General features: G+C 39.6%; 13 protein-coding genes and 1 long non-coding RNA gene across 16 annotated transcripts in view; 11 read left to right on the top strand and 3 right to left on the bottom strand.

The window, feature by feature from the left end:
• Positions 1–4,795, top strand: part of rfx1b (regulatory factor X, 1b (influences HLA class II expression)) — a 28,534-nt gene extending 23,739 nt beyond the window's left edge. For both annotated transcript variants that reach the window (XM_072657562.1, XM_072657561.1), the window contains exon 18: positions 1–4,795. This exon is cut by the window's left edge and continues 465 nt beyond it. The gene's annotated coding sequence lies outside the window, so the exon portion shown is untranslated.
• A 499-nt stretch (positions 4,796–5,294) lies between these two features.
• dcaf15 (DDB1 and CUL4 associated factor 15) lies at positions 5,295–20,659 on the bottom strand. 2 transcript variants are annotated; one of them, XM_072657563.1, is made up of 14 exons: positions 20,541–20,659; positions 18,327–18,424; positions 17,256–17,394; positions 16,183–16,289; positions 15,073–15,218; positions 14,774–14,932; positions 11,950–12,312; positions 11,048–11,278; positions 10,879–10,970; positions 10,552–10,674; positions 8,887–8,969; positions 8,222–8,326; positions 7,954–8,069; positions 5,295–7,468 (listed from the first exon to the last, which is right to left on the bottom strand). In XM_072657563.1, the coding sequence occupies exons 1-14, from the start codon at positions 20,640–20,642 to the stop codon at positions 7,413–7,415; spliced, it is 1,920 nt and encodes a 639-aa protein (XP_072513664.1). In that variant the 5' UTR covers positions 20,643–20,659; the 3' UTR covers positions 5,295–7,412. The 2 variants fall into 2 exon arrangements, with proteins under 2 accessions (XP_072513664.1, XP_072513665.1); XM_072657564.1 differs by having other exon boundaries at positions 11,950–12,309.
• Positions 20,660–30,407: 9,748 nt separating this feature from the next.
• On the bottom strand, positions 30,408–31,759 carry LOC140535533 (uncharacterized). The gene is made up of 2 exons (XM_072656932.1): positions 31,323–31,759; positions 30,408–31,127 (listed from the first exon to the last, which is right to left on the bottom strand). The coding sequence occupies exon 2, from the start codon at positions 31,080–31,082 to the stop codon at positions 30,408–30,410; it is 675 nt and encodes a 224-aa protein (XP_072513033.1). The 5' UTR covers positions 31,083–31,127; positions 31,323–31,759.
• Positions 31,760–34,416: 2,657 nt separating this feature from the next.
• Positions 34,417–46,848, top strand: LOC140535532 (GTPase IMAP family member 8-like). The gene is made up of 6 exons (XM_072656930.1): positions 34,417–34,477; positions 36,162–36,887; positions 37,031–37,090; positions 37,927–38,586; positions 40,002–41,435; positions 46,772–46,848. The coding sequence occupies exons 1-6, from the start codon at positions 34,417–34,419 to the stop codon at positions 46,846–46,848; spliced, it is 3,018 nt and encodes a 1,005-aa protein (XP_072513031.1).
• Positions 46,849–50,868: 4,020 nt separating this feature from the next.
• On the top strand, positions 50,869–53,403 carry LOC140535531 (GTPase IMAP family member 9-like). The gene is made up of 3 exons (XM_072656929.1): positions 50,869–50,896; positions 51,776–52,413; positions 53,383–53,403. Exons 1-3 carry the CDS (start codon positions 50,869–50,871, stop codon positions 53,401–53,403), a joined length of 687 nt encoding a protein of 228 aa, XP_072513030.1.
• A 647-nt stretch (positions 53,404–54,050) lies between these two features.
• LOC140535870 (uncharacterized) lies at positions 54,051–62,476 on the bottom strand. The gene is made up of 3 exons (XR_011977555.1): positions 62,191–62,476; positions 58,851–58,986; positions 54,051–54,571 (listed from the first exon to the last, which is right to left on the bottom strand). It is a non-coding gene; the product is annotated as an uncharacterized lncRNA (long non-coding RNA).
• LOC140536236 (uncharacterized) lies at positions 54,592–58,607 on the top strand. Its single transcript, XM_072657958.1, has 4 exons — positions 54,592–54,624; positions 54,727–54,952; positions 56,375–57,827; positions 58,574–58,607. The coding sequence occupies exons 1-4, from the start codon at positions 54,592–54,594 to the stop codon at positions 58,605–58,607; spliced, it is 1,746 nt and encodes a 581-aa protein (XP_072514059.1).
• A 664-nt stretch (positions 62,477–63,140) lies between the features above and the next one.
• LOC140535530 (GTPase IMAP family member 5-like) lies at positions 63,141–67,773 on the top strand. The gene is made up of 3 exons (XM_072656928.1): positions 63,141–63,201; positions 64,919–65,580; positions 67,753–67,773. Exons 1-3 carry the CDS (start codon positions 63,141–63,143, stop codon positions 67,771–67,773), a joined length of 744 nt encoding a protein of 247 aa, XP_072513029.1.
• On the top strand, positions 67,773–72,653 carry LOC140535528 (uncharacterized). Its single transcript, XM_072656927.1, has 3 exons — positions 67,773–67,812; positions 68,643–69,314; positions 70,732–72,653. Exons 1-3 carry the CDS (start codon positions 67,773–67,775, stop codon positions 72,651–72,653), a joined length of 2,634 nt encoding a protein of 877 aa, XP_072513028.1.
• Positions 72,654–79,874: 7,221 nt separating this feature from the next.
• On the top strand, positions 79,875–82,665 carry LOC140535527 (GTPase IMAP family member 9-like). The gene is made up of 4 exons (XM_072656926.1): positions 79,875–79,890; positions 80,789–80,836; positions 80,993–81,630; positions 82,645–82,665. Exons 1-4 carry the CDS (start codon positions 79,875–79,877, stop codon positions 82,663–82,665), a joined length of 723 nt encoding a protein of 240 aa, XP_072513027.1.
• LOC140535526 (uncharacterized) lies at positions 82,665–98,055 on the top strand. The gene is given in 6 exon segments (XM_072656925.1): positions 82,665–82,704; positions 83,556–83,797; positions 83,799–84,228; positions 85,611–87,044; positions 96,206–96,828; positions 98,035–98,055. Coding segments are annotated over 6 exon segments (2,790 nt in total).
• On the top strand, positions 98,055–106,554 carry LOC140535525 (uncharacterized). The gene is made up of 4 exons (XM_072656924.1): positions 98,055–98,094; positions 98,939–99,610; positions 100,961–102,413; positions 106,515–106,554. Exons 1-4 carry the CDS (start codon positions 98,055–98,057, stop codon positions 106,552–106,554), a joined length of 2,205 nt encoding a protein of 734 aa, XP_072513025.1.
• Positions 106,555–108,559: 2,005 nt separating this feature from the next.
• Positions 108,560–111,501, top strand: LOC140535524 (GTPase IMAP family member 9-like). Its single transcript, XM_072656923.1, has 3 exons — positions 108,560–108,569; positions 109,929–110,551; positions 111,481–111,501. The coding sequence occupies exons 1-3, from the start codon at positions 108,560–108,562 to the stop codon at positions 111,499–111,501; spliced, it is 654 nt and encodes a 217-aa protein (XP_072513024.1).
• LOC140535523 (uncharacterized) lies at positions 111,501–136,210 on the top strand. Its single transcript, XM_072656922.1, has 7 exons — positions 111,501–111,540; positions 112,392–113,063; positions 114,441–115,874; positions 124,420–124,947; positions 127,254–127,585; positions 131,766–132,357; positions 134,304–136,210. Exons 1-7 carry the CDS (start codon positions 111,501–111,503, stop codon positions 136,208–136,210), a joined length of 5,505 nt encoding a protein of 1,834 aa, XP_072513023.1.
• Positions 136,211–144,179: the final 7,969 nt, after the last annotated feature.

Raw genomic sequence — 144,179 nt, 5'->3', positions numbered from 1 at the left:
GTGATAATGCCTTAAGTATACATATTATAGCCTGTGTGTGATAGCGTTTACAGTATACATAAAAAAAAAATAAATATATATATATATATATATATATATATATATATATATATATATATATATATAGCGAGAGAGAGCGTGAGTGTGTGTGAGAGAGAGTAAGAGTGTTTGCATGAAAACGAATGAGCGCGAATGAGAGTTGATTATTTTTGATGAAATGCCCTTTTCTCGCTCTCTCACTCCCGCCATCATGCTTCTCACTGCTTTGCATTGCCTTGATTTGCTTCATGAAAGCTGTAGTGCTGCCACTTTTCCACAGTAACCAGTTCTCATGATGAATTTACATAGCGCCAACTGGCCCCTACTGGCCTTCAGGCGTTTTTAGCAGCGTTAGCATTTGTGGAGTGAGTAAGTAAGTAGGTGCTCTGGTAAAGCGAAGCCCTTGAATCCTGAACTGAGTCTGAGGCGCTTTCACACTACACCGTCGTTAGGCTGTGTTTTCGCTTCAGTTGCCGAGTTTGTGATGTTCTAAAAAAACGTTCTGCAGAAGATTGAACTGAGATGGAGATCGTTCAGATCTGCTGTTCGTCTCTGGTGCAGGGGGGTTCAGACGACCCGGCTGAATCAGTTTTGCTCAGCACACTTTAAACGAATCTCTGACTCCAAGATTCAAACCATTTATGGGATTGGTCAGAGGTGAACTGACTCTAAATGCACAGTGCAGTACTGAGGACGTTGTCATTTAGTAGTCAGCATCATGGCCATGTTAGTAGGAACTACAATTTGAGGTCATCACATGTCCAGAAAAAAAAGCGTCCAAGCGTTTCCACACGTTCCTTTTATCTAATCAAACTATTTGGTTGCCCTCAACGTTTGGACAGTAGTTGTAGAAGCGTTAAGGCACTGCCATTGCTATAACAGGCTAATTGAGAAGATTAGGGATTCATAGCTGAGCTGACATTGAGCTGTAGTGGTTGGTGTAGCGTGGTGGCTGACAACAACACTTGGTGGACTAGGGCTTAACCCCCTACCAGGCAAGCCCACCATGCTACAACCGTACAGGTCCTCGAGGAAGACTCCTAATGCTACAGTTGCTTGCCTACACTCCTAAAATTAAAGGTTTTTCAATGGGTTCTTTGAGTGATGCCTTCAAATTTGGACCTTGAACAACATTTCCAGTCCTGGACTTTGTAATCCTTGGCAGGTGTGACACTACATGGCCAATCGATTACATTTACTGTGCTCTTAAGTTCCAGCTAGAACAACATCCAGGACTGGAAATTAGATTTAAGGTCCAGATTTGAAGACCCGGGACATGGAATAACTTTCCATAACCTTTTATTGTTTTAATAGAGATGTGAGAAGAACGTTTGCATTGGCAAGGAACCTTTATATTGAGAGATGGTTCTTCATACATCGTTATTACAAATATGCTTCTTTATGGCATCACTTATTTGCAAATTTGGACCTTCCAGCAGCTAGTGTTGTTCTATAATTGTGCTGAAGCTTTACAATATGCTTCACTATGCAGGAATGTTAGCTTGCTGTTAGCATTGGATGTAGCATTGTAGCATGGGACATTATTGTTTACCACAGGGTGCGTTATCAACCCAGAGTTTCTTATTTTAGCATGATGCTTACTACAGAATGACAGAATGAAAGTTAGCCTGGCTGTTTTTAAATTAATAACAGTATTAAATACTATCTCAAAAGATATCGAATAATATCTGACTCAAAGTGATTCACTTAGCATCCCAGCCACTGGCTAGCTGTTAGCATCAGTTAGTGACTGGATGCTTCATGACTAGACGGTGTTGCTAATAGCCACAATAGCAGCGGTTAGCGGCTAATTAGAATTAGCACCTAAAATGGAAGTTTGTTCCATGTTTACCAAGGAAAGCTGACCTAAAATCTTCTCAGACCGGTTTAATTACACAAACTTGTAACTGAAATATTTAAAGATTGAAATATTTGTGTTAGCATTTACAAACATACCTAGCTATTTATTGTCGCTACAATCCAAAAAAGACTGTCCAACATGTGTCGCCTGAGGTTTATATGTATTCATTAAATAGTGATAAATCTGATAAGACACACAGTCCCAGAACCAAGCCTAGGTTGGAGAGAGAGAGTTTCAAGCCAGTTCACTGAGGTTTCTTTGCTTCTAATTAAAATATCGTTAGCTAATGCTACTATTTTGCCTTAAGATGTTTGATACAGTTTTTGGTGTAAACCTTCTCAAAACCTCTAATGTAGCTTTTAGAAGCATTCAACCCTTCAGGCGTCTGCTTCCATTCCCCACCGCTGCGAACAGTTCTCTAGTACACGTTTTTTGTACACCACCTTTTTTATTAGCGATGCTAGCGCCAGCTGTTTTACAGCTTCGTGGCGATGGAAATCGTGTAGTGTGAAATCGCGGCATATGAGGTGTGAAATTTCACGATTTTGGTAATTTAAGAAATTTCTCTTGGGCTCTGGGGTTTGTGTTGCCATAGCAACCATCCTCTGACAAAACCAGAGGCTAAATTAAATTTTTATATATATATATATATATATATATACACATACACACACTTTTTTGTATGTGTTGAAGTGTAAAGATTAGTCAGTTTTAACTGGCTTTGTTCATATTTGTGTTTGAGGTTTTGTTTTTTGTTGTTTTTTTAAAGCTCTTTTGATGAGACAGCCTGTTGCTTGGCAACACAGCATCACTCCACTCTTTCTAAAGCAAAAAAAAAAAAAAAAAAAAAAAAAGATATATATAAAAAACAAACCCTTATGATTTATCATGTTTGCGCTGCATTCTGCTTTATTTTGCCAGGAGAGAGATTGCTCGATGCTCAGTGTACTGACTGTATTGATTTGTGCCTTTGGAGAATATCCCTCAGCCTGGAGGGACCTTTAAATGGATGAATAAATTAAGGCGGTTGAGGTTGTCACTTTCTATGCTATTTATTTCGCGATGAAAAACAAACAGTGGATCCTAGTGGCTTTAGACCAAAAATAGCTATGCAGTAGAAACCAAACTGTCCCAGCGTTCACACATTCATCCCATTTATGTTTCGTTTACTTTGACCACCCATATCTAGTGTCGTTTCATTTTCGTCCACATGTGCATTCATACCATCATCAGCCATTCTGCCAATGCAGGCCTCAACTGACTGGGTGAACAGAAACCGTTAGCCCTTGAGAGTGACATAAGCAAGGCAGGAAGTCAAGTATCTCCACCCTTCAGTGCATTGTGTACAAACACACACATCAGCCCTGCACATTTCAGAGTATCCACTGCTCCCAACATCTCCATCACCCTGATCCCTACTTGTTAGAGCAGGGATCCACTAAAATGTGCAGGGTAGAGAGTCCTCCGGTACCACGGTTAGGAACCACCTATTTAATGTGCTAGCTAACCAAAATGAAGTGGCACATGCACCCATTGCTGACACAGATGTGCAAATGCACATAGCAGGTCTAGTCCCTGTGAAAGAAGTACTGCCAATAGAATAGGACTCACGACAAACATCATGGCCCTATTGGCACCATGCTGCCTAATGCCAGGCGTGGGCTAGTAGAGGGATGTAAAGCCCCCCAGCATTGAGAAGCTGTGGAAGAACTGTGTTCTCTGGAATGATGGATGGTGCTTCATCAGGTTCTTTAGGGATGAGTTGGGAGGTGATCATCCAACATCCTAATCTAACTAATGCTGTTTTTGCTGAACACAATCTATCAAATCCTCACAGCAATGCTGCTCCAAAACCTAGTAGAAAGTCTTCTCACCTAGACAGTAGAGAGAGGTAATTGTAATTAAACATTTTAATAGCCTTGATTTCAGAAGAAGCAACGAATGAGCAGACCTTAGTCCATATAGCAAATATAATTAAGAAAAGAAAAGTATTAAAAATTGCGCCCCCTTGTGGAGAATCTTCAGCTTGCTAAATGTGAGTGAGTTACAAGCCAGTTCTATGAGGTTCTTTGCATCCAACAATTAATTTCCATTGCCTCACAGCATCCCGTATGAAACCAGCGCAAAGGCTTTAAGTGAAAACGTTTCAAACCTATGAAATAACGTTCTCTGATGTAGCTTTTAGAGGCACTACACTTTTTTTTATGTGACTTTTTTATTTTTATGGTGGAATTCCCCTTTAAAACCAACCTGAAACCTTTCCACCCACACAAACACACCCACAGTACTTATAATAATCATACACACAAAATGTCTCTACTCACTCACACACACACACACAGCCAGCAGAAATCTTTACTATAGTCCTTTACACAGTGTTTCTCTTGCAAACCTGTTTCTAATGGCAGCTGTAATGGTCAGTTAGCAGCTATTTTCTCGTGGCTTAACTTTATGTGGGACCGGACGGTGTTTTTAGTTCTATGGCCAATCAGAGTCGCTCGCACAAACGTATCGGCGTTTCCTAGCAAAAAAAACTAAACAAAACAAAACAAAAAGCAGCGTAGATCGTAATAGTATTGATTATTGATGTACGCACTTAGACTTTCCTGCTGTTCGCCGTTTTAATCAGAAGATAAGAAATGTCAGTGTGGGTTCGTAAAGCTGGTATTTATAAATAACGTCGTGACTGATGATGATGTCCTATAAGGGTTAACCCGACTCGTGTCGCTGCTGTTGACGGTAACTTTGTTAGGAATTTATTGTTTTATGATCTACTGTTTATACCATTGCAGCCTTATTTGGACTGTACCTGTACTTTTAATGTGGGAGAAATCTGTTTTTAGCCATTACTGTATAACAGATTGTGATTAAAAAGGAAACAATGTTGACCTCAAACTTTTCTTGTATTTCTTCTGATACAGAATTGTAATTCTAAAGGCAACACTGGAAAATTCCAATTTCTAGGGCTCCCCCTACAGTCAGGAAGTGTAATTCGTGCTCTGCGACAAGACTATTCACTATTAGCGTCAGATGGAATTTGGCTTTAACCCATCCATGCAGTGAACACACACACATACACATAGCGTGACCATGAGCCTGTGAGCAGAGAGGGTGAAGGGCCTTGCTCAAGGGCCCAACAGTGGCAGCTTGCCTAGCTCAGGAATCAAATCCACTACCCTGTCATCAACAGCCTGGAGCTCCAACCACTGAGCCAGCACTGCCCCAAGGAAATGGAAAGAAGCCTAACCCGAACTTGAACCCTGGACCCAAGAAGCTGAGAAGATGAATCTAAAGCTAAAGAAGCATGTGGGCTGAGGTGGTAGAGTAATATTACAGGATTAAACCCCCACCCCCCAAAAAAACAACAAAAACAACAGTAAATCATACAGAAAAGCACATTTTCAGTATTTATTCTTAAAAAAAAAAAAACACAGAGGACAATATCAAGTCTTGACAATATCGAGTGTTAATGTTCTTCTCTTGTGTAGGCGTGCCATTACCAGGAGGTATTTCACAAAGCAGGATTTCAGCAGAACACGGTGAGACCAAGACACTCCAGCTCTTCTCCTATTGGACAGGATAGTGTGGGCGTAAGTTATCTGGCTGAACTGAAATCCAACTTTGTGAAAAGGGGAAATGCTTCTCACTCTCATAAATGAAGGCGCTACAAGGCTGTGAAGAGTGATGCCATAGAAGAATTACTTTTGATTCCATTAAAATAAAAAACATGTCTGTTAAAGAGCGAGTGTGAGGAACAGTCACTTAATGTTCTTCTTTACTACAAAATACTGTTCCTGTGGAACCATAAGTGGTTCTTCTATGGCATTGCTTAAAGAACCCTTCGTAGCACCTTCACTTCCAATAGTGTATGAACCCTGACAGTCTTTGTACACTTTCAAAACACCATAGTTGCCACGTACCATCCAAAGTCCTGGTCTTCCACACGAGTTTACACAGACCAGAACTGATCATCTCTAAAAACGCTCCTGAACATCTGTAAATATGTTCCTGTCCTACAGAAGAACGTTAACGTGGACGTCAACGTATCCAGCTAAATATGGGAACTTGAGGGTGAGGTCAACCATGATTGACCTTCCGAAACCTTCCTAAAACCTCTCTTACTGTTAAGTTCATGACGAGAGTTGCTGTTGAAATACAACTCAGCGATCTGGCCAAGGGTTTAGACCAGAGGTGGGCAATAAAGGCCCGAGTCCAGCACAGTCTGTTGATTTAACTGCTCCAACAGACCTATAGAGGTGGTCTGTTAGAGAAATCCAGGTCCAGAAAGTAAAAATCTGCCCCACGACCACCCCCCTTCAGACTGCCTGGGCAGCTCTGCAGCTCCAGGACCACAACCGCCCACCCCTGGTTTAGACAATACTCCGAATACTTACGTTAACCATAAAGAGAGTGTGAGCTCAGTCAACAAAATGCCTACATTGCTAACAAGGAGCAAAAGCAGTAATCTCAGGTAGCACTGGCATCGTGTCAATTGGGGGCTCTTGGGTTTTATTGCTTAGACGTCTGCACTGAATATTCCTTAGTAAATGTAAAATATTAGAACTAAAGCTTGCAACTGCAAAAAAACAACAGCTTTACAGGAGAAGGACAAAAACCTTCTTCACGTTCAATAAAAGTCAATGAAAAAGATTGAATCTAGGTCATTTTGGAGCATTTCTATTGGTCCATTCATCGCAAAATTCTAACAATGTAAAAAACAAACAAACAAAGATTCAAATTATACCAAAAAGCGAAAAAACAGCAAGAAGAAGATATTGTGCATCTTGAGGCCAATTTCAGCTCTGGCCTTGAGTCAGTTTTAGATCTCAGCCCTCTCTAATCTGTCCGTTTATAGGCTCTTAGTTTGTGGACTGTGGATTTTTTCTACTGCATGTCCACCACCACCAAAGCTAAAGCCAACCAACGCACAAGGATCCAAGTCAGCTCTACAGTGAGTGAGATCTGCAGCTGGAGGGATGGTTACCACGGTAACAGGACTGCCATACATGTCCCTAAATTCATTCTGACGGTAAACGGTTCCATTAAGTTAGCCGAATGACAAACCTGTATGTACTAAAACATGCACACGAATAGGTCGCACTAACGAATAATACGAAATAATAAACAAAGAATGTATATAAAAACATCTGGAGACACTTTGTTCGTTCCAGCTGTGATAACAGACGAGCAACAGGCTGAATATTCTAGTGCAGCTTCCACAGAGTAGCAGCAACAGGTATGGCTCATTGGACTTACAGCAGAGGTGGTCAATCTAGCCCAATCAGGACACCTCAAACGGTTTTGCTCCGCCCCACCTTCTACATCAAACAAGGTCTTGCATTACCTGGTCTTGTATACACACACACACACACACACACACACACACACACACACACACACACACACACTATAAGGGGTTCTGAAGAACAGGACTTCTTAGAGGATTCGCAGGACCCCCTCCACGAAACTGCTCAGCCTGCTTGATTGGACGTCATTGTAGGGTTTTTCTCCATTAGAGGACAATCCATGTGCCTCTGTCGCTGTCAGCAAGCACCTGAAGTGAGGTACCTACAACAGGAGAAACCATGTTAAGCTACACCTTTATAGACAGAGTGGCCATTTGATTAGAAACACCTACCATATAGGTCCTCTTTGTAGGTTTACAGTTACAAACTCATGTAACTCATCTGCACAGTTACCCCCCAATCAAAACAAAGGGACCAACATAAGATCCTTATATCAGATATTGCTTGGTTGGTGGTCTATCTGAAGCACAGCAGTGACAATGTGGTAGTGTGTGTGTGTGTGGTGCAGTTCTGAACGCATAAGGTGTTGGTGGGATTTTTTTTTTCCCCACACACGTCAGTGTCAACCACCCAAAATATCGATAACAGAAGGTCTGTGGTCACAAACTGGCTGTTTGTTTATAGGCCTTTATCAACTGCATCAACAGATGAGTTTATTAAGTGTATACCATTAAAGTGGAGCTACAAGAGATGTTTCTAATAAAGTGGCCAGCAACTGTAAGATATGCCCCCATGTGTGTTAATTACCTTTGTGCAGGGCTTCATTGGTCATACGATTGATGTAGCGAGAGCTGCTCTCAGGGACGAGCCATCGCATAACTGTATTTACACACGACTTTCTGTAGGAACTCCATACACTCCCACTTAGAAAGAAAGCGAGAGAGAGAGAGACACACTAATAATAATAATAATAACAATAATTATTATAATTACTACTACTACTACTACTACTAATAGTAATAATAATATGGTTACTGATGCAGTAATACTAATAGTATTCCTCAGACTACCTTACCTTGTTTGTCCCTTGACCTCAGTGAGGTCGCCAACACCCACAGTGCAACAGGCCCCCGTGTTCAGATCCCAGCTGACCTGCAGACTGGAGTGATATGACTTCGGCCTGCCGAAACACACCACACACACATTAAACCACTTTCTGTTAGGCACCTCATTAACATCCTTCATGTGCACACTCCAACAAAATGATATCTAAGCAAGAGGAATCCTCTTAAATGTCTAAATAACTAATATTTCAAATTTCAAGATTATTGTATTAATAATACAAATAATATGAACTTATATAAACATATCTTGTTTAATGTTTATTAACTAAAAGGATCTACATATTCAATCTACATATACACACTATATTAGTGTGTGTGTGTGTGTGTGTGTGTACGTATATATATTATATAGCTTTCTACTAGATAACACAGTTTTTCCACTGCTTCACAGCTCAACACTGGGGGGCTTTATACCCCTCTAGCCCACACATGGCATTAGGCAGCATGGTGCTAATAGGTTCATGTTGATCTGCTCCAGAGAGTCCTATTCTATTGGCAGTACTTCACTACTGGGGCTAGACAAGCTGTCAGCAATGGGTGCACCCTAAAGTAGCTGAACGCATTCATTAGAATGGGTGTCCACAAACATTTGGACATATAGTGCATGTATATGTACCTGCTGTGCTCTTCCTCACAGTTGGAGAAGGCTAGCAGTAGAAGTCCAATGTTTATCACTACTATATTCGTCTCTGGGCAGACCTGTCGTCATAGAAACAAACCTAATCAACACATCATGTAAACCGTTGCCATGACAATACAGTAAATACACTTCAAAAAATATGCAAATAGGCTGAGATGTCAGTCAGATCAGTGTGGCTCTGAGGCAGTCAAAATGGACAACTGGAATGTAATATTTATTTAATAAAATACTGTTATTTAAAAAAACAAAACAAAAACCAAACAACAAACACCCTAAGATAGAAAAGGCACCTGGTGGTCGATACAAAGCTAATCTAATCCACAGTAATGATGTAATAAACTGATGGTTTGATCAAATTAAATTCAATTAATTATATGGGCAAGAGTATTGGGACACACACATTACACCTACATGAGCTTTTCTGACTTCCCATGCTAAACGCATAGGCATTAATATAGAGTTGGTCCCCCTTCGCAGCCATCGTAGCTTCCACTCTTCTGGGAAGGATTTCTACAAGATGTTGAGAGTGTGTCTGTGGGATGTTATGCCCATTTATCCAGGTGAGCATTTGTGAGGTCACACAGACTAATGTTGGCTCACAATCTCTAGTCTAGTTCATCCCAAATGTGTTTGACTGGGTTGAGGTCAGGGCTCTGTGCAGGCCCATCAAGCTCTTCCATACCAGACTTGGAGCCCAACCATGACTTTACGGACCTTGCTTTGTGCACTGAGGTATAATCAGTCATGCTGGAGCAAGACAGTTGGAAGCATAGACGTGTCCAGAATGTCTTGGAATGATGACGCATCCACCTTTACTGGAACTAAAGCCCCTATAGCATTATCCCTCCTCTACCAAACTTAACAGTCAGGCAGCTAACACTGTCCTAGTATTCGCCAAACACAGACTTGTCCATCAGACTGCTAGATAGGGAACCGTGATTCATCATTCCACAGAACACGTTTCCCCTACTCCATTTGACTCCATTGGCATTGTGCATGGTGATATAAGGCATGCATGCAGCTGCGCTGCCATAGAAACCCATACCATAAAGCTTCTGGCAAAGAGTTTGTTTGCAGAAGTTAACGCCACAGCAGGTCTGGAGCTCTGCAGTTATTGAGTCAGCAGAGCGTTGGTGACTTTTCTGCACTATGCTCTGAGCTCAGCACTCGGCCCTGACCCCACTTTGTAACTTTACATGGTCTTTACGAGTTGCTGTGGCTCCTAAACGCTTTCACTGTTAATAATAATACAACTCACAGCTGATGGAGGAAGATCTAGGAGGGAGGAAATTTCACCAGCTGACTTGTTGTTGTTGGTGCAGCGGTCTCTCCTATTACATACAGAACCACGCTGGAGTTCAGTGAGCTCTGTAGAACCTCCCATTCTCTCACTAATGTGTGTAAGAAAGGCAAACTGCATGACTAGGGGCTTGATTTTAAACACCTGTGGGAATGGGACTGAATGGAACACCTGAATTCAGTGATTAAGGGGTGTGTCCCAATACTTTTGTCCATAGAGCGTTCATACAGACAATATAAAGCAACAGCAACAGTTTTGGTTAATCATGTACGTGCAAAAAAAGGATATGTGACAATTATATCATCAAACTGTCCAGGCTTCTCACACTCACACACACCTACCTCTAGGATGACCACATCATAGTCGCTGAAGGAGCAGAACTGGGAGGCCCACTCTGCATCATTCCTGATCACTTCATTAATCAGATACTCAAAGTCCAGAGTTAACTGCTCCACACAAACACACTGTAGGAGAGTGATAGAGAGGTGATGCAGTTTCACCATGCAGCTGCCTTCAGAAACAGCACTAAACCTCTCACAAGAAACAGCAGCAGAAACAACAGCCAGATCAGTTCCTTAATAAAATACCAGACAGATCAGTTACAGCAGTACCAATTACAGCAAATCAATACAACCCTAACAAGAACACACACACACACACACACCTACCTGTCCACTGTACGGTCCAGTCACCAGCTGTAGATTTCGACCTTTCAGGTCCGAGACAGTGAAAGGCAGCTGGACCTTATCCTCCTCCTCTCCTTGATTACAAAAAGACATACATTTATTCTACTGGGATTATCATATAACAGTGTGTGTGTGTCTCTCTCTCTCTCACCGCTCTCCGGTTCTGATGACCCAGGCTGCTGCAGTTTGTATCTGAGACGTGTGTAGTTCACATATCCTGGCTCTGGTGATGACGAAGCACGAGGTGACGAGGAAGAAGAGGAAGTGGACGCGGGGGACATGACTGAATTACAGACAACACTGTCCTCCTGCTCCGCGGGCAGCAGCATGCTTTGGCTCCCAGTTGCTCTGGATGGCCCTGGAAGGCTCGCCTTCTCATCGGCTGTTTCGTAAGGATAGGCAATGTGGCAATAAATTAACATCATAAATACATTAAGAAATTTTCATGACATCCATCATCTATATTTCTATATAAAAAGAAATTAGTCACCCTGCATGTTTAAGGCGGTAGTAACTTTTGGCTCCTGCAGATGGCGATGGACATGGACTGGAACGCAAGAGGCCTTTACTCACTTTTTCTGTAGGCTGGGATTTCTGCCACAGCTGGTAGACCCGTATGACCGTACGCTTCCACACACCTGCAGATTCAGCTACTTCCCTCACACTGTGGTCTTTGGCCACGCCCGAATACGGTCACTCCTTTCAGCCAATCATTAACATCTGCTTTGCGACCCATTTTCCACACATCCAATGAGACACACACTGCACTATACCACCTCTTCTCAGTCTACGAGTCCCGTCACACACCCCGCAGGTTTTTTGTAGCCCCAACACTCTCATGCAGCGCCATCTGCAGGAGCCTGAAGTTGCTACCACCTAAAACACATGGGTGCTAATTTTCAATAAACACCACCAGAATAGTGATGCACAAGCAACAAAATCATTATAAAGGTCCTTTAAGATTGTTTCTTATTTACCTATGTACTGTAATGTAAATAATGACAGCATGTCACCCTGCCCGCTCCTACCAATTCATCCTTTTTTCCCCCTCACCTTTCTCATTCGTCCTTCGCTCTGCTTCTCCAGAGGGCTTCAGCCTATCTTTAGCCTCAGCCTTCTCCCTCCCCTCATTCTCTCTCCTCCACCGCTCGCTCTCCCCCTCCAAACCCGCCGCCTGAGCCCGGCGGAAAATGTCAGCCGCAAACTCCCTCGCTCGCACAGCTGCCTGAGAGCGGCTGGGTGAGAGCGGAGTGGGTTGGGGATTGGCCTGTCTGCGGTCAGGTGACCCATGAGAGGAGGAAGAGGATAAAGCTGATGATGAAGGGCTGGGTGGATGAAGAGAAGAGGGCGACTGCGTGTCTCTTTTTCTGTACAAGATCTGATTGTTCGGACCATCCACCTCCTGCTGCTTTCCTTCTGAGAGAGAGAAAAAGACAGGGTGTAAAGCCCAGTCCTAGACAACCCTAAACGTTCTTAAGCATCCAACAATCTTAAGATGACCATGACACCAAACACCAGGTAAAATGTGTTCCCTAGTAATGAGGCTTTGGGAGAAGTTGAAATGATAAAGTACCCGTGGTGTCTTTTGGAACAGTAAAGCTCTTTTGAACATCTAGGATAACAAGTAATAAGCTAAAGTGATGGAGCCTTACTGGACTCTTCTCATAGAACGAGTTGGAGCGATGGAGCCTTACTGAACTCTTCTCATGAAACGAGTTGGAGCGATGGAGCCTTACTGAACTCTTCTCATGAAACGAGTTGGAGCGATGGAGCCTTACTGAACTCTTCTCATGAAACGAGTTGGAGCGATGGAGCCTTACTGGACTCTTCTCATGAAACGAGTTGGAGCGATGGAGCCTTACTGGACTCTTCTCATGAAACGAGTTGGAGCGATGGAGCCTTACTGGACTCTTCTCATGGAACGAGTTGGAGCGATGGAGCCTTACTGGACTCTTCTCATGGAACGAGTTGGAGCGATGGAGCCTTACTGGACTCTTCTCATGGAACGAGTTGGAGCGATGGAGCCTTACTGGACTCTTCTCATGGAACGAGTTGGAGCGATGGAGCCTTACTGGACTCTTCTCATGGAACGAGTTGGAGCGATGGAGCCTTACTGAACTCTTCTCATGAAACGAGTTGGAGCGATGGAGCCTTACTGGACTCTTCTCATGGAACGAGTTGGAGCGATGGAGCCTTACTGAACTCTTCTCATGAAACGAGTTGGAGCGATGGAGCCTTACTGGACTCTTCTCATGAAACGAGTTGGAGCGATGGAGCCTTACTGGACTCTTCTCATGAAACGAGTTGGAGCGATGGAGCCTTACTGGACTCTTCTCATAGAACGAGTTGGAGCGATGGAGCCTTACTGGACTCTTCTCATAGAACGAGTTGGAGCGATGGAGCCTTACTGGACTCTTCTCATGGAACGAGTTGGAGCGATGGAGCCTTACTGGACTCTTCTCATGGAACGAGTTGGAGCGATGGAGCCTTACTGGACTCTTCTCATGGAACGAGTTGGAGCGATGGAGCCTTACTGGACTCTTCTCATGGAACGAGTTGGAGCGATGGAGCCTTACTGGACTCTTCTCATGGAACGAGTTGGAGCGATGGAGCCTTACTGGACTCTTCTCATGGAACGAGTTGGAGCGATGGAGCCTTACTGGACTCTTCTCATGGAACGAGTTGGAGCGATGGAGCCTTACTGGACTCTTCTCATGGAACGAGTTGGAGCGATGGAGCCTTACTGAACTCTTCTCATGAAACGAGTTGGAGCGATGGAGCCTTACTGGACTCTTCTCATGAAACGAGTTGGAGCGATGGAGCCTTACTGGACTCTTCTCATGGAACGAGTTGGAGCGATGGAGCCTTACTGAACTCTTCTCATGGAACGAGTTGGAGCGATGGAGCCTTACTGGACTCTTCTCATGAAACGAGTTGGAGCGATGGGGCCTTACTGGACTCTTCTCATGAAACGAGTTGGAGCGATGGGGCCTTACTGGACTCTTCTCATGGAACGAGTTGGAGCGATGGGGCCTTACTGGACTCTTCTCATGGAACGAGTTGGAGTGATGGAGCCTTACTGGACTCTTCTCATGGAACGAGTTGGAGTGATGGAGCCTTACTGAACTCTTCTCATGGAACGAGTTGGAGTGATGGAGCCTTACTGAACTCTTCTCATGGACAGGTTGGAGTGATGGAGCCTTACTGGACTCTTCTCATGGACAGGTTGGAGTGATGGAGCCTTACTGGACTCTTCTCATGGACAGGTTGGAGTGATGGAGCCTTACTGAACTCTTCTCATGGACAGGTTGGAGTGATGGAGCCTTACTGAACTCTTCTCATGGAACGAGTTGGAGTGATGGAGCCTTACTGAACTCTTCTCATGGACAGGTTGAAACGATGAAGCCTTACTGAACTCATCTCTTAAAACGAGTTGGAGTGATGGAGCCTTACTGGACTCTTCTTGCAGAACAAGTTGGCGTTGTGGAGCCTTACTCAACTTTTGTGGAATGAGCTGGATTGATGAGTTACTCTTTTTTTTGTGATGAATTGGTGTTATAGAGCTCCTCTTTTGAAATGAGATGGAGTGATGCTTATGGCGCTAAAGCTCTAAGCGCCATCTCTTCAGGAATGGGTTGAAAAGTTGGAGCTCCACTGAACTCTTCTGGGTTGAGCTGGAGTGACAACGTGCCCTTAAACACTTTCAGCCAACATTATTTGTGGTAGAATAGAATCAAATTCCAGCAGAAAGGTACCATCATATCACACAGCCTACTGCCAAGCTTTTATATAAACCAGACATGCACACAGAGAGAGAGAGAAAGAGAGAGAGAGAGAGATAAATAGAGAGGACTAAACAACAACAGTTTCTACTAACCTAAGCAGAGGGATATGGCGCAGGCCACCAGCGAGTAGCTGGTGTTAAGGAGGATGACCTGATCCTTCTTCAGCTGTAGTGCAGGCTGAAAGGTGGGGAAAGGGTATACCACCTGATAACGAGCATTCAGAACATAACCATGCTCCAAACACTCTCCTCCTACAAAGGAAGGCAGAGAGGTTACAGGGTTAGCTGGTGGTAGATGTGCATGTCTGCATATAGATGGAAGGTGTGTACCTGTGTGTGTTTGTGTGTGTGTGTGTGTAGTGGTTGGATTGTTTGTATGTGTAGGTGTATACCTGTGCGTATAGTAGATGCAGTAGGTACTGGGCAGCACTGCTGACAGGGCTGGGCAGGGGGCATGGAGGCGATGGTGATGTAAATGTCTCTGTTATTCTCATCACTTATCATCATGTTCATCAGGGCTGAACTGCTGCTGCGCGTACTGACAAACATTAAAAACAACGATTCATCAGCAGAGGAAACAAGAGGTTGCAATATTCTAATTTAAACACACTAGTCACAAGCTTATGAAAATACAGGTAGATCTTTACTATTGGACAAAAACATGGGCCTAGCTCTGAGCTTCGAACAGATACAGCATGTTTATGATCCTACATTTCTAATGTATACTTTGTCAATGATTATGAAATATATACAGTACTCTTCAGAGGTTTTAAGCCCCTAATCACATTATTCTAAAGTAATGTCTCTCAGCAGTGAGAGTGTTTTACTGTAGAAGCTCCAGATCTGATCAGAACAGATGCAGCTGAACATAAATCCAGTAAAAAGGAAGAAGAAAGTAGTGAGATCTTGTCGGTGAGCTGGTCTGAAGAACAGAACTCGGTTCCACCAGGTTTCTCCTGGACGCCCCCCAGTCCAGCCAGCACAGCGTGGAGGATGTGTTCAACTCCATCAGCAGCTGCAGCAGCAGCAGCTCACCTGATTTACCATCATTAAGCCCTGATTTACCCAAACCAGGTGTTGGAGGAGAACTCTACTTTGGAGATGTTCTAATGATGAACACAGTGATGGAGAAACACCACCACTTTCTGTAGGAATGTTATTAGTAATTATTCTAATATTGAAAGTGTTTACTGAGCTAATAAACACTTTCAAATGGAACTAAAACTTTTGCACACTACTGATGACAATATTACGGTATAAACTATGGTACAAGATAAAACAACAACTTGTTGGATGGCTGGCCACCTTTACACAGCACTATCACTTAGCAGTATCGGTTAAAGGTACAATAATTAGGTAACTTTGCAACCTGATTCCCCAGATATGGCAATAATATGTTATGGGCCTCAATGTCAAATGACTGTGTGCACGCATCATAGGACAACTGGTCTAGGTAGTGCCCTCAGTGTTCAATGTGGTGAAGTAAAGTGAAGAGTTCTCACTTGAAGCCAAAGATGACGATCTTGGAGTGGTCGTTGTGCCACTCACACACAGTCAGGTACAGCTCACTGTAGATGTCCTCACCTGCAAACAAACGCACATGGTGCACCTGAGAGCGTGAGAAAGAGGGAGAGAAAGAGAGAAATTAAGTATTTTCACTACTGATTTTGAAAACAAACAGTATTGAAAAATTAAAATATTAAATTGTGTTACTAGTTTCCAGTACATGATTTCAGCCTGATCTGAACCCAGCCCAAATTGTGCTGTTTGTTATACGCCGAAATTCCAGTGCTAAATTTCGCTCTGCACTTTCCAGAATGTAAGAAACGAGGACTATAGGATACATTTTAAACAGCAGACTGTTTTAACCATAATACCCAGCATTATTGCCTCTTTTTTCAGACTAAAACTGCAAGCAAGCACGGTGAGATGATGACTGCGACACCCTATCTGTGAGTGGACATGTTTCAGGCATCCTTCTCTGAACATATAAAAGCACAGACTACGTTTCCACGCTAATTTACACAAGATTTGGGGTGTGTGCCACACTCGGATACAGGTGACCTGACTTTAAGTGGGAGATGTGCTCCAGTTTTAGATTGGCTATAATGTGTATATATCTGTGAGGCATGATGTGCTTTGATTTTCAAATCCCAACAGGCTTTACAAGGACAGTACATCTTTCCAATTTAAGATTTAAGGTATTGTATGACCTGAAGGACATTAGAGCAACATTAAAGCAACATTATCAGGCAATTTTACTGTATAATAGCAGCTTCAGAATCATGCTGATGCTCCACTGACTGGAACTGGCATCTGTCATTCCCCCCTAATCCAGTAGTATTACTCCACACATGCTTCTCTACCTTCAGATGCTGCTTCTGTTTCTCTCAGCTTGTCAACAAATGCATGTGTACAGCTCTCTGTCCATGCGGTGGCGCTCAAAGCATGATTTGTATTTACAGCAGTGGAGTAAAAATGAAGTACACTCCCTAACTGTAAGGGGAGCCCAGGAGCAAAAAACCACTAATTCTTACATAACGAAGTGGTTTAAGTACCAAGTGACTGTTGGTACCTGTTTGAGGCGGCTGTGCAGGTTGAACTCCCACCAGTAGAGGTGGTATGTGTAGAAGGAGAAGTCATCGTCCTCGCCACAGTCGCTGGTATAGGACAGAACGTAGCGCCCGCACTTCGTAAAGCCCAGGAAGATGTGACTGAAACAAAAAGACAAGCTGATAACATCACTGAACGCCTCACATGCCCTGTAGTTATTTCACCAAGCCGAGTCTGGACTGCTATCTAGATATTATTAGTGCTGTGGTAATAACCATCTGCAGCTCTTCCTGTGAGTCATGCACTGTTTCTATCCATCCTGCCTGAAAGAACAGCTGTACAGAGCGCTGCTTTCGCTGGAGTAACTGTCTCTACTGTCCAGGGAAGAATGCTTTCTGCTAGATTCTGGAAGAGCATTAATAACAAGACTGCCAAAAATTCAATGGATCATCATCCATCATTCCAGAGAACACAGTTCCTCCACTGCTCCACAGCTCAATGCTGGGGGTTATATTCCCCTCTAGCCCACGCCTGGCATTAGGCAGCATGGTGCCAATAGATTCATGTTGATCTGCTCCAGAGAGTCCTATTCTATTGGAAGTACTTCTTCTCTACAGGGACAAGACAAGCTATCTGTGCAAACTTAAAGTAGCTGAATGCACTCATTAAAAGGTGTGTCCACACATTTTAGTCCATTTTTATAAATAACAGTGTCAGAGACCATAAACAAGTCTAATAGATATACTGAACATCTCCACATAGTTTGAAGAGCGTGTGCCATGATGATCCAGGAAAGCAGAGTACACCATGCTAACTGGTGAGGTACGTTCCCCTGCTACCTGATCCACTGTTAGCTCCATTAGCCTCACGTGTACTCATGTAACCTAAAGAAGCAAATCTCAGACACCAAAGAGGTCTTTACTGAGGGACTACCCCGACCTGGGACAAGAGGGATTTTCTTTTTGCCAAACTATTGCATCAAGCCCTTCTGAGTGAAAGGTGTAAGGTGGAGGAGACAGACAGTGGGTTAGCAGGTTGGATACACAGCAGCAGCAGCAGCAGCAGCAGCAGCAGCACACACTATCATACTCACCCTGCTCTGAGAAACTCCTCACTGACGATAGTCTTCAGTGGCACACAGACGCGAGGTGGAAGTTTCCGGAAAACTCGCTGAGACAGGTGGCCAGAGAGCTGAAGGGACACAAACAGTGAGGATTTCACTCAATCCAAACTTGCATAGCTGTATTAACGGCCATAGATTTTCCTACACTTCTAAATAACAGAGCTACAAATATATTACTATATTATTATTTATAGTTTATACTATGGATGCACCGATCCATCTTTTTCTGTTCCCATACAGATACCAATACCGATACATGCACTTTGCACTTATCATTGTTGAATTTATAAACCATATACCTCACCATCTGGGAGACTTAAGGCATCAGGACTGACCTAATCATGACTTAATTAACTAAAACCAAACTATAACAATGAACACAGATATAAATGAACCCAATTTCTGTTTATTTCTCACTAAATTAATAACTGCGCTGGACCTCGGCACAGTGCTGTCTGGGCTCAGGACTTTTATTCTGAAATTGGAAGTCCGTGAGACTAAAGAGGAGCTAGCAGGGCTGATAGTTAAGGACAGTTTGAGGTCACCATGCTGGTTAGATGGGGGGGGGGGTCTTGCTGTTTGCTGTGATCTGTGTATGATGTCTGTAGGATTCTCTAATCCTGGGTAATGAAGTTACTGGCGGTGCAAGAATCAGGCTCATGAATGGATCAGTCCTAATCCATTAATTAATTACCCAATACAGTTATTTTGTTATTATCATGATCAATATCTGATACTAGTATCAGATTGACAAATCCCTAGTTTACACCCACTGTTACTTTACCAAAAATAATCAGGAATACCTCCTCAATCTTTTACAACCTGTACTAACAGATTCTATGAGCTTACTTTCCAAACAAACCCAAAAATGCATAGTACTGTGTCCCCGTTAGGACTATAGTCTGATTAAGGCTGGTCTTGGACTAAATAGCACAGAACACTCTTGGCTAAATCTTGATCTCATCAAGTAAAAACTGATTTAACCACTGAACCCTTGATTTATTACTCCATTATTAATCCTCATGCAGAAACTACTGTGAATGATTTGGTAATTTGGTAACTTTAGTATATCTTGTGGGGTCCCACAGGGTTCTATTTCAGGCCCTACGAAACTACCAGTTAGAGTAGTAGAGGCCCTGCTTATACCTTTTACTCAAATACTATTTGAAGTCAACAAAAAATTACAGCCAAAACAGGAGTTCAGTGAATTAAAGCATCACTAAGACAAGCCTGTTATTATTCAGTTAATAACCCTCATGCAGAAACTAATCATACGCCTTAGCATTTCTGGTGGCGTCCCACAGGGCTCTATTTTAGGGTCTACAAAACTCAATACTTCACTATGGCAATAATGTTAGTTATAGAGAACTGATGGGCTGAATGGGCTTCTAAACATAGACGGTTTACGGGTCAAAACGGTGTTAACAGTAGGTGCCATGCCTGTATACACTGTATATACATACATACATACATTATATATATATATATATATATATATATATATATACACATATACACACACACACAACAACAAAAAAATAATAATAAAAATAATAAAAGAAAATGGAAAGAGCTTCTTTGCTCACTTTAGGAGTTTTAGTAAACAACGGTCTCAGTTTGCAAAATCTGATATTATCCAGCAATTAATCCTTATGCAAAAACCACTGTAGATGTTTGCCTCAGCCCACCCTGTGGAGACCCTCAGGGTTCTACTTTAGGGCATGTGAAACTGTCCATTACACCAATACTGCAGCTTTAAACGTGAGGAGCTGATGTGCACTGGCTTGACAGTGTTGCTAGCAGATGCCATGCCTCTATATGCCATGTTTAATGATTGCAAACAGGGTGAAAACACCAAGCCTGTCCTGCAGCAGGTCTCAGGGTGGTGTTGTCCAGCAGGGTCAGCAGCAGCAGCAGCAGCAGCAGCAGCAGCACAGCACAGGTCACGGATGCTAGCTTAGCTCTCACACTGCCCATATTAACAGCCACACAGAGGCCTGAACACGTAAAGCTGGTAATGTAAGGGTTCCTGCGCTGTGTAAAGTTTACAGTGTAAAGTGTAAAGTTTACAGAGCTGAGCTGAGCGCTATCCCCGGCTAGCTCTCGTTAGCCGCTATCATCCCCGCCGCGCTGCTTAGCTACTCTCCACACAAACACAGAGGACTGTCGGTGCGGCCGCTCTACCTTCCCCCGGGCGAGGACTTTGACGACGTGCTCTTTCTGCCTCCGCTGCTGTTTGTGTTTCTGTTTCTGCTCCTCTTTCTCCGATTTCGAGCTGGGCGCCATTTTTGCTTCGTGCCCAAAAAAAATCCCACGGCCCCGCCCCGCAGCTCCACCCACCCACCTACCTCAGCGGACGATTGGCCGCTGGCGGGCCGATGCAGGGTGCCGATTGGTTTAAACACCCGTCAATCACAGGAATGAGGGTCTGAGCAACCCTGATTGGACGCCGCCGCCGCCACGCTCTGAATATTCAGCGTCCAGCCGGGCTGGCTAATTATAATATCAAGAGCGCGCTGCGTAGCTTCATAACTTAACTCCTTTTAATTATTGTTTCTTGTTTATTTATTTATTTGACAAATTAGGGATGTTTTGTGTTATGTTTTAAGTTGTGCACAAATATAAAAAAATGTAAATAAGCATGGGTAATGGTTTAATATGTTTGTGTTTATTTTATTATAATTTACTGTTTAAGAGCTTTGAGGGCGGATGAACTGGGAAATTAGTGCATTAAGAAAAAAAAACATCAGTGATACCACTATTAACCTTGGTGGAGAACAGTAACATCCCTAACTTTATTATTTTTTAGACAAATTTAGATAAAATTGTACAGTACACAGTACAATTTTACATGTTTACACAGTAAACAAATCATAATAAATATATATATATAAGTATTCTTGCTTTCTTGGTGTTTTTTTTTTAAATAGTGCCACATTTCTTGTTATTCCTTCTTATTCCCATATTCCATCTCGTGAAAGAAATGTGAAATTATATTTATCGATAATATTTACATACTGGTTGAAAGAAATACGTTAATATCGAATTTGTCTATAGAAAAATAAATACTAACATTTGAAACAGCTGCATATAATAATGCAGTGTCCAAAACACTGCTGAAACCACATAGATACTTGTTTTCTTTTCAAACCCGCAGAAAGGGATAGAAATATATATATTATATATATATTATATTATATTATATATATAATATATCCATTGTAAACCTTTCTAAAAGTCTTTACATGATATATACTCAACAAAGTATATATTGTGTAAAAAAGTATTAACATTTAGTTTATTAGTCATACAATACTACCACAAGTTGTTCATAATTTAAATCCAATGTTCCCATATACGAAAACGGCCAACATGGGCCATGGTTTTTAATTCTTTCATTACATATTACTAATATATTTATATTTATATATTTATATTTGCTAAACTATTAAGAAGCTGTTCCATTTGTTGTTGGTTGTGCAATTCAGGATATGCCAATAAAATCCAAAAAGCCATCACCATTCAACTGTTGTATTACTAATATAATAATAACATAATAATAATAATAATTAATATGATCTATAACATCTCAGCAAGAATTCTACACATCCATCAAGGGTGTATGTTGCCATAGCAACGCTTCATCTCTTCCTGTTAGTGGGGAACTGATTAGTGTGTTAGTATTTAGTGCAGCTACCTGCCAAACCCGCGCTTTTCAGACCAGTAGACAGTACATGTAGTGTTAGTGAGTAGTGCACAATTGGGACGCAGCCCAGCAGTGTCTGCTGCAGGTTTCTGCAAGCCTGTCGTGTCCGTTTATAAAGACTATACGTGGTTACAGAGATAAGAAAAAAAAGCATGCAAGTACAGTCAAAGTCAAGTGTCAAGTCAGCTTTATTGTCAAAACTGTAATACGTACAGGACATACACATGATTTAAATTGCGTTACTCTCAGACCCATGGTGCCACAATGAACACCAAACTTTTCAATAAATATTAAACATTAAATTACACTACAAAAACAAACAAACAAACAAACAAACAAAAAACTGGTGAAACAGAGCCCCTGATGAGAGAGCATTAAATATAATAGTGCTAAGGTTTCTTTCTCTGGGCCTGAAGAGTTCACTCCCATCACGCACATTTTAATTTGGTTTTCCAGCTGTAAAACACCACCTTCAGTTCAGGAAGAGCTTGTAAACAAACTGATCAAGTTTGCTGGGAGCAGAGATAACACTGAAATGTGCAGAGTTAGAGGTCCTTCAGGCCTAGGATTGGGAACCACTGTTATATGGAATTCTTCACAGACAACAAGAAATTCAGTAGACTAGTTTTTCTGCAGAGGCGGGACGTAACAAAGTACTGCACTTATTACATAGATTTTTTGAAATATCTGTACTTTCTATTATTTAATATCTGTGCTTTATCTGAGTATTTCTGTCACTTAATATGTTACTTAAAAATGGGAAGGGGGGGGGTATTAGCTGATTAATCAGAATTAGGTTCTGATAGAGACTCTAGAGGGACTCTAGAGGTTCTGATGCTCCTGTACAAATGTCACCATTATTCCATCTGTAGAGAGAAGAGGCCACAACTTTCACAATCCCTCTTAAACAGTGACCAATTATGACTTTTAAGTACTGAGAGTAGACTTGTCTGAAGTAAGCAGTTTGAAATGATGGACAGATCTAATGGATTTAAACCCATCTTGAAGTTTGAAGTGGAAGTTTAGATTAAAACAGCTCTGAAATGTAGAATTTAGTGCAAACTGGCACAGAAATTGTAAATAATAATTTGTCGTCTTTACGAAAACGTAAATAGCGTATTAATTTGAAAGAAAGGTATGATCATATTAATGTTGGAAGATTTACACTTGGTTTTGTTGGTGTTTGTTGGAATGGTTCTAGATTTACAGATAAGAGACCTAACATGTAACTTGTGTTTATGGCTCAGATCCATCATGACCTCGGAGGAGGCGAAGTCTAGACCTGCCTCCACACAGTAAGTTACACTGAATTCCTATTCTCTGAATTTACTACATGGAATTCTTCATATAATGCGCAAATGTTCTGTTCTTCAAAATCATATAAAGAGCAAAAAGGTTGCTTTAATCAGGAGTGCTAGAAGCGCAGTACTGTGTCCCCCCATAATACTTTTTACTGAGCTATTCTATTGCTCTTTAAACGTTGCTATGATAAATAAACTTTGACATAAACTTGGAGAGGTTCTGCTTTTGTAATAGATATCTTACTTCATCTTAATTTGTAGAACTAGCCATGTTTTAATCTATTTACATATCGTCCCGCTTTGTCCTGTTTGTGCCTTTCCTTCACTTTGTTTTGGTTTCCCCTGTTTGTCTCTGCCTCAGGCCCGCCTTGTCATTAGTGTTCCCACCTGTGGCTCCTTTTTAGCCCTGCCCTCCTGTCAGTCTCAGGTGTTGCTAGTAGGTCTTGTGCATGTGTGTGTGTGTGTGTGTCAATGTAAGTTCATGGTTTGTTTGCTTGGCCTGTTTATTCTCTGTGTGTTTCTTTTGTTAACTTAGCTTAGCTTGTTTGGTTCCTGTTAGTTTGGTTTTCTTTTGTTGGTTTCGTTGTCTAGTTTGTGTTTCCTTGGTTTCTGGTTTGCTTTGTTGTTGTTTCGTTATTTCTAATAAATATAACCTGCGTTTATGTCCGCCTCTGACTCCAAGCTAGTTTTGAATGGAGGGTACACTAAATGTATGTTTTTTCCCCCAGGCATCATGAAATGGACAGTTATAATAATATTGTACCTAGAACGGTACACTTATTGATGACATTACAAACTATGGATCTTCATGGACACTTTTATGAGTTAGTTTGGCATGTTTGTATGTAATCGTTTTCTTTTGAAAACAGAAAGTTTTATCAGTACGGTTTTTCGGTGTGATAATGATAATAAATATATGAATGTAGCACCTCAAATACTGAAGCTCTCTACCTTATTGCTGTTCATCTTAGTACTAAAACTCACTGTGAGCTCTTCCTAAATATGGCAGGACCACAACTCATTTAATGATTTACAACAAAGATATTGCACTTAGCTTTGAGAGCTGACTAAATAGGATACTCAAAAGATTTTTCAACTAGGATCATTAGTAGGGGTGTTGTGTACAGGTGCTGGTCATAAAATTAGAATATCATGAAAAAGTTGATTTATTTCAGTGATTCCATTCAAAAAGTAAAACTTGTATATTTGATTCATTCATTACACAAAGACTGATATATTTCAAGTGTTAATTTATTTTAATTTTGATGGTTATAACTGACAACTAATAAAATTCAGTATCTCAGAAAATTAGAATATTACTTTTTTAGAAATGTTGGCCAAATGAAAAGTATGAACATGAAAAAAGTGTGAGCATGTACAGCACTCAGTACTTAGTTGGGGCTCCTTTAGCCTGGATTACTGCAGCAATGTGGCGTGGCATGGGGTCGATCAGTCTGTGGCCCTCAGCTCTTCTGCATTATTGGGTCTGGAGTATTGCATCTTCCTCTTCACGATACCCCATAGATTTTCTATAGGGTTAAGGTCAGACAAGTTTGCTGCCAATTAAGAACAGGAATATCATGGTCCTTAAACCAGGTGCTGGTAGCTTTTCACTGTGTGCAGGTGCCTGTCCTGCAAGTCCTGTTGGAAAATTAAATCTGCATCTCCATAACGTTGGTCAGCAGCAGGAAGCATGAAGTGCTCTAAAACTTCCTGGTAGATGGCTGCGTTGACCTTGGAACTCAGAAAACACAGTGGACCAACACCAGCAGATGACATGGCACCCCAAACCATCACTGACTGTGGAAACTTTACACTGGACCTCAAGCAACATGGATTGTGTGCAGCTCCTCTCTTGTATGTGTCTCCAGACTCTGGGACCTTGATTTCCAAAGGAAATGCAAAATATACTTTCATCAGAGAACAGAACTTTGGACCACTCAGCAGCAGTCCAGTCCTTTTTGTCTTTAGCCCAGGTGAGACGCTTCTGATGCTGTCTCTTGTTCAAGAGTGGCTTGACACAAGGAATGCGACAGCTGAAACCCATGTCTTGCATACGTCTGTGCGTGGTGGTTCTTAAAGCACTGACTCCAGCTGCAGTCCACTCTTTGTGAATCTCCCCCACATTTTTGAATGGGTTTTTCTTTCACAATCCTCTGCAGGGTGTGGTTATCCCTATTGCTTGTACACTTTTTTCTACTACATCTTTTCCTTTCCTTCGCCTCTCTATTAATGTGCTTGGACACAGAGCTCTGTGAACAGCCAGCCTTTTTAGCAATGACCCTTTGTGTCTTGGCGTCAATGGTTGTCTTTTGGACAATTGTAGACCTGCACCAAGCTGGGAAGAGTGAATCAGGTTGGTGTGAATAAATCAACTGTCATTGCCAACAAAGGTTATGTTACAAAGTATTGAGCTGAACTTTTGTTATTGACCAAATACTTATTTTACACCATAATTTACAAAGAAATTCTTTCAAAATCCAACAATGTGATTTCTTGGATTTTTTTCCTCATTTCGTCTCTCATAGTTGAAGCGTACTTATGATGAACAGAGATAGGCCTATATGATCAACTTATCTTTCCCTTCTTTAGGAATTAATGAAATAACGAAATAATGGCTTCATTCCATGAAGGCGGTATTACTGCCCCTCCAAGTGTGTAATTGAAGCATCTAAGCAACATAGGTGTTCGTTGACTTTTAAATAATTTATACCACTCTGATGGGAAACCATCACTTCCAGAGGCTTTATTTGATCTGAGATTTGAGAAAGCTTTTTCTAATTTCCTACTTTGTTTTGAGCTAGTTGGGATTTCTGATTATTCTAGAAATACTTCCTGTTTCTCCCGTTTCAGGCTGATAATATAATCTTTTATAATACAACTCCAGCGCTTCTTTTGTGTTCAAATTTACTACTAAGAATTTGGAAAAGTCTGGATTTCTTATTTCACTAACAGTGTTCTGAGACTTTTGTTTCCACAATCTCCATGCAAGTTTAGTCACTTTAGGACTCACTTCGTAGTGTCTTTATTTGGCGAATCTAGATTGTTTCTCTGTTTCCTCCTCATACATTCTATTAATCTCCTGTTTTAACTTTTTAATCTGGTTCAATATTATAATAACCTTCCTTGGCATGAGCCACTCTCAATTTCTGCAATGTGCCTTGAAGTTCTTCATATTGTTTTTGCTTTAATCAGTTGTGATGATATTGATATAATTTCACCCCGAAAAAGTGCTTTTGCCGCATCCCACAGAATATTAAGATTTACTTTGTTATTATCATGTTGTTTTACCCACATGGACAAAATTGTTGGTATCCCTCGGTTAATGAAAGAAAAACCCACAATGGTCACAGAAATAACTTGAATCTGACAAAAGTAATAATAAAAAAAAAAAATCTATGAAAATGAACAAATGAATTATTTAAAAAAGTTAATTCAGACCTGGACAAAAATGATGGTACCCCTGAAAATAATGGGACCAAAGGGACATGTTAAATCAAGGTGTGTCCACTAATTAGCATCACAGATGTATACAATCTTATAATCAAGATGGGCCAGTGGGCCTATATATAGGGCTACAGGTAGTCACTGTGCTGTTTGATGACATGGTGTGTACCACACTCAACATGGACCAGAGGAAGCGAAGGAAAGAGTTGTCTCAGGAGATTAGAAAGAAAGTTATAGACAAGCAGTTAAAGGTAAAGCTTATAAGACCATCTCCAAGCAGCCCGATGTTCCTGTGACTACAGTTGCACATATTATTCAGAAATTTAAGATCCATGGGACTGTAGCCAACCTCCCTGGACGTGGCCACAGGAGGAAAATTGATGACATATCAAAGAGACGGATAATACGAACGGTAACAAAAGAGCCCAGAAAAACTTCTAAAGAGATTAAAGGTGAACTTCAAGCTCAAGGAATATCAGTGTCAGATCGCACCATCCGTCGTTGTTTGAGCCAAAGTGGACTTCATGGGAGACGACCAAGGAGGGCTCCATTGTTGAAAACAAATCATAGTGCTCAACTGTATTGACATGTATAATCCTGCATGATCTAATATGTCAGGTGCCCCTATTGAACAATCCTTAAGTCAGAATCGAACATTTCAAAATCAGTTCTGGAGTATACATTATGTAATAAGTACACTGTCTTCCTAAAGAATGTAGCTTTTTCCATACATCCACCATCCCCAATTCTTGGGGTATATTATTAAGAGTTCGAGTCTGTGGGTGAGCTTTTGCTCTAAGATTGTTGGAGTCTAGTTTTGGTAATACGTTCATTTACCACCCTTCAACTGTTCAAACAGAACATATTCATGGACCCGTGTACATTCTAACAACATTGTAAACTTGAACATTTGTACAATGAACATTCGAACAAGACAGAACAAGCATGAAAAAAAGCCTTCACTATTGCGTTTTACCAAAAGCCATTTTTGTAAAGGGAAACAAATCTTTTCCAAAGAGGGCCCTTGAGAATGTTTAATAATATAATTGTTTAATTATAGAATGTTTAATAATATACTAATAATATAATAACTTAAATATTTAATAATATTTAAGAACTACTTGTCCCAGTCCACACTATAGATTGATATAGGAGTGGGTCCAGAAGAGGAAAAAAGTTTTTTTAACCTGTCTGTCCATCTACATTTTTATACCATCACTGCAGCTTTCATGTTCAGAAACCAATCTATTAGACACGGTTGAGCAAATGAGACTTCCACTTACTACCGTTCACTACCGCTTTCAATATCTGTTAACTTGACTTGGAGAGACTCTTGTTTCTCTAGAGCTTCTCTTTTATCCGCGTTCACCTTTACTCTGCAACACGGTCTTCTACTTCTTCAACTCACGCTGTGGTTGTATTAAGTTACTCAGCTGCGTCGTTATGTTTCTCATTGATATCCTTCTGGAAGGTGAGCATACTGTCCTGCACTGTAGATGCTTTCCATACATTGACCTGATCCTTCTTCTTTATCTCTTAGTGGTACCGATTTCCCTCTGACCTTTCTTTGTTTTTCCCCCTCCATATTTGACTTCAGAATGAAACAAACCTCTGATTTATTTCTATTACGGGGGATTTTAACTGAGCGGACTGGGAGACTAGTTCTTATGCAGCCTAACTATCCAGCACCATCTTGAAAGCCATCAGTAATACTTTATCTTATCGATCTTACGGGATAAATGCTGTGCTTGTGTACCGTCATATTTTCAACCATATTTTCGGCTGATATTTCTCCCATAGTATGAATGGTGGAATTTTGTGGGCTAAATCTTGAGTGCCTCTCCTGTTGTGTTTTTTTGTTTGTTTATGACCGCAGGAGAGAAGTTTTGCTGACTAGCCATGTTTACATGCAGCCTCATAATCTGTTAATAATCTGACTAATGGTTATGTCAGTTTAGAATATGTCCATGAATATTCCTGAATGATCTGATCGAGGCTATTCTGAATACACTTTCTGAACAAGATGATAATCCTTTAAATAATCTGCATAGCAACCAGTTGGACCACGATAGCAAATACATAGCAATGGGGACACCACAACTTAGCAACAGCATATCATCCAATTGGATCAGTATAGCAACTGTGTAGTAACCACCAAGCAATCTATCTATCTATATATATATCTATATCTCTATATATCTATATATATATATATACATAGATATATACTGCTCAAAAAAATAAAGGGAACACTCAAATAACACATCCTAGATCTGAATGAATGAAATATTCTCATTGAATACTTTGTTCTGTACAAAGTTGAATGTGCTGACAACAAAATCACACAAAAATCATCAATGGAAATCAAACTTATTAACCAATGGAGGCCTGGATTTGGAGTCACACACAAAATGAAAGTGGGAAAACACTACAAGCTGATCCAACTCGATGTAATGTCCTTAAAACAAGTCAAAATGAGGCTCAGTATTGTGTGTGGCCTCCAGGTGCCTGTATGACCTCCCTACAACGCCTGGGCATGCTCCTGATGAGGATCTCCTCCCAGATCTGGACTAAAGCATCCGCCAAGTCTTGGACAGTCTGTGGTGCAACGTGACGTTGGTGGATGGAGCGAAACATGATGTCTCAGATGTGCTCAATCGGATTAAGGTCTGGGGAATGGGCGGGCCAGTCCATAGCTTCAATGCCTTCATCTTGCAGGAAGTGCTGACACACTCCAGCCACATGAGGTCTAGCATTGTCCTGCATTAGGAGGAACCCAGGGCCAACCGCACCAGCATATTGTCTCACAAGGGGTCTGAGGATCTCATCTCGGTACCTAATGGCAGTCAGGCTATCTCTGGTGAGCACATGGAGGGATGTGCGGCCCTCCAAAGAAATGCCACCCCACACCCTTACTGACCCACTGCCAAACTGGTCATGCTGAAGGATGTTGCAGGCAGCAGATCACTCTCCACAGCGTCTCCAGACTCTGTCACGTCTGTCACATGTGCTCAGTGTGAACCTGCTTTCATCTGTGAAGAGCACAGGGCGACACTGGCAAATTTGCCAATCCTGGTGTTCTCTGGCAAATGCCAAGCATCCTGCACGGTGTTGGGCTGTGAGTACAACCCCCATCTGTGGACGTCGGGCCCTCATACCATCCTCATGGAGTCAGTTTCTAACCGTTTGTGCAGACAGATGCACATTTATGGCCTGCTGGAGGTCATTTTGCAGGGCTCTGGCAGTGCTCCTCCTGTTCCTCCTTGCACAAAGGCGGAGGTAGCGGTTCCTGCTGCTGGGTTGTTGCCCTCCTATGGCCTCCTCCACGTCTCCTGGTGTACTGACAGACATTTACATATACATTTACATTTAAGGCATTTATCAGACGCTCTTATCCAGAGCGACTTACAAAGTGCTTTGCTATTTACCCAAGAAAACCTTAGCTAGTTTGAATAGGCTAATAATTCAAAAGATACCTCCAAGCTTAGACATTACTAAACACAAGACAATAAGGCGACCATAGAACTATTCGTCCAAGTACTCTCTGAAGAGGTGGGTCTTCAGTCTGGGTTTGAAGACAGCGAGCGACTTGGCCGTTCAGACACCCAGGGGCAGCTCGTTCCACCACTTTGGTGCCAGGACAGAAAAAAGCCTGGACGCTTGTCTTCCGAGGATTTTGAGGGATGGCGGGTCGAGCCGAGCCGTACTTGAAGCTCGAAGGGCTCTTGGTGCGGATCGGCTTTTGACCATTGCCATCAGATACGGAGGGGCTGGTCCGTTCTTGGCTTTGTAGGCCAGCATCAGGGTTTTAAATCTGATGCGGGCAGCTACAGGAAGCCAGTGGAGAGAACGCAGCAGTGGAGTGACATGGCTAAATTTTGGGACACTGAAGACGACCCGTGCCGCTGCATTCTGGATGAGTTGCAGGGACCTGATGGTGAGCAGAGGGAGACCAGCCAGAAGAGAGTTGCAGTAGTCAAGTCTGGAAGTGATGAGAGACTGAACAAGCACCTGGGTGGCCTCTCTAGAGAGGAAGGGTCGAATTCTCCGGATGTTGTACAGGAGAAATCTGCAGGACCGAGTTACGTTTGCAACATGACTTGAGAACGATAACTGATCATCCATGACTACACCAAGGCTGCGGGCTTCAGTAGAAGGAGTGACCAGTGAGTTCTCAAAGGTGATGGCAAGATAGTTTTTTGGTCCAGCAGTTCCCGGGATGTACAGCAGCTCCGTCTTGCTGGGGTTGAGTTTGAGGTGGTGAGCCGCCATCCAAGAAGAGACGTCGGCGAGGCATGCTGAGATACGGGCAGAAACCTGTGTGTCAGACGGTGGGAAAGAGAGCATGAGTTGAGTGTCGTCGGCGTAACAGTGGTAAGAGAATCCATGAGAGGATATCACTTTACCAAGAGAGCGAGTGTAGAGTGAGAAAAGAAATGGACCAAAAACCGAGCCTTGTGGAACGCCAGTGGAGAGACTACAAGGAGCGGACGTGTCGCCCTGCCATGTTACCTGGTATGAGCGTCCCTGCAGGTATGATGCAAACCATTGCCATGCAGAGCCAGCAAATCCAAGACCGGCAAGGATAGACAGGAGGATCTTGTGGTCCACTGTGTCAAAAGCTGCGGAGAGGTCAAGAAGGATCAGAACCGAGGACAGTCTGGCAGCTTTAGCTGCATGGAGCTTCTCTGTAACTGCAATGAGAGCAGTTTCAGTAGAGTGTGCAGCTTTGAAGCCAGACTGGTGGGGGTCCTGAAGATTGTTCAGAGTGAGAAAGAGAGACAGTTGGTTGTAGTGGGAACGTTCGAGAATCTTTGAGAGGAAAGAGAGAAGAGAGATAGGTCTGTAGTTGCCGATGTCCAAGCTGTCTAGAGTTGGTTTCTTTAGGATGGGCACGACTCTGGCAGACTTGAAGGCCGATGGTACCTGACCTGACGACAAAGAGCTGTTTATGATAGAGGAGATGAAGGGACTACTACTACATCCACTACTACTAATACTACATCTACTCCTACTAAAACTACTCCTACTACTACATCTACTCCTACTAAAACTACTACTACTAATACTACATCTACTCCTACTAAAACTACTCCTACTACTACATCTACTCCTACTAAAACTACTCCTACTAATACTACATCTACTCCTACTAAAACTACTCCTACTACTACATCTACTCCTACTAAAACTACTCCTACTACTACATCTACTCCTACTAAAACTACTCCTACTAATACTACATCTACTCCTACTAAAACTACTCCTACTACTACATCTACTCCTACTAAAACTACTCCTACTAATACTACATCTACTCCTACTAAAACTACTCCTACTACTACATCTACTCCTACTAAAACTACTCCTACTAATACTACTAAAACTACTCCTACATCTACTACTAAAACTACATCTACTACTACATCTACTACTACTCTTAGCTACATCTACTGTCAACCACTAATACTACATCTACTCCTACTACTCCTACTACTACATCTACTACATCTACCCCAGTGGGAACAGACTGATGAGAAGTCGTTGAGGAATGTGGTTAAATTAGGAAATTGTAGTGAGCTAATTTGAACATTGGATTTTCCCTCAATAAACATGATAATATATAGTTTCATTAGTCTTAATCTGTGTGGGTTTAATATTTAACACCAGCAGCTCCTAAATCTGTGTTTACTTGACGATTTCTGAACAGAGCTGTAACTTATAAGCCCGTTAAACAGTTCAAATACTTGAGTATTTCTACATATCCAGTCTCAACCAATGTTACTGTGTAAAAAGCAGCACAAACAGCTGAACTCTACATTAAATATGAGTAAATATTGAGGGTTATTAAACACACTGGTCTCACCTGAAAGAGCCTAAGCGAAGCTCGGAGCTCCAACGGTTCTCAACGGTTTACCTCAGAACTGAACTCGCGAGCGTTTTCATTTAAAAACGGAGACTCCGGCTCGTGACCCGCTGCGTTCATTCGCTGATCTTCAGCTCATTTCACCAGGTAGTTGGTGAGGGGTATGGTTTACAGATCATCAGAGCTGCCGTGTTGGCTTCAAACGAGGGATTTGAGATTTTTAAAGGACCAACAGGGAACAACGAGTGCTAAATGACCGCAGTAGTTTTAAATGTCTACCGCAGACTAATTACAAAACACTGGAGAACTGCCTGTCCCGCCCCCTCCTCCCCAGACCCGCAGCTGAACCTGCTCAGTTTGACCAACGATTGGCCGTTGGTGGGACAATACAGGACGCCGATTGGTTCAAACACCTGTCAATCACAGTAATAAGGGTATGAAGTATCCTGATTGGATTCCAGTCGTTTTAATTATAATATTAAGAATATATTTATGTTCAGTAATATACTTTTTTTCTGTCTTTTTATCATGTATTATTTTTAAAAATCTTTTTAATATTCATTAATGTATTTATCAAAAGATGATGTCATGTGTTATATTTTAGATTAAATGCACAAAGAGAGCACGTTTAAACAGTTGAGGTAGGAATATGCATAATTAATGAAAGAGCCAAAGAGAAGGGTCCACCAGATGTCGTCCAGTTCAGGATATTTCATTAAGTACTAAGACTAAGACTAAGACTAAATGATAGTAAAATAATAGAAAAACTACAAAGTAAGAAGGCTACATCTACTACTACTACTACTACATCTATTACTACTAAAACTACTCCTACTACTACAAATACTACATCTACTACTACATCTACTACTACTAAAACTACTCCTACATCTACTACTAATACTACATCTACTACTACTACATCCACTACTACTATTACTACTCCTCCATCTACTACTAATACTACATCTATTACTACTAAAACTACTCCTACATCTACTACTACTACTACATCTATTACTACTAAAACTACTCCTACTACTACAAATACTACATCTACTACTACATCTACTACTACTACTAAAACTACTCCTACATCTACTACTAATACTACATCACTGGAGAACTGCCTGTCCCTCCCCTCCCAGACTCGTAGCTGAACCTGCTCAGTTTGACCAACGATTGGCCGTTGGTGGGACAATACAGGACGCCGATTGGTTCAAACACCTGTCAATCACAGTAATAAGGGTATGAACAATCCTGATTGGATTCCAGTCGTTTTAATTATAATATTAAGAGTATATTTATGTTCAGTAATATACTTTTTTCTGTCTTTTTATTATTAATTAATGTATTTATCAAAAGATGATGTCATGTGTTATGAATAAGCATAATTAATGGTATGATATATTTGTGTGTACTGTGTATTATAGCAGTAATCTAAGGGCTGAAATCATTCTTACAAGAATAAACAACAGCAATCGTTGGTGAGAAGGGTACATTACATCTGTACTATTTTGTTTACATAAATAATATCATATTTCGATAAATATGGACTATAGTTTTGCATAACTTCAGTGTACTTCACTGGAATATTACAATATCTGAATTGAAGGGGTGCTTACAGTCGTCTTGCCTTACCTTACTTACCTGGCAAAACCAGTAATCAGTAAAGAGACAGCGCTGTAACAGCCGCTGATGATACTATAGCGCCATCTAGTGGCAGATGTGTGAATTGTAATGACGCAGAAATGGAGTTTAGGAATTAGGCGTAGACCCCAAGTGCTCAGGAGCACATACAGTGAGTGAACTGATCCCAGTGTAGGTTTAAACCCAGGTAACACTCAACAATACTGTTATTTATGATCATAAATATGAATATGTCGTTATGAAAGTTATGAAGACAGAGCCACAGACAGACCCTGGATCAGAGAGGCGGACCCAGGGCTTCAGATTACGCTATATTTAGAAGTCAGATGTAAGATGAGCTTTCAGACTAAATGTGAGGATAAATAATAGTCTACACTATAAACACCAGATCCTGTGATTCGGAGAGGGAGCTGCTGAAAGTTTCCTGATTCCACTTTAGATTTCAGCTCCAAAAGCCCCCAGAAATGGCATCGAGTATCTGTAAGTATCCAGTTTCTGTAAAACCCAATTAAAATCATTTTAAAATAATGAGTAATGAAAAAGAGAAGCCTGTTCCAGTCCAGTGTTTAATGCAGTTCAGCAGTGTGTCTTATAGACAGAGACAGTGATAGTAGTGAGTTACTACCAGAGTCTATACGAGGTTTAACCACATATTCAGCACCTTTTATATGTGAAAACTTTACTTACTTACTTACTTACTTATTTAATGTACTGAAATGTATTAATACTGACCTGTTTCTATAAATCACAGTTCATTAGATCATTTAAAGCCAGTGGTATTTGATCAGGTGTAATTACTAGTAAAAACAACAGTTTTATAATAAAACACTGATACATTATAAATAAATACATTTAATATCAAACACTGGTGACACAGAGTGATAATTCCTGAGTAGAGGCAAAAATAAAACAGCATAGTTTCTCACCCTGGACATTTTAGGGTTTTATACACTCACACACACACACACACACACCAACACAGAGAGAGAAGGCTTGTTAATGAACTGATTATTTGGATTCAGAGTTAGGGTTACTTCAGGACTAGGATCAGTAACCGCCGTCATATTGAATTCTTCACCGATAACAGAACATTTAAAAAGGGCCAAACATTTTTGGTAAGTTATTGATTGGTTTTACATGAAAGTTTGTTATTAGTTCAGCAAAAGTACAGTTCCTGTACTGAATGTCACCATTATTCCATATGAAATATCTACATAAAGACTAAAATAATTTTTCACAATGTTCACACCGGTGGACTATACGATAGTGTTCAAACCAGAACCAGTGTTGACTTTAAAGTATAAGGAGTACACTGATGTGAAGTGTGCAGTCTGATGGACAGATCTAATGTAGTGAATCTTTTTTGAATTGGTAGTTTAGTTTAAAACAGCTGAAACACCCGAATCATTTGGAATTCAGTGCAAAAGTGAATGTTTTTAACTAATAATATTTGTATGAATAAAAACAGCATGTTCATATTAAGTAATGCGGTGATATCTCAACATTGGAGGATTTGTTGGAATGCTTCTAGATTTACAGATAGAGACCTAACGTGGCCTTCCACCTAGCATTAGATGTCACAGCTGCATAACATTAGTACATGGGAAAGTAACTCGTAACTCCTGTTTGTGGCACAGATCCATCACAACCTCGGAGGAGGCAAAGTCTAACCCCGCCTCCATACAGTAAGTTACACTGAATTCCTACTCTCTGGATTTACTACACTGAATTCTTTCAATTACATGTTCTGTTCTTCAGAAATCATAAGTTGGACCATTAACCATTAGAGTGTTTTTGAATTTGCATGAAATTGTGGGAAATATTGTGGATTTAAGAGTATCGCTGTCATTACGCAGTGCGGATTCTGCTGCTGGGGAAGAACGACCAGGAAAACAGAAGAGTGGGAAACTTCATTCTGGGAAGAGATGCGTTCGATGCTGAAACTCCTCCTCAACGCAGTGAGAGAGCAAGAGGAAACGTGAAGGGAAAAAGCTTCAGCCTCGTCACCACTCCTCACCTGTTTGATACTGAACTCTCTAACGACGAACTGGATGAGCGAGTGAGAGAGTGCATGTCTCTGTGTCTTCCTGGACCTCATGTTCTAGTTCTGGTCCTACAGCGAGACGACTTCACTGAGGCAGACAGGAAACAGCTGAATTTCATCCTCCGGTCTTTATCTGAGGAGGCCTGTAAATACACCATAGTGCTGACGCAACCCGGCAGCAGTGTAGATCCAGATGAAGAGAATGTCTCTGATGAGATCATAACAGAGTTCAGTAACAGGCATTTTGACTTTAGAAGTGGAAGCAGTCCGTCTGCTCTTGTGGAGCTGATGGAGAAGATGGTTGAAGAGAATGGAGGAGGTCACCTTAAATGGGAGGAATTTGTGATGGCTCCACCTGCAACAGAACAGCAAAAGCCTCGACCACCAACAGACCCTGAACCAACAACACAGACAGACACTGAACCAACACGACAGACAGAGACTGAATCAACAGTACAGAGAGACACTGAATCAACGGCACAGAGAGCGGCTCAACCGACAGCACCGAAAAAGAAAAGTATGTCACAAAAATTCCGTTAAAAACAGTTTCATTAGTTGAAATTGATCACTGTTTGCAATAAATCAGGTATTAGAATTGCACTATTACAGAAAACTGTAATAATCACCTTACTATGCTCATGATTTATATTCCACAACCAGGAGGAAGATTTGGGGGCCTGATGCAGATATTCTCTCGTGGTGGTAAACAGGATGACTTGGGTGAGTAATACATGGATGATTGTGCAAAGCTATTTTTCTCCCAGATTTCTGACGGCCAAATCAATGCCCCAGTTTTCAAGACAGGCAAGTTCTTTTCCGCCATATCTCAATGGAACCGATGGTCTAAATTTAATAATAGCAGTATTCTTAGTAACACCATTGCAGCCATGTGGAAAATTATAACTGCCACATCGCAACCACCTTAAATAGCATAGCAACCACATAGCAACTCCATTGCAACCATGTGGGGAGATCATAGTTGCCACATAGCAATTACCTTAAACAGAATAGCAATCACCTAGCTACACCATGTCAACCATCATGTATGGGATAGCGACTGTCTAGCAGCACCCCACCCCCATTTAACAAAAACTTAGCCACACCCTGGGAAACATAGCAACTGCTTGGCAACAGCATAACAGCCACTTGGAACAGCAGAGAAACTGATTAGCAAGACCATAGTAAGCAACTTACCAACCATAATTTCTATGCAGTTGGTACTGTTAGTTGAAACAGTATAGCAACTGCCTAGCAACCACCTAGAATTGACCTGCACAATTCAGCTGCATGATTATTCTGCAGTTTCCTATGGAAATGCACATTTCTAGTTTTAAATGAAATGTTTCTCACCCCTATATTATTACTATGTGAACAGTTTACACAGAAATACATCAATAATTCAGCTCTTAGTTGGCCACAATTTAAATGTTAATTAAAATGTTCAGACTTGGGGTCCAGTGAAGGGGGCAGTTTTGCTCATGTGAATTTCTCGTTCTTAATTGTAGAGGTCTCTGTTCTAAACCTGACTAATACGATATGTTGTTTTTCTCATTTAGAGTCTCAGAGGTTGAACCTGGTGCTGTGTGGGCATGATGGAGCACAGAAAGCCTCCATATCAGACCTCATACTGGGCCAGAGCCAGCGCAGTCCAGAGCCCAGCTTAACGTGTGTGAGGAGAACTGGAGTCGTGTCTGGACGCTCAGTTACCCTGGTGGAGATACCAGCTCTCTGCTACACTCAAGAGAAGGAAGTGAAGTATGAAGCTCTCCACTGTGTCTCTCTCTGTGACCCTGGAGTCCATGCTTTCCTCTTCGTCGTTCCTGTTGGTCCCCTCACTGATGAACACAAAGGAGAAATGAAGAAGATTCAGGACAGTTTCAGCTCCAGAGTGAAAGACAATTTAATAGTCCTGTTTACAACAGAGCATGCGATCAGTCAACCTGTCACAGAGTTTACTGAAATAAGGGACTTTCTTGCTGTGTGTGATCAGAGACACATAATAGTGAAAACAGAGTTGAGGAAATCCTTCAAACAAGCAGGTGACAAGCTGCTGGAGGATATTATAAAAAAGATAGAAGCACAGCCGTATTCTCTTGACATGTATATGAGGGCTCTGGAAGAAAGAGTCAGACGTGAAGTGGAGGAAGAGCATAAAGAAGAGCTGAGCAAAAAGGAGAAGGAAATCCAGGAGTTAAGGAGGAAGCTCCAGTCAGAAGGTAGGTGCTTTGACTATGTTCATTCAAGCAATCCCTCAGAGTTCTTCAGCAGTGATTCTGGACACTGTATTAACAAAGAATGTCAAATATTATATTTAAAAGCAGTGTATTGCAATATAGTTATACACACAGACAAAATAAGATTAATCAGTGTTTATTACTGTCTATAATTTAACACTGCTTTCAATTTACATCAGCAGTGTCCAGTGGAAGCCACAGTGGCTGCAGATTCCAATAAAAATGACTGGGCACCCTTGGTCAAATTACATCTTTTTGTAATTGAGAAGTAGTAAACACACCCTCTGTAGCTAATCAAATATAAAACATAATATTTTGAAATTTTCCATCACAACATAAAAGTCTAAATCATCAGTGTTCAAAGGTTGGCAACCTTACAGAGACTTTAACACCAGCTTTAGCAGAAAGCTCACACACGGTTTTTGTAGCTAAATGTCTTTCCGTTATTGTAGTTGGATGTTTGCCCACTCCTCTTTGTAGAAGGCCTCTAGTTCTAAAATGTTATTGGGTTGTCTTGCTGCCCAGCTTGTTTAAGATCTACTCACAAATCTATGATATTTAGATCACAGAAGCATCTTCGGCATGGCAGTACTTATTGGAAAATATTGTATTTGTGTATGTATTTGTGTTGTGTTCATACTTATTCTTCATTAAATGATAACATGTTGTTAGAAAGCTTGTGACTCATTTACAATTTCAGTTTTTTTAAATAAATGTAATCATAAATGTCATTAGATCTTTATCATAAGTTCTTAAACTAGAAAAACATGATGATAATCATCATAATAATCATAATAATATATTATAGTTTATAATAGAAGTTTATTTATTTTATTTTATTTTAGAATGATCCAACATTAAATATATTTGAAAAAAAAGTATGTGAACATCAGTCAAACATTTTCGATAATCGGGTTTAATTTTGCAATACTGGGTGGAGGACTCTTTTTAGAGTCCTACGACTTCAAAATGGGGATTTTCTCCTGCTTTACCCATTTCTTTTTAGACATATTTGTGTGCCTAGTATCTTTTTCTTGGCCCATTTACAGTTACGCTTCAGGCAACAGATGGATAATCTGATATTCTCCTGTAGATGTTGCTGGTACCTGATTACAACTACACCAAAACTACACCAATATTCCTAGAGCTGCACATTATTTGGATATGCTCAGTACTGAGTTTGCTCAGGAAATTAATTTACATAACTTGTGTCATTCTCTTCATGTAGTGAGAGAAATAAGATGAAGATCTGACCAAATTATAGCTTAAATCTTAAACAGAAATACAGACATTTGTAAAGGGTTTAGAGCAGCACTTTAAACTGTAATCATGAGGTTTACCTGAGGAACACATTGTAAAGTAACACAATGAATAACTAGTACTAATGTTTTCTTCAGGTGATGAAGAGGAAGAATGGGTTTCCAGTTGCTTACGAGTGGTGTTGATTGGAAAGACTGGGAATGGAAAGAGTGCAACAGGAAACACTATCCTGGGAAGAAAGGAATTTGTTACTGAAGCCAGTATGAATTCTGTGACAAAGGTTTGCCAAAAAGAAACTGGTGAGGTGCTGGGGAGAACAGTTGCTGTTGTTGACACTCCAGGCCTGTTTGATGCCACACTGTCAGAGGAAGAAATACAACAGGAAATTGTGAAGTGCATCTCGATGTCAGCACCTGGACCCCATGCGTTCATCATTGTACTGAGCATCGGAAGAAACACCAAAGAAGATGTGGAGACTTTAGAGCTGATAAAAAAGATCTTTGGTCCAAAGGCTGCAATGTTCAGCATAGTGCTGTTCACTAGAGCAGATGACCTGGAAGATCAGACAATAAACCAGTACTTAGAGAAATGTACAATTGAGCCAGTCAAGAAGATGCTCAGAGACTGTGGAAACAGGATTGTGTTATTCAATAACCGAGAAAAAAACGACCGCACCCAAGTCTCTGAACTACTGACACAGATTGAAACTGTGATAAACTCAAACACATCAAGTCAGTTCTTTACAAACAGCATGTTCCAAGAGGCAGAAATGTCCATCAAAAAGAAAATTGAGGAAATTCTGAAAGAGAAAGAGCAAGAGATTGAAGCTGAAAAAGAGAAACTAAAAAGCAAATACAGCCAAGGAATGGAAGAGCTGAAGAAAAGACTGGAGGAAGAAAAACAAAAGGCTGATTATGAAAAACAGCAAATAGAGAGAAAATATAGAGAAAAGATGGAAACTCTTAAAAAGGAGTTTGAGGAAAAAGATGAAATAGAAAAGAAGAAACAGGAGATGGAGGACAGAGTGAGGTCAGAAGAAACAAGAAAGCAAATGGAGAAATGGCAAAGCAGGATTAATGAGTTAGAAATGGAGAATAAAAAGCAGAGAGATGAATTTGAAAAGCAGCTGAATGAGAGAGATGAGGAGGACAAAAAGAGAGAAGAGAGATACAAACAAGATAAAGAACATTTCAGAAATCAACAAAAACAAGCCATGGAAGATCTGAGAAAGAGACAAGATGAAGAAATTAGAAAGAGAGATCTAGAGGAGGATAGAAGGAGAAAAGAAGAAGTGGATGAGAGGCATACTTGGGAGAGGAAAATAAAAGAAGCTGAACACGAGAAGAAGGAAATACAAGAGGACCTGAAGCATAAACTGATGGAATGGGAAGACGAGATGAAAAGACAGAAGCAGGAACTAAAGGAAGAAGACCATCAGAGAAAGCAGAAACACGCTGAAGAGCTACAAGCAAAACAAGAAGAACAAGACAGAATGAGAGAGAACTTTGAAAGGGGTATGAAAGAAGAAAGACTTCGGCGAGAAGAGGAGAAACGAAAGTGGAGGGAAACAAGTGAGCGAAAAGACAAAGAGTACGAGAAAAAGAAATGTGCAATGGTAGCAGAGATGGAGAAAATGAGGAGGGAAGAGCAGGAGAGAAGAAGACAAGAAGACGAGAAAAGAGAGGAAGAAAGAAAAAGACTGCAGGAAAGAGAAGAGGAGATACGAAGAGAATGTCAGCAGAACATTAAGAGGAGAGAGGAAGAAAGCATGGCTAGAGAGAAGAAGGAACGTGAGGAATTGGAAAAGAAGCATGATCAGGAAATGAAGGACATGAAGAGTAAATATGAAGATATTGCCAGGAAGCAGGCAGAGCAATTCAATGACTTCAATGAAAGACAAAATAAACATATACTGGGGCTCACTGAACAGCATCAGAAACGGTATGAGCTTCTGGAGAATCTCTATAAACTCACTGAGGGTCAAAAAAGTGAGGAAATTCAGAAATTACGAGCAGAAATTGACGAACTAAAAAATGAATCAAAATGTGTGATTGCTTGAGAAGTCCAAAATGATGCTCCAGTGAAATTATCATAAAAGTAGTATTCTAACCTAATGTCAGTCTGCTGCATCTGTATGAAAATCCTCATCTCCCAAAAATGGAAACTTTACAGGAGGTGGAAAAATGTTGGGTTACTGAACGTAATTCCTGGTTATTTGATAACAGAGTGAGGTGTTTCACTATGGGAATTACCTTGGGCAAGGAATGAACCTGAAACATGCAGCCTGTAGGATCACGCAAACATGTCCCTCTGTAGTTCTAAGCCCTACATTCGTATGCCACAGCAATAGGACCCACAATCCAGTGTGACAACCGCTGACAAGACAAGGGTAACTTTAAAAAGAGTTTATGACACAAAAAGCTGATCGTACCTCCTAAAACCAGCTGTCCTATCTATATACTACACAGGGCCCTGACAGGGGGTTTGAGGTGGGGGAGCTGTTTTTAATCATAAAGGTCCCATCTTCGTTAAGTGCACCTAACCACGGTATGGCCAGTTTGGCGGCGGCCCGTTTACACACCTCATACAGGTTGCTGTCAGCCTAAGAGCCCATGTCGGCGGCGTTGGGAGGTCTAGGCTTTTGGGCAGGAAAGGTGGAGTCATCTTCCTCGTCTTGGCATCGTCATCTGATCCCTCCCTGCCCAGCTCTCCTTCTTCTTCAAAGGAAGTCAATAAAAAAAATATTTTTTTCCAAGTCATTGTGGAGCATTTCTATTGGTCCATTCATCACAAAAAGTTGTAGTGGCTCACCCTGAGAAGGGAATCAAACCTAGTGTTGGTTACAGCACAACCTACTTACTAGGTGAGCTAGTGGTTAGTAGGACCCACAGAAGAAAATTAACTGGAGTGCAGTTTTTTTAAAGAGGACTCAAGAGTCATGGGAAGAGCAAAGATGAGGGGAGTGCAAGAGTTCTCAACCCTTTGCCCGGCTGTCCTCGTGACAGCAATGTGTGTCTGTGTGTCTCCCCAATGAAGCCCTTAGCCCAGGTGTTGGGCTTGATTGGCTCCAGAAGATACATTTTGTCTCCCTCTGGTGGCCCGAGGTGGCTGAGCCCTGGAGCCAGCCCTTACAAATGTCAAGCCAAGTCAAGTCAAGTCAAGTGGGTTTAATTGTCATTTCAGCTACATACAGAGTACACAGTGAAACTAAACAACGTTCCTCCAGGACCATGGTGCAACATAGACAGTGCATATAGAACACAAGTGCAACACAAACAAGTGCGGACAGACAACACAACACAGTACAGACAGAGAATAATAAAGAATAAGTAAAGAACTACTACCAACAACAACTGCTTCACATTATGACAAAGAGTCAAAAACAGCAAAAATGGAGATACAAGGTTTTTGTGTGACAGTAATTTCATGTTTCTTTGAACACACCAGTGGTAGTTTTTGGTGAGTGTAATTAAAATCAGTAATGTTTACTTTTTAATAATCATGTTTGCCTAAACAATGACTGATTATATTACAAATATGGCATAAATATGTGTAATGGATTATAGCATAATCAATAAATAATAATGGATACTTTTAATCCATTCCACTTTTATAGTGTTTATCTGTCCTGCCTCCTCTTCGTTTGTCCATATGTAACCCTGTGTCTCATCGGCACAGTTTGCTGTATATGCAGACTGTGTTTATCCTTTATTTTGTTTGCTTATTATTTAATCTGAACATTTTGGTAGTGTTTGAATAATGTGATCAGATGTCCTTAAAATTAAAACTAATGATTTAATTAGTCTAAAAAGCCTTTTCTGTGATTTGAGATGATCACCATTATGGATGCTGTATGTATGTTTTAAATAATGTTCCTAATCATTTTATGTCCACACTTTTTAATTTACTAAAAAATTGATTTATTCCAAATGTTGTCTGTGTTTCACTCAAGCGTAATATAATTGTACAATTCCTTCTGAACTGTACTGGCACAGGGAGGTCAAACTCTGGTTCTTTTGGGCCACAGCTGTACATATCATCAGTGACATGACAGTAAAAGGTCTGGGACGTAGGTGCAGGCCAGCCTCTCGGGTAGACTGAAAACGGTGATGGTGGTGGTCCATTGGACGTCTGATCCACCTGACGTCATCTAAGATTTTAAGTGGTAGTATAATATTAGAAAACTCCTAGTTTAGTTATACTATACTATTACTACTATTACTTTTTTGTTCTACTACTACATCTACTCCTACAGCTACATCTACATCTACATCTAAAACTACTCCTAATTTTACTACCACTACTACTTATAATACTACTTCTACTAGTACTAATACTGCTACTACTAAAACTACTTCTAATTTTACTACCACTACTACTTATAATACTACTTCTACTAGTACTAATACTGCTACTACTAAAACTACTTCTAATTTTACTACCACTACTACTTATAATACTACTTCTACTAGTACTAATACTGCTACTACTTTATATCAACTACTAATACTTTGTCTACCCCAGTGGGAACAGATTAGTTTAAAGGACATTGAGGAAACGTGGTTGAACTTGGAAGTGGTCATTTTAACACTGAGTTTTCACTTAATATGTAGGTTATTTAGTCTTATTGTGTGTGTATGTGTGTGTGTATTTAATATAATAACCAGCCCTAAATCTGTGTTTACTTGACTGTGTGACTTGATTTCTGAACAGAAACATAACATATAAGCCCATTACAGTTAACAGTTCAAATACTTTAATATTTTTACAAATCCAGGATCAACCAACTAATCTGAATAATTTTAAGGTTGTTTTTCTCTAAAAAGCAGCACAAACACTCAAAGTAACTTTAAGATATTAGTATATATTATACATTAATTATACATAGCATTCTTACCTGAAAGAGCCAAAGAGAAGGGTCCACCAGATGTCGTCCAGTTCAGGATATTTCATTAAGTACTAAGACTTTAAATGATAGTAAAATAATAGAAAAACTACAAAGTAAGCAGGCTACATCTACTAATACTACTACTACTTCTACGTTTACTACTACCACTACTACTACATCTACTACTACTAAAACTACTCCTACTACTACATCTACTAATACTACTAATACTACATCTACTACTACTAAAACTACTCCTACTAATACTTCTACTACCTCAACTACTAATACTACATCTACCCCAGAGGGCACAGATTAGTTGAAAAGACGTGGAGGAATGTGGTTAAATTTGGAAGTTGTTTACCTCTACTAGTACTATGACCTCTACTACAACTACTACAACTACTCCTACCACTACTACATCTACTCCTACTACTACATCTACTACCACTACTACAACTACTCCTACCACTACTACATCTACTCCTACTACTACATCTACTACTAATACTACTCCTACTACTACTACAACTACTCCTACATCTACTACTACTAAAACTACTACCACTACTACATCTACTACTAATACTACATCTCCTACCTCTACATCTACTCCTACTACTACTCCTAGCTACATCTACTACTACTACTAATCCTACATTTACTAATACTAAAACTACTACTCCTAGCTACATCTACTACTACTACTACATCTACTACTACTAATACTACTCCTACCACTACTACATCTACTCCTACTACTACATCTACTACTACTAATACTACTCCTAGCTACATCTACTCCTCCTACTACATCTACTACTAATACTACTTCTACTACTACTACAACTAATCCTACATCTACTAATACTAAAACTACTACTCCTAGCTACATCTACTACTACTACTACTACATCTACTACTACTACTACTCCTAGCTACATCTACTACTACTAATACTACTCCTACCACTACTACATCTACTCCTACTACTACATCTACTACTACTAATACTACTCCTACTAATACTACATCTACTCCTACTACTACATCTACCACTAATACTACATCTACTACTACTATTACTACTCCTACATCTACTACTAATACTACATCTACTACTACTAAAACTACTCCTACATCTACTACTACTAAAACTACTACTACATCTACTACTACTAATACTACTCCTACATCTACTACTAATACTACTCCTACATCTACTATTACTAATACTACTCCTACTAATACTTCTACTACTACTACTTTTACTAGTACTTCTATTTTTACTACTACTAAAACTACATCTACTACTAATACTACATCTACTACTACATCTACTACTCCTACTAATACTACATATACTCCTACTACTACTACTACTCCTAGCTACATCTACTACTACTAAAACTACTCCTACATCTACTACTACTAATACTACTAAAACTACTCCTACATCTACTACTAAAACTACATCTACTACTACATCTACTACTACTCTTAGCTACATCTACTGTCAACCACTAATACTACATCTACATCTACTACTCCTAATACTACATCTACTACTACATCTACTACTAATACTACATCTACTACTACTACATCTACTCCTACTACTACCACTAATACTACATCTACATCTACTCTTAGCTACATCTACTACTACATCTACTCCTACATCTACTACTACATCTACCACTAATACTACATCTACTACTACATCTACTACTAATACTACATCTACTACTACATCTACTACTAATACTACATCTACTCTTAGCTACATCTACTGTCAACCACTACTACTACATCTACCACTAATACTACATCTACTACTACTACATCTACTCCTACTACTACCACTAATACTACATCTACATCTACTCCTACATCTACTCCTACATCTACTCCTACATCTACTACTACATCTACCACTAATACTACATCTACTACTACATCTACTACTAATACTACATCTACTACTACATCTACTACTAATACTACATCTACTCTTAGCTACATCTACTGTCAACCACTACTCCTACATCTACTACATCTACATCTACTACCACTACTACTACATCTACTCTTAGCTACATCTACTGTCAACCACTACTCCTACATCTACTACATCTACATCTACTACTCCTACTACTACATCTACTACATCTACCCCAGTGGGAACAGACTGATGAGAAGTCGTTGAGGAATGTGGTTAAATTAGGAAATTGTAGTGAGCTAATTTGAACATTGGATTTTCCCTCAATAAACATGATAATATATAGTTTCATTAGTCTTAATCTGTGTGGGTTTAATATTTAACACCAGCAGCTCCTAAATCTGTGTTTACTTGACGATTTCTGAACAGAGCTGTAACTTATAAGCCCGTTAAACAGTTCAAATACTTGAGTATTTCTACATATCCAGTCTCAACCAATGTTACTGTGTAAAAAGCAGCACAAACAGCTGAACTCTACATTAAATATGAGTAAATATTGAGGGTTATTAAACACACTGGTCTCACCTGAAAGAGCCTAAGCGAAGCTCGGAGCTCCAACGGTTCTCAACGGTTTACCTCAGAACTGAACTCGCGAGCGTTTTCATTTAAAAACGGAGACTCCGGCTCGTGACCCGCTGCGTTCATTCGCTGATCTTCAGCTCATTTCACCAGGTAGTTGGTGAGGGGTATGGTTTACAGATCATCAGAGCTGCCGTGTTGGCTTCAAACGAGGGATTTGAGATTTTTAAAGGACCAACAGGGAACAGCGAGTGCTAAATGACCGCAGTAGTTTTAAATGTCTACCGCAGACTAATTACAAAACACTGGAGAACTGCCTGTCCCGCCCCCTCCTCCCCAGACCCGCAGCTGAACCTGCTCAGTTTGACCAACGATTGGCCGTTGGTGGGACAATACAGGACGCCGATTGGTTCAAACACCTGTCAATCACAGTAATAAGGGTATGAAGTATCCTGATTGGATTCCAGTCGTTTTATTTATAATATTAAGAGTATATTTATGTACAGTAATATACCTTTTTCTGTCTTTTTATTATTAATTAATGTATTTATCAAAAGATGATGTCATGTGTTATGAATAAGCATAATTAATGGTATGATATATTTGTGTGTACTGTGTATTATAGCAGTAATCTAAGGGCTGAAATCATTCTTACAAGAATAAACAACAGCAATCGTTGGTGAGAAGGGTACATTACATCTGTACTATTTTGTTTACATAAATAATATCATATTTCGATAAATATGGACTATAGTTTTGCATAACTTCAGTGTACTTCACTGGAATATTAAAATATCTGAATTGAAGGTGTGCTTACAGTCGTCTTGCCTTACCTTACTTACCTGGCAAACCATCAGTAAAGAGACAGCGCTGTAACAGCCGCTGATGATACTATAGCGCCATCTAGTGGCAGATGTGTGAATTGTAATGACGCAGAAATGGAGTTTAGGAATTAGGCGTAGACCCCAAGTGCTCAGGAGCACATACAGTGAGTGAACTGATCCCAGTGTAGGTTTAAACCCAGGTAGGACTCAACAATACTGTGAATATGAATATGTCGTTATGAAAGTTATGAAGACAGAGCCACAGACAGACCCTGGATCAGAGAGGCGGACCCAGGGCTTCAGATTACGCTATATTTAGAAGTGAGATGTAAGATGAGCTTTCAGACTAAATGTGAGGATAAATAATAGTCTACACTATAAACACCAGATCCTGTGATTCGGAGAGGGAGCTGCTGAAAGTTTCCTGATTCCACTTTAGATTTCAGCTCCAAAAGCCCCCAGAAATGGCGTCGAGTATCTGTAAGTATCCAGTTTCTGTAAAACCCAATTAAAATCATTTTAAAATAATGAGTAATGAAAAAGAGAAGCCTGTTCCAGTCCAGTGTTTAATGCAGTTCAGCAGTGTGTCTTATAGACAGAGACAGTGATAGTAGTGAGTTACTACCAGAGTCTATACGAGGTTTAACCACATATTCAGCACCTTTTATATGTGAAAACTTTACTTACTTACTTACTTACTTATTTAATGTACTGAAATGTATTAATACTGACCTGTTTCTATAAATCACAGTTCATTAGATCATTTAAAGCCAGTGGTATTTGATCAGGTGTAATTACTAGTAAAAACAACAGTTTTATAATAAAACACTGATACATTATAAATAAATACATTTAATATCAAACACTGGTGACACAGAGTGATCATTCCTGAGTAGAGGCAAAAATAAAACAGCATAGTTTCTCACCCTGGACATTTTAGGGTTTTCTCACACACACACGGCTTGTTAATGAACTGATTATTTGGATTCAGAGTTAGGGTTACTTCCAGACTAAGATTGGGAACCGCTGTCATACCAAATTCTTCGCTGCCACTGGGGGAGACGACCTTGGAGCCATAGGCACTGGAGCAGACGACCTGGGAGCCATAGGCACTGGAGCAGACGACCTGGGAGCCATAGGCACTGGAGCAGACGACCTGGGGGCCGGCTCTGGTAGCAGGCGCAGATACCACTGCCGGAACAGAAACAGGGGCAGCCTGCACTGCTTGCCCTGTAGCAGATGCAGACACCACTGCTGGGACAGGAACAGAGGCAGGAGGCCTGGACGAAGACACTGGAGCTGGGACCTTGGGCACAGACGCTGGAGCTTAAACAGCCTCCTCTGGTGCAATGGGCACGTACATGAGAAAGTAAAAAATGTCCCACTAGCTAGGATGCTCATGCCAGGCTCCCCGGTTAGCCTTGTCTACATTGCCCTCAGACTAACCGCACCAAGCCCTATCTCTGCCTCAAAGTCCTCCCCATTCCATAGGGGAAAACTTTCAAATGAGGGAGAGACCCGGGAACCCGGGAACCCTCTCCTGCAGGGAAAACCGTCTCCTGCAGCCTCGGGTGGAGAAGGGCTCTTTCTCCTTCCTAAGAGCGCATCTGGCCCAGGGATTACCTGCTACATCCATTTGTGGGTCTGGTCTTCTGTCACGGTTTTTCACACTTGGAGACGGAGGCGGACACACAGGATATTTATTAATATAGAAATATAAAACAAAACAAACAAAAACATGAACGCCCACAATCATGAACACAAACATGCACAAGACCAGACAAGGCACAACTGAAACAAAGTGTAACTTATACAGAGGATAATGAGGAACACCTGAGAGTAACAAGGGGGCGTGGTTACAAAGGAGACACTGGTGGAAACACTAATGGACAGGTAGGGCTAGGACAGACAAGACGCAAACAGAGCTTTGGAGCACACAGCAACACAAAACAGAGGCAGACATGACAGAACAGAGGCAAGTATGACAGAACAGAACAGAGGCAGGTATGACAGAACAGAACAGTGGCAGGTATGACAGAACAGAACAGAGGCAGGTATGACAGAACAGAACAGTGGCAAGTATGACAGAACAGAACAGAGGCAGGTATGACAGAACAGAACAGTGGCAGGTATGACAGAACAGAACAGAGGCAGGTATGACAGAACAGAACAGTGGCAGGCATGACAGAACAGTGGCAGGCATGACAGAACAGTGGCAGGCATGACAGAACAGAACAGAGGCAGGCATGACAGAACAGAACAGAGGCAGACATGACAGAACAGAACAGAGGCAGACATGACAGAACAGAACAGCGGCAGGTATGACAGAACAGAACAGTGGCAGGTATGACAGGACAGAACAGAACAGTGGCAGGTATGACAGAACAGAACAGAACAGTGGCAGGTATGACAGAACAGAACAGTGGCAGGCATGACAGAACAGAGGCAGGCATGACAGAACAGAACAGTGGCAGGTATGACAGAACAGAATAGTGGCAGGTATGACAGAACAGAACAGAGGCAGGTATGACAGAACAGAACAGAGGCAGGTATGACAGAACAGAACAGTGGCAGGTATGACAGAACAGAACAGAGGCAGGTATGACAGAACAGAACAGTGGCAGGCATGACAGAACAGAACAGTGGCAGGCATGACAGAACAGAGGCAGGCATGACAGAACAGAACAGTGGCAGGTATGACAGAACAGAATAGTGGCAGGTATGACAGAACAGAACAGAGGCAGGTATGACAGAACAGAACAGAGGCAGGTATGACAGGACAGAACAGAACAGTGGCAGGTATGACAGAACAGAACAGAACAGTGGCAGGTATGACAGAACAGAACAGTGGCAGGCATGACAGAACAGTGGCAGGCATGACAGAACAGAACAGTGGCAGGTATGACAGAACAGAACAGAGGCAGGTATGACAGAACAGAACAGAGGCAGGTATGACAGAACAGAACAGTGGCAGGTATGACAGAACAGAACAGTGGCAGGTATGACAGAACAGAACAGAGGCAGGTATGACAGAACAGAACAGAGGCAGGCATGACAGAACAGAACAGTGGCAGGTATGACAGAACAGAACAGTGGCAGGTATGACAGAACAGAACAGAGGCAGGTATGACAGGCTCAAACCAAAACCAGTGTTGACTTTATAGTAGAGGGAGTAGACTGATGTGAAGTGTGCAGTTCAAACAGATGTGAAATCACTGGAGGAATGTGAAATTCAGTGCAAACTGGAACGTTTTTAACTAATAATGTGTGTCTTTATAACCAGATGCTCATTTTCAGGTAATGTAGTAATATATTAATGTTGAAGAATTTGCTGTTTGGTTTGTTGGAGTTTGTTGGAATGCTTCTAGATTTACAGATAGAGACCTAACGTGGCCTTCCACCTAGCATTAGATGTCACAGCTGCATAACATTAGTACATGGGAAAGTAACTCGTAACTCCTGTTTGTGGCACAGATCCATTACAACCTCGGAGGAGGCGAAGTCTAACCCCGCCTCCATTCAGTAAATTACACTGAATTCCTACTCTCTGGATTTACTACACTGAATTCTTTGAATTACATTTAAATGTTCTGTTCTTCAGAAATCATAAGTTGGACCATTAACCATTAGAGTGTTTTTGAATTTGCATGAAATTGTGGGAAATATTGTGGATTTAAGAGTATCGCTGTCATTACGCAGTGCGGATTCTGCTGCTGGGGAAGAACGACCAGGAAAACAGAAGAGTGGGAAACTTCATTCTGGGAAGAGATGCGTTCGATGCTGAAACTCCTCCTCACCGCAGTGAGGGAGCAAGAGGAAACGTGAAGGGAAAAAGCTTCAGCCTCGTCACCACTCCTCACCTGTTTGATACTGAACTCTCTAACGAGGAACTGGATGAGCGAGTGAGAGAGTGCATGTCTCTGTGTCCTCCTGGACCTCGTGTTCTAGTTCTGGTCCTACAGCGAGACGACTTCACTGAGGCAGACAGGAAACAGCTGAATTTCATCCTCCGGTCTTTATCTGAGGAGGCCTGTAAACACACCATAGTGCTGACGCAACCCGGCAGCAGTGTAGATCCAGGTGAAGAGAATGTCTCTGATGAGATCATAGCAGAGTTCAGTAACTGGCATTTTGACTTTAGAAGTGGAAGCAGTCCGTCTGCTCTTGTGGAGCTGATGGAGAAGATGGTTGAAGAGAATGGAGGAGGTCACCTTAAATGGGAGGTATTTGTGATGACTCCACCTGCAACAGAACAGCAAAAGCTTCGACCACCAACAGACCCTGAATCAACAACACAGACAAACCCTGAATCAACGGCACAGACAGAGACTGAATCAACAACACACACAGAGACTGAATCAACAGCACAGACAAAGACTGAATCAACAGCACAGACAAAGACTGAATCAACGGCACAGAGAGACACTGAATCAACAGCACAGACAGACACTGAATCAACAACACAAGAGACTGAATCAACTGAAAAGACAGAGACTGAATCGACGGCACAGACAGAGACTGAATCAACGGCACAGACAGACACTGAATCAACGGCACAGACAGACACTGAATCAACGGCACAGACAGACACTGAATCAACGGCACAGACAGAGACTGAATCAACAACACACACAGAGACTGAATCAACAGCACAGACAAAGACTGAATCAACGGCACAGACAAAGACTGAATCAACGGCACAGAGAGACACTGAATCAACAGCACAGACAGACACTGAATCAACAACACAAGAGACTGAATCAACTGAAAAGACAGAGACTGAACCGACAGCACAGACAGAGACTGAATCAACCGCACAGACAGAGACTGAATCAACAACACACACAGAGACTGAATCAACAACACACACAGAGACTGAATCAACAACACAGACAGAGATTGAATCAACAACACAGACAGAGACTGAATCAACGGCACAGACAGAGACTGAATCAACGGCACAGACAGAGACTGAATCAACGGCACAGAGAGACACTGAATCAACGGCACAGAGAGACACTGAATCAACGGCACAGACAGAGACTGAATCAACGGCACAGACAGAGACTGAATCAACGGCACAGACAGAGACTGAATCAACGGCACAGAGAGCGGCTCAACCGACAGCACCGAAAAAGAAAAGTATGTCACAAAAATTCCGTTAAAAACAGTTTCATTAGTTGAAATTGATCACTGTTTGCAATAAATCAGGTATTAGAATTGCACTATTACAGAAAACTGTAATAATCACCTTACTATGCTCATGATTTATATTCCACAACCAGGAGGAAGATTTGGGGGCCTGATGCAGATATTCTCTCGTGGTGGTAAACAGGATGACTTGGGTGAGTAATACATGGATGATTGTGCAAAGCTATTTTTCTCCCAGATTTCTGACGGCCAAATCAATGCCCCAGTTTTCAAGACAGGCAAGTTTTTTCCACCATATCTCAATGGAACCGATGGTCTAAATTTAATAATAGCAGTATTCTTAGTAACACCATTGCAGCCATGTGGAAAATTATAACTGCCACATCGCAACCACCGTAAATAGCATAGCAACCACATAGCAACTCCATTGCAACCATGTGGGGAGATCATAGTTGCCACATAGCAATTACCTTGAACAACATAGCAATCACCTAGTTACACCATGTCAACCATCATGTATGGGATAGCGACTGTCTAGCAGCACCCCACCCCCATTTAACAAAAAACACCCATTTAGCAACACCCTGGGAAACATAGCAACTGCTTGGCAACAGCATAGCAGCCACTTGGAACAGCAGAGAAACTGATTAGCAAGACCATAGTAAGCAACTTACCAACCATAATTTCTATGCAGTTGGTACTGTTAGTTGAAACAGTACAGCAACTGCCTAGCAACCACCTAGAATTGACCTGCACAATTCAGCTGCATGATTATTCTGCAGTTTCCTATGGAAATGCACGTTTCTAGTTTTAAATGAAATGTTTCTCACCCCTATATTATTACTATGTGAACAGTTTACACAGAAATACATCAATAATTCAGCTCTTAGTTGGCCACAATTTAAATGTTAATTAAAATGTTCAGACTTTTAGACTTGGGGTCCAGTGAAGGGGGCAGTTTTGCTCATGTGAATTTCTCGTTCTTAATTGTAGACGTCTCTGTTCTAAACCTGACTAATAAGATATGTTGTTTTTCTCATTTAGAGTCACAGAGGTTGAACTTGGTGCTGTGTGGGCATGATGGAGCACAGAAAGCCTCCATATCAGACCTCATACTGGGCCAGAGCCAGCACAGTCCAGAGCCCAGCTTAATGTGTGTGAGGAGAGCTGGAGTAGTGTCTGGACGCTCAGTTACCCTGGTGGAGATACCAGCTCTCTGCTACACTCAAGAGAAGGAAGTGAAGTATGAAGCTCTCCACTGTGTCTCTCTCTGTGACCCTGGAGTCCATGCTTTCCTCTTCGTCGTTCCTGTTGGTCCCCTCACTGATGAACACAAAGGAGAAATGAAGAAGATTCAGGACAGTTTCAGCTCCAGAGTGAAAGACAATTTAATAGTCCTGTTTACAACAGAGCATGCTGTCAGTCAACCTGTCACAGAGTTTACTGAAATAAGGGACTTTCTTTCTGTGTGTGATCAGAGACACATAATAGTGAAAACAGAGTTGAGGAAATCCTTCAAACAAGCAGGTGAAAAGCTGCTGGAGGATATTATAAAAAAGATAGAAGCACAGCCGTATTCTCTTGACATGTATGTGAGGGCTCTGGAAGAAAGAGTCAGACGTGAAGTGGAGGAAGAGCATAAAGAAGAGCTGAGCAAAAAGGAGAAGGAAATCCAGGAGTTAAGGAGGAAGCTCCAGTCAGAAGGTAGGTGCTTTGACTATGTTCATTCAAGCAATCCCTCAGAGTTCTTCAGCAGTGATTCTGGACACTGTATTAACAAAGAATGTCAAATATTATATTTAAAAGCAGTGTATTGGAATATAGTTATACACACAGACAAAATAAGATTAATCAGTGTTTATTACTGTCTATAATTTAAATCAACCTGAACAGTATGAACACTGCTTTCAATTTACATCAGCAGTGTCCAGTGGAAGCCACAGTGGCTGCAGATTCCAATAAAAATGACTGGGCACCCTTGGTCAAATTACATCTTTTTGTAATTGAGAAGTAGTAAACACACCCTCTGTAGCTAATCAAATATAAAACATAATATTTTGAAATTTTCCATCACAACATAAAAGTCTAAATCATCAGTGTTCAAATGTTGGCAACCTTACAGAGACTTTAACACCAGCTTTAGCAGAAAGCTCACACACGGTTTTTGTAGCTAAATGTCTTTCGGTTCTTGTAGTTGGATGTTTGCCCACTCCTCTTTGTAGAAGGCCTCTAGTTCTAAAATGTTATTGGGGTGTCTTGCTGCCCAGCTTGTTTAAGATCTACTCACAAATCTATGATATTTAGATCACAGAAGCATCTTCGGCATGGCAGTTCTTATTGGAAAATATTGTATTTGTGTATGTATTTGTGTTGTGTTCATACTTATTCTTCATTAAATGATAACATGTTGTTAGAAAGCTTGTGACTCAGTTTTTTTAAATAAATGTAATCATAAATGTCATTAGATCTTTATCATAAGTTCTTAAACTAGAAAAACATGATGATAATCATCATAATAATCATAATAATATATTATAGTTTATAATATAAGTTTATTTATTTTATTTTATTTTAGAATTATCCAAAATTAAATATATTTGAAAATAAGTATGTGAACATCAGTCAAACATTTTCGATAATCGGGTTTAATTTTGCAATACTGGGTGGAGGACTCTTTTTAGAGTCCTACGACTTCAAAATGGGGATTTTCTCCTGCTTTACCCATTTCTTTTTAGACATATTTGTGTGCCTAGTATCTTTTTCTTGGCCCATTTACAGTTACGCTTCAGGCAACAGATGGATAATCTGATATTCTCCTGTAGATGTTGCTGGTACCTGATTACAACTACACCAAAACTACACCAATACTCCTAGAGCTGCACATTATTTGGACATGCTCAGTACTGAGTTTGCTCAGGAAATTAATTTACATAACTTGTGTCATTCTCTTCATGTAGTGAGAGAAATAAGATGAAGATCTGACCAAATTATAGCTTAAATCTGAAACAGAAATACAGACATTTGTAAAGGGTTTAGAGCAGCACTTTAAACTGTAATCATGAGGTTTACCTGAGGAACACATTGTAAAGTAACACAATGAATAACTAGTACTAATGTTTTCTTCAGGTGATGAAGAGGAAGCACAGGTTTCCAGTTGCTTACGAGTGGTGTTGATTGGAAAGACTGGGAATGGAAAGAGTGCAACAGGAAACAATATCCTGGGAAGAAAGGAATTTGTTACTGAAGCCAGTATGAATTCTGTGACAAGGGTTTGCCAAAAAGGAACTGGTGAGGTGCTGGGGAGAACAGTTGCTGTTGTTGACACTCCAGGCCTGTTTGATGCCACACTGTCAAAAAAAGAAATACAGCAAGAAATTGTAAAGTGCATCTCGATGTCAGCACCTGGACCCCATGCGTTCATCATTGTACTGAGCATCGGAAGAATCAGCCAAGAAGATGTGGACACTTTAGAGCTGATAAAAATGATCTTTGGTCCAAAGGCTGCAATGTTCAGCATAGTGCTGTTCACTAGAGCAGATGACCTGGAAGATCAGACAATAAACCAGTACATAGAGAAGTGTACAATTGAGCCAGTCAATAAGATGCTCAGAGACTGTGGAAACAGGATTGTGTTATTCAATAACCGAGAAAAAAATGACCGCACCCAAGTGTCTGAACTACTGACACAGATTGAAACTGTGATAAACTCAAACACATCAAGTCAGTTCTTTACAAACAGCATGTTCCAAGAGGCAGAAATGTCCGTCAAAAAGAAAATTGAGGAAATTCTGAAAGAGAAAGAGCAAGAGATTGAAGCTGAAAAAGAGAAACTAAAAACCAAATACAGCCAAGAAATGAAAGAGCTGAAGAAAAGACTGGAGGAAGAAAAACAAAAGGCTGATTATGAAAAACAGCAAATAGAGAGAAAATATAGAGAAAAGATGGAAACTCTTAAAAAGGAGTTTGAGGAAAAAGATGAAATAGAAAAGAAGAAACAGGAGATGGAGGACAGAGTGAGGTCAGAAGAAATAAGAAAGCAAATGGAGAAATGGCAAAGCAGGATTAATGAGTTAGAAATGGAGAATAAAAAGCAGAGAGATGAATTTGAAAAGCAGCTGAATGACAGAGATGAGGAGGACAAAAAGAGAGAAGAGAATTACAAACAAGATAAAGAACATTTGAGAAATCAACAAAAACAAGCCATGGAAGATCTGAGAAAGAGACAAGATGAAGAAATTAGAAAGAGAGATCTAGAGGAGGATAGAAGGAGAAAAGAAGAAGTGGATGAGAGGCATACTTGGGAGAGGAAAATAAAAGAGGCTGAACACGAGAAGAAGGAGATACAAGACGGCCTGAAGCGTAAACTGAGGGAATGGGAAGAAAAGACTAAAAAACAGATGAAGGAACTACAGGAAAAGGACCGTCAGAGAAGGCAAGGACACGCTGAAGAACTACGAACAAAACTAGAAGAACAAGACAGAATGAGAGAGAACTTTGAAAGGGATATGGAGGAAGAAAGACTTCGTCGAGAGGAGGAGAAACGAAAGTGGAGGGAAGAAAGTGAGCAAAAAGACAAAGAGTACGAGAAAAAGAAACGTGCAATGGAAGCAGAGATGGAGAAAATGAGGAGGGAAGAGCAGGAGAGAAGAAGACAAGAAGACGAGAAAAGAGAAGAAGAAAGAAAAAGACTGCAGGAAAGAGAAGAGGAGATACGAAGAGAATGTCAGGAGAACATTAAGAGGAGAGAGGAAGAAAGCATGGCTAGAGAGAAGAAGGAACGTGAGGAATTGGAAAAGAAGCATGATCAGGAAATGAAGGACATGAAGAGTAAATATGAAGATATTGTCAGGAAGCAGGCAGAGCAGGTCAATGACTTCAAAGAAAGACAAAAACACTTCCTGTTGTTCACTGAACAGCATCAGAAACGGTATGAGCTTCTGGAGAATCTCCATAAACTCACTGAGGGTCAAAAAAGTGTGAAAATTAAAAAATTACGAGCAGAAATTGATGAACTAAAAATTGAATCAAAATGTGTGATTGCTTGAGAAGTCCAAAATGATGCTCCAGTGAAATTATCATAAAAATAGTACTCTGCAACAATAAGAAAACCATTCTAACCTAATGTCAGTCTGCTGCATCTGTATGAAAATCCTCATCTCCCAAAAATGGAAACTTTACAGGAGGTGGAAAAATGTTTCGGTTACTGAACGTAATTCCTGGTTATTTGATAACAGAGTGAGGTGTTTCACTATGGGAATTACCTTGGGCAAGGAATGAACCTGAAACATGCAGCCTGTAGGATTGTGCAAACATGTCTCTCTGTAGTTGTAAGCCCTACATTCGTATGCCACAGCAATAGCACCCACAATCCAGTGTGACAACCGCTGACAAGACAAGGGTTTTCTTTTATAAAGAGTTTATGACACAAAAAGCTGATCGTACCTCCTAAAACCAGCTGTCCTATCTATATACTACACAGGGCCCTGACAGGGGGTTTGTAGGGGTTTGAGGTGGGGGAGCTGTTTTTAATCATAAAGGTCCCCTCTTCGTTAAGTGCACCTAACCAAGGTATGGCCAGTTTGGCGGCGGCCCGTTTACACACCTCATACAGGTTGCTGTCAGCCTGAGAGCCCATGTCGGCGGCGTTGGGAGGTCTAGGCTTTTGGGCAGGAAAGGTGGAGTCATCTTTCTCGTCTTGGCATTGCCATCTAATCCCTCCCTGCCCAGCTCTCCTTCTTCTTCAAAGGAAGTCAATAAAAAAAAAGATTTTATTCCAAGTCATTGTGGAGCATTTCTATTGGTCCATTCATCACAAAAAGTTGTAGTGGCTCACCCTGAGAAGGGAATCAAACCTAGTGTTGGTTACAGCACAACCTACTTACTAGGTGAGCTAGAGGTTAATAGGACCCACAGAAGAAAATTAACTGGAGTGCAGGTTTTTTTAAAGAGGACTCAAGAGTCATGGGAAGAGCAAAGATGAGAGGAGTGCAGGAGTTCTCAACCCTTTGCCCGGCTGTCCTCGTGACAGCAATGTGTGTCTGTGTCTCTCCCCAATGAAGCCCTTAGCCCAGGTGTTGGGCTTGATTGGCTCCAGAAGATACATTTTGTCTCCCTCTGGTGGCCCGAGGTGGCTGAGCCCTGGAGCCAGCCCTTACAAATGTAAAGAACTACTACCAACAACAACTGCTTCACATTATGACAAAGAGTCAAAAAACAGCAAAAATGGACATACAAGGTTTTTGTGTGACAGTAATTTCATGTTTCTTTGAAAACACCAGTGGTAGTTTTTGGTGAGTGTAATTAAAATCAGTAAGAAACATTTTACTGAAATGATTAAGATGTTTACTTTTTAATAATCATGTTTGCCTAAACAATGAGAGTGATTATATTACAAATATGGCATAAATATGTGTAATGGATTATAACATAATCAATAAATAATAATGGATACTTTTAATCCATTCCACTTTTATAGTGTTTATCTGTCCTGCCTCCTCTTCGTTTGTCCATATGTAACCCTGTGTCTCATCGGCACAGTTTGCTGTATATGCAGACTGTGTTTATCCTTTATTTTGTTTGCTTATTATTTAATCTGAACATTTTGGTAGTGTTTGAAAAATGTGATCAGATGTCCCTAAAATTAAAACTCATGATTTAATTAGTCTAAAAAGCCTTTTCTGTGATTTGAGATGATCACCATTATGGATGCTGTATGTATGTTTTAAATAATGTTCCTAATCATTTTATGTCCACACTTTTTAATTTACTAAAAAATTGATTTATTCCAAATGTTGTCTGTGTTTCACTCAAGCGTAATATAATTGTACAATTCCTTCTGAACTGTACTGGCACAGGGAGGTCAAACTCTGGTTCTTTTGGGCCACAGCTGTACATATCATCAGTGACATGACAGTAAAAGGTCTGGGACGTAGGTGCAGGCCAGCCTCTCGGGTAGACTGAAAACAGTGATGGTGGTGGTCCATTGGACGTCTGATCCACCTGATGTCATCTAAGATTTTAAGTGGTAGTATAATATTAGAAAACTCCTAGTTTAGTTATACTATACTATTACTACTATTACTTTTTTGTTCTACTACTACATCTACTCCTACAGCTACATCTACTGCTACTACTAAAACTACTCCTAATTTTACTACCACTACTACTTATAATACTACTTCTACTAGTACTAATACTGCTACTACTAAAACTACTTCTAATTTTACTACCACTACTACTTATAATACTACTTCTACTAGTACTAATACTGCTACTACTAAAACTACTTCTAACTAAAACTACTACTCCTAGCTACATCTACTACTACTACTACTAATACTACATCTACTACTACTACTACTACTCCTAGCTACATCTACTACTACTAATACTACTCCTACCACTACTACTAATACTACTTCTACTAATACTACATCTACTCCTACTACTACATCTACCACTAATACTACATCTACTACTACTACATCCACTACTACTATTACTACTCCTACATCTACTACTAATACTACATCTACTACTACTAAAACTACTCCTACATCTACTACTACTAATACTACATCTATTACTACTAAAACTACTACTACTACTACATCTACATCTACTTTTAGCTACATCTACTGTCAACCACTAATACTACATCTACTACTACATCTACCACTAATACTACATCTACTACTACATCTACTACTAATACTACATCTACTACTACATCTACTACTAATACTACATCTACTACTACATCTACTACTAATACTACATCTACTCTTACCTACATCTACTGTCAACCACTACTACTACATCTACCACTAATACTACATCTACTACTACTACATCTACTCCTACTACTACCACTAATACTACATCTACATCTACTCTTAGCTACATCTACTACTACATCTACTACTACATCTACTACTAATACTACATCTACTACTACATCTACTACTAATACTACATCTACTACTACATCTACTACTAATACTACATCTACTACTACTACATCTACTCCTACTACTACCACTAATACTACATCTACATCTACTCTTAGCTACATCTACTACTACATCTACTCCTACATCTACTACTACATCTACCACTAATACTACATCTACTACTACATCTACTACTAATACTACATCTACTACTACATCTACTACTAATACTACATCTACTCTTAGCTACATCTACTGTCAACCACTACTACTACATCTACCACTAATACTACATCTACTACTACTACATCTACTCCTACTACTACCACTAATACTACATCTACATCTACTCCTACATCTACTCCTACATCTACTCCTACATCTACTACTACATCTACCACTAATACTACATCTACTACTACATCTACTACTAATACTACATCTACTACTACATCTACTACTAATACTACATCTACTCTTAGCTACATCTACTGTCAACCACTACTCCTACATCTACTACATCTACATCTACTACCACTACTACTACATCTACTCTTAGCTACATCTACTGTCAACCACTACTCCTACATCTACTACATCTACATCTACTACTCCTACTACTACATCTACTACATCTACCCCAGTGGGAACAGACTGATGAGAAGTCGTTGAGGAATGTGGTTAAATTAGGAAATTGTAGTGAGCTCATTTGAACATTGGATTTTCCCTCAATAAACATGATAATATATAGTTTCATTAGTCTTAATCTGTGTGGGTTTAATATTTAACACCAGCAGCTCCTAAATCTGTGTTTACTTGACGATTTCTGAACAGAGCTGTAACTTATAAGCCCGTTAAACAGTTCAAATACTTGAGTATTTCTACATATCCAGTCTCAACCAATGTTACTGTGTAAAAAGCAGCACAAACAGCTGAACTCTACATTAAATATGAGTAAATATTGAGGGTTATTAAACACACTGGTCTCACCTGAAAGAGCCTAAGCGAAGCTCGGAGCTCCAACGGTTCTCAACGGTTTACCTCAGAACTGAACTCGCGAGCGTTTTCATTTAAAAACGGAGACTCCGGCTCGTGACCCGCTGCGTTCATTCGCTGATCTTCAGCTCATTTCACCAGGTAGTTGGTGAGGGGTATGGTTTACAGATCATCAGAGCTGCCGTGTTGGCTTCAAACGAGGGATTTGAGATTTTTAAAGGACCAACAGGGAACAGCGAGTGCTAAATGACCGCAGTAGTTTTAAATGTCTACCGCAGACTAATTACAAAACACTGGAGAACTGCCTGTCCCGCCCCCTCCTCCCCAGACCCGCAGCTGAACCTGCTCAGTTTGACCAACGATTGGCCGTTGGTGGGACAATACAGGACGCCGATTGGTTCAAACACCTGTCAATCACAGTAATAAGGGTATGAACAATCCTGATTGGATTCCAGTCGTTTTAATTATAATATTAAGAGTATATTTATGTTCAGCAATATACTTTTTTTCTGTCTTTTTATCATGTATTATTTTTAAAAATCTTTTTAATATTCATTAATGTATTTATCAAAAGATGATGTCATGTGTTATGAATAAGCATAATTAATGGTATGATATATTTGTGTGTACTGTGTATTATAGCAGTAATCTAAGGGCTGAAATCATTCTTACAAGAATAAACAACAGCAATCGTTGGTGAGAAGGGTACATTACATCTGTACTATTTTGTTTACATAAATAATATCATATTTCGATAAATATCGATTATAGTTTTGCATAACTTCAGTGTACTTCACTGGAATATTAAAATATCTGAATTGAAGGTGTGCTTACAGTCGTCTTGCCTTACCTTACTTACCTGGCAAACCATCAGTAAAGAGACAGCGCTGTAACAGCCGCTGATGATACTATAGCGCCATCTAGTGGCAGATGTGTGAATTGTAATGACGCAGAAATGGAGTTTAGGAATTAGGCGTAGACCCCAAGTGCTCAGGAGCACATACAGTGAGTGAACTGATCCCAGTGTAGGTTTAAACCCAGGTAGCACTCAACAATACTGTTATTTATGATCATAAATATGAATATGTCGTTATGAAAGTTATGAAGACAGAGCCACAGACAGACCCTGGATCAGAGAGGCGGACCCAGGGCTTCAGATTACGCTATATTTAGAAGTCAGATGTAAGATGAGCTTTCAGACTAAATGTGAGGATAAATAATAGTCTACACTATAAACACCAGATCCTGTGATTCGGAGAGGGAGCTGCTGAAAGTTTCCTGATTCCACTTTAGATTTCAGCTCCAAAAGCCCCCAGAAATGGCATCGAGTATCTGTAAGTATCCAGTTTCTGTAAAACCCAATTAAAATCATTTTAAAATAATGAGTAATGAAAAAGAGAAGCCTGTTCCAGTCCAGTGTTTAATGCAGTTCAGCAGTGTGTCTTATAGACAGAGACAGTGATAGTAGTGAGTTACTACCAGAGTCTATACGAGGTTTAACCACATATTCAGCACCTTTTATATGTGAAAACTTTACTTACTTACTTACTTACTTATTTAATGTACTGAAATGTATTAATACTGACCTGTTTCTATAAATCACAGTTCATTAGATCATTTAAAGCCAGTGGTATTTGATCAGGTGTAATTACTAGTAAAAACAACAGTTTTATAATAAAACACTGATACATTATAAATAAATACATTTAATATCAAACACTGGTGACACAGAGTGATAATTCCTGAGTAGAGGCAAAAATAAAACAGCATAGGTCACTGCAAAGTTTCCCACTCTGCACATTTTAGTGTTTTATACACACACACACACACACACACACACACACACACACACACACACACCAACACAGAGAGAGAGGGCTTGTTAATGAACTGATTATTTGGATTCAGAGTTAGGGTTACTTCAGGACTAGGATCAGTAACCGCCGTCATATTGAATTCTTCACCGATAACAGAACATTTAAAAAGGGCCAAACATTTTTGGTAAGTTATTGATTGGTTTTACATGAAAGTTTGTTATTAGTTCAGCAAAATACAGTTCCTGTACTGAATGTCACCATTATTCCATATGAAATATCTACATAAAGACTAAAATAATTTTTCACAATGTTCACACCGGTGGGCTATACGATAGTGTTCAAACCAGAACCAGTGTTGACTTTAAAGTATAAGGAGTACACTGATGTGAAGTGTGCAGTCTGATGGTCAGATCTAATGTAGTGAATCTTTTTTGAATTGGTAGTTTAGTTTAAAACAGCTGGAAAACACTGGAATCATTTGGAATTTAGTGCAAAAAGGGACGTTTTTAACAAATAATATTTGTATGAATAAAAACAGCATGTTCATTTTAAGTAATGCGGTGATATCTCAACATTGGAGGATTTGTTGGAATGCTTCTAGATTTACAGATAGAGACCTAACGTGGCCTTCCACCTAGCATTAGATGTCACAGCTGCATAACATTAGTACATGGGAAAGTAACTCGTAACTCCTGTTTGTGGCACAGATCCATTACAACCTCGGAGGAGGCGAAGTCTAACCCCGCCTCCATTCAGTAAGTTACACTGAATTCCTACTCTCTGGATTTACTACACTGAATTCTTTCAATTACATGTTCTGTTCTTCAGAAATCATAAGTTGGACCATTAACCATTAGAGTGTTTTTGAATTTGCATGAAATTGTGGGAAATATTGTGGATTTAAGAGTATCGCTGTCATTACGCAGTGCGGATTCTGCTGCTGGGGAAGAACGACCAGGAAAACAGAAGAGTGGGAAACTTTATTCTGGGAAGAGATGCGTTCGATGCTGAAACTCCTCCTCACCGCAGTGAGGGAGCAAGAGGAAACGTGAAGGGAAAAAGCTTCAGCCTCGTCACCACTCCTCACCTGTTTGATACTGAACTCTCTAACGACGAACTGGATGAGCGAGTGAGAGAGTGCATGTCTCTGTGTCCTCCTGGACCTCATGTTCTAGCTCTGGTCCTACAGCGAGACGACTTCACTGAGGCAGACAGGAAACAGCTGAATTTCATCCTCCGGTCTTTATCTGAGGAGGCCTGTAAATACACCATAGTGCTGACGCAACCCGGCAGCAGTGTAGATCCAGATGAAGAGAATGTCTCTGATGAGATCATAGCAGAGTTCAGTAACTGGCATTTTGACTTTAGAAGTGGAAGCAGTCCGTCTGCTCTTGTGGAGCTGATGGAGAAGATGGTTGAAGAGAATGGAGGAGGTCACCTTAAATGGGAGGAATTTGTGATGACTCCACCTGCAACAGAACAGCAAAAGCCTCAACCACCAACAGACCCTGAATCTACAACACAGAGAGAGACTGAATCAACACAACAGACAGAGACTGAATCAACGGCACAGAGAGAGACTGAATCAACAGCACAGACAGACACTGAATCAACAGCACAGACAGACACTGAATCAACAACACAGACAGACACTGAATCAACAACACAGACAGACACTGAATCAACGGCACAGACAGACCCTGAATCAACAGCACAGACAGACCCTGAATCAACAGCACAGACAGACACTGAATCAACAACACAGAGAGACACTGAATCAACAGCACAGACAGAGACTGAATCAACAGCACAGACAGAGACTAAATCGACAGAACAGAGAGAGACTAAACCGACAGAACAGACAGACACAGAATCAACAACACAGACAGACACTGAATCAACAACACAGACAAAATCGACGGCACAGAGAGACACTGAATCAACAGCACAGACAGACACTGAATCAACAACACAAGAGACTGAATCAACTGAAAAGACAGAGACTGAACCGACAGCACAGAGAGACACTGAACCGACAGCACAGACAGAGACTGAATCAACAGCACAGAGAGAGACTGAATCAACAACACAGAGAGACACTGAATCAACAACACAGACAGAGACTAAATCGACGGCACAGAGAGACACTGAATCAACAGCACAGACAGACACTGAATCAACAACACAAGAGACTGAATCAACTGAAAAGACAGAGACTGAACCGACAGCACAGAGAGACACTGAACCGACAGCACAGACAGACTCTGAATCAACGGCACAGAGAGACACTGAATCAACGGCACAGAGAGACACCGAATCAACGGCACAGAGAGACACCGAATCAACGGCACAGAGAGACACCGAATCAACGGCACAGAGAGACACCGAATCAACAGAACAGAGAGAGACTGAATCAACAGCACAGACAGACACTGATTCAACAACACAGAGAGAGACTGAATCGACAGCACAGACAGACGCTGAATCGACAGCACAGACAGACGCTGAATCGACAACACAGAGAGACCCTGAATCGACAACACAGAGAGACCCTGAATCGACAGAACAGAGAGAGACTAAACCGACAGGACAGAGAGACACTGAATCAAGAGCACAGACAGACACTGAATCAACAACACAAGAGAGTGAATCAACAGAACAGACAGAGGCTGAACCAACAGCACAGACAGAGACTGAATCAACAACACAGGCAGACACTGAATCGACAGAACAGAGAGAGACTAAACCGACAGAACAGACAGACACTGAATCAACAACACAGAGAGAGACTGAATCAACAACACAGACAGACACTGAATCAACGGCACAGACAGACACTGAATCAACAACACAGAGAAAGACTGAATCAACAGAACAGACAGAGACTGAATCAACAGAACAGACAGAGGCTGAACCAACAGCACAGAGAGACACTGAATCAACAGCACAGAGAGACACTGAATCAACAACACAAGAGAGTGAATCAACAGCACAGACAGAGACTGAATCAACAACACAGGCAGACACTGAATCGACAGAACAGAGAGAGACTAAACCGACAGAACAGACAGACACTGAATCAACAACACAGAGAAAGACTGAATCAACAGAACAGACAAAGACTGAATCAACAAGACAGACAGAGGCTGAACCAACAGCACAGAGAGACACTGAATCAACAGCACAGACAGACACTGAATCAACAACACAAGAGAGTGAATCAACAGAACAGACAGAGGCTGAACCAACAGCACAGAGAGACACTGAATCAACAGCACAGAGAGACACTGAATCAACAGCACAGAGAGACACTGAATCAACAGAACAGAGAGACACTGAATCAACAGCACAGACAGACACTGAATCAACAGCACAGACAGACACTGAATCAACAACACAAGAGAGTGAATCAACAGAACAGACAGAGACTGAATCAACAGAACAGACAGAGACTGAATCAACAGCACAGACAGACACTGAATCAACAACACAAGAGAGTGAATCAACAGAACAGACAGAGACTGAATCAACAGAACAGACAGAGACTGAATCAACGGCACAGAGAGCAGCTCAACCGACAGCACCGAAAAAGAAAAGTATGTCACAAAAATTCCGTTAAAAACAGTTTCATTAGTTGAAATTGATCACTGTTTGCAATAAATCAGGTATTAGAATTGCACTATTACAGAAAACTGTAATAATCACCTTACTATGCTCATGATTTATATTCCACAACCAGGAGGAAGATTTGGGGGCCTGATGCAGATATTCTCTCGTGGTGGTAAACAGGATGACTTGGGTGAGTAATACATGGATGATTGTGCAAAGCTATTTTTCTCCCAGATTTCTGACGGCCAAATCAATGCCCCAGTTTTCAAGACAGGCAAGTTCTTTTCCGCCATATCTCAATGGAACCGATGGTCTAAATTTAATAATAGCAGTATTCTTAGTAACACCATTGCAGCCATGTGGAAAATTATAACTGCCACATCGCAACCACCTTAAATAGCATAGCAACCACATAGCAACTCCATTGCAACCATGTGGGGAGATCATAGTTGCCACATAGCAATTACCTTGAACAGAATAGCAATCACCTAGCTACACCATGTCAACCATCATGTATGGGATAGCGACTGTCTAGCAGCACCCCACCCCCATTTAACAAAAAACACCCATTTAGCAACACCCTGGGAAACATAGCAACTGCTTAGCAACAGCATAGCAGCAGAGAAACTGATTAGCAAGACCATAGTAAGCAACTTACCAACCATAATTTCTATGCAGTTGGTACTGTTAGTTGAAACAGTATAGCAACTGCCTAGCAACCACCTAGAATTGACCTGCACAATTCAGCTGCATGATTATTCTGCAGTTTCTTATGGAAATGCACGTTTAAATGAAATGTTTCTCACCCCTATATTATTACTATGTGAACAGTTTACACAGAAATACATCAATAATTCAGCTCTTAGTTGGCCACAATTTAAATGTTAATTAAAATGTTCAGACTTTTAGACTTGGGGTCCAGTGAAGGGGGCAGTTTTGCTCATGTGAATTTCTCGTTCTTAATTGTAGAGGTCTCTGTTCTAAACCTGACTAATACGATATGTTGTTTTTCTCATTCAGTGTCTCAGAGGTTGAACTTGGTGCTTTGTGGGCATGATGAAGCACAGAAAGCCTCCATATCAGACCTCATACTGGGCCAGAGCCAGCACAGTCCAGAGCCCAGCTTAATGTGTGTGAGGAGAACTGGAGTCGTGTCTGGACGCTCAGTTACCCTGGTGGAGATACCAGCTCTCTGCTACACTCACGAGAAGGAAGTGAAGTATGAAGCTCTCCACTGTGTCTCTCTCTGTGACCCTGGAGTCCATGCTTTCCTCTTCGTCGTTCCTGTTGGTCCCCTCACTGATGAGCACAAAGGAGAAATGAAGAAGATTCAGGACAGTTTCAGCTCCAGAGTGAAAGACAATTTAATAGTCCTGTTTACAACAGAGCATGCTGTCAGTCAACCTGTCACAGAGTTTACTGAACACAACACAGAAATAAGGGACTTTCTTGCTGTGTGTGATCAGAGACACATAATAGTGAAAACAGAGTTGAGGAAATCCTTCAAACAAGCAGGTGAAAAGCTGTTGGAGGATATTATAAAAAAGATAGAAGCACAGCCGTATTCTCTTGACATGTATGTGAGGGCTCTGGAAGAAAGAGTCAGACGTGAAGTGGAGGAAGAGTATAAAGAAGAGCTGAGCAAAAAGGAGAAGGAAAATGAGGAGTTAAGGAAGAAGCTCCGGTCAAAAGGTAGGTGCTTTGACTATGTTCATTCAAGCAATCCCTCAGAGTTCTTCAGCAGTGATTCTGGACACTGTATTAACAAAGAATGTCAAATATTATATTTAAAAGCAGTGTATTGCAATATAGTTATACACACAGACAAAATAAGATTAATCAGTGTTTATTACTGTCTATAATTTAACACTGCTTTCAATTTACATCAGCAGTGTCCAGTGGAAGCCACAGTGGCTGCAGATTCCAATAAAAATGACTGGGCACCCTTGGTCAAATTACATCTTTTTGTAATTGAGAAGTAGTAAACACACCTTCTGTAGCTAATCAAATATAAAACATAATATTTTGAAATTTTCCATCACAACATAAAAGTCTAAATCATCAGTGTTCAAAGGTTGGCCACCTTACAGAGACTTTAACACCAGCTTTAGCAGAAAGCTCACACACGGTTTTTGTAGCTAAATGTCTTTCGGTTCTTGTAGTTGGATGTTTGCCCACTCCTCTTTGTAGAAGGCCTCTAGTTCTAAAATGTTATTGGGTTGTCTTGCTGCCCAGCTTGTTTAAGATCTACTCACAAATCTATGATATTTAGATCACAGAAGCATCTTCGGCATGGCAGTACTTATTGGAAAATATTGTATTTGTGTATGTATTTGTGTTGTGTTCATACTTATTCTTCATTAAATGATAACATGTTGTTAGAAAGCTTGTGACTCATTTACAATTTCAGTTTTTTAAAATAAATGTAATCATAAATGTCATTAGATCTTTATCATAAGTTCTTAAACTAGAAAAACATGATGATAATCATCATAATAATAATCATAATAATATATTATAGTTTATAATATAAGTTTATTTATTTTATTTTATTTTAGAATTATCCAACATTAAATATATTTGAAAAAAAGTATGTGAACATCAGTCAAACATTTTCGATAATCGGGTTTAATTTTGCAATACTGGGTGGAGGACTCTTTTTAGAGTCCTACGACTTCAAAATGGGGATTTTCTCCTGCTCCTGTCATTTCTTTTTAGACATATTTGTGTGCCTAGTATCTTTTTCTTGGCCCATTTACAGTTACGCTTCAGGCAACAGATGGATAATCTGATATTCTCCTGTAGATGTTGCTGGTACCTGATTACAACTACACCAAAACTACACCAATACTCCTAGAGCTGCACATTATTTGGACATGCTCAATACTGAGTTTGCTCAGGAAATTAATTTACATAACTTGTGTCATTCTCTTCATGTAGTGAGAGAAATAAGATGAAGATCTGACCAAATTATAGCTTAAATCTTAAACAGAAATACAGACATTTGTAAAGGGTTTAGAGCAGCACTTTAAACTGTAATCATGAGGTTTACCTGAGGAACACATTGTAAAGTAACACAATGAATAACTAGTACTAATGTTTTCTTCAGGTGATGAAGAGGAAGAACGGGTTTCCAGTTGCTTACGAGTGGTGTTGATTGGAAAGACTGGGAATGGAAAGAGTGCAACAGGAAACACTATCCTGGGAAGAAAGGAATTTGTTACTGAAGCCAATATGAATTCTGTGACAAAGGTTTGCCAAAAAGGAACTGGTGAGGTGCTGGGGAGAACAGTTGCTGTTGTTGACACTCCAGGCCTATTTGATGCCACACTGTCAGAGGAAGAAATACAACAGGAAATTGTGAAGTGCATCTCGATGTCAGCACCTGGACCCCATGCGTTCATCATTGTACTGAGCATCGGAAGAAACACCAAAGAAGATGTGGAGACTTTAGAGCTGATAAAAAAGATCTTTGGTCCAAAGGCTGCAATGTTCAGCATAGTGCTGTTCACTAGAGCAGATGACCTGGAAGATCAGACAATAAACCAGTACATAGAGAAATGTACAATTGAGCCAGTCAATAAGATGCTCAGAGACTGTGGAAACAGGATTGTGTTATTCAATAACCGAGAAAAAAACGACCGCACCCAAGTCTCTGAACTACTGATACAGATTGAAACTGTGATAAACTCAAACACATCAAGTCAGTTCTTTACAAACAGCATGTTCCAAGAGGCAGAAATGTCCGTCAAAAAGAAAATTGAGGAAATTCTGAAAGAGAAAGAGCAAGAGATTGAAGCTGAAAAAGAGAAACTAAAAAGCAAATACAGCCAAGGAATGGACGAGCTGAAGAAAAGACTGGAGGACGAAAAACAAAAGGCTGATTATGAAAAACAGCAAATAGAGAGAAAATATAGAGAAAAGATGGAAACTCTTAAAAAGGAGTTTGAGGAAAAAGATGAAATAGAAAAGAAGAAACAGGAGATGGAGGACAGAGTGAGGTCAGAAGAAATAAGAAAGCAAATGGAGAAATGGCAAAGCAGGATTAATGAGTTAGAAATGGAGAATAAAAAGCAGAGAGATGAATTTGAAAAGCAGCTGAATGACAGAGATGAGGAGGACAAAAAGAGAGAAGAGAGATACAAACAAGATAAAGAACATTTCAGAAATCAACAAAAACAAGCCATGGAAGATCTGAGAAAGAGACAAGATGAAGAAATTAGAAAGAGAGATCTGGAGGAGGATAGAAGGAGACAAGAAGAAGTGGATGAGAGGCATACTTGGGAGAGGAAAATAAAAGAGGCTGAACACGAGAAGAAGGAAATACAAGAGGACCTGAAGCATAAACTGATGGAATGGGAAGACGAGATGAAAAGACAGAAGCAGGAACTAAAGGAAGAAGACCGTCAGAGAAAGCAGAAACACGCTGAAGAGCTACAAGCAAAACAAGAAGAACAAGACAGAATGAGAAAGAACTTTGAAAGGGATATGGAGGAAGAAAGACTTCGGCGAGAAGAGGAGAAACGAAAGTGGAGGGAAGAAAGTGAGCAAAAAGACAAAGAGTACGAGAAAAAGAAACGTGCAATGGAAGCAGAGATGGAGAAAATGAGGAGGGAAGAGCAGGAGAGAAGAAGACAAGAAGACGAGAAAAGAGAAGAAGAAAGAAAAAGACTGCAGGAAAGAGAAGAGGATATACGAAGAGAATGTCAGGAGAACATTAAGAGGAGAGAGGAAGAAAGCATGACTAGAGAGAAGAAGGAACGTGAGGAATTGGAAAAGAAGCATGATCAGGAAATAAAGGACATGAAGAGTAAATATGAAGATATTGCCAGGAAGCAGGCAGAGCAATTCAATGACTTCAATGAAAGACAAAATAAACATATACTGGGGCTCACTGAACAGCATCAGAAACGGTATGAGCTTCTGGAGAATCTCTATAAACTCACTGAAAGTCAAAAAAGTGAGGAAATTCAGAAATTACGAGCAGAAATTGACGAACTAAAAAATGAATCAAAATGTGTGATTGCTTGAGAAGTCCAAAATGATGCTCCAGTGAAATTATCATAAAAGTAGTATTCTAACCTAATGTCAGTCTGCTGCATCTGTATGAAAATCCTCATCTCCCAAAAATGGAAACTTTACAGGAGGTGGAAAAATGTTGGGTTACTGAACGTAATTCCTGGTCATTTGATAACAGAGTGAGGTGTTTCACTATGGGAATTACCTTGGGTAAGGAATGAACCTGAAACATGCAGCCTGTAGGATCACGCAAACATGTCCCTCTGTAGTTGTAAGCCCTACATTCGTATGCCACAGCAATAGCACCCACAATCCAGTGTGACAACCGCTGACAAGACAAGGGTTTTCTGTTATAAAGAGTTTATGACACAAAAAGCTGATCGTACCTCCTAAAACCAGCTGTCCTATCTATATACTACACAGGGCCCTGACAGGGGGTTTGTAGGGGTTTGAGGTGGGGGAGCCGTTTTTAATCATAAAGTTCCCCTCTTCGTTAAGTGCACCTAACCACGGTATGGCCAGTTTGGCGGCGGCCCATTTACACACCTCATACAGGTTGCTGTCAGCCTGAGAGCCCATGTCGGCGGCGTTGGGAGGTCTAGGCTTTTGGGAAGGAAAGGTGGAGTCATCTTCCTCGTCTTGGCATCGCCATCTGATCCCTCTCTGCCCAGCTCTCCTTCTTCTTCAAAGGAAGTCAATAAAAAAAAGATTTTATTCCAAGTCATTGTGGAGCATTTCTATTGGTCCATTCATCACAAAAAGTTGTAGTGGCTCACCCTGAGAAGGGAATCAAACCTAGTGTTGGTTACAGCACAACCTACTTACTAGGTGAGCTAGTGGTTAATAGGACCCACAGAAGAAAATTAACTGGAGTGCAGGTTTTTTAAAGAGGACTCAAGAGTCATGGGAAGAGCAAAGATGAGGGGAGTGCAGGAGTTCTCAACCCTTTGCCCGGCTGTCCTCGTGACAGCAATGTGTGTCTGTGTCTCTCCCCAATGAAGCCCTTAGCCCAGGTGTTGGGCTTGATTGGCTCCAGAAGATACATTTTGTCTCCCTCTGGTGGCCCGAGGTGGCTGAGCCCTGGAGCCAGCCCTTACAAATGTAAAGAACTACTACCAACAACAACTGCTTCACATTATGACAGAGTCAAAAACAGCAAAAATGGAGATACAAGGTTTTTGTGTGACAGTAATTTCATGTTTCTTTGAAAACACCAGTGGTAGTTTTTGGTGAGTGTAATTAAAATCAGTAAGATGTTTACTTTTTAATAATCATGTTTGCCTAAACAATGAGAGTGATTATATTACAAATATGGCATAAATATGTGTAATGGATTATAGCATAATCAATAAATAATAATGGATACTTTTAATCCATTCCACTTTTATAGTGTTTATCTGTCCTGCCTCCTCTTCGTTTGTCCATATGTAACCCTGTGTCTCATCGGCACAGTTTGCTGTATATGCAGACTGTGTTTATCCTTTATTTTGTTTGCTTATTATTTAATCTGAACATTTTAGTAGTGTTTAAATAATGTGATCAGATGTCCCTAAAATTAAAACTAATGATTTAATTAGTCTAAAAAGCCTTTTCTGTGATTTGAGATGATCACCATTATGGATGCTGTATGTATGTTTTAAATAATGTTCCTAATCATTTTATGTCCACACTTTTTAATTTACTAAAAAATTGATTTATTCCAAATGTTGTCTGTGTTTCACTCAAGCGTAATATAATTGTACAATTCCTTCTGAACTGTACTGGCACAGGGAGGTCAAACTCTGGTTCTTTTGGGCCACAGCTGTACATATCATCAGTGACATGACAGTAAAAGGTCTGGGACGTAGGTGCAGGCCAGCCTCTCGGGTAGACTGAAAACGGTGATGGTGGTGGTCCATTGGACGTCTGATCCACCTGACGTCATCTAAGATTTTAAGTGGTAGTATAATATTAGAAAACTCCTAAAGTACGAATACTATTACTACTATTACTTTTTTGTTCTACTACTACATCTACTCTTACTGCTACATCTACTGCTACTACTAAAACTACTTCTAACTACTAATACTTTGTCTACCCCAGTGGGAACAGATTAGTTTAAAGGACATTGAGGAAACGTGGTTGAACTTGGAAGTGGTCATTTTAACACTTTTCAGTTTTCACTTAATGTGTAGGTTCTTTAGTCTTATTGTGTGTGTATTTAATATAATAACCAGCCCTTAATCTGTGTTTACTTGACTGTGTGACTTGATTTCTGAACAGAAACATAACATATAAGCCCATTACAGTTAACAGTTCAAATACTTTAATATTTTTACAAATCCAGGATCAACCAACTAATCTGAATCATTTTAAGGTTGTTCTTCTCTAAAAAGCAGCACAAACACTCAAAGTAACTTTAAGATATTAGTATATATTATACATTAATTATACATAGCATTCTTACCTGAAAGAGCCAAAGAGAAGGGTCCACCAGATGTCGTCCAGTTCAGGATATTTCATTAAGTACAAAGACTTTAAATGATAGTAAAATAATAGAAAAACTACAAAGTAAGCAGGCTACATCTACTAATACTACATCTACTACTACTAAAACTACTCCTACTAATACTTCTACTACCTCAACTACTAATACTACATCTACTTCTACTACTAATACTAGTACTTCTACGTTTACTACTACCACTACTACTACATCTACTACTACTAAAACTACTCCTACTACTAATACTACTTCTACTACTAATTCTACATTTACTACTACCACTACTACTACATCTATTACTACTAAAACTACTCCTACTACTACATCTACTACTATTAAAACTACTCCTCCTCCTCCTACTACTACTACTAAAACTACTCCTGCTACTACTTCTACTACCTCAACTACTAATACTACATCTACCCCAGAGGGCACAGATTAGTTGAAAAGACGTGGAGGAATGTGGTTAAATTTGAAAGTTGTTTACCTCTACTAGTACTATGACCTCTACTACAACTACTACAACTACTCCTACCACTACTTCATCTACTCCTACTACTACATCTACTACTAATACTACTCCTACTACTACTAAAACTACTCCTACATCTACTACTACTAAAACTATTACCACTACTACATCTACTATTAATACTACATCTACTACCACTACATTTACTCCTACTACTACTCCTAGCTACATCTACTACTAATACTACATCTCCTACTACTACTACTACTACATCTACTAATACTACTCCTACTACTACTAAAACTATTACCACTACTACATCTACTCCTACTACTACATCTACTACTAATACTACTCCTACTAATACTAAAACTACTTCTACATCTACTACTACTAAAACTATTACCACTACTACATCTACTACTAATACTACATCTACAACCACTACATCTACTCCTACTACTACTCCTAGCTACATCTACTACTAATACTACATCTACTACTACTACTCCTACATCTACTACATCTATTACTACTAATACTACTCCTACTACTACATCTACTCCTACCACTACATCTACTCCTACTACTAGCTACATCTACTACTAATACTACATATACTCCTACTACTACATCTACTACTAATACTACTCCTACTACTACTACTCCTACAACTAATACTACTCCTACTACTACATCTACATCTACTCTTAGCTACATCTACTGTCAACCACTAATACTACATCTACATCTACTCTTAGCTACATCTACTACCACTACTACTACATCTACTCTTAGCTACATCTACTGTCAACCACTAATACTACATCTACATCTACACTTAGCTACATCTACTACATCTACTACCACTACTACTACATCTACTCTTAGCTACATCTACTGTCAACCACTAATACTACATCTACATCTACTCTTAGCTACATCTACTACCACTACTACTACATCTACTCTTAGCTACATCTACTGTCAACCACTAATACTACATCTACTCTTAGCTACATCTACTACCACTACTACTACATCTACATCTACTCTTAGCTACATCTACTACCACTACTACTACATCTACTCTTAGCTACATCTACTGTCAATCACTAATACTACATCTACTCTTAGCTACATCTACTACCACTACTACTACATCTACTCTTAGCTACATCTACTGTCAACCACTAATACTACATCTACATCTACTCTTAGCTACATCTACTACTACATCTACTCCTACATCTACTACTACATCTACCACTAATACTACATCTACTACTACATCTACTACTAATACTACATCTACTACTACATCTACTACTAATACTACATCTACTCTTAGCTACATCTACTGTCAACCACTACTACTACATCTACCACTAATACTACATCTACTACTACTACATCTACTCCTACTACTACCACTAATACTACATCTACATCTACTCTTAGCTACATCTACTCCTACATCTACTCCTACATCTACTCCTACATCTACTACTACATCTACCACTAATACTACATCTACTACTACATCTACTACTAATACTACATCTACTACTACATCTACTACTAATACTACATCTACTCTTAGCTACATCTACTGTCAACCACTACTCCTACATCTACTACATCTACATCTACTACCACTACTACTACATCTACTCTTAGCTACATCTACTGTCAACCACTACTCCTACATCTACTACATCTACATCTACTACCACTACTACTACATCTACTCTTAGCTACATCTACTACTACATCTACCCCAGTGGGAACAGACTGATGAGAAGTCGTTGAGGAATGTGGTTAAATTAGGAAATTGTAGTGAGCTCATTTGAACATTGGATTTTCCCTCAATAAACATGATAATATATAGTTTCATTAGTCTTAATCTGTGTGGGTTTAATATTTAACACCAGCAGCTCCTAAATCTGTGTTTACTTGACGATTTCTGAACAGAGCTGTAACTTATAAGCCCGTTAAACAGTTCAAATACTTGAGTATTTCTACATATCCAGTCTCAACCAATGTTACTGTGTAAAAAGCAGCACAAACAGCTGAACTCTACATTAAATATGAGTAAATATTGAGGGTTATTAAACACACTGGTCTCACCTGAAAGAGCCTAAGCGAAGCTCGGAGCTCCAACGGTTCTCAACGGTTTACCTCAGAACTGAACTCGCGAGCGTTTTCATTTAAAAACGGAGACTCCGGCTCGTGACCCGCTGCGTTCATTCGCTGATCTTCAGCTCATTTCACCAGGTAGTTGGTGAGGGGTATGGTTTACAGATCATCAGAGCTGCCGTGTTGGCTTCAAACGAGGGATTTGAGATTTTTAAAGGACCAACAGGGAACAGCGAGTGCTAAATGACCGCAGTAGTTTTAAATGTCTACCGCAGACTAATTACAAAACACTGGAGAACTGCCTGTCCCGCCCCCTCCTCCCCAGACCCGCAGCTGAACCTGCTCAGTTTGACCAACGATTGGCCGTTGGTGGGACAATACAGGACGCCGATTGGTTTAAACACCTGTCAATCACAGTAATAAGGGTATGAAGTATCCTGATTGGATTCCAGTCGTTTTAATTATAATATTAAGAGTATATTTATGTTCAGTAATATACCTTTTTTTCTGTCTTTTTATCATGTATTATTTTTAAAAATCTTTTTAATATTCATTAATGTATTTATCAAAAGATGATGTCATGTGTTATATTTTAGATTAAATGCACAAAGAGAGCACGTTTAAACAGTTGAGGTAGGAATATGCATAATTAATGAAAGAGCCAAAGAGAAGGGTCCACCAGATGTCGTCCAGTTCAGGATATTTCATTAAGTACTAAGACTAAGACTAAGACTAAATGATAGTAAAATAATAGAAAAACTACAAAGTAAGAAGGCTACATCTACTACTACTACTACTACATCTACTACTACTAATACTACATCTATTACTACTAAAACTACTCCTACTACTACAAATACTACATCTACTACTACATCTACTACTACTACTAAAACTACTCCTACTACTACAAATACTACATCTACTACTACTAAAACTACTCCTACATCTACTACTAATACTACATCTATTACTACTAAAACTACTCCTACTACTACAAATACTACATCTACTACTACTAAAACTACTCCTACATCTACTACTAATACTACATCTACTACTACTACATCCACTACTACTATTACTACTCCTCCATCTACTACAAATACTACATCTACTACTACTACTAAAACTACTCCTACATCTACTACTAATACTACATCACTGGAGAACTGCCTGTCCCGCCCCCTCCCAGACTCGTAGCTGAACCTGCTCAGTTTGACCAACGATTGGCCGTTGGTGGGACAATACAGGACGCCGATTGGTTCAAACACCTGTCAATCACAGTAATAAGGGTATGAACAATCCTGATTGGATTCCAGTCGTTTTATTTATAATATTAAGAGTATATTTATGTACAGTAATATACTTTTTTCTGTCTTTTTATTATTAATTAATGTATTTATCAAAAGATGATGTCATGTGTTATGAATAAGCATAATTAATGGTATGATATATTTGTGTGTACTGTGTATTATAGCAGTAATCTAAGGGCTGAAATCATTCTTACAAGAATAAACAACAGCAATCGTTGGTGAGAAGGGTACATTACATCTGTACTATTTTGTTTACATAAATAATATCATATTTCGATAAATATCGACTATAGTTTTGCATAACTTCAGTGTACTTCACTGGAATATTAAAATATCTGAATTGAAGGTGTGCTTACAGTCGTCTTGCCTTACCTTACTTACCTGGCAAAACCATCAGTAAAGAGACAGCGCTGTAACAGCCGCTGATGATACTATAGCGCCATCTAGTGGCAGATGTGTGAATTGTAAAGACGCAGAAATGGAGTTTAGGAATTAGGCGTAGACCCCAAGTGCTCAGGAGCACATACAGTGAGTGAACTGATCCCAGTGTAGGTTTAAACCCAGGTAACACTCAACAATACTGTGAATATGAATATGTAAAGTTATGAAGACAGAGCCACAGACAGACCCTGGATCAGAGAGGCGGACCCAGGGCTTCAGATTACGCTATATTTAGAAGTCAGATGTAAGATGAGCTTTCAGACTAAATGTGAGGATAAATAATAGTCTACACTATAAACACCAGATCCTGTGATTCGGAGAGGGAGCTGCTGAAAGTTTCCTGATTCCACTTTAGATTTCAGCTCCAAAAGCCCCCAGAAATGGCGTCGAGTATCTGTAAGTATCCAGTTTCTGTAAAACCCAATTAAAATCATTTTAAAATAATGAGTAATGAAAAAGAGAAGCCTGTTCCAGTCCAGTGTTTAATGCAGTTCAGCAGTGTGTCTTATAGACAGAGACAGTGATAGTAGTGAGTTACTACCAGAGTCTATACGAGGTTTAACCACATATTCAGCACCTTTTATATGTGAAACCTATACTTACTTACTTACTTAGTTAGTTATTTAATGTACTGAAATGTATTAATACTGTCCTGTTTCTATAAATCACAGTTAATCATACATTAACACAGAAAGGGCTTATAGATTCTTCACAGATAACAGAACATTTAAAAAGGGCCAAACATTTTTGGTAAGTTATTGATTGGTTTTACATGAAAGTTTGTTATTAGTTCAGCAAAATACAGTTCCTGTACTGAATGTCACCATTATTCCATATGAAATATCTACATAAAGACTAAAATAATTTTTCACAATGTTCACACCGGTGGGCTACACGATAGTGTTGAGCCCAAATGATACTTGGCTCAAACCAGAACCAGTGTTGATTTTAAAGTATAAGGAGTACACTGATGTGAAGTGTGCAGTCTGATGGTCAGATCTAATGTAGTGAATCTTTTTTGAATTGGTAGTTTAGTTTAAAACAGCTGGCAAACACTGGAATCATTTGGAATTTAGTGCAAAAGTCAACGTTTTTAACTAATAATATTTGTATGAATAAAAACAGCATGTTCATTTTAAGTAATGCAGTGATATCTCAACATTGGAGGATTTGTTGGAATGCTTCTAGATTTACAGATAGAGACCTAACATGGCCTTCCACCTAGCATTAGATGTCACAGCTGCATAACATTAGTACATGGGAAAGTAACTCGTAACTCCTGTTTGTGGCACAGATCCATCACAACCTCGGAGGAGGCGAAGTCTAACCCCGCCTCCATTCAGTAAGTTACACTGAATTCCTACTCTCTGGATTTACTACACTGAATTCTTTGAATTACATGTAAATGTTCTGTTCTTCAGAAATCATAAGTTGGACCATTAACCATTAGAGTGTTTTTGAATTTGCATGAAATTGTGGGAAATATTGTGGATTTAAGAGTATCGCTGTCATTACGCAGTGCAGATTCTGCTGCTGGGGAAGAACGACCAGGAAAACAGAAGAGTGGGAAACTTCATTCTGGGAAGAGATGCGTTCGATGCTGAAACTCCTCCTCACCGCAGTGAGGGAGCAAGAGGAAACGTGAAGGGAAAAAGCTTCAGCCTCGTCACCACTCCTCACCTGTTTGATACTGAACTCTCTAACGAGGAACTGGATGAGCGAGTGAGAGAGTGCATGTCTCTATGTCCTTTTGGACCTCATGTTCTAGTTCTGGTCCTACAGCGAGACGACTTCACTGAGGCAGACAGGAAACAGCTGAATTTCATCCTCCGGTCTTTATCTGAGGAGGCCTGTAAATACACCATAGTGCTGACGCAACCCGGCAGCAGTGTAGATCCAGGTGAAGAGAATGTCTCTGATGAGATCATAGCAGAGTTCAGTAACTGGCATTTTGACTTTAGAAGTGGAAGCAGTCCGTCTGCTCTTGTGGAGCTGATGGAGAAGATGGTTGAAGAGAATGGAGGAGGTCACCTTAAATGGGAGGAATTTGTGATGACTCCACCTGCAACAGAACAGCAAAAGCTTCGACCACCAACAGACCCTGAATCAACAACACAGACAAACCCTGAATCAACGGCACAGAGAGAGACTGAATCAACAGCACAGAGAGACACTGAATCAACAGCACAGACAGACACTGAATCAACAGCACAGACAGACACTGAATCAACAACACAAGAGACTGAATCGACAGCACAGACAGAGACTGAATCAACGGCACAGACAGAGACTGAATCAACGGCACAGACAGAGACTGAATCAACGGCACAGACAGAGACTGAATCAACAGCACAGACAGAGACTGAATCAACAGCACAGACAGAGACTGAATCAACAGCACAGACAAAGACTGAATCAACAGCACAGAGAGACACTGAATCAACAGCACAGACAGACACTGAATCAACAACACAAGAGACTGAATCAACTGAAAAGACAGAGACTGAATCGACAGCACAGACAGACACTGAATCAACGGCACAGACAGACACTGAATCAACGGCACAGACAGACACTGAATCAACGGCACAGACAGAGACTGAATCAACAGCACAGACAAAGACTGAATCAACGGCACAGAGAGACACTGAATCAACAGCACAGACAGACACTGAATCAACAACACAAGAGACTGAATCAACTGAAAAGACAGAGACTGAACCGACAGCACAGACAGAGACTGAATCAACGGCACAGACAGAGACTGAATCAACAACACACACAGAGACTGAATCAACGGCACAGACAGAGACTGAATCAACGGCACAGACAGAGACTGAATCAACGGCACAGACAGAGACTGAATCAACAGCACAGAGAGACACTGAATCAACGGCACAGAGAGACACTGAATCAACGGCACAGACAGAGACTGAATCAACGGCACAGAGAGACACTGAATCAACAGTACAGAGAGCGGCTCAACCGACAGCACCGAAAAAGAAAAGTATGTCACAAAAATTCCGTTAAAAACAGTTTCATTAGTTGAAATTGATCACTGTTTGCAATAAATCAGGTATTAGAATTGCACTATTACAGAAAACTGTAATAATCACCTTACTATGCTCATGATTTATATTCCACAACCAGGAGGAAGATTTGGGGGCCTGATGCAGATATTCTCTCGTGGTGGTAAACAGGATGACTTGGGTGAGTAATACATGGATGATTGTGCAAAGCTATTTTTCTCCCAGATTTCTGACGGCCAAATCAATGCCCCAGTTTTCAAGACAGGCAAGTTCTTTTCCGCCATATCTCAATGGAACCGATGGTCTAAATTTAATAATAGCAGTATTCTTAGTAACACCATTGCAGCCATGTGGAAAATTATAACTGCCACATCGCAACCACCTTAAATAGCATAGCAACCACATAGCAACTCCATTGCAACCATGTGGGGAGATCATAGTTGCCACATAGCAATTACCTTGAACAGCATAGCAATCACCTAGCTACACCATGTCAACCATCATGTATGGGATAGCGACTGTCTAGCAGCACCCCACCCCCATTTAACAAAAAACACCCATTTAGCAACACCCTGGGAAACATAGCAACTGCTTAGCAACAGCATAGCAGCCACTTGGAACAGCAGAGAAACTGATTAGCAAGACCATAGTAAGCAACTTACCAACCATAATTTCTATGCAGTTGGTACTGTTAGTTAAAACAGTACAGCAACTGCCTAGCAACCACCTAGAATTGACCTGCACAATTCAGCTGCATGATTATTCTGCAGTTTCCTATGGAAATGCACGTTTCTAGTTTTAAATGAAATGTTTCTCACCCCTATATTATTACTATGTGAACAGTTTACACAGAAATACATCAATAATTCAGCTCTTAGTTGGCCACAATTTAAATGTTAATTAAAATGTTCAGACTTTTAGACTTGGGGTCCAGTGAAGGGGGCAGTTTTGCTCATGTGAATTTCTCGTTCTTAATTGTAGAGGTCTCTGTTCTAAACCTGACTAATACGATATGTTGTTTTTCTCATTCAGTGTCTCAGAGGTTGAACTTGGTGCTTTGTGGGCATGATGGAGCACAGAAAGCCTCCATATCAGACCTCATACTGGGCCAGAGCCAGCGTAGTCCAGAGCCCAGCTTAACGTGTGTGAGGAGAACTGGAGTAGTGTCTGGACGCTCAGTTACCCTGGTGGAGATACCAGCTCTCTGCTACACTCAAGAGAAGGAAGTGAAGTATGCAGCTCTCCACTGTGTCTCTCTCTGTGACCCTGGAGTCCAATGCTTTCCTCTTCGTCGTTCCTGTTGGTCCCCTCACTGATGAGCACAAAGGAGAAATGGAGAAGATTCAGGACAGTTTCAGCTCCAGAGTGAAAGACAATTTAATAGTCCTGTTTACAACAGAGCATGCTGTCAGTCAACCTGTCACAGAGTTTACTGAACACAGCACAGAAATAAGGGACTTTCTTGCTGTGTGTGATCAGAGACACATAATAGTGAAAACAGAGTTGAGGAAATCCTTCAAACAAGCAGGTGAAAAGCTGTTGGAGGATATTATAAAAAAGATAGAAGCACAGCCGTATTCTCTTGACATGTATGTGAGGGCTCAGGAAGAAAGAGTCAGACGTGAAGTGGAGGAAGAGCATAAAGAAGAGCTGAGCAAAAAGGAGAAGGAAAATGAGGAGTTAAGGAAGAAGCTCCGGTCAAAAGGTAGGTGCTTTGACTATGTTCATTCAAGCAATCCCTCAGAGTTCTTCAGCAGTGATTCTGGACACTGTATTAACAAAGAATGTCAAATATTATATTTAAAAGCAGTGTATTGCAATATAGTTATACACACAGACAAAATAAGATTAATCAGTGTTTATTACTGTCTAGAATTTAAATCAACCTGAACAGTATGAACACTGTTTTCAATTTACATCAGCAGTGTCCAGTGGAAGCCACAGTGGCTGCAGATTCCAATAAAAATGACTGGGCACCCTTGGTCAAATTACATCTTTTTGTAATTGAGAAGTAGTAAACACACCCTCTGTAGCTAATCAAATATAAAACATAATATTTTGAAATTTTCCATCACAACATAAAAAAAAAAGGTTGGCCACCTTACAGAGTCCGGACTTTAACACCAGCTTTAGCAGAAAGCTCACACACGGTTTTTGTAGCTAAAAGTCTTTCAGTTATTGTAGTTGGATGTTTGCCCACTCTTCTTTGTAGAAGGCCTCTAGTTCTAAAATGTTATTGGGTTGTCTTGCTGCCCAGCTTGTTTAAGATCTACTCACAAATCTATGATATTTAGATCACAGAAGCATCTTCAGCATGGCAGTACTTATTGGAAAATATTGTATTTGTGTATGTATTTGTGTTGTGTTCATACTTATTCTTCATTAAATGATGACATGTTGTTAGAAAGCTTGTGACTCATTTACAATTTCAGTTTTTTTAAATAAATGTAATCATAAATGTCATTAGATCTTTATCATAAGTTCTTAAACTAGAAAAACATGATAATCATCATAATAATCATAATAATATATTATAGTTTATAATATAAGTTTATTTATTTTATTTTATTTTAGAATGATCCAACATTAAATACATTTGAAAAAAAGTATGTGAACATCAGTCAAACATTTTCGATAATCGGGTTTAATTTTGCAATACTGGGTGGAGGACTCTTTTTAGAGTCCTACGACTTCAAAATGGGGATTTTCTCCTGCTTTATCCATTTCTTTTTAGACATATTTGTGTGCCTAGTATCTTTTTCTTGGCCCATTTACAGTTACGCTTCAGGCAACAGATGGATAATCTGATATTCTCCTGTAGATGTTGCTGGTACCTGATTACAACTTCACCAAAACTACACACATGCTCAGTACTGAGTTTGCTCAGGAAATTAATTTACATAACTTGTGTCATTCTCTTCATGTAGTGAGAGAAATAAGATGAAGATCTGACCAAATTATAGCTTAAATCTTAAACAGAATTTGTAAAGGGTTTAGAGCAGCACTTTAAACTGTAATCATGAGGTTTACCTGAGGAACACATTGTAAAGTAACACAATGAATAACTAGTACTAATGTTTTCTTCAGGTGATGAAGAGGAAGAACGGGTTTCCAGTTGCTTACGAGTGGTGTTGATTGGAAAGACTGGGAATGGAAAGAGTGCAACAGGAAACAATATCCTGGGAAGAAAGGAATTTGTTACTGAAGCCAGTATGAATTCTGTGACAAGGGTTTGCCAAAAAGGAACTGGTGAGGTGCTGGGGAGAACAGTTGCTGTTGTTGACACTCCAGGCCTGTTTGATGCCACACTGTCAAAAAAAGAAATACAGCAAGAAATTGTAAAGTGCATCTCAATGTCAGCACCTGGACCCCATGCGTTCATCATTGTACTGAGCATCGGAAGAATCAGCCAAGAAGATGTGGAGACTTTAGAGCTGATAAAAAAGATCTTTGGTCCAAAGGCTGCAATGTTCAGCATAGTGCTGTTCACTAGAGCAGATGACCTGGAAGATCAGACAATAAACCAGTACATAGAGAAGTGTACAATTGAGCCAGTCAATAAGATGCTCAGAGACTGTGGAAACAGGATTGTGTTATTCAATAACCGAGAAAAAAACGACCGCACCCAAGTCTCTGAACTACTGATACAGATTGAAACTGTGATAAACTCAAACACATCAAGTCAGTTCTTTACAAACAGCATGTTCCAAGAGGCAGAAATGTCCATCAAAAAGAAAATTGAGGAAATTCTGAAAGAGAAAGAGCAAGAGATTGAAGCTGAAAAAGAGAAACTAAAAACCAAATACAGCCAAGAAATGAAAGAGCTGAAGAAAAGACTGGAGGACGAAAAACAAAAGGCTGATTATGAAAAACAGCAAATAGAGAGAAAATATAAAGAAAAGATGGAAACTCTTAAAAAAGAGTTTGAGGAAAAAGATGAAGTAGAAAAGAAGAAACAGGAGATGGAGGACAGAGTGAGGTCAGAAGAAATAAGAAAGCAAATGGAGAAATGGCAAAGCAGGATTAATGAGTTAGAAATGGAGAATAAAAAGCAGAGAGATGAATTTGAAAAGCAGCTGAATGAGAGAGATGAGGAGGACAAAAAGAGAGAAGAGAGATACAAACAAGATAAAGAACATTTCAGAAATCAACAAAAACAAGCCATGGAAGATCTGAGAAAGAGACAAGATGAAGAAATTAGAAAGAGAGATCTGGAGGAGGATAGAAGGAGAAAAGAAGAAGTGGATGAGAGGCATACTTGGGAGAGGAAAATAAAAGAGGCTGAACACGAGAAGAAGGAGATACAAGACGGCCTGAAGCGTAAACTGAGGGAATGGGAAGACGAGAAGAAAAAACAGATGAAGGAACTACAGGAAAAGGACCGTCAGAGAAGGCAAGGACACGCTGAAGAGCTACGAACAAAACTAGAAGAACAAGACAGAATGAGAGAGAACTTTGAAAGGGATATGGAGGAAGAAAGACTTCGGCGAGAAGAGGAGAAACGAAAGTGGAGGGAAGAAAGTGAGCAAAAAGACAAAGAGTACGAGAAAAAGAAACGTGCAATGGAAGCAGAGATGGAGAAAATGAGGAGGGAAGAGCAGGAGAGAAGAAGACAAGAAGACAAGAAAAGAGAAGAAGAAAGAAAAAGACTGCAGGAAAGAGAAGAGGAGATACGAAGAGAATGTCAGGAGAACATTGAGAGGAGAGAGGAAGAAAGCATGGCTAGAGAGAAGAAGGAACGTGAGGAATTGGAAAAGAAGCATGATCAGGAAATGAAGGACATGAAGAGTAAATATGAAGATATTGTCAGAAAGCAGGCAGAGCAGGTCAATGACTTCAATGAAAGACAAAAACACTTCCTGTTGTTCACTGAACAGCATCAGAAACGGTATGAGCTTCTGGAGAATCTCTATAAACTCACTGAGGGTCAAAAAAGTGCGAAAATTAAAAAATTACGAGCAGAAATTGATGAACTAAAAATTGAATCAAAATGTGTGATTGCTTGAGAAGTCCAAAATGATGCTCCAGTCATAAAAGTAGTACTCTGCAACAAGAAAACCATTCTAACCTAATGTTAGTCTGCTGCATCTGTATGAAAATCCTCATCTCCCAAAAATGGAAACTTTACAGGAGGTGGAAAAATGTTGGGTTACTGAACGTAATTCCTGGTTATTTGATAACAGAGTGAGGTGTTTCACTATGGGAATTACCTTGGGCAAGGAATGAACCTGAAACATGCAGCCTGTAGGATCACGCAAACATGTCCCTCTGTAGTTGTAAGCCCTACATTCGTATGCCACAGCAATAGCACCCACAATCCAGTGTGACAACCGCTGACAAGACAAGGGTAACTTTAAAAAGAGTTTATGACACAAAAAGCTGATCGTACCTCCTAAAACCAGCTGTCCTATCTATATACTACACAGGGCCCTGACAGGGGGTTTGTAGGGGTTTGAGGTGGGGGAGCTGTTTTTAATCATAAAGTTCCCCTCTTCGTTAAGTGCACCTAACCAAGGTATGGCCAGTTTGGCGGCGGCCCGTTTACACACCTCATACAGGTTGCTGTCAGCCTGAGAGCCCATGTCGGCGGCGTTGGGAGGTCTAGGCTTTTGGGCAGGAAAAGTGGAGTCATCTTCCTCGTCTTGGCATCGTCATCTGATCCCTCCCTGCCCAGCTCTCCTTCTTCTTCAAAGGAAGTCAATAAAAAAAAGATTTTTTTCCAAGTCATTGTGGAGCATTTCTATTGGTCCATTCATCACAAAAAGTTGTAGTGGCTCACCCTGAGAAGGGAATCAAACCTAGTGTTGGTTACAGCACAACCTACTTACTAGGTGAGCTAGTGGTTAATAGGACCCACAGAAGAAAATTAACTGGAGTGCAGTTTTTTTAAAGAGGACTCAAGAGTCATGGGAAGAGCAAAGATGAGGGGAGTGCAAGAGTTCTCAACCCTTTGCCCGGCTGTCCTCGTGACAGCAATGTGTGTCTGTGTGTCTCCCCAATGAAGCCCTTAGCCCAGGTGTTGGGCTTGATTGGCTCCAGAAGATACATTTTGTCTCCTTCTGGTGGCCCGAGGTGGCTGAGCTCTGGAGCCAGCCCTTACAAATGTAAAGAACTACTACCAACAACAACTGCTTCACATTATAACAGAGTCAAAAACAGCAAAAATGGAGATACAAGGTTTTTGTGTGACAGTAATTTCATGTTTCTTTGAAAACACCAGTGGTAGTTTTTGGTGAGTGTAATTAAAATCAGTAATGTTTACTTTTTAATAATCATGTTTGCCTAAACAATGACAGTGATTATATTACAAATATGGCATAAATATGTGTAATGGATTATAGCATAATCAATAAATAATAATGGATACTTTTAATCCATTCCACTTTTATAATGTTTATCCGTCCTGCCTCCTCTTCGTTTGTCCATATGTAACCCTGTGTCTCATCGGCACAGTTTGCTGTATATGCAGACTGTGTTTATCCTTTATTTTGTTTGCTTATTATTTAATCTGAACATTTTAGTAGTGTTTGAATAATGTGATCAGATGTCCCTAAAATTAAAACTAATGATTTAATTAGTCTAAAAAGCCTTTTCTGTGATTTGAGATTATCACCATTATGGATGCTGTATGTATGTTTTAAATAATGTTCCTAATCATTTTATGTCCACACTTTTTAATTTACTAAAAAATTGATTTATTCCAAATGTTGTCTGTGTTTCACTCAAGCGTAATATAATTGTACAATTCCTTCTGAACTGTACTGGCACAGGGAGGTCAAACTCTGGTTCTTTTGGGCCACAGCTGTACATATCATCAGTGACATGACAGTAAAAGGTCTGGGACGTAGGTGCAGGCCAGCCTCTCGGGTAGACTGAAAACAGTGATGGTGGTGGTCCATTGGACGTCTGATCCACCTGACGTCATCTAAGATTTTAAGTGGTAGTATAATATTAGAAAACTCCTAAAGTACGAATACTATTACTACTATTACTTTTTTGTTCTACTACTACATCTACTCTTACTGCTACATCTACTGCTACTACTAAAACTACTTCTAATTTTACTACCACTACTACTTAAAATACTACTTCTACTAGTACTAATACTGCTACTACTAAAACTACTTCTAACTACTTATACTTTGTCTACCCCAGTGGGAACAGATTAGTTTAAAGGACATTGAGGAAACGTGGTTGAACTTGGAAGTGGTCATTTTAACACTGAGTTTTCACTTAATATGTAGGTTCTTTAGTCTTATTGTGTGTGTATTTAATATAATAACCAGCCCTTAATCTGTGTTTACTTGACTGTGTGACTTGATTTCTGAACAGAAACATAACATATAAGCCCATTACAGTTAACAGTTCAAATACTTTAATATTTTTACAAATCCAGGATCAACCAACTAATCTGAATAATTTTAAGGTTGTTTTTCTCTAAAAAGCAGCACAAACACTCAAAGTAACTTTAAGATATTAGTATATATTATACATTAATTATACATAGCATTCTTACCTGAAAGAGCCAAAGAGAAGGGTCCACCAGATGTCGTCCAGTCCAGGATATTTCATTAAGTACTAAGACTTTAAATGATAGTAAAATAATAGAAAAACTACAAAGTAAGCAGGCTACATCTACTTCTACTACTTCTACATTTACTACTACCACTACTACTACTACATCTACTACTACTAAAACTACTCCTACTACTACATCTACTAATACTACTAATACTACATCTACTACTACTAAAACTACTCCTACTAATACTTCTACTACCTCAACTACTAATACTACATCTACCCCAGAGGGCACAGATTAGTTGAAAAGACGTGGAGGAATGTGGTTAAATTTGGAAGTTGTTTACCTCTACTAGTACTATGACCTCTACTACAACTACTACAACTACTCCTACCACTACTACATCTACTCCTACTACTACATCTACTACCACTACTACAACTACTCCTACCACTACTACATCTACTCCTACTACTACATCTACTACTAATACTACTCCTACTACTACTACAACTACTCCTACATCTACTACTACTAAAACTACTACCACTACTACATCTACTACTAATACTACATCTCCTACCTCTACATCTACTCCTACTACTACTCCTAGCTACATCTACTACTACTACTAATCCTACATTTACTAATACTAAAACTACTACTCCTAGCTACATCTACTACTACTACTACTACTACTAATACTACTCCTACCACTACTACATCTACTCCTACTACTACATCTACTACTACTAATACTACTCCTACTAATACTACATCTACTCCTACTACTACATCTAAAACTACTAATACTACTCCTAGCTACATCTACTCCTCCTACTACATCTACTACTAATACTACTTCTACTACTACTACAACTAATCCTACATCTACTAATACTAAAACTACTACTCCTAGCTACATCTACTACTACTACTACTACCACTACTACATCTACTCCTACTACTACATCTACTACTACTAATACTACTCCTACTAATACTACATCTACTCCTACTACTACATCTACCACTAATACTACATCTACTACTACATCCACTACTACTATTACTACTCCTACATCTACTACTAATACTACATCTACTACTACTAAAACTACTCCTACATCTACTACTACTAAAACTACTACTACATCTACTACTACTAATACTACTCCTACATCTACTACTAATACTACTCCTACTACTCCTGCTACTACATCTACTACTACTAAAACTACTCCTACATCTACTATTACTAATACTACTCCTACTAATACTTCTACTACTACTACTTTTACTAGTACTTCTATTTTTACTACTACTAAAACTACATCTACTTCTAATACTACATCTACTACTAATACTACATCTACTACTACATCTACTACTACTACTCCTACTAATACTACATATACTCCTACTACTACTAATACTACTCCTACCACTACTACATCTACTCCTACTCCTAGCTACATCTACTACTACTAAAACTACTCCTACATCTACTACTAAAACTACATCTACTACTACTACTCTTAGCTACATCTACTGTCAACCACTAATACTACATCTACTACTAAAACTACATCTACTACTACTCTTAGCTACATCTACTGTCAACCACTAATACTACATCTACCACTAATACTACATCTACTACTACATCCACTACTACTATTACTACTCCTACATCTACTACTAATACTACATCTACTACTACATCTACTACTACTACATCTACTACTACTAATACTACTCCTACTACTCCTGCTACTACATCTACTACTACTAATACTACTCCTACATCTACTACTAATACTACTCCTACTCCTACATCTACTACTACTAAAACTACTCCTACATCTACTATTACTAATACTACTCCTACTAATACTTCTACTACTACTACTTTTACTAGTACTTCTATTTTTACTACTACTAAAACTACATCTACTTCTAATACTACATCTACTACTACATCTACTACTCCTACTAATACTACATATACTCCTACTACTACATCTACTACTACTACTCCTACTAATACTACATATACTCCTACTACTACTACTCCTACCACTACTACATCTACTCCTACTACTACTACTACTACTCCTAGCTACATCTACTCCTACTATTACTACTAGCTACATCTACTACTACTAAAACTACTCCTACATCTACTACTAAAACTACATCTACTACTACTACTCTTAGCTACATCTACTGTCAACCACTAATACTACATCTACTACTAAAACTACATCTACTACTACTCTTAGCTACATCTACTGTCAACCACTAATACTACATCTACATCTACTACTCCTACTACTACATCTACTACATCTACCCCAGTGGGAACAGATTGATGAGAAGTCGTTGAGGAATGTGGTTAAATTAGGAAATTGTAGTGAGCTCATTTGAACATTGGATTTTCCCTCAATAAACATGATAATATATAGTTTCATTAGTCTTAATCTGTGTGGGTTTAATATTTAACATCAGCAGCTCCTAAATCTGTGTTTACTTGACGATTTCTGAACAGAGCTGTAACTTATAAGCCCGTTAAACAGTTCAAATACTTGAGTATTTCTACATATCCAGTCTCAACCAATGTTACTGTGTAAAAAGCAGCACAAACAGCTGAACTCTACATTAAATATGAGTAAATATTGAGGGTTATTAAACACACTGGTCTCACCTGAAAGAGCCTAAGCGAAGCTCGGAGCTCCAACGGTTCTCAACGGTTTACCTCAGAACTGAACTCGCGAGCGCTTTCATTTAAAAACGGAGACTCCGGCTCGTGACCCGCTGCGTTCATTCGCTGATCTTCAGCTCATTTCACCAGGTAGTTGGTGAGGGGTATGGTTTACAGATCATCAGAGCTGCCGTGTTGGCTTCAAACGAGGGATTTGAGATTTTTAAAGGACCAACAGGGAACAACGAGTGCTAAATGACCGCAGTAGTTTTAAATGTCTACCGCAGACTAATTACAAAACACTGGAGAACTGCCTGTCCCGCCCCCTCCTCCCCAGACCCGCAGCTGAACCTGCTCAGTTTGACCAACGATTGGCCGTTGGTGGGACAATACAGGACGCCGATTGGTTCAAACACCTGTCAATCACAGTAATAAGGGTATGAACAATCCTGATTGGATTCCAGTCGTTTTAATTATAATATTAAGAGTATATTTATGTTCAGCAATATACTTTTTTTCTGTCTTTTTATCATGTATTATTTTTAAAAATCTTTTTAATATTCATTAATGTATTTATCAAAAGATGATGTCATGTGTTATATTTTAGATTAAATGCACAAAGAGAGCACGTTTAAACAGTTGAGGTAGGAATATGCATAATTAATGAAAGAGCCAAAGAGAAGGGTCCACCAGATGTCGTCCAGTTAAGGATATTTCATTAAGTACTAAGACTAAGACTAAGACTAAATGATAGTAAAATAATAGAAAAACTACAAAGTAAGAAGGCTACATCTGCTAATACTACATCTACTACTACTACTACTACTAAAACTACTCCTAAATCTACTACTAATACTACATCTACTACTACTTCTACATCCACTACAACTAATACTACTCCTACATCTACTACTAATACTACATCTATTACTACTAAAACTACTCCTACTACTACATCTACTACTACTACTACTAAAACTACTCCTAAATCTACTACTAATACTACATCTACTACTACTTCTACATCCACTACAACTAATACTACTCCTACATCTACTACTAATACTACATCTACTACTACTAAAACTACTCCTACTACTACATCTACTACTACTAAAACTACTCCTACATCTACTACTAATACTACATCTATTACTACTAAAACTACTCCTACTACTACATCTACTACTACTAAAACTACATCTACTACTAATACTACATCTACTACTACTAAAACTACTCCTACATCTACTACTACTAATACTACATCTATTACTCCTAAATCTACTACTAAAACTACATCTACTACTAATCCTACATCTATTACTACTAAAACTACTCCTACATCTACTACTAATACTACATCACTGGAGAACTGCCTGTCCCGCCCCCTCCTCCCCAGACCCGTAGCTGAACCTGCTCAGTTTGACCAACGATTGGCCGTTGGTGGGACAATACAGGACGCCGATTGGTTTAAACACCTGTCAATCACAGTAATAAGGGTATGAAGTATCCTGATTGGATTCCAGTCGTTTTATTTATAATATTAAGAGTATATTTATGTTCAGTAATATACTTTTTTCTGTCTTTTTATTATTAATTAATGTATTTATCAAAAGATGATGTCATGTGTTATGAATAAGCATAATTAATGGTATGATATATTTGTGTGTACTGTGTATTATAGCAGTAATCTAAGGGCTGAAATCATTCTTACAAGAATAAACAACAGCAATCGTTGGTGAGAAGGGTACATTACATCTGTACTATTTTGTTTACATAAATAATATCATATTTCGATAAATATCGACTATAGTTTTGCATAACTTCAGTGTACTTCACTGGAATATTAAAATATCTGAATTGAAGGGGTGCTTACAGTCGTCTTGCCTTACCTTACTTACCTGGCAAACCATCAGTAAAGAGACAGCGCTGTAAGAGCCGCTGATGATACTATAGCGCCATCTAGTGGCAGATGTGTGAATTGTAATGACGCAGAAATGGAGTTTAGGAATTAGGCGTAGACCCCAAGTGCTCAGGAGCACATACAGTGAGTGAACTGATCCCAGTGTAGGTTTAAACCCAGGTAGCACTCAACAATACTGTTATTTATGATCATAAATATGAATATGTCGTTATGAAAGTTATGAAGACAGAGCCACAGACAGACCCTGGATCAGAGAGGCGGACCCAGGGCTTCAGATTACGCTATATTTAGAAGTCAGATGTAAGATGAGCTTTCAGACTAAATGTGAGGATAAATAATAGTCTACACTATAAACACCAGATCCTGTGATTCGGAGAGGGAGCTGCTGAAAGTTTCCTGATTCCACTTTAGATTTCAGCTCCAAAAGCCCCCAGAAATGGCGTCGAGTATCTGTAAGTATCCAGTTTCTGTAAAACCCAATTAAAATCATTTTAAAATAATGAGTAATGAAAAAGAGAAGCCTGTTCCAGTCCAGTGTTTAATGCAGTTCAGCAGTGTGTCTTATAGACAGAGACAGTGATAGTAGTGAGTTACTACCAGAGTCTATACGAGGTTTAACCACATATTCAGCACCTTTTATATGTGAAAACTTTACTTACTTACTTACTTACTTATTTAATGTACTGAAATGTATTAATACTGACCTGTTTCTATAAATCACAGTTAATCATACATTAACACAGAAAGGGCTTATAGATTCTTCACAGATAACAGAACATTTAAAAAGGGCCAAACATTTTTGGTAAGTCATTGATTGGTTTTACATGAAAGTTTGTTATTAGTTCAGCAAAATACAGTTCCTGTACTGAATGTCACCATTATTCCATATGAAATATCTACATAAAGACTAAAATAATTTTTCACAATGTTCACACCGGTGGGCTATACGATAGTGCTCAAACCAGAACCAGTGTTGACTTTAAAGTATAAGGAGTACACTGATGTGAAGTGTGCAGTCTGATGGTCAGATCTAATGTGGTGAATCTTTTTTGAATTGGTAGTTTAGTTTAAAACAGCTGGAAAACACTGGAATCATTTGGAATTTAGTGCAAAAAGGGACGTTTTTAACAAATAATATTTGTATGAATAAAAACAGCATGTTCATTTTAAGTAATGCGGTGATATCTCAACATTGGAGGATTTGTTGGAATGCTTCTAGATTTACAGATAGAGACCTAACGTGGCCTTCCACCTAGCATTAGATGTCACAGCTGCATAACATTAGTACATGGGAAAGTAACTCGTAACTCCTGTTTGTGGCACAGATCCATCACAACCTCGGAGGAGGCGAAGTCTAACCCCGCCTCCATTCAGTAAATTACACTGAATTCCTACTCTCTGGATTTACTACACTGAATTCTTTGAATTACATGTAAATGTTCTGTTCTTCAGAAATCATAAGTTGTACCATTAACCATTAGAGTGTTTTTGAATTTGCATGAAATTGTGGGAAATATTGTGGATTTAAGAGTATCGCTGTCATTACGCAGTGCAGATTCTGCTGCTGGGGAAGAACGACCAGGAAAACAGAAGAGTGGGAAACTTCATTCTGGGAAGAGATGCGTTCGATGCTGAAACTCCTCCTCACCGCAGTGAGGGAGCAAGAGGAAACGTGAAGGGAAAAAGCTTCAGCCTCGTCACCACTCCTCACCTGATTGATACTGAACTCTCTAACGAGGAACTGGATGAGCGAGTGAGAGAGTGCATGTCTCTGTGTCTTCCTGGACCTCGTGTTCTAGTTCTGGTCCTACAGCGAGACGACTTCACTGAGGCAGACAGGAAACAGCTGAATTTCATCCTCCGGTCTTTATCTGAGGAGGCCTGTAAACACACCATAGTGCTGACGCAACCCGGCAGCAGTGTAGATCCAGGTGAAGAGAATGTCTCTGATGAGATCATAACAGAGTTCAGTAACTGGCATTTTGACTTTAGAAGTGGAAGCAGTCCGTCTGCTCTTGTGGAGCTGATGGAGAAGATGGTTGAAGAGAATGGAGGAGGTCACCTTAAATGGGAGGAATTTGTGATGGCTCCACCTGCAACAGAACAGCAAAAGCCTCGACCACCAACAGCAGAAAGAGAGCCTGAACCAACAGCACAGACAGACGCTGAATCAACAGCACAGACAGAGACAGAATCAACAGCACAGACAGAGACAGAATCAACAGCACAGACAGACGCTGAATCGACAGAACAGAGAGAGACTAAACCGACAGAACAGACAGACACAGAATCAACAGCACAGACAGACACTGAATCAACAACACAGAGAGAGACTGAATCAACAACACAGACAGAGACTGAATCAACAACACAGACAGAGACTGAATCAACAACACAGACAGACACTGAATCGACGGCACAGAGAGACACTGAATCAACAGCACAGACAGACACTGAATCAACAACACAAGAGACTGAATCAACTGAAAAGACAGAGACTGAACAGACAGCACAGAGAGACACTGAACCGACGGCACACACAGACTCTGAATCGACGGCACACACAGACTCTGAATCGACGGCACAGACAGAGACTGAATCGACGGCACAGACAGAGACTGAATCAACGGCACAGAGAGAGACTGAATCGACAGCACAGACAGACGCTGAATCGACACAACAAAGAGAGACTAAACCGACAGGACAGACAGACACTGAATCAACAGAACAGACAGACACTGAATCAACAACACAGACAGACACTGAATCAACAACACAGACAGACACTGAATCAACAACACAGACAGACACTGAATCAACAACACAGACAGGGACAGAATCAACAGAACAGACAGAGACTGAATCAACAAGACAGACAGAGGCTGAACGAACAGCACAGAGAGACACTGAATCAACAGCACAGACAGACACTGAATCAACAACACAAGAGAGTGAATCAACAGAACAGACAGAGACTGAATCAACAGAACAGACAGAGACTGAATCAACGGCACAGAGAGACACTGAATCAACAGCACAGACAGAGACTGAATCAACAGCACAGACAGAGACTGAATCAACAGCACAGACAGAGACTGAATCAACAACAGAAGAGAGTGAATCAACAGAACAGACAGAGACTGAATCAACAGAACAGACAGAGACTGAATCAACGGCACAGAGAGCAGCTCAACCGACAGCACCGAAAAAGAAAAGTATGTCACAAAAATTCCGTTAAAAACTGTTTCATTAGTTGAAATTGATCACTGTTTGCAATAAATCAGGTATTAGAATTGCACTATTACAGAAAACTGTAATCATCACCTTACTATGCTCATGATTTATATTCCACAACCAGGAGGAAGATTTGGGGGCCTGATGCAGATATTCTCTCGTGGTGGTAAACAGGATGACTTGGGTGAGTAATACATGGATGATTGTGCAAAGCTATTTTTCTCCCAGATTTCTGACGGCCAAATCAATGCCCCAGTTTTCAAGACAGGCAAGTTCTTTTCCGCCATATCTCAATGGAACCGATGGTCTAAATTTAATAATAGCAGTATTCTTAGTAACACCATTGCAGCCATGTGGAAAATTATAACTGCCACATCGCAACCACCTTAAATAGCATAGCAACCACATAGCAACTCCATTGCAACCATGTGGGGAGATCATAGTTGCCACATAGCAATTACCTTGAACAGAATAGCAATCACCTAGCTACACCATGTCAACCATCATGTATGGGATAGCGACTGTCTAGCAGCACCCCACCCCCATTTAACAAAAACTTAGCAACACCCTGGGAAACATAGCAACTGCTTAGCAATAGCATAACAGCCACTTGGAACAGCAGAGAAACTGATTAGCAAGACCATAGTAAGCAACTTACCAACCATAATTTCTATGCAGTTGGTACTGTTAGTTGAAACAGTATAGCAACTGCCTAGCAACCACCTAGAATTGACCTGCACAATTCAGCTGCATGATTATTCTGCAGTTTCCTATGGAAATGCACGTTTCTAGTTTTAAATGAAATGTTTCTCACCCCTATATTATTACTATGTGAACAGTTTACACAGAAATACATCAATAATTCAGCTCTTAGTTGGCCACAATTTAAATGTTAATTAAAACGTTCAGACTTTTAGGCTTGGGGTCCAGTGAAGGGGGCAGTTTTGCTCATGTGAATTTCTCGTTCTTAATTGTAGACGTCTCTGTTCTAAACCTGACTAATACGATATGTTGTTTTTCTCATTCAGTGTCTCAGAGGTTGAACTTGGTGCTTTGTGGGCATGATGAAGCACAGAAAGCCTCCATATCAGACCTCATACTGGGCCAGAGCCAGCACAGTCCAGAGCCCAGCTTAACGTGTGTGAGGAGAACTGGAGTCGTGTCTGGACGCTCAGTTACCCTGGTGGAGATACCAGCTCTCTGCTACACTCAAGAGAAGGAAGTGAAGTATGAAGCTCTCCACTGTGTCTCTCTCTGTGACCCTGGAGTCCATGCTTTCCTCTTCGTCGTTCCTGTTGGTCCCCTCACTGATGAGCACAAAGGAGAAATGAAGAAGATTCAGGACAGTTTCAGCTCCAGAGTGAAAGACAATTTAATAGTCCTGTTTACAACAGAGCATGCTGTCAGTCAACCTGTCACAGAGTTTACTGAACACAACACAGAAATAAGGGACTTTCTTGCTGTGTGTGATCAGAGACACATAATAGTGAAAACAGAGTTGAGGAAATCCTTCAAACAAGCAGGTGAAAAGCTGCTGGAGGATATTATAAAAAAGATAGAAGCACAGCCGTATTCTCTTGACATGTATGTGAGGGCTCTGGAAGAAAGAGTCAGACGTGAAGTGGAGGAAGAGTATAAAGAAGAGCTCAGCAAAAAGGAGAAGGAAAATGAGGAGTTAAGGAAGAAGCTCCGGTCAAAAGGTAGGTGCTTTGACTATGTTCATTCAAGCAATCCCTCAGAGTTCTTCAGCATTGATTCTGGACACTGTATTAACAAAGAATGTCAAATATTATATTTAAAAGCAGTGTATTGCAATATAGTTATACACACAGACAAAATAAGATTAATCAGTGTTTATTACTGTCTATAATTTAACACTGCTTTCAATTTACATCAGCAGTGTCCAGTGGAAGCCACAGTGGCTGCAGATTCCAATAAAAATGACTGGGCACCCTTGGTCAAATTACATCTTTTTGTAATTGAGAAGTAGTAAACACACCCTCTGTAGCTAATCAAATATAAAACATAATATTTTGAAATTTTCCATCACAACATAAAAGTCTAAATCATCAGTGTTCAAAGGTTGGCCACCTTACAGAGACTTTAACACCAGCTTTAGCAGAAAGCTCACACACGGTTTTTGTAGCTAAATGTCTTTCGGTTATTGTAGTTGGATGTTTGCCCACTCTTCTTTGTAGAAGGCCTCTAGTTCTAAAATGTTATTGGGTTGTCTTGCTGCCCAGCTTGTTTAAGATCTACTCACAAATCTATGATATTTAGATCACAGAAGCACCTTCGGCATGGCAGTACTTATTGGAAAATATTGTATTTGTGTATGTATTTGTGTTGTGTTCATACTTATTCTTCATTAAATGATAACATGTTGTTAGAAAGCTTGTGACTCATTTACAATTTCAGTTTTTTTAAATAAATGTAATCATAAATGTCATTAGATCTTTATCATAAGTTCTTAAACTAGAAAAACATGATGATAATCATCATAATAATCATAATAATATATTATAGTTTATAATATAAGTTTATTTATTTTATTTTATTTTAGAATTATCCAACATTAAATACATTTGAAAAAAAGTATGTGAACATCAGTCAAACATTTTCGATAATCGGGTTTAATTTTGCAATACTGGGTGGAGGACTCTTTTTAGAGTCCTACGACTTCAAAATGGGGATTTTCTCCTGCTTTCTCCATTTCTTTTTAGACATATTTGTGTGCCTAGTATCTTTTTCTTGGCCCATTTACAGTTACACTTCATGCAACAGATGGATAATCTGATATTCTCCTGTAGATGTTGCTGGTACCTGATTACAACTACACCAAAACTACACCAATATTCCTAGAGCTGCACATTATTTGGACATGCTCAGTACTGAGTTTGCTCAGGAAATTAATTTACATAAATCTTAAACAGAAATACAGACATTTGTAAAGGGTTTAGAGCAGCACTTTAAACTGTAATCATGAGGTTTACCTGAGGAACACATTGTAAAGTAACACAATGAATAACTAGTACTAATGTTACTTTCAGGTGATGAAGAGGAAGAACGGGTTTCCAGTTGCTTACGAGTGGTGTTGATTGGAAAGACTGGGAATGGAAAGAGTGCAACAGGAAACACTATCCTGGGAAGAAAGGAATTTGTTACTGAAGCCAGTATGAATTCTGTGACAAAGGTTTGCCAAAAAGGAACTGGTGAGGTGCTGGGGAGAACAGTTGCTGTTGTTGACACTCCAGGCCTATTTGATGCCACACTGTCAGAGGAAGAAATACAACAGGAAATTGTGAAGTGCATCTCGATGTCAGCACCTGGACCCCATGCGTTCATCATTGTACTGAGCATCGGAAGAAACACCAAAGAAGATGTGGAGACTTTAGAGCTGATAAAAAAGATCTTTGGTCCAAAGGCTGCAATGTTCAGCATAGTGCTGTTCACTAGAGCAGATGACCTGGAAGATCAGACAATAAACCAGTACATAGAGAAGTGTACAATTGAGCCAATCAAGAAGATGCTCAGAGACTGTGGAAACAGGATTGTGTTATTCAATAACCGAGAAAAAAACGACCGCACCCAAGTGTTTGAACTACTGACACAGATTGAAACTGTGATAAACTCAAACACATCAAGTCAGTTCTTTACAAACAGCATGTTCCAAGAGGCAGAAATGTCAGTCAAAAAGAAAATTGAGGAAATTCTGAAAGAGAAAGAGCAAGAGATTGAAGCTGAAAAAGAGAAACTAAAAAGCAAATACAGCCAAGGAATGGACGAGCTGAAGAAAAGACTGGAGGACGAAAAACAAAAGGCTGATTATGAAAAACAGCAAATAGAGAGAAAATATAAAGAAAAGATGGAAACTCTTAAAAAGGAGTTTGAGGAAAAAGATGAAGTAGAAAAGAAGAAACAGGAGATGGAGGACAGAGTGAGGTCAGAAGAAATAAGAAAGCAAATGGAGAAATGGCAAAGCAGGATTAATGAGTTAGAAATGGAGAATAAAAAGCAGAGAGATGAATTTGAAAAGCAGCTGAATGAGAGAGATGAGGAGGACAAAAAGAGAGAAGAGAGATACAAACAAGATAAAGAACATTTCAGAAATCAACAAAAACAAGCCATGGAAGATCTGAGAAAGAGACAAGATGAAGACATTAGAAAGAGAGATCTGGAGGAGGATAGAAGGAGAAAAGAAGAAGAGAAAGACAGGAGTGATTGGGAGAAAAGAATAAAAGAGGCTGAACACGAGAAGAAGGAGATACAAGAGGACCTGAAGCGTAAACTGATGGAATGGGAAGACGAGATGAAAAGACAGAAGCAGGAACTAAAGGAAGAAGACCATCAGAGAAAGCAGAAACACGCTGAAGAGCTACAAGCAAAACAAGAAGAACAAGACAGAATGAGAGAGAACTTTGAAAGGGATATGGAGGAAGAAAGACTTCGGCGAGAAGAGGAGAAAAGAAAGTGGAGGGAAGAAAGTGAGCAAAAAGACAAAGAGTACGAGAAAAAGAAACATGCAATGGAAGCAGAGATGGAGAAAATGAGGAGGGAAGAGCAGGAGAGAAGAAGACAAGAAGACGAGAAAAGAGAAGAAGAAAGAAAAAGACTGCAGGAAAGAGAAGAGGAGATACGAGGAGAATGTCAGGAGAACATTAAGAGGAGAGAGGAAGAAAGCATGGCTAGAGAGAAGAAGGAACGTGAGGAATTGGAAAAGAAGCATGATCAGGAAATGAAGGACATGAAGAGTAAATATGAAGATATTGCCAGGAAGCAGGCAGAGCAGGTCAATGACTTCAATGAAAGACAAAATAAACATATACTGGGGCTCACTGAACAGCATCAGAAACGGTATGAACTTCTGGAGAATCTCTATAAACTCACTAAAAGTCAAAAAAGTGAGGAAATTCAGAAATTACGAGCAGAAATTGATGAACTAAAAAATGAATCAAAATGTGTGATTGCTTGAGAAGTCCAAAATGATGCTCCAGTGAAATTATCATAAAAGTAGTATTCTAACCTAATGTCAGTCTGCTGCATCTGTATGAAAATCCTCATCTCCCAAAAATGGAAACTTTACAGGAGGTGGAAAAATGTTGGGTTACTGAACGTAAATCCTGGTCATCTGATAACAGAGTGAGGTGTTTCACTATGGGAATTACCTTGGGCAAGGAATGAACCTGAAACATGCAGCCTGTAGGATCACGCAAACATGTCCCTCTGTAGTTGTAAGCCCTACATTCGTATGCCACAGCAATAGCACCCACAATCCAGTGTGACAACCGCTAAAAAGACAAGGGTAACTTTAAAAAGAGTTTATGAAACAAAAAGCTGATCGTACCTCCTAAAACCAGCTGTCCTATCTATATACTACACAGGGCCCTGACAGGGGGTTTGTAGGGGTTTGAGGTGGGGGAGCTGTTTTTAATCATAAAGGTCCCCTCTTCGTTAAGTGCACCTAACCACGGTATGGCCAGTTTGGCGGCGGCCCGTTTACACACCTCATACAGGTTGCTGTCAGCCTGAGAGCCCATGTCGGCGGCGTTGGGAGGTCTAGGCTTTTGGGAAGGAAAGGTGGAGTCATCTTCCTCGTCTTGGCATCGCCATCTGATCCCTCCCTGCCCAGCTCTCCTTCTTCTTCAAAGGAAGTCAATAAAAAAAAGATTTTATTCCAAGTCATTGTGGAGCATTTCTATTGGTCCATTCATCACAAAAAGTTGTAGTGGCTCACCCTGAGAAGGGAATCAAACCTAGTGTTGGTTACAGCACAACCTACTTACTAGGTGAGCTAGTGGTTAATAGGACCCACAGAAGAAAATTAACTGGAGTGCAGGTTTTTTAAAGAGGACTCAAGAGTCATGGGAAGAGCAAAGATGAGAGGAGTGCAGGAGTTCTCAACCCTTTGCCCGGCTGTCCTCGTGACAGCAATGTGTGTCTGTGTCTCTCCCCAATGAAGCCCTTAGCCCAGGTGTTGGGCTTGATTGGCTCCAGAAGATACTTTTTGTCTCCCTCTGGTGGCCCGAGGTGGCTGAGCTCTGAAGCCAGCCCTTACAAATGTAAAGAACTACTACCAACAACAACTGCTTCACATTATAACAGAGTCAAAAACAGCAAAAATGGAGATACAAGGTTTTTGTGTGACAGTAATTTCATGTTTCTTTGAAAACACCAGTGGTAGTTTTTGGTGAGTGTAATTAAAATCAGTAAGAAACATTTTACTGAAATGATTAAGATGTTTACTTTTTAATAATCATGTTTGCCTAAACAATGAGAGTGATTATATTACAAATATGGCATAAATATGTGTAATGGATTATAACATAATCAATAAATAATAATGGATACTTTTAATCCATTCCACTTTTATAGTGTTTATCCGTCCTGCCTCCTCTTCGTTTGTCCATATGTAACCCTGTGTCTCATCGGCACAGTTTGCTGTATATGCAGACTGTGTTTATCCTTTATTTTGTTTGCTTATTATTTAATCTGAAAATTTTGGTAGTGTTTGAATAATGTGATCAGATGTCCTTAAAACTAAAACTCATGATTTAATTAGTCTAAAAAGCCTTTTCTGTGATTTGAGATGATCACCATTATGGATGCTGTATGTATGTTTTAAATAATGTTCCTAATCATTTTATGTCCACACTTTTTAATTTACTAAAAAATTGATTTATTCCAAATGTTGTCTGTGTTTCACTCAAGCGTAATATAATTGTGCAATTCCTTCTGAACTGTACTGGCACAGGGAGGTCAAACTCTGGTTCTTTTGGGCCACAGCTGTACATATCATCAGTGACATGACAGTAAAAGGTCTGGGACGTAGGTGCAGGCCAGCCTCTCGGGTAGACTGAAAACAGTGATGGTGGTGGTCCATTGGACGTCTGATCCACCTGACGTCATCTAAGATTTTAAGTGGTAGTATAATATTAGAAAACTCCTAAAGTACGAATACTATTACTACTATTACTTTTTTGTTCTACTACTACATCTACTCTTACTGCTACATCTACTGCTACTACTAAAACTACTTCTAATTTTACTACCACTACTACTTAAAATACTACTTCTACTAGTACTAATACTGCTACTACTAAAACTACTTCTAACTACTAATACTTTGTCTACCCCAGTGGGAACAGATTAGTTTAAAGGACATTGAGGAAACGTGGTTGAACTTGGAAGTGGTCATTTTAACACTGAGTTTTCACTTAATATGTAGGTTCTTTAGTCTTATTGTGTGTGTATTTAATATAATAACCAGCCCTTAATCTGTGTTTACTTGACTGTGTGACTTGATTTCTGAACAGAAACATAACATATAAGCCCATTACAGTTAACAGTTCAAATACTTTAATATTTTTACAAATCCAGGATCAACTCCTAGCTACATCTACTAACACTACATCTACTACATCTACTACTAATACTACTCCTACTACTCCTACAAATACTCCTACATCTACTACTACTAATACTACATCTACCACTACTCTTAGCTACATCTACTCCTACATCTACTCCTACTCCTAGCTACATCTACTCCTACTACTACTAATACTACATCTACTCTTAGCTACATCAACCACTAATACTACATCTACCACTAATACTACATCTACCACTAATACTACATCTACTCCTACATCTACATCTACTCTTAGCTACATCTACTACCACTACTACTACATCTACATCTACTCTTAGCTACATCTACTGTCAACCACTAATACTACATCTACATCTACTCTTAGCTACATCTACTACATCTACTACTACATCTACATCTACTCTTAGCTACATCTACTGTCAACCACTAATACTACATCTACATCTACTCTTAGCTACATCTACTGTCAACCACTAATACTACATCTACATCTACTCTTAGCTACATCTACTGTCAACCACTAATACTACATCTACATCTACTCTTAGCTACATCTACTGTCAACCACTACTACATCTACATCTACTCTTAGCTACATCTACTACATCTACTACTACATCTACTCTTAGCTACATCTACTACTACATCTACTCTTAGCTACATCTACTACATCTACTCCTACATCTACATCTACTCTTAGCTACATCTACTCCTACATCTACATCTACTCTTAGCTACATCTACATCTACTCTTAGCTACATCTACTGTCAACCACTAATACTACATCTACATCTACTCTTAGCTACATCTACTGTCAACCACTAATACTACATCTACATCTACTCTTAGCTACATCTATTACATCTACTACATCTACATCTACTCTTAGCTACATCTACTGTCAACCACTAATACTACATCTACTCCTACTACTCCTACTACTACATCTACCACTAATACTACATCTACTACTACTACATCTACTCCTACTACTACCACCACTAATACTACATCTACATCTACTCTTAGCTACATCTACTACTACATCTACTCCTATATCTACTACTACATCTACCACTAATACTACATCTACTACTACATCTACTACTAATACTACATCTACTACTACATCTACTACTAATACTACATCTACTACTACTATATCTACTCCTACTACTACCACTAATACTACATCTACATCTACTCTTAGCTACATCTACTCCTACATCTACGACTACATCTACCACTAATACTACATCTACTACTACATCTACTACTAATACTACATCTACTACTAATACTACATCTACTCTTAGCTACATCTACTGTCAACCACTACTACTACATCTACCACTAATACTACATCTACATCTACTCTTAGCTACATCTACTCCTACATCTACTACCACTACTACATCTACTCTTAGCTACATCTACTGTCAACCACTACTCCTACATCTACTACATCTACATCTACTACCACTACTACTACATCTACTCTTAGCTACATCTACTACTACATCTACTACTACTCTTAGCTACATCTACTGTCAACCACTAATACTACATCTACATCTACTACTCCTACTACTACATCTACTACATCTACCCCAGTGGGAACAGACTGATGAGAAGTCGTTGAGGAATGTGGTTAAATTAGGAAATTGTAGTGAGCTCATTTGAACATTGGATTTTCCCTCAATAAACATGATAATATATAGTTTCATTAGTCTTAATCTGTGTGGGTTTAATATTTAACATCAGCAGCTCCTAAATCTGTGTTTACTTGACGATTTCTGAACAGAGCTGTAACTTATAAGCCCGTTAAACAGTTCAAATACTTGAGTATTTCTACATATCCAGTCTCAACCAATGTTACTGTGTAAAAAGCAGCACAAACAGCTGAACTCTACATTAAATATGAGTAAATATTGAGGGTTATTAAACACACTGGTCTCACCTGAAAGAGCCTAAGCGAAGCTCGGAGCTCCAACGGTTCTCAACGGTTTACCTCAGAACTGAACTCGCGAGCGTTTTCATTTAAAAACGGAGACTCCGGCTCGTGACCCGCTGCGTTCATTCGCTGATCTTCAGCTCATTTCACCAGGTAGTTGGTGAGGGGTATGGTTTACAGATCATCAGAGCTGCCGTGTTGGCTTCAAACGAGGGATTTGAGATTTTTAAAGGACCAACAGGGAACAGCGAGTGCTAAATGACCGCAGTAGTTTTAAATGTCTACCGCAGACTAATTACAAAACACTGGAGAACTGCCTGTCCCGCCCCCTCCTCCCCAGACCCGCAGCTGAACCTGCTCAGTTTGACCAACGATTGGCCGTTGGTGGGACAATACAGGACGCCGATTGGTTTAAACACCTGTCAATCACAGTAATAAGGGTATGAAGTATCCTGATTGGATTCCAGTCGTTTTAATTCTAATATTAAGAGTATATTTATGTTCAGTAATATACCTTTTTCTGTCTTTTTATTATTAATTAATGTATTTATCAAAAGATGATGTCATGTGTTATGAATAAGCATAATTAATGGTATGATATATTTGTGTGTACTGTGTATTATAGCAGTAATCTAAGGGCTGAAATAATTCTTACAAGAATAAACAACAGCAATCGTTGGTGAGAAGGGTACATTACATCTGTACTATTTTGTTTACATAAATAATATCATATTTCGATAAATATCGACTATAGTTTTGCATAACTTCAGTGTACTTCACTGGAATATTAAAATATCTGAATTGAAGGTGTGCTTACAGTCGTCTTGCCTTACCTTACTTACCTGGCAAACCATCAGTAAAGAGACAGCGCTGTAAGAGCCGCTGATGATACTATAGCGCCATCTAGTGGCAGATGTGTGAATTGTAATGACGCAGAAATGGAGTTTAGGAATTAGGCGTAGACCCCAAGTGCTCAGGAGCACATACAGTGAGTGAACTGATCCCAGTGTAGGTTTAAACCCAGGTAGCACTCAACAATACTGTTATTTATGATCATAAATATGAATATGTCGTTATGAAAGTTATGAAGACAGAGCCACAGACAGACCCTGGATCAGAGAGGCGGACCCAGGGCTTCAGATTACGCTATATTTAGAAGTGAGATGTAAGATGAGCTTTCAGACTAAATGTGAGGATAAATAATAGTCTACACTATAAACACCAGATCCTGTGATTCGGAGAGGGAGCTGCTGAAAGTTTCCTGATTCCACTTTAGATTTCAGCTCCAAAAGCCCCCAGAAATGGCGTCGAGTATCTGTAAGTATCCAGTTTCTGTAAAACCCAATTAAAATCATTTTAAAATAATGAGTAATGAAAAAGAGAAGCCTGTTCCAGTCCAGTGTTTAATGCAGTTCAGCAGTGTGTCTTATAGACAGAGACAGTGATAGTAGTGAGTTACTACCAGAGTCTATACGAGGTTTAACCACATATTCAGCACCTTTTATATGTGAAAACTTTACTTACTTACTTACTTACTTATTTAATGTACTGAAATGTATTAATACTGACCTGTTTCTATAAATCACAGTTCATTAGATCATTTAAAGCCAGTGGTATTTGATCAGGTGTAATTACTAGTAAAAACAACAGTTTTATAATAAAACACTGATACATTATAAATAAATACATTTAATATCAAACACTGGTGACACAGAGTGATCATTCCTGAGTAGAGGCAAAAATAAAACAGCATAGTTTCTCACCCTGGACATTTTAGGGTTTTATACACACACACACACACCAACACAGAGAGAGAGGGCTTGTTAATGAACTGATTATTTGGATTCAGAGTTAGGGTTACTTCAGGACTAGGATCAGTAACCGCTGTCATATTGAATTCTTCACCGATAACAGAACATTTAAAAAGGGCCAAACATTTTTGGTAAGTTATTGATTGGTTTTACATGAAAGTTTGTTATTAGTTCAGCAAAATACAGTTCCTGTACTGAATGTCACCATTATTCCATATGAAATATCTACATAAAGACTAAAATAATTTTTCACAATGTTCACACCGGTGGGCTATACGATAGTGCTCAAACCAGAACCAGTGTTGACTTTAAAGTATAAGGAGTACACTGATGTGAAGTGTGCAGTCTGATGGTCAGATCTAATGTAGTGAATCTTTTTTGAATTGGTAGTTTAGTTTAAAACAGCTGGAAAACACTGGAATCATTTGGAATTTAGTGCAAAAAGTGAACGTTTTTAACTAATAATATTTGTATGAATAAAAACAGCATGTTCATTTTAAGTAATGCGGTGATATCTCAACATTGGAGGATTTGTTGGAATGCTTCTAGATTTACAGATAGAGACCTAACGTGGCCTTCCACCTAGCATTAGATGTCACAGCTGCATAACATTAGTACATGGGAAAGTAACTCGTAACTCCTGTTTGTGGCACAGATCCATTACAACCTCGGAAGAGGCGAAGTCTAACCCCGCCTCCATTCAGTAAATTACACTGAATTCCTACTCTCTGGATTTACTACACTGAATTCTTTGAATTACATGTAAATGTTCTGTTCTTCAGAAATCATAAGTTGTACCATTAACCATTAGAGTGTTTTTGAATTTGCATGAAATTGTGGGAAATATTGTGGATTTAAGAGTATCGCTGTCATTACGCAGTGCAGATTCTGCTGCTGGGGAAGAACGACCAGGAAAACAGAAGAGTGGGAAACTTCATTCTGGGAAGAGATGCGTTCGATGCTGAAACTCCTCCTCACCGCAGTGAGGGAGCAAGAGGAAACGTGAAGGGAAAAAGCTTCAGCCTCGTCACCACTCCTCACCTGTTTGATACTGAACTCTCTAACGAGGAACTGGATGAGCGAGTGAGAGAGTGCATGTCTCTGTGTCCTCCTGGACCTCATGTTCTAGTTCTGGTCCTACAGCGAGACGACTTCACTGAGGCAGACAGGAAACAGCTGAATTTCATCCTCCGGTCTTTATCTGAGGAGGCCTGTAAACACACCATAGTGCTGACGCAACCCGGCAGCAGTGTAGATCCAGATGAAGAGAATGTCTCTGATGAGATCATAGCAGAGTTCAGTAACTGGCATTTTGACTTTAGAAGTGGAAGCAGTCCGTCTGCTCTTGTGGAGCTGATGGAGAAGATGGTTGAAGAGAATGGAGGAGGTCACCTTAAATGGGAGGAATTTGTGATGGCTCCTCCTGCAACAGAACCGCAAAAGCCTCGACCACCAACAGCAGAAAGAGAGCCTGAACCAACAGCACAGACAGACGCTGAATCAACAGCACAGACAGAGACAGAATCAACAGCACAGACAGACCCTGAATCAACAACACAGAGAGACCCTGAATCAACAACACAGAGAGAGACTGAATCAACAACACAGACAGACCCTGAATCAACAACACAGAGAGAGACTGAATCAACAACACAGACAGACCCTGAATCAACAACACAGAGAGAGACTGAATCAACAACACAGACAGACCCTGAATCAACAACACAGAGAGAGACTGAATCAACAACACAGAGAGAGACTGAATCAACAACACAGACAGACCCTGAATCAACAGAACAGAGAGAGACTGAATCAACAACACAGAGAGAGACTGAATCGACGGCACAGAGAGAGACTGAATCGACGGCACAGAGAGACACTGAATCAACAGCACAGACAGACACTGAATCAACAACACAAGAGACTGAATCAACTGAAAAGACAGAGACTGAACCGACAGCACAGAGAGACACTGAATCAACAGCACAGACAGACACTGAATCAACAGCACAGACAGACACTGAATCAACGGCACAGAGAGAGACTGAATCAACGGCACAGAGAGAGACTGAATCAACGGCACAGAGAGAGACTGAATCAACAGCACAGACAGAGACTGAATCAACAGCACAGAGAGACACTGAATCAACGGCACAGACAGACACTGAATCAACTGAAAAGACAGAGACTGAATCAACTGAAAAGACAGAGACTGAATCGACAGCACAGAGAGACTCTGAATCAACGGCACAGAGAGCGACAGCACCGAAAAAGAAAAGTATGTCACAAAAATTCAGTTTCATTAGTTGAAATTAATCACTGTTTGCAATAAATCAGGTATTAGAATTGCACTATTACAGAAAACTGTAATTATCACCTTACTATGCTCATGATTTATATTCCACAACCAGGAGGAAGATTTGGAGGCCTGATGCAGATATTCTCTCGTGGTGGTAAACAGGATGACTTGGGTGAGTATTACATGGATGATTGTGCAAAGCTATTTTTCTCCCAGATTTCTGACGGCCAAATCAATGCCCCAGTTTTCAAGACAGGCAAGTTCTTTTCCGCCATATCTCAATGGAACCGATGGTCTAAATTTAATAATAGCAGTATTCTTAGTAACACCATTGCAGCCATGTGGAAAATTATAACTGCCACATCGCAACCACCTTAAATAGCATAGCAACCACATAGCAACTCCATTGCAACCATGTGGGGAGATCATAGTTGCCACATAGCAATTACCTTGAACAGAATAGCAATCACCTAGCTACACCATGTCAACCATCATGTATGGGATAGCGACTGTCTAGCAGCACCCCACCCCCATTAAACAAAAAACACCCATTTAGCAACACCCTGGGAAACATAGCAACTGCTTAGCAACAGCATAGCAGCCACTTAGAACAGCAGAGAAACTGATTAGCAAGACCATAGTAAGCAACTTACCAACCATAATTTCTATGCAGTTGGTACTGTTAGTTGAAACAGTATAGCAACTGCCTAGCAACCACCTAGAATTGACCTGCACAATTCAGCTGCATGATTATTCTGCAGTTTCTTATGGAAATGCACGTTTCTAGTTTTAAATGAAATGTTTCTCACCCCTATATTATTACTATGTGAACAGTTTACACAGAAATACATCAATAATTCAGCTCTTAGTTGGCCACAATTTAAATGTTAATTAAAATGTTCAGACTTTTAGACTTGGTGTCCAGTGAAGGGGGCAGTTTTCCTCATGTGAATTTCTCGTTCTTAATTGTAGAGGTCTCTGTTCTAAACCTGACTAATACGATATGTTGTTTTTCTCATTCAGTGTTTCAGAAGTTGAACCTGGTGCTGTGTGGACATGATGGAGCACAGAAAGCCTCCATATCAGACCTCATACTGGGCCAGAGCCAGCACAGTCCAGAGCCCAGCTTAACGTGTGTGAGGAGAGCTGGAGTAGTGTCTGGACGCTCAGTTACCCTGGTGGAGATACCAGCTCTCTGCTACACTCAAGAGAAGGAAGTGAAGTATGAAGCTCTCCACTGTGTCTCTCTCTGTGACCCTGGAGTCCATGCTTTCCTCTTCGTCGTTCCTGTTGGTCCCCTCACTGATGAACACAAAGGAGAAATGAAGAAGATTCAGGACAGTTTCAGCTCCAGAGTGAAAGACAATTTAATAGTCCTGTTTACAACAGAGCATGCGATCAGTCAACCTGTCACAGAGTTTACTGAACACAGCACAGAAATAAGGAACCTTCTTGCTGTGTGTGATCAGAGACACATAATAGTGAAAACAGAGTTGAGGAAATCCTCCAAACAAGCAGGTGAAAAGCTGTTGGAGGATATTATAAAAAAGATAGAAGCACAGCCGTATTCTCTTGACATGTATGTGAGGGCTCAGGAAGAAAGAGTCAGACGTGAAGTGGAGGAAGAGCATAAAGAAGAGCTCAGCAAAAAGGAGAAGGAAATCCAGGAGTTAAGGAGGAAGCTCCAGTCAGAAGGTAGGTGCTTTGACTATGTTCATTCAAGCAATCCCTCAGAGTTCTTCAGCATTGATTCTGGACACTGTATTAACAAAGAATGTCAAATATTATATTTAAAAGCAGTGTATTGCAATATAGTTATACACACAGACAAAATAAGATTAATCAGTGTTTATTACTGTCTATAATTTAAATCAACCTGAACAGTATGAACACTGCTTTCAATTTACATCAGCAGTGTCCAGTGGAAGCCACAGTGACCGCAGATTCCAATAAAAATGACTGGGCACCCTTGGTCAAATTACATCTTTTTGTAATTGAGAAGTAGTAAACACTCCCTCTGTAGCTAATCAAATATAAAACATAATATTTTGAAATTTTCCATCACAACATAAAAAAAAAAGGTTGGCCACCTTACAGAGTCCGGACTTTAACACCAGCTTTAGCAGAAAGCTCACACACGGTTTTTGTAGCTAAATGTCTTTCGGTTCCTGTAGTTGGATGTTTTCCCACTCTTCTTTGTAGAAGGCCTCTAGTTCTAAAATGTTATTGGATTGTCTTGCTGCCCAGCTTGTTTAAGATCTACTCACAAATCTATGATATTTAGATCACAGAAGCACCTTCGGCATGGCAGTACTTATTGGAAAATATTGTATTTGTGTATGTATTTGTGTTGTGTTCATACTTATTCTTCATTAAATGATAACATGTTGTTAGAAAGCTTGTGACTCATTTACAATTTCAGTTTTTTTAATGTCATTAGATCTTTATCATAAGTTCTTAAACTAGAAAAACATGATAATCATCATAATAATATATTATAGTTTATAATAGAAGTTTATTTATTTTATTTTATTTTAGAATTATCCAACATTAAATACATTTGAAAAAAAGTATATATATTTATAGTATATTTCGATAATCGGGTTTAATTTTGCAATACTGGGTGGAGGACTCTTTTTAGAGTCCTACGACTTCAAAATGGGGATTTTCTCCTGCTTCTGCCATTTCTTTTTAGACATATTTGTGTGCCTAGTATCTTTTTCTTGGCCCATTTACAGTTACGCTTCAGGCAACAGATGGATAATCTGATATTTTCCTGTAGATGTTGCTGGTACCTGATTACAACTACACCAAAACTACACCAATATTCCTAGAGCTGCACATTATTTGGACATGCTCAGTGTTTGCTCAGGAAATTAATTTACATAACTTGTGTCATTCTCTTCATGTAGTGAGAGAAATAAGATGAAGATCTGACCAAATTATAGCTTAAATCTTAAACAGAATTTGTAAAGGGTTTAGAGCAGCACTTTAAACTTTAATCATGAGGTTTACCTGAGGAACACATTGTAAAGTAACACAATGAATAACTAGTACTAATGTTTTCTTCAGGTGATGAAGAGGAAGAACGGGTTTCCAGTTGCTTACGAGTGGTGTTGATTGGAAAGACTGGGAATGGAAAGAGTGCAACAGGAAACAATATCCTGGGAAGAAAGGAATTTGTTACTGAAGCCAGTATGAATTCTGTGACAAGGGTTTGCCAAAAAGGAACTGGTGAGGTACTGGGGAGAGCAGTTGCTGTTGTTGACACTCCAGGCCTGTTTGATGCCACACTGTCAAAAAAAGAAATACAGCAAGAAATTGTAAAGTGCATCTCGATGTCAGCACCTGGACCCCATGCGTTCATCATTGTACTGAGCATCGGAAGAATCAGCCAAGAAGATGTGGAGACTTTAGAGCTGATAAAAAAGATCTTTGGTCCAAAGGCTGCAATGTTCAGCATAGTGCTGTTCACTAGAGCAGATGACCTGGAAGATCAGACAATAAACCAGTACATAGAGAAGTGTACAATTGAGCCAGTCAATAAGATGCTCAGAGACTGTGGAAACAGGATTGTGTTATTCAATAACCGAGAAAAAAACGACCGCACCCAAGTCTCTGAACTACTGATACAGATTGAAACTGTGATGAAGTCAAACACATCAAGTCAGTTCTTTACAAACAGCATGTTCCAAGAGGCAGAAATGTCCATCAAAAAGAAAATTGAGGAAATTCTGAAAGAGAAAGAGCAAGAGATTGAAGCTGAAAAAGAGAAACTAAAAAGCAAATACAGCCAAGGAATGGACGAGCTGAAGAAAAGACTGGAGGACGAAAAACAAAAGGCTGATTATGAAAAACAGCAAATAGAGAGAAAATATAGAGAAAAGATGGAAACTCTTAAAAAAGAGTTTGAGGAAAAAGATGAAATAGAAAAGAAGAAACAGGAGATGGAGGACAGAGTGAGGTCAGAAGAAATAAGAAAGCAAATGGAGAAATGGCAAAGCAGGATTAATGAGTTAGAAATGGAGAATAAAAAGCAGAGAGATGAATTTGAAAAGCAGCTGAATGACAGAGATGAGGAGGACAAAAAGAGAGAAGAGAGATACAAACAAGATAAAGAACATTTCAGAAATCAACAAAAACAAGCCATGGAAGATCTGAGAAAGAGACAAGATGAAGACATTAGAAAGAGAGATCTGGAGGAGGATAGAAGGAGAAAAGAAGAAGTGGATGAGAGGCATACTTGGGAGAGGAAAATAAAAGAGGCTGAACACGAGAAGAAGGAGATACAAGACGGCCTGAAGCGTAAACTGAGGGAATGGGAAGACGAGAAGAAAAAACAGATGAAGGAACTACAGGAAAAGGACCGTCAGAGAAGGCAAGGACACGCTGAAGAACTACGAACAAAACTAGAAGAACAAGACAGAATGAGAGAGAACTTTGAAAGGGATATGGAGGAAGAAAGACTTCGGCGAGAAGAGGAGAAACGAAAGTGGAGGGAAGAAAGTGAGCAAAAAGACAAAGAGTACGAGAAAAAGAAACGTGCAATGGAAGCAGAGATGGAGAAAATGAGGAGGGAAGAGCAGGAGAGAAGAAGACAAGAAGACGAGAAAAGAGAAGAAGAAAGAAAAAGACTGCAGGAAAGAGAAGAGGAGATACGAAGAGAATGTCAGGAGAACATTAAGAGGAGAGAGGAAGAAAGCATGGCTAGAGAGAAGAAGGAACGTGAGGAATTGGAAAAGAAGCATGATCAGGAAATGAAGGACATGAAGAGTAAATATGAAGATATTGTCAGAAAGCAGGCAGAGCAGGTCAATGACTTCAATGAAAGACAAAAACACTTCCTGTTGTTTACTGAACAGCATCAGAAACGGTATGAGCTTCTGGAGAATCTCTATAAACTCACTGAGGGTCAAAAAAGTGAGAAAATTAAAAAATTACGAGCAGAAATTGATGAACTAAAAATTGAATCAAATTGTGTGATTGCTTGAGAAGTCCAAAATGATGCTCCAGTCATAAAAGTAGTACTCTGCAACAAGAAAACCATTCTAACCTAATGTCAGTCTGCTGCATCTGTATGAAAATCCTCATCTCCCAAAAATAGAAACTTTACAGGAGGTGGAAAAATGTTTCGGTTACTGAACGTAATTCCTGGTAATTTGATAACAGAGTGAGGTGTTTCACTATGGGAATTACCTTGGGCAAGGAATGAACCTGAAACATGCAGCCTGTAGGATTGTGCAAACATGTCCCTTTGTAGTTGTAAGCCCTACATTCGTATGCCACAGCAATAGCACTCACAATCCAGTGTGACAACCGCTGACAAGACAAGGGTAACTTTAAAAAGAGTTTATGACACAAAAAGCTGATCGTACCTCCTAAAACCAGCTGTCCTATCTATATACTACACAGGGCCCTGACAGGGGGTTTGAGGTGGGGGAGCTGTTTTTAATCATAAAGGTCCCATCTTCGTTAAGTGCACCTAACCACGGTATGGCCAGTTTGGCGGCGGCCCGTTTACACACCTCATACAGGTTGCTGTCAGCCTGAGAGCCCATGTCGGCGGTGTTGGGAGGTCTAGGCTTTTGGGAAGGAAAGGTGGAGTCATCTTCCTCGTCTTGGCATCACCATCTGATCCCTCCCTGCCCAGCTCTCCTTCTTCTTCAAAGGAAGTCAATAAAAAAAAGATTTTATTCCAAGTCATTGTGGAGCATTTCTATTGGTCCATTCATCACAAAAAGTTGTAGTGGCTCACCCTGAGAAGGGAATCAAACCTAGTGTTGGTTACAGCACAACCTACTTACTAGGTGAGCTAGTGGTTAATAGGACCCACAGAAGAAAATTAACTGGAGTGCAGGTTTTTTAAAGAGGACTCAAGAGTCATGGGAAGAGCAAAGATGAGGGGAGAGCAAGAGCTCTCAACCCTTTGCCCGGCTGTCCTCGTGACAGCAATGTGTGTCTGTGTCTCTCCCCAATGAAGCCCTTAGCCCAGGTGTTGGGCTTGATTGGCTCCAGAAGATACATTTTGTCTCCCTCTGGTGGCCCGAGGTGGCTGAGCCCTGGAGCCAGCCCTTACAAATGTAAAGAACTACTACCAACAACAACTGCTTCACATTATGACAGAGTCAAAAACAGCAAAAATGGAGATACAAGGTTTTTGTGTGACAGTAATTTCATGTTTCTTTGAACACACCAGTGGTAGTTTTTGGTGAGTGTAATTAAAATCAGTAAGATGTTTACTTTTTAATAATCATGTTTGCCTAAACAATGACTGATTATATTACAAATATGGCATAAATATGTGTAATGGATTATAACATAATCAATAAATAATAATGGATACTTTTAATCCATTCCACTTTTATAGTGTTTATCTGTCCTGCCTCCTCTTCGTTTGTCCATATGTAACCCTGTGTCTCATCGGCACAGTTTGCTGTATATGCAGACTGTGTTTATCCTTTATTTTGTTTGCTTATTATTTAATCTGAACATTTTAGTAGTGTTTAAATAATGTGATCAGATGTCCCTAAAATTAAAACTAATGATTTAATTAGTCTAAAAAGCCTTTTCTGTGATTTGAGATGATCACCATTATGGATGCTGTATGTATGTTTTAAATAATGTTCCTAATCATTTTATGTCCACACTTTTTAATTTACTAAAAAATGGATTTATTCCAAATGTTGTCTGTGTTTCACTCAAGCGTAATATAATTGTACAATTCCTTCTGAACTGTACTGGCACAGGGAGGTCAAACTCTGGTTCTTTTGGGCCACAGCTGTACATATCATCAGTGACATGACAGTAAAAGGTCTGGGACGTAGGTGCAGGCCAGCCTCTCGGGTAGACTGAAAACAGTGATGGTGGTGGTCCATTGGACGTCTGATCCACCTGACGTCATCTAAGATTTTAAGTGGTAGTATAATATTAGAAAACTCCTAAAGTACGAATACTATTACTACTATTACTTTTTTGTTCTACTACTACATCTACTTCTACAGCTACATCTACTGCTACTACTAAAACTACTTCTAATTTTACTACCACTACTACTTATAATACTACTTCTACTAGTACTAATACTGCTACTACTAAAACTACTTCTAACTAAAACTACTACTCCTAGCTACATCTACTACTACTACTACTACTACTAATACTACATCTACTACTACTACTACTACTCCTAGCTACATCTACTACTACTACTACTACTAATACTACATCTACTACTACTACTACTACTCCTAGCTACATCTACTACTACTAATACTACTACTAATACTACATCTACTCCTACTACTACATCTACCACTAATACTACATCTACTACTACTACATCCACTACTACTATTACTACTCCTACATCTACTACTAATACTACATCTACTACTACTAAAACTACTCCTACATCTACTACTACTAATACTACATCTATTACTACTAAAACTACTACTACTACTACATCTACATCTACTTTTAGCTACATCTACTGTCAACCACTAATACTACATCTACTACTACATCTACCACTAATACTACATCTACTACTACATCTACCACTAATACTACATCTACTACTACATCTACTACTAATACTACATCTACTACTACATCTACTACTAATACTACATCTACTGTCAACCACTACTACTACATCTACCACTAATACTACATCTACTACTACTACATCTACTCCTACTACTACCACTAATACTACATCTACATCTACTCTTAGCTACATCTACTACTACATCTACTCCTATATCTACTACTACATCTACCACTAATACTACATCTACTACTACATCTACTACTAATACTACATCTACTACTACATCTACTACTAATACTACATCTACTACTACTATATCTACTCCTACTACTACCACTAATACTACATCTACATCTACTCTTAGCTACATCTACTCCTACATCTACGACTACATCTACCACTAATACTACATCTACTACTACATCTACTACTAATACTACATCTACTACTACATCTACTACTAATACTACATCTACTCTTAGCTACATCTACTGTCAACCACTACTACTACATCTACCACTAATACTACATCTACATCTACTCTTAGCTACATCTACTCCTACATCTACTACCACTACTACTACATCTACTCTTAGCTACATCTACTGTCAACCACTACTCCTACATCTACTACATCTACATCTACTACCACTACTACTACATCTACTCTTAGCTACATCTACTACTACATCTACTACTACTCTTAGCTACATCTACTGTCAACCACTAATACTACATCTACATCTACTACTCCTACTACTACATCTACTACATCTACCCCAGTGGGAACAGACTGATGAGAAGTCGTTGAGGAATGTGGTTAAATTAGGAAATTGTAGTGAGCTCATTTGAACATTGGATTTTCCCTCAATAAACATGATAATATATAGTTTCATTAGTCTTAATCTGTGTGGGTTTAATATTTAACACCAGCAGCTCCTAAATCTGTGTTTACTTGACGATTTCTGAACAGAGCTGTAACTTATAAGCCCGTTAAACAGTTCAAATACTTGAGTATTTCTACATATCCAGTCTCAACCAATGTTACTGTGTAAAAAGCAGCACAAACAGCTGAACTCTACATTAAATATGAGTAAATATTGAGGGTTATTAAACACACTGGTCTCACCTGAAAGAGCCTAAGCGAAGCTCGGAGCTCCAACGGTTCTCAACGGTTTACCTCAGAACTGAACTCGCGAGCGCTTTCATTTAAAAACGGAGACTCCGGCTCGTGACCCGCTGCGTTCATTCGCTGATCTTCAGCTCATTTCACCAGGTAGTTGGTGAGGGGTATGGTTTACAGATCATCAGAGCTGCCGTGTTGGCTTCAAACGAGGGATTTGAGATTTTTAAAGGACCAACAGGGAACAGCGAGTGCTAAATGACCGCAGTAGTTTTAAATGTCTACCGCAGACTAATTACAAAACACTGGAGAACTGCCTGTCCCGCCCCCTCCTCCCCAGACCCGTAGCTGAACCTGCTCAGTTTGACCAACGATTGGCCGTTGGTGGGACAATACAGGACGCCGATTGGTTCAAACACCTGTCAATCACAGTAATAAGGGTATGAAGTATCCTGATTGGATTCCAGTCGTTTTAATTATAATATTAAGAGTATATTTATGTTCAGTAATATACTTTTTTCTGTCTTTTTATTATTAATTAATGTATTTATCAAAAGATGATGTCATGTGTTATGAATAAGCATAATTAATGGTATGATATATTTGTGTGTACTGTGTATTATAGCAGTAATCTAAGGGCTGAAATAATTCTTACAAGAATAAACAACAGCAATCGTTGGTGAGAAGGGTACATTACATCTGTACTATTTTGTTTACATAAATAATATCATATTTCGATAAATATCGACTATAGTTTTGCATAACTTCAGTGTACTTCACTGGAATATTAAAATATCTGAATTGAAGGTGTGCTTACAGTCGTCTTGCCTTACCTTACTTACCTGGCAAACCATCAGTAAAGAGACAGCGCTGTAAGAGCCGCTGATGATACTATAGCGCCATCTAGTGGCAGATGTGTGAATTGTAATGACGCAGAAATGGAGTTTAGGAATTAGGCGTAGACCCCAAGTGCTCAGGAGCACATACAGTGAGTGAACTGATCCCAGTGTAGGTTTAAACCCAGGTAACACTCAACAATACTGTTATTTATGATCATAAATATGAATATGTCGTTATGAAAGTTATGAAGACAGAGCCACAGACAGACCCTGGATCAGAGAGGCGGACCCAGGGCTTCAGATTACGCTATATTTAGAAGTCAGATGTAAGATGAGCTTTCAGACTAAATGTGAGGATAAATAATAGTCTACACTATAAACACCAGATCCTGTGATTCGGAGAGGGAGCTGCTGAAAGTTTCCGGATTCCACTTTAGATTTCAGCTCCAAAAGCCCCCAGAAATGGCGTCGAGTATCTGTAAGTATCCAGTTTCTGTAAAACCCAATTAAAATCATTTTAAAATAATGAGTAATGAAAAAGAGAAGCCTGTTCCAGTCCAGTGTTTAATGCAGTTCAGCAGTGTGTCTTATAGACAGAGACAGTGATAGTAGTGAGTTACTACCAGAGTCTATACGAGGTTTAACCACATATTCAGCACCTTTTATATGTGAAAACTTTACTTACTTACTTACTTACTTATTTAATGTACTGAAATGTATTAATACTGACCTGTTTCTATAAATCACAGTTCATTAGATCATTTAAAGCCAGTGGTATTTGATCAGGTGTAATTACTAGTAAAAACAACAGTTTTATAATAAAACACTGATACATTATAAATAAATACATTTAATATCAAACACTGGTGACACAGAGTGATCATTCCTGAGTAGAGGCAAAAATAAAACAGCATAGTTTCTCACCCTGGACATTTTAGGGTTTTCTCACACACACACGGCTTGTTAATGAACTGATTATTTGGATTCAGAGTTAGGGTTACTTCCAGACTAAGATTGGGAACCGCTGTCATACCAAATTCTTCGCTGCCACTGGGGGAGACGACCTGGGAGCCATAGGCACTGGAGCAGACGACCTGGGGGCCGGCTCTGGTAGCAGGCGCAGATACCACTGCCGGAACAGAAACAGGGGCAGCCTGCACTGCTTGCCCTGTAGCAGATGCAGACACCACTGCTGGGACAGGAACAGAGGCAGGAGGCCTGGACGAAGACACTGGAGCTGGGACCTTGGGCACAGACGCTGGAGCTTAAACAGCCTCCTCTGGTGCAATGGGCACGTACATGAGAAAGTAAAAAATGTCCCACTAGCTAGGATGCTCATGCCAGGCTCCCCGGTTAGCCTTGTCTACATTGCCCTCAGACTAACCGCACCAAGCCCTATCTCTGCCTCAAAGTCCTCCCCATTCCATAGGGGAAAACCTTCAAATGAGGGAGAGACCCGGGAACCCGGGAACCCTCTCCTGCAGGGAAAACCGTCTCCTGCAGCCTCGGGTGGAGAAGGGCTCTTTCTCCTTCCTAAGAGCGCATCTGGCCCAGGGATTACCTGCTACATCCATTTGCGGGTCTGGTCTTCTGTCACGGTTTTTCACACTTGGAGACGGAGGCGGACACACAGGATATTTATTAATATAGAAATATAAAACAAAACAAACAAAAACATGAACGCCCACAATCATGAACACAAACATGCACAAGACCAGACAAGGCACAACTGAAACAAAGTGTAACTTATACAGAGGATAATGAGGAACACCTGAGAGTAACAGGGGGCGTGGTTACAAAGGAGACACTGGTGGAAACACTAATGGACAGGTAGGGCTAGGACAGACAAGACGCAAACAGAGCTTTGGAGCACACAGCAACACAAAACAGAGGCAGACATGACAGAACAGAGGCAAGTATGACAGAACAGAACAGAGGCAGGTATGACAGAACAGAACAGAGGCAAGTATGACAGAACAGAACAGAGGCAGGCATGACAGAACAGTGGCAGGCATGACAGAACAGTGGCAGGCATGACAGAACAGAACAGAGGCAGGCATGACAGAACAGAACAGAGGCAGACATGACAGAACAGAACAGAGGCAGACATGACAGAACAGAACAGCGGCAGGTATGACAGAACAGAACAGTGGCAGGTATGACAGGACAGAACAGAACAGTGGCAGGTATGACAGAACAGAACAGAACAGTGGCAGGTATGACAGAACAGAACAGTGGCAGGCATGACAGAACAGAGGCAGGCATGACAGAACAGAACAGTGGCAGGTATGACAGAACAGAATAGTGGCAGGTATGACAGAACAGAACAGAGGCAGGTATGACAGAACAGAACAGAGGCAGGTATGACAGAACAGAACAGTGGCAGGTATGACAGAACAGAACAGAGGCAGGTATGACAGAACAGAACAGTGGCAGGCATGACAGAACAGAACAGTGGCAGGTATGACAGAACAGAACAGAGGCAGGTATGACAGAACAGAACAGAGGCAGGTATGACAGAACAGAACAGTGGCAGGTATGACAGAACAGAACAGTGGCAGGTATGACAGAACAGAACAGTGGCAGGTATGACAGAACAGAACAGTGGCAGGTATGACAGAACAGAACAGAGGCAGGTATGACAGAACAGAACAGAGGCAGGCATGACAGAACAGAACAGTGGCAGGTATGACAGAACAGAACAGAGGCAGGCATGACAGAACAGAACAGAGACAGGCATGACAGAACAGAACAGAGGCAGACATGACAGAACAGAACAGAGGCAGGTATGACAGAACAGAACAGAGGCAGGTATGACAGAACAGAACAGAGGCAGGTATGACAGAACAGAACAGAGGCAGGTATGACAGAACAGAACAGTGGCAGGTATGACAGAACAGAACAGAGGCAGGTATGACAGAACAGAACAGAGGCAGGTATGACAGAACAGAACAGTGGCAGGTATGACAGAACAGAACAGAGGCAGGTATGACAGGCTCAAACCAAAACCAGTGTTGACTTTATAGTAGAGGGAGTAGACTGATGTGAAGTGTGCAGTTCAAACAGATGTGAAATCACTGGAGGAATGTGAAATTCAGTGCAAACTGGAACGTTTTTAACTAATAATGTGTGTCTTTATAACCAGATGCTCATTTTCAGGTAATGTAGTAATATATTAATGTTGAAGGATTTGCTGTTTGGTTTGTTGGAGTTTGTTGGAATGCTTCTAGATTTACAGATAGAGACCTAATGTGGCCTTCCACCTAGAATTAGATGTCACAGCTGCATAACATTAGTACATGGGAAAGTAACTCGTAACTCCTGTTTGTGGCACAGATCCATTACAACCTCGGAGGACGCAAAGTCTAAACCAGCCTCCATTCAGTAAGTTACACTGAATTCCTACTCTCTGGATTTACTACACTGAATTCTTTCAATTACATGTTCTGTTCTTCAGAAATCATAAGTTGGACCATTAACCATTAGAGTGTTTTTGAATTTGCATGAAATTGTGGGAAATATTGTGGATTTAAGAGTATCGCTGTCATTACGCAGTGCAGATTCTGCTGCTGGGGAAGAACGACCAGGAAAACAGAAGAGTGGGAAACTTCATTCTGGGAAGAGATGCGTTCGATGCTGAAACTCCTCCTCACCGCAGTGAGGGAGCAAGAGGAAACGTGAAGGGAAAAAGCTTCAGCCTCGTCACCACTCCTCACCTGTTTGATACTGAACTCTCTAACGAGGAACTGGATGAGCGAGTGAGAGAGTGCATGTCTCTGTGTCTTCCTGGACCTCATGTTCTAGTTCTGGTCCTACAGCGAGACGACTTCACTGAGGCAGACAGGAAACAGCTGAATTTCATCCTCCGGTCTTTATCTGAGGAGGCCTGTAAATACACCATAGTGCTGACGCAACCCGGCAGCAGTGTAGATCCAGATGAAGAGAATGTCTCTGATGAGATCATAGCAGAGTTCAGTAACTGGCATTTTGACTTTAGAAGTGGAAGCAGTCCGTCTGCTCTTGTGGAGCTGATGGAGAAGATGGTTGAAGAGAATGGAGGAGGTCACCTTAAATGGGAGGAATTTGTGATGGCTCCACCTGCAACAGAACAGCAAAAGCCTCGACCACCAACAGCAGAAAGAGAGCCTGAACCAACAGCACAGACAGACGCTGAATCAACAGCACAGACAGAGACCGAATCAACAGAACAGAGAGAGACTGAATCAACAACACAGAGAGACACTGAATCAACGGCACAGACAGACACTGAATCAACAGCACAGAGAGAGACTGAATCAACAGCACAGAGAGAGACTGAATCAACAACACAGAGAGAGACTGAATCAACGGCACAGACAGACACTGAATCAACAGCACAGAGAGAGACTGAATCAACAACACAGAGAGACACTGAATCAACGGCACAGACAGACACTGAATCAACAGCAGAAAGAGAGCCTGAACCAACAGCACAGACAGACGCTGAATCAACAGAACAGAGAGAGACTGAATCAACAACACAGAGAGACACTGAATCAACGGCACAGACAGACACTGAATCAACAGCACAGAGAGAGACTGAATCAACAGCACAGAGAGACACTGAATCAACGGCACAGACAGACACTGAATCAACAGCACAGAGAGACACTGAATCAACAGCACAGAGAGACACTGAATCAACAGAACAGAGAGAGACTGAATCAACGGCACAGAGAGACACTGAATCAACAGAACAGAGAGAGACTGAATCAACAGCACAGAGAGAGACTGAATCAACAGCACAGACAGACACTGAATCAACAGAACAGAGAGACACTGAATCAACAGAACAGAGAGAGACTGAATCAACAGCACAGACAGACACTGAATCAACAGCACAGAGAGAGACTGAATCAACAGCACAGAGAGACACTGAATCAACGGCACAGACAGACACTGAATCAACAACACAGAGAGACACTGAATCAACAGAACAGAGAGAGACTGAATCAACAGCACAGAGAGAGACTGAATCAACAGAACAGACAGACACTGAATCAACAGAACAGAGAGAGACTGAATCAACAGATCAGAGAAAGACTGAACCAACAACACAGAGAGACACTGAATCAACAACACAGACAGACCCTGAATCAACAGAACAGAGAGAGACTGAATCAACAACACAGAGAAAGAAAAGTAAGTGCAGAAAAAATGCAGTTAAAATCAAGGGAAACAGTTTCATTTGTTGAGGTAATTATTTAATTATTTAAATTAGTTTTAGCCTCCCCCTCCCTCTGGCCCTCAAAATACCATAATCCTTTTTTAAATACCTGATTTATTTATTGCAATAAATCAGGTATTAGAACTGCATTATTACAGAAAACTGTAATAATCACATTACTATGCTTTATTCCAGAACCAGGAGGAGGACTTGGAAGTCTGTTGCAGAGACTCACTTGTGGTGGTAAACAAGATAACGAGGGTGTGTAATACTCAATCTTATTAGTGACTGTGCTATTTTTCTCCCATGTTTCTGCCGGCCAAATCAACCCCCCAGTTTCAGAGACAAATATTAGAACTTTAAGGTGTTTGCTCAGGAAGGTGTTTATTTGATGTACAGTTTCCACGTAGCAAAGTTTTCTTGTCCAATTTTTATCCCATAGAAACCAATGGTCTAAATTTGAGTGCAAGTTCTTAATGATAGCAGTATGCCTAATAACACCCTTGCAGCCATGTGGGATATTATAACTACAGCATAGCAACCTCCTTACATAGCATAGCAACCACCTAGCAACACGCTTGTAACCATGTGGGACATAATAGCTGCCACATAGCAACCACCTTGAAACACCCTTTCTCCCATCATCTATGGGATAGCAACTGGCTAGCAGCACCCCACCAACATTTAACAACAACTTAGCAACATCCTAGCAACACCCTGGGATACATAGCAACTGCTTAGCAACAGCATGGCACAAACTTGAAACAACAGAGACACTGATTAGCAAGATGAAATGAAACATTACAATGTTTATTACAAGTTTGTAGTAATGTTCATTCAAAATGAACATTACTACAAAAGGTACAAAGGTTTTTGAATAAACTGTTGTATACTGTTGTCCAACTATTTGTATTTAAAAGGAACTAAACAGCAAATATAAGTACATTTCTAGTAAACATTACTCGATCCTAAATGTATCCACTATTTAATAACCAGTTCATTTGTAGACTTAACTTAAAATTGATTTTATACCCTAAAAAAGTAAGGCAGTTGCTTTCCCAGTGTTGTAAAATCAACACATTACAGTGTATGTGCATCTAACTAATTGTAAACGTCTCTGTTCTAAACCTGACTAATACGATATGTTGTTTTTCTCATTCAGTGTCTCAGAGGTTGAACTTGGTTCTATGTGGAAATGATGGAGTACAGAAAGCCTCCATATCAGACCTCATACTGGGCCAGAGCCAGCGTAGTCCAGAGCCCAGCTTAACGTGTGTGAGGAGAACTGGAGTAGTGTCTGGACGCTCAGTTACCCTGGTGGAGATACCAGCTCTCTGCTACACTCAAAAGAGAAAAGTGAAGTATGAAGCTCTCCACTGTGTCTCTCTCTGTGACCCTGGAGTCCATGCGTTCCTCTTCGTCTTTCCTGTTGGTCCCCTCACTGATGAACACAAAGGAGAAATGGAGAAGATTCAGGAGAGTTTCAGCTCCAGAGTGAAAGACAATTTAATAGTCCTATTCACAACCCAGCATGCGATCAGTCAACGCGTCACACATTTTATTGAACACAACACAGAAATAAGGGACTTTCTTGCTGTGTGTGATCAGAGACACATAATAGTGAAAACAGAGTTGAGGAAATCCTCCAAACAAGCAGGTGAAAAGCTGCTGGAGGATATTATAAAAAAGATAGAAGCACAGCCATATACTCTTTACATGTATGTGAGGGCTCAGGAAAAAAGAGTCAGACATGAAGTGGAGGAAGAGTATAAAGAAGAGCTGAGCAAAAAGGAGAAGGAAAATGAGTTAAGGAAGAAGCTCCAGTCAGAAGGTAGGTGCTTTGACTTTATATTCATTAAAGCAACCCAGGGTTTTTCAGTTCACTTTTTCAAAGTATTAAACACAGAATTTATTGTTGGTGATAACAGCTTCAAGACACCTCCAATATGGAAAATCAGGTGTGATTTTGACTCATTCCTCCACACAAACACTCTTCAAATCCTGAAGCTTATGTGTGCTCCTTCTATGAACTGAACTTTATTTCAATTGAAAATCTATGAACCCGCACAATCCATAGCATTTTAACCTGTTTGCATTTATTCTATTTATATATTCCACACTTTACTACCTCAGTACCTGCTGTGTTTCATGTGCGTTGTATATCTGTTAAATATCTAGGCACCTTACACTTAATACCCAGAATTGAGTATTTATTGTACTGTCTTGCATGTTGCACTTTCTGCAGGCTGCAATGTTTTGTTTTTGTTCTCGTTTTGTTCCATGTTGCACCCTAGTTCTGGAGAAAACGTAATTTCATTCCACTATATACTTGTACAGAGCTGAAATGACAATAAAAGCCACATGACTTGACTTGGATTCAGGTCGGGTGAGTGGCCGGGCCATCCTAGCAGCTTTTAGTTTTCTTGACTGTGTGTTTGGGATCGTGCTGATATGTCCACCTTTGTCTCATCATCATCCTGGTAGATGGCAGCAGATTTTTTATCAAGAGCGTGGTACATTTATCCATTAATTCTTCCTCCAATTATATGAAGCATGTCAGTGCTGAAAAACAGCACCACACCAGGATATTCCCACGTCATGGAAGCATATACATGTTAACATACACAAGACCAGACAGAGGAAGGCTGAAACAAAGGGGTACTTATAGACAGGGACAAACAAGGGGCGTGGCTAGGGAGGAGGCACAGGTGGGAACACTAATGAACAGGAGGGGCTAGAACAGACAGGAAACAAACAGAGCAGCACATGGTAACACAAAACAGAGGCAGGCAAGACATCAGGCTTAATCTAAATATTGAGAGGGAACTTCAAACGTGCTTCAACCTGCCTTTCCTCAGCAATGGAGTCTTACGTGGTGAGCCTGTGTACAAGCCATGGTGGCTGAGTGCATTACTTATTGTTTAGTACCTGCTGATTCCACATCTTTCTGTAGCTCTCCACAGGTTGTCCTTGGCTCTTGAACACTTCTTCTGATTACTCTTTTCACTCCTCTGTCTGAACTCTTGCGGGGAGCACCTAGTCGTGGCTGTTTTTTTGAAGAAATTATGTTCTTTCCACTTCCAGATTATGGCCCCAACAATGCTCACTGGGACCTTTAGTAGATTAGAACGTCTTCTGTACCAGTGCCATCCGCATGTTTTACAACAATAAAGTTACAAAGGTCTTGAGAGAGCTCACTGGTTTTACCTATTATGAAATGTTTCTTGTGTGGTACTTTGGTATTGAGACAGCTTTTTAAAGGCCATCAGTTGAAGCAGCTGATATTAATTTGCACTAAGTGGCAGGATTGCTTTCTAATCACTGATAGATTTCAGCTGGTGTTGTGACTTTCCATGGCTTTTTGCATCTCTCTTTCTTCATGTGTTCAATACTTTTTACTGTATCATTTCTCATTAATACACACAACTTTAATTTATGGACAGCTACGTTTTTATTTTCATGTCTACTTAGTCAATAGCACCTTTTAGAAATATGTTTACTTAGAAAATGGGTGATGTGTTTAATACTTTTTTCATCTACTGTATATGAGTGGACAACAAGATTCATCAGTGTTTATTACAGTCTATGATTAAGTGTCATTATTTTTTATGGGATGTTTTTTCACATTTATTTGTAGAAGGCCTCTAGTTCTGAGGTGTTTTTGGGTTGTCTTACTGCCCAGCTTGTTTAAGGTCTTTTCACAAATGTTCTATGATATTTAGATCAGGGTATTGTGAAGGACATGCCACTGAAATTTTTAGATATGTTTTGGGTCACTATTCTGTTATAGAAGTTATCAGGAATGGTGTACTTCTATACCGCATTTTGATTTGATGTACAGACTCCACATAGCAATTTTTGGTCAAATTTTTATCTCATAGAAACCAATGGTTTAGATTTGGGTGCAAATGTTTTTAATGATAGCAGTATGCCTAGTCTACAATATCCCTTGCAGCCATGTGGGATATTATAAATGCCATATAGCAACCACCTTAAATAGCATAGCAACCTCCTAGCGATACCCTTGCAACCATCATATGTGGCATAGCAGCTCACTAGCAGCACCTCACCAACATTTAACAACAACTTAGCATTGGAACCACTTGAAACTAACTTAGCATCGTTCCAACACTTTGGTGCCAGGACATAAAAAAAGCCTAGATGCATTAATTCTAATGGATGTTAAAAAGGAAAAATCTGCATGACCGAGTTAGAATTGCAACATGAGTTGAGAACGATAACTGGTCATTCATGACTACACCAAGGCTTTGTGGTTCTGAAGATGGAGTAAACAAACAGTGAGTTCTCAAAGAAGATGGCAAGATCATTGTGAAATCCAGCAGTTCCCGGGAATCTGTTGTCTCTAGGTGATTCTTGAATACCAGAGCAACCTCCTAGCAACATACTGCACACCATCATATATGGCATAGCAATTAGCTAGCAGCACCACACCATATAACAACTTCATCTAGCAACATCGAAACAACTGCCTGGGACACATGGGAACTGCCTAGCAAAAGCATAACAATCACTTGGAACAGCAGAAAAACTGATTAGCAAGACCATTCTAAGCAACTTATCAACTGCACAGCAGTTGGGATTCTACCTGGGATACTGTAGGCACTGTTTAGCAACAGCATATCAATGACTTAAAAACAGTATAGCAACCACTTAGAACAGCATAGCAGCAGCCATTGAAATCGCCTAGAATTCACCTAGGAATGGTTTCAGCTGCACAATCACTGCATTTTCTTCTGGAAATGCACGTCTCTGTCATGCCTGGTCTGACAAACTAGGAAACACTTGCAGGGAATGGTATGATGCAAGACTTTAATAAACAATGGCAGGGTAACACAAGATGCAGCTTAAGGTAGATAAAGCAAGGTAGCAAATTAAGGGACAAACTAAGGGACAAAACTAACAAACAATACAAGCAGAGCACAAGCAACATGGCACTGAAAGAAAATAATAGAGCTGGCTATGAAAACCTCCAGACCCAAAATGATTCTGCGAATTCACGGCAGAGTTCATGACTGCACAGAGCTTTTGTAGCCACAGTCCCAGGTGTTGTGCATGAGGTTAACGAGGGGAATGTGGCTGCAGTATTATCACTACATATACAGTTTATTTATTTACACAGAAATACATGAATAATTCAGTTCTTAGTAGGCCACAATTTAAATGATAATGTTTCTAAATACAGTTTTTTTAAAGGTGATAAGGTTTTTGATTAAACTGACATTTTATTTGTGTTTAAAAGGAACTAAATAGCAAATATTTGCAAATTTCTAGTAAACATTACTTGATCATGATCTTCATAATGTATCCACTATTTTAATAAAGAATAATCAGCCTAAAAGCTAATTTGTAGACTTAACCTAAAATTGACTTTATACTTAAACAAAAGTTAGGCAATTGCTTTCCCAATGTTGTAAACTCAACACTTTACAGTGTATGTGTATCTAACCATTAATGGATTAAATTACTGAATATCGTTACATCATTTGTATTTTTCACTTATGTGAGTTTCTCGTTCTTAAATTGTAAACGTCTCTGTTCTAAACCTGACTAATACTAATGTTTTTCTTATTCAGTGTCTCAGAGGTTGAACTTGGTGCTTTGTGGGCATGATGGAGCACAGAAAGCCTCCATATCAGATCTCATACTGGGCCAGAGCCAGCGCAGTCCAGAGCCCAGCTTAACGTGTGTGAGGAGAGATGGAGTAGTGTCTGGACGCTCAGTTACCCTGGTGGAGATACCAGCTCTCTGCTACACTCAAGAGAAGGAAGTGAAGTATGCAGCTCTCCACTGTGTCTCTCTCTGTGACCCTGGAGTCCATGCTTTCCTCTTCGTCGTTCCTGTTGGTCCCCTCACTGATGAGCACAAAGGAGAAATGGAGAAGATTCAGGACAGTTTCAGCTCCAGAGTGAAAGACAATTTAATAGTCCTATTCACAACCCAGCATGCGATCAGTCAACCTGTCACAGAGTTTCCTGAACACAACACAGAAATAAGGGACTTTCTTGCTGTGTGTGATCAGAGACACATAATAGTGAAAACAGAGTTGAGGAAATCCTCCAAACAAGCAGGTGAAAAGCTGTTGGAGGATATTATAAAAAAGATAGAAGCACAGCCGTATTCTCCTGACATGTATGTGAGGGCTCAGGAAGAAAGAGTCAGACGTGAAGTGGAGGAAGAGCATAAAGAAGAGCTGAGCAAAAAGGAGAAGGAAATCCAGGAGTTAAGGAGGAAGCTCCAGTCAGAAGGTAGGTGCTTTGACTATGTTCATTCAAGCAATCCCTCAGAGTTCTTCAGAAGTAGGATTCAGTAGTTATATTTAAAAGCAGTGTGTTGCTTTATAGTTACATAAGCAGACAAAATAAGATGAATCTGTGTTTATAACTGTCTATAATTCAGTATAATTATTTTTATGGAATGAACACAGAGTTTACGTCACCCTGAACATAGGTTGGGCAAAGGTTGGGTACCAGCAGAGTTAGGACTTAAACAGGACTTTAGCAGAAAGCTCACATGCGTTTTGTAGCTAAATGTTTCTTGGTTCTTGTAGTTGGATATTTTTCCACTCTCCTTTGAACCTCTTGGTTCTAAAATGTTGTTGGATTGCCTTGCTGCACAGCTTGTCTAAGATTTATTCACATATTTTCTATGATATTTAGACAGTGGATTTTTAGGTATGTTTTGGATCATTATCCTGTTATAGAAGCCTTCCTCTGTTCAGCTTCTTTTATAACAGATGGTTGGATGTTTGCATCCAGGGTTTACTGGCATTTTGTGTCTTCCAACCACCTGTGCAGTATTGCCTTACTGCCATTGTAGAATTTATAGGTCCATCCATAATGGCAAACCTGTAGCAACAATGCAGTCCTAAACCATGGCACGATACCCCCATGCTTAGCAGTCAGGATGAGGTTCTTATGTTGAAATGCAGTGTTTGATTTCTGGTAAACATCACGCTTCTCATGTCCACAGAGCATTTTTCCAATAAGTTGTTGGCTTGTCCATGTCATTAAGTAATCTTCAGACAGAAAGTTTTGTTTTGGAGAGATTACTCTTTGCTATTTTGCCATGCACAACATTCGGTTCAGTGCTTGCCTGATGGTGGACTCAAATTTAATTTTCATAATACCATTCACCACACACTTTTTACCACTCCATGGGGGAGTAACAGTTGTGCTGAAATGTATCCATTTGTAGACCTGTCAGGGCGTGTGAGGCCAGACCTGAAGGGATGAACACTCGCAGAGACGGAAATCAAAGCAAATTTGGTTTATTAACCAAAACAAGCACAAACACAAGGGGTATGAAAAACGTGAGCAGCAACAGAGGGCAAAATAGTGAACAGAATCAAAACATGACAAGCGAGATGGCAAACATAACAAACCTGGGACTGGGAGGAGCAGGGAGCTGAACGTGGAGAACAGTACGTAGCTAGGGTAGAACCAACGAAGGGACCTGAACATAGAACCACAAGCTGTGCTTGGGCAACGGGGGGTAACAGGACAAAAGGGCAGAGTTGCTATGTAAACAAGAGGGGGGAGGCTGGGGAACCAGCCGCTAGACAAAAGGGGCAAGGCCGAACAACCTGACTTTACAGCGCGGTGCCTTGAATGTGCGTTGCCTTGGAACTGCTAGAACAAAAGGGAAAGACCGACCGAACCTGGCTGTGCAGCGTGCTGCCTTGAAGGTAAGTCACCTTGGAACCAAAACGGAGGCGAACGTACCTCGCTTGCCTCTAGAGGAAGTCAGAGAACCTCGCCTGAACATGAGCCATGAACTAGAGTCACTAGACTAAAGGGCAAGGCCGACCTAACCTGACTTAGCCGTGCTGCCCTGAACGTAGGTTGCCTTGGAACTAAATGGAAGCGAACGTACCTCGCTTGCCTCTAGAGCCTCGCCTGAACATGAACCGCAAACTTTGTTGTTGAGTTGACCTGAACACGCCGGTAACGCGCACAGAATCTCTGCACGTCCCAGGGACTGTTCACTGCTCAGTAAATAAAAAAAAACTTTCTCTTTAGGTTGTGTTAGATAAGATGAAGATCTGAACAATATTGTAAGTCAAATTTTAAACAGAAATAGACATTTGTGAATGATTCACAGCAGCACTGTGAGATGTATTCAAGAAGCTTACCTTAGTTGAACACTGTAGAATCACAACATAATGAATAACTACTACTAATGTTTTCTTCAGGTGATGAAGAGGAGCAACGGGTTTCCAGTTGCTTACGAGTGGTGTTGATTGGAAAGACTGGGAATGGAAAGAGTGCAACAGGAAACACTATCCTGGGAAGAAAGGAATTTGTTACTGAAGCCAGTATGAATTCTGTGACAAACGTTTGCCAAAAAGGAACTGGTGAGGTGCTGGGGAGAACAGTTGCTGTTGTTGACACTCCAGGCCTGTTTGATGCCACACTGTCAGAGGAAGAAATACAGCAAGAAATTGTGAAGTGCATCTCGATGTCAGCACCTGGACCCCATGCGTTCATCATTGTACTGAGCATCGGAAGAATCAGCAAAGATGACGTGGACACTTTAGATATGATAAAAATGATCTTTGGTCCAAAGGCTGCAATGTTCAGCATAGTGCTGTTCACTAGAGCAGATGACCTGGAAGATCAGACAATAAACCAGTACATAGAGAAGTGTACAATTGAGCCAGTCAATAAGATGCTCAGAGACTGTGGAAACAGGATTGTGTTATTCAATAACCGAGAAAAAAACGACCGCACCCAAGTCTCTGAACTACTGACACAGATTGAAACTGTGATGAAGTCAAACACATCAAGTCAGTTCTTTACAAACAGCATGTTCCAAGAGGCAGAAATGTCCGTCAAAAAGAAAATTGAGGAAATTCTGAAAGAGAAAGAGCAAGAGATTGAAGCTGAAAAAGAGAAACTGAAAACCAAATACAGCCAAGAAATGGACGAGCTGAAGAAAAGACTGGAGGAAGAAAAACAAAAGGCAGATTACGAAAAACAGCAAATAGAGAGAAAATATAAAGAAAAGATGGAAACTCTTAAAAAAGAGTTTGAGGAAAAAGATGAAATAGAAAAGAAGAAACGGGGGATGGAGGACAGAGTGAGGTCAGAAGAAATAAGAAAGCAAATGGAGAAATGGCAAAGCAGGATTAATGAGTTAGAAATGGAGAATAAAAAGCAGAGAGATGAATTTGAAAAGCAGCTGAATGAGAGAGATGAGGAGGACAAAAAGAGAGAAGAGAGATACAAACAAGATAAAGAACATTTCAGAAATCAACAAAAACAAGCCATGGAAGATCTGAGAAAGAGACAAGATGAAGACATTAGAAAGAGAGATCTGGAGGAGGATAGAAGGAGACAACGAGAAGAGAAAGACAGGAGTGATTGGGAGAAAAGAATAAAAGAGGCTGAACACGAGAGGAAGGAGATAAAAGAGGGCCTGAAGCGTAAACTGAGGGAATGGGAAGACGAGAAGAAAAGACAGAAGAAGGAAGTAAAGGAAGAGGACCGTCAGAGAAGGCAGAGACACGCTGAAGAGCTACGAACAAAACTAGAAGAACAAGACAGAATGAGAGAGAACTTTGAAAGGGATATGGAGGAAGAAAGACTTCGGCGAGAAGAGGAGAAACGAAAGTGGAGGGAAGAAAGTGAGCGAAAAGACAAAGAGTACGAGAAAAAGAAACGTGCAATGGAAGCAGAGATGGAGAAAATGAGGAGGGAAGAGCAGGAGAGAAGAAGACAAGAAGAAGAAAGAAAAAGACTGCAGGAAAGAGAAGAGGAGATACGAAGAGAATGTCAGGAGAACATTAAGAGGAGAGAGGAAGAAAGCATGACTAGAGAGAAGAAGGAACGTGAGGAATTGGAAAAGAAACATGATCAGGAAATGAAGGACATGAAGAGTAAATATGAAGATATTGCCAGGAAGCAGGCAGAGCAATTCAATGATTTCAATAAAAGACAAAATAAACACTTCCTGTTGTTCACTGAAGAACATCAGAAACGGTATGAGCTACTGGAGAATCTCTATAAACTCACTGAAGGTCAAAAAAGTGAGGAAATTCAGACATTACGAGCAGAAATTGGCGAACTAAAAATTGAATCAAAATGTGTGATTCTTTGAGAAATTCAAAATGATGCTGCAGTGAAATGATCAAAACATTATCACTCTGCAACAACAAGAAAACCATTAACTAACCTAATGTCAGACTGCTGCATCTGTAGGAAATACCATCTCCAAAACTCAACGTTACAGGAGGAGGAAAAAAACTTTTGCAATGCAAGTCAATAAAAAAGATTTTATTCCAAGTCATTGTGGAGCATTTCTATTGGTTCATTCACCATGAAATGTAACGGCTCACCCTGAGTGGAAATCAACCCTAGTTAGTGTTGCCTACTGTCCTTGTGATGCAAACCAGAGACAAAGACATAGCAATGTGTGTCTGGGTCTCTCCCCCTGTGAAGCCCTTTGCCCAGGTGTTGGACTTGATTGGCTCCAAAAGACATCTTTTGTTTCCCTCTGGTGGCCAGAAGTGGCCTAGGTAAACAACTGATAACAACAACTGATTCACATCATAACAACAAGTCAACAACAAGAATGGAGATACAAGGTTTTTTCTTTGTACTTTAATCAACACAAGCAGAAACCAGTGGGCAGTTATTGGTGAGTGTAATTAAAATCGAAACCAGAAACGTTTTACTGAAATCGTTAGGATGTTTACTTTTTAATAATGATGTTTGTCTAAACAAAACCTTTCTTTTTTTATTTTTTCATTTGTACCTTTTAGTAGTAAGGTGATCTAATGTTCCTAAAATTAATCTTAAAAAAGTATTTCTGTGATTTGACTTGATCTCCAATATAGTTGTTTAATGTATGTAATGTAATGTATGTAATGTATGTTTAAATCAATGTTTCTAATTAATGTATGACCACAGTCCTTGTAAAAAGTAAAAGTGTGGTCTGGGACCAGCCTCTGGGGTAGACTGAAAACAGTGATGGTGTCAAGAGGAAAAACTGATATTCACTCTCATTTTGCTGTTAAAACAATAATGTATACTCAAATATACTGAATAAACCTACCAATCATTTAAAATGTTTAAAGCTATTTCTCCATTGTTGCACAGATATATTTTTTGACATTACACCTTATCATCTTGCACTGCTAAGCTAACTTTAGATAATGCTACCATTACTGTGGTGACTGTGGTGGTCCACCTGACGTCTGATCCACCTGACGTCTGATCCACCTGACGTCATCACCAAAACTTTAAGTGGTAGTATAATAACAGAAAACTACAAAGAAAGCTAGCTATTTAGCTTTTTGTTTGCTAAAGTACTACTACTATTATTACTGTCACTTCTATGTCTACATCTACTGCTACTTCTACTACTACATGTACTACTACTGCTACTTCTACTACTTCTACTACTACAACTTCTACTTATACTACTACAAATACTACTTTACTTTCTCTTTCACTACTTCTACTACTACTACTACTTTTACTACATCAACTACTAATACAACGTCTAGTGGGCACAGATTAGTTAAAATGCCGTTGAGGAATGTAGTTTGTTTTGTCTTAATTTGTGTAATTTGTACTTAATATTATATATATATATATATATATATATATATATATATATATAAAGCATCAAGTAATGTGTGTGTATATATATATATATATATATATATATATATATATATATATATATATATATATATAAAGCGCCGAGTAATGTGTGTGTGTGTGTATATATATATATATATGACGCTTTCTAAAGTGTCTATATTAGTATAATAATATAAAAACTACAATGAAAGCAGGCTACATCTACTTCTACTACTAATACTACTTCTACTAGTACTTCTACTTTTACTACTACTACTACATTTACTACCTCAAATACTAATACTACATCTACCCCAGAGGGCACAGATTAGCTGAAAAGACATTGAGGAATGTGGTTAAATTTGGAAGTCGTTTACCTCTAAGTACTATGACTTCTACTACTAAAACTACTCCTACCACTACTACATCTACTTTACTACTACATCTACTTTACTACTACATCTACTACTAATACTACATCTAATATTAATACATCTACTACTACTAAAACGACAACTACTCCTACAACTTCTAAAAGTACTCTTACTACATTTACTCCTACTACATGTAACCCTACAACAACTAAAACTACATCTGCTACTACTAAAACTACTCCGACCACTACTACATCTACTCCTACTACATCTACTACTAAAACAACTACTACTACATCTACTACTACTAATACATCTACTACTACTAATACTACTCCTACTACTACATCTAAAACTACTCCTACTACTACATATACTACTAATACTACATCTACTACTACTAAAACTACACCTACTACTACATCTACTTTTACTATTAATACAACATCTACTACTACTAAAATTACTCCTACTGCTACATCTACTACTACTACTACTACATCTACTACTACTAAAACTACTCCTGCTACTACATCTACTACTAAAACTACTGCTACTACATCTACTACTAAAACTACTCCTAATACTACATCTACTACTACTAAAACTACTCCTACATCTACTACTAATAATACTACATCTACTACTACTAAAACTACATCTACTACTACTACTACATCTACTTCTAATACTACATCTACTACTACTAAAACTACTACTACCACATCTACTACTACTAATACTACATCTACTACTACATCTACTACTAATACTATATCTACTACAACTAATATTACATCTACTACTAAAACTATTCCTGCTACTACATCTACTACTAATAATACTACATCTACTACTACTAAAACTACTCCTACTACTACATCTACTACTAATACTACATCAACTACTACTGAAACTTCTACTACTACATCTACTACTACTAAAACTACACCTACTACTACATCTACTTTTACTATTAATACAACATCTACTACTACTAAAATTACTCCTACTGCTACTGCTACATCTACTACTACTAATACTACATCTACTACTACTAAAACTACTGCTACTACATCTACTACTAAAACTACTCCTGCTACTACATCTACTACTAAAACTACTGCTACTACATCTACTACTAAAACTACTCCTACTACTACATCTACTACTAATACTACATCTACTACTACTAAAACTACTCCTAATACTACATCTACTACTACTAAAACTACATCTACTACTACTAAAACTACATCTACTACTACTACTACATCTACTTCTAATACTACATCTACTACTACTAAAACTACTACTACCACATCTACTACTACTAATACTACATCTACTACTACATCTACTACTAATACTATATCTACTACAACTAATATTACATCTACTACTAAAACTACTCCTGCTACTACATCTACTACTAATAATACTACATCTACTACTACTAAAACTACATCTACTACTACTACTACATCTACTTCTAATACTACATCTACTACTACTAAAACTACTACTACCACATCTACTACTACTAATACTACATCTACTACTACATCTACTACTAATACTATATCTACTACAACTAATATTACATCTACTACTAAAACTACTCCTGCTACTACATCTACTACTAATAATACTACATCTACTACTACTAAAACTACTCCTACTACTACATCTACAACTAATACTACATCTACTACTACTGAAACTTCTACTACTACATCTACTACTACTAAAACTACACCTACTACTACATCTACTTTTACTATTAATACAACATCTACTACTACTAAAATTACTCCTACTGCTACTGCTACATCTACTACTACTAATACTACATCTACTACTACTAAAACTACTGCTACTACATCTACTACTAAAACTACTGCTACTACATCTACTACTAAAACTACTCCTACTACTACATCTACTACTAATACTACATCTACTACTACTAAAACTACTCCTAATACTACATCTACTACTACTAAAACTACTCCTACTCCTACATCTACTACTAATAATACTACATCTACTACTACTAAAACTACTCCTACTACTACATCTACTACTAAAACTACTCCTACTAAAACTACTCCTACATCTACTACTAATACTACATCAACTACTACTAATACTACATCTACTACTACTAAAACTAATAATACTACTACATATACTACTAATACTACATCTACTACTACTAAAACTACTCCTACTCCTACATCTACTATTAATAATAATACATCTACTACTACTAAAACTACTCCTACTACTACATCTACTACTACTAAACCTACTCCTGCTACTACATCTACTACTAAAACTACTCCTCCTACTACATCTACTCCTGCTACTACATCTACTACTACTAAAACTACTCCTACTACTACATCTACTACTAATACTACATCTACTACTACTAAAATTACTCCTACTACATCTACTAATACTGCATCTACTACTACTAAAACTACTCCTACTACAACATCTACTACTAATACTACATCTACTACTACTAAACCTACTCCTGCTACTACATCTACTACTAAAACTACTCCTACTAAAACTACTCCTACTACTACATCTACTACTAATAATACTACATCTACTACTACTAAAATTACTCCTACTACATCTACTAATACTGCATCTACTACTACTAAAACTACTCCTACTACAACATCTACTAATAATACTACATCTACTACTAATACTACATATACTACTACTAATACTACTTCTACTAAAACTACTCCTACATCTACATCTACTCTTAGCTACATCTACTGCGTCAACCACTAATTCTACTACTACATCTACTACTACTAATACTACTCCTACATCTACTACTAATACTACATCTACTACTACTAAAACTACTCCTACATCTACTACTAATACTACATCTATTACTACTAAAACTACTCCTACTACTACATCTACTACTACTAATACTACTCCTACATCTACTACTAATACTACATCTACTACTACTAAAACTACTCCTACATCTACTACTAATACTAGATCTATTACTACTAAAACTACTCCTACATCTACATCTACTCTTAGCTACATCTACTGCGTCAACCACTAATTCTACTACTACATCTACTACTACTAATACTACTCCTACATCCACTACTAATACTACATCTACTACTACTAAAACTACTCCTACATCTACTACTAATACTACATCTATTACTACTAAAACTACTCCTACTACTACATCTACTACTACTAATACTACTCCTACATCTACTACTAATACTACATCTACTACTACTAATACTACTCCTACATCTACTACTACATCTACTACTACTAAAACTACTCCTACATCTACTACTACTAATACTACATCTACTACTACTAAAACTATTCCTACATCTACTACTATTACATCTATTACTACTAAAACTACTCCTACTACTACATCTACTACTACTAAAACTACTCCTACATCTACTACTAATACTACATCTATTACTACTAAAACTACTCCTACTACTACATCTACTACTACTAATACTACTCCTACATCTACTACTAATACTACATCTACTACTACTAAAACTACTCCTACATCTACTACTACTAATACTACATCTACTACTACTAAAACTACTCCTACATCTACTACTAATACTACATCTATTACTACTAAAACTACTCCTACTACTACATCTACTACTACTAAAACTACTCCTACATCTACTACTACTAATACTACATCTACTACTACTAAAACTACTCCTACATCTACTACTAATACTACATCTATTACTACTAAAACTACTCCTACTACTACATCTACTACTACTAAAACTACTCCTACATCTACTACTAATACTACATCTACTACTACTAAAACTACTCCTACATCTACTACTACTAATACTACATCTACTACTACTAAAACTACTCCTACATCTACTACTAATACTACATCTATTACTACTAAAACTACTCCTACTACTACATCTACTACTACTAATACTACTCCTACATCTACTACTAATACTACATCTACTACTACTAAAACTACTCCTACATCTACTACTACTAAAACTACTCCTACATCTACTACTAATACTACATCTATTACTACTAAAACTACTAATACTACTCCTACATCTACTACTACTAATACTACTCCTACATCTACTACTACATCTACTAATACTAAAACTACTCCTACATCTACTACTACTAATACTACATCTACTACTACTAAAACTACTCCTACATCTACTACTAATACTACATCTACTACTACTAAAACTACTCCTACATCTACTACTAATACTACATCTATTACTACTAAAACTACTACTACTACTACATCTACTACTACTAATACTACTCCTAATACTACATCTATTACTACTAAAACTACTACTACTACTACATCTACTACTACTAATACTACTCCTACATCTACTACTAATACTACATCTACTACTACTAAAACTACTCCTACATCTACTACTAATACTACATCTATTACTACTAAAACTACTACTACTACTACATCTACTCTTAGCTACATCTACTGTCAACCACTAATACTACATCTACTACTAAAACTACTCCTACTAATACTACATCTACTACTACATCTACCACTAATACTACATCTACTACTACTACATCTACTCCTACTACTACATCTACTACTACTACATCTACTCCTACTACTACATCTACTACTACTACATCTACTAATACTACATCTACTACTACTCTTAGCTACATCTACTGTCAACCACTAATACTACATCTACTCTTAGCTACATCTACTACCACTACTACTACATCTACTACCACTACTACTACATCTACTCTTAGCTACATCTACTACATCTACTACTACATCTACATCTACTCTTAGCTACATCTACTGTCAACCACTAATACTACATCTACATCTACTCTTAGCTACATCTACAACCACTAATACTACATCTACATCTACTCTTAGCTACATCTACTACATCTACATCTACTACATCTACTCCTACTACTACATCTACTACATCTACCCCAGTGGGAACAGACTGATGAGAAGTCGTTGAGGAATGTGGTTAAATTAGGAAATTGTAGTGAGCTAATTTGAACATTGGATTTTCCCTCAATAAACATGATAATATATAGTTTCATTAGTCTTAATCTGTGTGGGTTTAATATTTAACACCAGCAGCTCCTAAATCTGTGTTTACTTGACGATTTCTGAACAGAGCTGTAACTTATAAGCCCGTTAAACAGTTCAAATACTTGAGTATTTCTACATATCCAGTCTCAACCAATGTTACTGTGTAAAAAGCAGCACAAACAGCTGAACTCTACATTAAATATGAGTAAATATTGAGGGTTATTAAACACACTGGTCTCACCTGAAAGAGCCTAAGCGAAGCTCGGAGCTCCAACGGTTCTCAACGGTTTACCTCAGAACTGAACTCGCGAGCGTTTTCATTTAAAAACGGAGACTCCGGCTCGTGACCCGCTGCGTTCATTCGCTGATCTTCAGCTCATTTCACCAGGTAGTTGGTGAGGGGTATGGTTTACAGATCATCAGAGCTGCCGTGTTGGCTTCAAACGAGGGATTTGAGATTTTTAAAGGACCAACAGGGAACAGCGAGTGCTAAATGACCGCAGTAGTTTTAAATGTCTACCGCAGACTAATTACAAAACACTGGAGAACTGCCTGTCCCGCCCCCTCCTCCCCAGACCCGCAGCTGAACCTGCTCAGTTTGACCAACGATTGGCCGTTGGTGGGACAATACAGGACGCCGATTGGTTCAAACACCTGTCAATCACAGTAATAAGGGTATGAACAATCCTGATTGGATTCCAGTCGTTTTAATTCTAATATTAAGAGTATATTTATGTTCAGTAATATACTTTTTTTCTGTCTTTTTATTATTAATTAATGTATTTATCAAAAGATGATGTCATGTGTTATGAATAAGCATAATTAATGGTATGATATATTTGTGTGTACTGTGTATTATAGCAGTAATCTAAGGGCTGAAATTATTCTTACAAGAATAAACAACAGCAATCGTTGGTGAGAAGGGTACA

Source organism: Salminus brasiliensis, chromosome 15, assembly GCF_030463535.1.
Source record: "Salminus brasiliensis chromosome 15, fSalBra1.hap2, whole genome shotgun sequence".
NCBI classification, from domain to species: domain Eukaryota; kingdom Metazoa; phylum Chordata; class Actinopteri; order Characiformes; family Bryconidae; genus Salminus; species Salminus brasiliensis.
The sequence above is the reverse complement of the archived record's forward strand: the minus strand, read 5'-3'. Positions and strand labels throughout refer to the sequence as shown.

What these genes read in the sequence shown, in the direction of transcription:
- LOC140535530 (XM_072656928.1), top strand. Translation starts at nt 63,141, where the DNA reads ATGACGCAGAAATGGAGTTTAGGAATTAGGCGTAGACCCCAAGTGCTC. An exon ending in AGTGCTCAGGAGCACATACA is followed by an intron (nt 63,202 to 64,918) that starts GTGAGTGAACTG and finishes TGTGGATTTAAG; the next exon opens with AGTATCGCTGTCATTACGCA. An exon ending in AGACAGAGACTGAATCAACG is followed by an intron (nt 65,581 to 67,752) that starts GCACAGAGAGAG and finishes TTCCACAACCAG; the next exon opens with GAGGAAGATTTGGGGGCCTG.
- LOC140535527 (XM_072656926.1), top strand. An exon ending in TCTAACCCCGCCTCCATTCA is followed by an intron (nt 80,837 to 80,992) that starts GTAAGTTACACT and finishes TGTGGATTTAAG; the next exon opens with AGTATCGCTGTCATTACGCA. An exon ending in AGACAAACCCTGAATCAACG is followed by an intron (nt 81,631 to 82,644) that starts GCACAGAGAGAG and finishes TTCCACAACCAG; the next exon opens with GAGGAAGATTTGGGGGCCTG.
- LOC140535523 (XM_072656922.1), top strand. Translation starts at nt 111,501, where the DNA reads ATGCAGATATTCTCTCGTGGTGGTAAACAGGATGACTTGG. An exon ending in ACGAAAGTGGAGGGAAGAAA is followed by an intron (nt 115,875 to 124,419) that starts GTGAGCAAAAAG and finishes TGTGGATTTAAG; the next exon opens with AGTATCGCTGTCATTACGCA. An exon ending in GAGGAAGCTCCAGTCAGAAG is followed by an intron (nt 132,358 to 134,303) that starts GTAGGTGCTTTG and finishes TGTTTTCTTCAG; the next exon opens with GTGATGAAGAGGAGCAACGG.
- dcaf15 (XM_072657563.1), bottom strand. Translation starts at nt 20,642, where the DNA reads ATGGCGCCCAGCTCGAAATCGGAGAAAGAGGAGCAGAAACAGAAACAC. An exon ending in ATGATGTGGTCATCCTAGAG is followed by an intron (nt 8,970 to 10,551) that starts GTAGGTGTGTGT and finishes CTATGACGACAG; the next exon opens with GTCTGCCCAGAGACGAATAT. An exon ending in GAGGTCAAGGGACAAACAAG is followed by an intron (nt 8,070 to 8,221) that starts GTAAGGTAGTCT and finishes TTTCTTTCTAAG; the next exon opens with TGGGAGTGTATGGAGTTCCT.
- LOC140535528 (XM_072656927.1), top strand. Translation starts at nt 67,773, where the DNA reads ATGCAGATATTCTCTCGTGGTGGTAAACAGGATGACTTGG. An exon ending in TGGTAAACAGGATGACTTGG is followed by an intron (nt 67,813 to 68,642) that starts GTGAGTAATACA and finishes TTTCTCATTCAG; the next exon opens with TGTCTCAGAGGTTGAACTTG. An exon ending in GAAGAAGCTCCGGTCAAAAG is followed by an intron (nt 69,315 to 70,731) that starts GTAGGTGCTTTG and finishes TGTTTTCTTCAG; the next exon opens with GTGATGAAGAGGAAGAACGG.
- LOC140535533 (XM_072656932.1), bottom strand. Translation starts at nt 31,082, where the DNA reads ATGGCGGCTCACCACCTCAAACTCAACCCCAGCAAGACGGAGCTGCTG.
- LOC140535532 (XM_072656930.1), top strand. Translation starts at nt 34,417, where the DNA reads ATGACGCAGAAATGGAGTTTAGGAATTAGGCGTAGACCCCAAGTGCTC. An exon ending in TGGTAAACAGGATGACTTGG is followed by an intron (nt 37,091 to 37,926) that starts GTGAGTAATACA and finishes TTTCTCATTTAG; the next exon opens with AGTCTCAGAGGTTGAACCTG. An exon ending in ACGAAAGTGGAGGGAAACAA is followed by an intron (nt 41,436 to 46,771) that starts GTGAGCGAAAAG and finishes ATCTACTCTTAG; the next exon opens with CTACATCTACTGTCAACCAC.
- LOC140536236 (XM_072657958.1), top strand. Translation starts at nt 54,592, where the DNA reads ATGAAGAAGATTCAGGACAGTTTCAGCTCCAGA. An exon ending in GAGGAAGCTCCAGTCAGAAG is followed by an intron (nt 54,953 to 56,374) that starts GTAGGTGCTTTG and finishes TGTTTTCTTCAG; the next exon opens with GTGATGAAGAGGAAGCACAG. An exon ending in AGTGAGCAAAAAGACAAAGA is followed by an intron (nt 57,828 to 58,573) that starts GTACGAGAAAAA and finishes GTCTCTCTGTAG; the next exon opens with TTGTAAGCCCTACATTCGTA.
- LOC140535531 (XM_072656929.1), top strand. Translation starts at nt 50,869, where the DNA reads ATGACAGGACAGAACAGAACAGTGGCAG. An exon ending in ACAGAACAGAACAGTGGCAG is followed by an intron (nt 50,897 to 51,775) that starts GTATGACAGAAC and finishes TGTGGATTTAAG; the next exon opens with AGTATCGCTGTCATTACGCA. An exon ending in AGACAAACCCTGAATCAACG is followed by an intron (nt 52,414 to 53,382) that starts GCACAGACAGAG and finishes TTCCACAACCAG; the next exon opens with GAGGAAGATTTGGGGGCCTG.
- LOC140535525 (XM_072656924.1), top strand. Translation starts at nt 98,055, where the DNA reads ATGCAGATATTCTCTCGTGGTGGTAAACAGGATGACTTGG. An exon ending in GAAGAAGCTCCGGTCAAAAG is followed by an intron (nt 99,611 to 100,960) that starts GTAGGTGCTTTG and finishes TGTTACTTTCAG; the next exon opens with GTGATGAAGAGGAAGAACGG. An exon ending in AGTGAGCAAAAAGACAAAGA is followed by an intron (nt 102,414 to 106,514) that starts GTACGAGAAAAA and finishes ATCTACTCTTAG; the next exon opens with CTACATCTACTCCTACATCT.
- LOC140535524 (XM_072656923.1), top strand. An exon ending in AAAGAGAGCCTGAACCAACA is followed by an intron (nt 110,552 to 111,480) that starts GCACAGACAGAC and finishes TTCCACAACCAG; the next exon opens with GAGGAAGATTTGGAGGCCTG.